The 114,134-nt window shown below is 35.0% G+C and overlaps 18 protein-coding genes, 1 long non-coding RNA gene and 1 pseudogene across 41 annotated transcripts; 10 read left to right on the top strand and 10 right to left on the bottom strand.

The window, feature by feature from the left end:
• Window positions 1–977: 977 nt before the first annotated feature.
• On the top strand, window positions 978–6,936 carry LOC142518359 (AP-5 complex subunit mu). 2 transcript variants are annotated; one of them, XM_075621119.1, is made up of 9 exons: window positions 978–1,139; window positions 1,246–1,371; window positions 2,482–2,793; window positions 3,141–3,271; window positions 3,381–3,437; window positions 3,545–4,440; window positions 4,902–4,958; window positions 6,222–6,269; window positions 6,700–6,936. In XM_075621119.1, exons 1-9 carry the CDS (start codon window positions 1,072–1,074, stop codon window positions 6,769–6,771), a joined length of 1,767 nt encoding a protein of 588 aa, XP_075477234.1. In that variant the 5' UTR covers window positions 978–1,071; the 3' UTR covers window positions 6,772–6,936. The 2 variants fall into 2 exon arrangements, with proteins under 2 accessions (XP_075477234.1, XP_075477233.1); XM_075621118.1 differs by having other exon boundaries at window positions 3,141–3,433.
• Window positions 6,937–8,464: 1,528 nt separating this feature from the next.
• Window positions 8,465–9,985, bottom strand: LOC142517609 (putative galacturonosyltransferase-like 4). The gene is made up of 2 exons (XM_075619926.1): window positions 9,148–9,985; window positions 8,465–9,065 (listed from the first exon to the last, which is right to left on the bottom strand). The coding sequence occupies exons 1-2, from the start codon at window positions 9,907–9,909 to the stop codon at window positions 9,021–9,023; spliced, it is 807 nt and encodes a 268-aa protein (XP_075476041.1). The 5' UTR covers window positions 9,910–9,985; the 3' UTR covers window positions 8,465–9,020.
• An 8,017-nt stretch (window positions 9,986–18,002) lies between these two features.
• Window positions 18,003–19,430, top strand: LOC142518467 (S-adenosylmethionine decarboxylase proenzyme 4). The gene has a single exon (XM_075621251.1). It carries the CDS (start codon window positions 18,145–18,147, stop codon window positions 19,177–19,179), a length of 1,035 nt encoding a protein of 344 aa, XP_075477366.1. The 5' UTR covers window positions 18,003–18,144; the 3' UTR covers window positions 19,180–19,430.
• An 855-nt stretch (window positions 19,431–20,285) lies between these two features.
• LOC142518578 (protein FAR1-RELATED SEQUENCE 5-like) lies at window positions 20,286–23,276 on the top strand. 3 transcript variants are annotated; one of them, XM_075621369.1, is made up of 6 exons: window positions 20,286–22,260; window positions 22,352–22,524; window positions 22,613–22,690; window positions 22,783–22,807; window positions 22,931–22,945; window positions 23,035–23,276. In XM_075621369.1, the coding sequence occupies exon 1, from the start codon at window positions 20,749–20,751 to the stop codon at window positions 22,183–22,185; it is 1,437 nt and encodes a 478-aa protein (XP_075477484.1). In that variant the 5' UTR covers window positions 20,286–20,748; the 3' UTR covers window positions 22,186–22,260; window positions 22,352–22,524; window positions 22,613–22,690; window positions 22,783–22,807; window positions 22,931–22,945; window positions 23,035–23,276. The 3 variants fall into 3 exon arrangements, with proteins under 3 accessions (XP_075477484.1, XP_075477485.1, XP_075477486.1); XM_075621370.1 differs by lacking the exon at window positions 22,931–22,945; XM_075621371.1 differs by lacking the exons at window positions 22,783–22,807; window positions 22,931–22,945.
• A 9,372-nt stretch (window positions 23,277–32,648) lies between these two features.
• On the bottom strand, window positions 32,649–34,388 carry LOC142519251 (uncharacterized). 6 transcript variants are annotated; one of them, XM_075622201.1, is made up of 5 exons: window positions 34,218–34,388; window positions 33,943–34,099; window positions 33,144–33,361; window positions 33,012–33,034; window positions 32,649–32,881 (listed from the first exon to the last, which is right to left on the bottom strand). In XM_075622201.1, exons 2-5 carry the CDS (start codon window positions 34,078–34,080, stop codon window positions 32,835–32,837), a joined length of 426 nt encoding a protein of 141 aa, XP_075478316.1. In that variant the 5' UTR covers window positions 34,081–34,099; window positions 34,218–34,388; the 3' UTR covers window positions 32,649–32,834. The 6 variants fall into 6 exon arrangements, 3 of the variants coding, with proteins under 3 accessions (XP_075478316.1, XP_075478318.1, XP_075478317.1); XR_012813743.1 differs by lacking the exon at window positions 33,943–34,099 and having other exon boundaries at window positions 33,012–33,066; window positions 34,218–34,373; XM_075622203.1 differs by lacking the exon at window positions 33,943–34,099 and having other exon boundaries at window positions 34,100–34,362.
• Window positions 34,389–34,671: 283 nt separating this feature from the next.
• Window positions 34,672–36,072, bottom strand: LOC142519250 (protein DMP2). Its single transcript, XM_075622200.1, has one exon. The coding sequence runs from the start codon at window positions 36,000–36,002 to the stop codon at window positions 35,409–35,411; it is 594 nt and encodes a 197-aa protein (XP_075478315.1). The 5' UTR covers window positions 36,003–36,072; the 3' UTR covers window positions 34,672–35,408.
• A 4,833-nt stretch (window positions 36,073–40,905) lies between these two features.
• On the top strand, window positions 40,906–42,029 carry LOC142519231 (uncharacterized). The gene is made up of 4 exons (XR_012813733.1): window positions 40,906–41,189; window positions 41,279–41,537; window positions 41,785–41,827; window positions 41,915–42,029. It is a non-coding gene; the product is annotated as an uncharacterized LOC142519231 (long non-coding RNA).
• A 424-nt stretch (window positions 42,030–42,453) lies between these two features.
• Window positions 42,454–45,732, top strand: LOC142519901 (receptor-like cytosolic serine/threonine-protein kinase RBK2). Its single transcript, XM_075622914.1, has 9 exons — window positions 42,454–42,749; window positions 43,293–43,402; window positions 43,573–43,965; window positions 44,068–44,319; window positions 44,410–44,564; window positions 44,691–44,770; window positions 44,855–44,990; window positions 45,099–45,248; window positions 45,348–45,732. The coding sequence occupies exons 1-9, from the start codon at window positions 42,715–42,717 to the stop codon at window positions 45,477–45,479; spliced, it is 1,443 nt and encodes a 480-aa protein (XP_075479029.1). The 5' UTR covers window positions 42,454–42,714; the 3' UTR covers window positions 45,480–45,732.
• A 980-nt stretch (window positions 45,733–46,712) lies between these two features.
• On the bottom strand, window positions 46,713–50,777 carry LOC142519902 (sugar transporter ERD6-like 16). Its single transcript, XM_075622915.1, has 18 exons — window positions 50,464–50,777; window positions 50,327–50,389; window positions 50,047–50,136; window positions 49,872–49,931; window positions 49,719–49,784; window positions 49,578–49,643; window positions 49,404–49,479; window positions 49,244–49,308; window positions 49,023–49,115; window positions 48,853–48,933; window positions 48,677–48,761; window positions 48,459–48,505; window positions 48,282–48,344; window positions 48,138–48,197; window positions 48,001–48,054; window positions 47,733–47,792; window positions 47,409–47,523; window positions 46,713–47,221 (listed from the first exon to the last, which is right to left on the bottom strand). Exons 1-18 carry the CDS (start codon window positions 50,641–50,643, stop codon window positions 47,106–47,108), a joined length of 1,440 nt encoding a protein of 479 aa, XP_075479030.1. The 5' UTR covers window positions 50,644–50,777; the 3' UTR covers window positions 46,713–47,105.
• An 895-nt stretch (window positions 50,778–51,672) lies between these two features.
• Window positions 51,673–57,847, bottom strand: LOC142518826 (squamosa promoter-binding-like protein 7; annotated as a pseudogene).
• A 475-nt stretch (window positions 57,848–58,322) lies between these two features.
• Window positions 58,323–63,096, top strand: LOC142517772 (putative 1-deoxy-D-xylulose-5-phosphate synthase, chloroplastic). The gene is made up of 10 exons (XM_075620212.1): window positions 58,323–58,812; window positions 59,291–59,419; window positions 59,504–59,668; window positions 59,764–59,914; window positions 60,263–60,534; window positions 60,633–60,906; window positions 61,037–61,344; window positions 61,441–61,722; window positions 61,815–62,099; window positions 62,802–63,096. The coding sequence occupies exons 1-10, from the start codon at window positions 58,672–58,674 to the stop codon at window positions 62,949–62,951; spliced, it is 2,157 nt and encodes a 718-aa protein (XP_075476327.1). The 5' UTR covers window positions 58,323–58,671; the 3' UTR covers window positions 62,952–63,096.
• Window positions 63,097–65,533: 2,437 nt separating this feature from the next.
• On the top strand, window positions 65,534–68,225 carry LOC142519239 (U1 small nuclear ribonucleoprotein C-like). 2 transcript variants are annotated; one of them, XM_075622187.1, is made up of 5 exons: window positions 65,534–65,668; window positions 65,775–65,817; window positions 67,079–67,120; window positions 67,214–67,481; window positions 67,589–68,225. In XM_075622187.1, exons 1-5 carry the CDS (start codon window positions 65,661–65,663, stop codon window positions 67,858–67,860), a joined length of 633 nt encoding a protein of 210 aa, XP_075478302.1. In that variant the 5' UTR covers window positions 65,534–65,660; the 3' UTR covers window positions 67,861–68,225. The 2 variants fall into 2 exon arrangements, with proteins under 2 accessions (XP_075478302.1, XP_075478303.1); XM_075622188.1 differs by lacking the exons at window positions 65,534–65,668; window positions 65,775–65,817 and adding an exon at window positions 65,678–65,774.
• Window positions 68,226–69,011: 786 nt separating this feature from the next.
• LOC142518633 (bifunctional 3-dehydroquinate dehydratase/shikimate dehydrogenase, chloroplastic-like) lies at window positions 69,012–73,440 on the bottom strand. Of its 3 annotated transcripts, none has more exons than XM_075621426.1 (11): window positions 73,237–73,440; window positions 72,776–73,007; window positions 72,259–72,364; window positions 71,743–71,961; window positions 71,162–71,508; window positions 70,840–70,903; window positions 70,632–70,737; window positions 70,412–70,549; window positions 69,989–70,137; window positions 69,640–69,802; window positions 69,012–69,429 (listed from the first exon to the last, which is right to left on the bottom strand). In XM_075621426.1, the coding sequence occupies exons 2-11, from the start codon at window positions 72,973–72,975 to the stop codon at window positions 69,389–69,391; spliced, it is 1,533 nt and encodes a 510-aa protein (XP_075477541.1). In that variant the 5' UTR covers window positions 72,976–73,007; window positions 73,237–73,440; the 3' UTR covers window positions 69,012–69,388. The 3 variants fall into 3 exon arrangements, with proteins under 3 accessions (XP_075477541.1, XP_075477540.1, XP_075477539.1); XM_075621425.1 differs by having other exon boundaries at window positions 73,241–73,440; XM_075621424.1 differs by having other exon boundaries at window positions 73,272–73,439.
• Window positions 73,441–74,200: 760 nt separating this feature from the next.
• LOC142517980 (superoxide dismutase [Cu-Zn]-like) lies at window positions 74,201–79,924 on the bottom strand. The gene is made up of 8 exons (XM_075620535.1): window positions 79,770–79,924; window positions 79,218–79,309; window positions 79,032–79,133; window positions 78,833–78,928; window positions 75,304–75,335; window positions 75,142–75,217; window positions 74,580–74,633; window positions 74,201–74,450 (listed from the first exon to the last, which is right to left on the bottom strand). The coding sequence occupies exons 2-8, from the start codon at window positions 79,294–79,296 to the stop codon at window positions 74,428–74,430; spliced, it is 462 nt and encodes a 153-aa protein (XP_075476650.1). The 5' UTR covers window positions 79,297–79,309; window positions 79,770–79,924; the 3' UTR covers window positions 74,201–74,427.
• Window positions 79,925–81,527: 1,603 nt separating this feature from the next.
• LOC142517841 (acyl carrier protein 1, chloroplastic-like) lies at window positions 81,528–83,190 on the bottom strand. 2 transcript variants are annotated; one of them, XM_075620313.1, is made up of 4 exons: window positions 82,999–83,190; window positions 82,607–82,711; window positions 82,268–82,390; window positions 81,528–81,824 (listed from the first exon to the last, which is right to left on the bottom strand). In XM_075620313.1, exons 1-4 carry the CDS (start codon window positions 83,062–83,064, stop codon window positions 81,705–81,707), a joined length of 414 nt encoding a protein of 137 aa, XP_075476428.1. In that variant the 5' UTR covers window positions 83,065–83,190; the 3' UTR covers window positions 81,528–81,704. The 2 variants fall into 2 exon arrangements, with proteins under 2 accessions (XP_075476428.1, XP_075476429.1); XM_075620314.1 differs by having other exon boundaries at window positions 82,607–82,702.
• Window positions 83,191–88,056: 4,866 nt separating this feature from the next.
• On the top strand, window positions 88,057–97,273 carry LOC142517839 (uncharacterized). Of its 10 annotated transcripts, none has more exons than XM_075620304.1 (13): window positions 88,061–88,371; window positions 88,976–89,038; window positions 89,179–89,290; window positions 89,730–89,816; window positions 90,418–90,506; window positions 91,288–91,345; window positions 91,437–91,550; window positions 91,820–91,939; window positions 92,213–92,321; window positions 93,197–93,267; window positions 94,689–94,894; window positions 95,807–95,990; window positions 97,130–97,273. In XM_075620304.1, exons 3-13 carry the CDS (start codon window positions 89,209–89,211, stop codon window positions 97,153–97,155), a joined length of 1,146 nt encoding a protein of 381 aa, XP_075476419.1. In that variant the 5' UTR covers window positions 88,061–88,371; window positions 88,976–89,038; window positions 89,179–89,208; the 3' UTR covers window positions 97,156–97,273. The 10 variants fall into 10 exon arrangements, 9 of the variants coding, with proteins under 9 accessions (XP_075476424.1, XP_075476419.1, XP_075476423.1 ...); XM_075620308.1 differs by having other exon boundaries at window positions 88,976–89,045; XM_075620305.1 differs by having other exon boundaries at window positions 88,061–88,372; window positions 89,004–89,038.
• Window positions 97,274–99,346: 2,073 nt separating this feature from the next.
• LOC142517994 (inactive beta-amylase 9-like) lies at window positions 99,347–101,730 on the bottom strand. The gene is made up of 3 exons (XM_075620558.1): window positions 101,228–101,730; window positions 100,507–100,989; window positions 99,347–100,416 (listed from the first exon to the last, which is right to left on the bottom strand). The coding sequence occupies exons 1-3, from the start codon at window positions 101,480–101,482 to the stop codon at window positions 99,535–99,537; spliced, it is 1,620 nt and encodes a 539-aa protein (XP_075476673.1). The 5' UTR covers window positions 101,483–101,730; the 3' UTR covers window positions 99,347–99,534.
• A 3,595-nt stretch (window positions 101,731–105,325) lies between these two features.
• On the top strand, window positions 105,326–108,601 carry LOC142518788 (uncharacterized). 2 transcript variants are annotated; one of them, XM_075621602.1, is made up of 9 exons: window positions 105,326–105,626; window positions 105,881–105,990; window positions 106,264–106,436; window positions 107,041–107,134; window positions 107,349–107,460; window positions 107,554–107,642; window positions 107,743–107,828; window positions 107,942–108,006; window positions 108,256–108,601. In XM_075621602.1, exons 1-9 carry the CDS (start codon window positions 105,398–105,400, stop codon window positions 108,360–108,362), a joined length of 1,065 nt encoding a protein of 354 aa, XP_075477717.1. In that variant the 5' UTR covers window positions 105,326–105,397; the 3' UTR covers window positions 108,363–108,601. The 2 variants fall into 2 exon arrangements, with proteins under 2 accessions (XP_075477717.1, XP_075477718.1); XM_075621603.1 differs by having other exon boundaries at window positions 105,493–105,626; window positions 105,816–105,990.
• A 1,496-nt stretch (window positions 108,602–110,097) lies between these two features.
• On the bottom strand, window positions 110,098–111,430 carry LOC142518529 (uncharacterized). The gene is made up of 4 exons (XM_075621322.1): window positions 111,380–111,430; window positions 111,069–111,079; window positions 110,476–110,623; window positions 110,098–110,367 (listed from the first exon to the last, which is right to left on the bottom strand). Exons 1-4 carry the CDS (start codon window positions 111,428–111,430, stop codon window positions 110,098–110,100), a joined length of 480 nt encoding a protein of 159 aa, XP_075477437.1.
• A 519-nt stretch (window positions 111,431–111,949) lies between these two features.
• LOC142518732 (mogroside IIIx synthase-like) lies at window positions 111,950–113,383 on the top strand. Its single transcript, XM_075621542.1, has one exon. The coding sequence runs from the start codon at window positions 111,955–111,957 to the stop codon at window positions 113,305–113,307; it is 1,353 nt and encodes a 450-aa protein (XP_075477657.1). The 5' UTR covers window positions 111,950–111,954; the 3' UTR covers window positions 113,308–113,383.
• The last annotated feature ends 751 nt before the right edge of the window (window positions 113,384–114,134 follow it).

Below are 114,134 nucleotides of genomic sequence, written 5' to 3'. Positions count from 1 at the left end.
CTTACTCGTGGCCCGAAATGAGCGTCTGCACCGATTCTTGAAGGAACCAAAGAATAAAATAACACTCCAATAATGTATTTGATACATTCATATTATATTAGCAATTATTGATCTAAAAACTTTTTACCTTCTACAAGACCTTAGATAAAATGTTTTGGGGGGAAACGTATTAGGTATTCATTTCATATAAATAAAGGTGTTATTGAATTATTAAATTGTGAAATATTAAGGATCTATTCATTTGACTCATTGATATTCATATTTATATTTTATGTTTATAATATCTACATAAAATTATAATCTTTGTCATGTTTGAAAGTTTCCTATTATAATAAAATATCTATCATAATGTAATCATATGTCTCATTAAATATTTGAAAACAAATAAAAAATAAATATGAAACATTTTTAATTTTTTAAAAAATTTGAATATGAATTTTACGTCCCTTGAAAATATAAATTATATTTTAGTATATGTACTTATTGTTAAATATAATATCATTTCATTTTATTATGATTTTGAGTTTTTTTGTTACTTTTATGTATTTAATTATAACTATTCTTCATCGTATTAAATAAAATTATTATTTTGATATAACATAACACTTTCTAACTTTTCAAAAAAGTGTTGCCGTGAATTGTTAGTGTATTGACTGTCTGTAATTTCTATTATTATTATTATCTTAATTAGAAATTTAATATAAATAGTTTTTTTTTTACGAAATAATATAAATAGTTAAAAAATATATAAAAATTTTAATCAAAATTTATTCATTTATTAATTAAAAAATATAAATGTTTTGACTTTAAAAAATATTTCTTAATATTTGGATTCACGAAATGATATATTATTTTTTAAATATATATTTTTATTTTTTTATTAATAATAGTTCATTCAAAAAATAAAAAAATCAATTTTATCGGATGATATAAATATTTTTTATATAATAATTTTTAGTTTTTTTTTGGTACAAAACGAGTATCCATTTCATCTTCATCGATCCCTGTTCAATATTCTCTCCCCTCAAATTTCCATCATCGGTATCTGATAATCGAACCGGAAAAGCATAAATGCAGAGTGGCTGCAGCATCCGAGCTCTGTGGATTCTCAATAATCAGGACACTGTTATTTTCTCCAGGTAGTGTTTTGTCTCACTGTCATTATTATTTATTTATATTTTTTAAATTTGTGTTAAAAGATCGATGGATGAACTGAAAGCTTCAATTTTCAAAAATAAAAAACAGGAAGTTCCCGGTGGTGGAGAGAAGGTGGCTTCTGGCATGCGAGAAGGAAAGTGATGATAATTTTAAGTATAAACCCTTGCCTTGTGAATCGGAGTTAGCTGCTGCCTTCATTGATCGCAAAAAAAGGTTAATCCGAAACGTTTTAGCAGGAACTTATTATTTCTTTGATTTGTGTACACAGAAAGTCCTGTTTTTGTTCCTTCAATATTTCACTTTTTGTTTGAAAATTAAGCAAAGACCGTAAATTTTGACCTGGCTCTATCATCATGTCTATTTTTTGAGGGCGGTGTTTGATTGCATTGCTGCAGTTATAAATTTGAGCATACTCGAATTGTCTAAATTTTTTAACCATCAAATTATCTCTTTCTTTTTATATGTATTTTTTTCGGTAAAACAGTTCAAACCATCATATTTACTTCTGCGCTGTTTATTTTTTCTTTCTTATGCGTAAATTAGCTGAAATGCCCACCATTGATCTGAATCAAATAGTCTAGTGGACTGCCATAGAGCGCCTGCACTTTCGTGGAAAGATGGAATGTTATACTCTTTCTTGACAGATTTCTGTTTAGATTATAAGTAATCCATCTCTTGTAGCTATGTTGTTAGAATTTGACCATTAGGGAACATGTGGATGTACCTCGTTTGTAGTTGTCATGTATTTCTGATTATATTGGAGCGGTGATTGTATAAACACTCTCTTGTCATTCACAACTACAAGGAGTTTATATACTATACCAGTTTGTTGTGTCCTGATTTTTGCATTGCAAGCATTCCTGACTCAGTTTTAAGTTATTCAACTATCGTTGCTATGCTATTCTATTCATTAGTGTCCTGTCATTGTCGGTGATAACAAAATTTGTTTAATTTTTATGGTGGTTAATGATTCAATTTTTGAGGGGAAGATATGGTAGCAAGAAGTCATCGTTCCAGCATGCTAATTAGTAATAAGATCTATGTGGATTGTCATTTTATTCATTTGACTTACAGATCAACTTCAATTTGTGTGTGATGAGTTCTTTATTTTGCAGTTTGTTAGTTGGAACTGAACTCTCATCTGGTTGAATTTCATCATTTCATGTAATCCTTTTGGTGGCATTGGTCATAGAGTAGTTATTTTTTTAGTATGAGGTTATATTTTTCATGATCTTATTGCTATCGTAGTCTCGTACCTGTGATGTATCATGTCAGTACTTGGGCAAGTTAGCATTCCATAGCTGATTAACTAAATATATTCAGGGAGGGGTCTGCTCGTGGTTTCGGTCTACGTTTAAGACAGTCTACTAAAGGATCAGATTCATGGGTTGATGACCCAATTACTCGCCACTTAATTAGCTTGCATATCAATAACGAAGAGAAATCGGAGAATTATCTCTTGTGGCCTATGGCATTACACTTGAAGGGTCCATATACTATACTTGTTTTGCCTCTGATTGAGCCTCATCATTTGAAGACCTATTCAAGAATGTGCAATAGTTCTGACTGTGGGAGCGCCATCGGAGAGCAAGAGAATATTTCTTCACTCCTCCTTGAACTTCCATCCATCACAGGGTATGGTAAGTTTTACTCTTTAGGTGTTGATGAATCTTCTTGTTTCCTTTTTATGCCATAAACTCGTGTATGCGAGTGTAGTACTCCCCACCCTTTCTGATGTGTTTTTTTCTCGCACATTTGGACTTACATGTTCAAAGATGTTTGCTTGTTAGCTTCTTCCTTTGGATTGTATGTTTGTATCTGGTGCATACAAATTACATACCAGTCGTGATTTAGTTGCTACTTGCTAGTTTTGATTTAGGGGCTTATCAATTGTTCTTTGGTGACGAGCCTCTACCTTATAGAGGCTAATTACTTCTTCTTATAAAAAATTGACCCACTCCTATATTAATTTGCTGAATTAGGGCATTCATCGTGGCACATACATTTGGAGACATAATAACTGGTGAATCAATGGAGCCCGAAGTAGTTGTCACTGCCTCTCCTTCAGTTGGAGGGTTACTGGATTCCCTCACTGGTAGTATTGGAATCTCAGGTATATCAGCAAGACCAAAACCTGCAGCTGCACCTGCTGCAGCATCCACTGCTTCTGGAACTGCTATGAGCGGAGCTTCAATATCTGATGCTCCAAAGATTGGTTTCAGGCCTTTGGACAAGGATGCACTTCGTTCTTTTATCAGTAGTGCAATGCCCTTTGGTTGGTAATCTTTACTGTGATATTTCGATCCTAAATCTTGTGCAGTCTTTAGATGATGAATGGTGTACGGGGTTGTTTGTTGTTTTTCATTTCCTCCTTTTTCCGCTGTAGGCACTCCACTCGATCTCAACTACACAAATATTTTCGCGATCAAGGCCGCTGGATTTTCATCGACAGATTTGCCTCCTGCAGACCGCAAGCAACCCGCCTGGAAGCCTTACCTTTACAGGGGAAAGCAGCGGATTCTGTTCACAATTCACGAGACTGTGCATGCTTCAATGTATGATCGCGATGAAATTCCTGATAGTATAAAAATTTCTGGTCAAGTGAACTGTAGGGCTGAGTTAGAAGGGTTGCCTGATGTTTCTTTCCCTTTGACTGGGCTGGATGCTTCACGTATTGAGTCATTATCCTTCCACCATGGTGCTCAAGTTCCAGAGCATGGTGGTGATAAACAGGCTGTGACCTTTTCACCACCATTAGGGAATTTTACGTTGGTGCGTTATCAAGCATTTTGTTCTTTCGTACCTCCAATTAAGGGGTTTTACCAGCTCTCAATGGTTTCAGAAAATGAAGGTGCCTTTTTGTTTAAGTTGAGTCTCATGGAAGGTTATAAAGCTCCTCTAACGATAGAGTTCTGTACTGTAATCATGCCTTTTCCAAAAAGAAAGGTGGTTTCATTTGATGGGACGCCTTCCATTGGAACAGTTTCCTATACTGAGCACTTTGTTGAATGGAAGTTAATAACCAACAGTCGGGGTGTTTCTGGGAAGAGCATTGAGGCAACCTTTCCAGGAACAGTTAGGTTTGCTCCATGGCAAGCTCAAAGGCCACCTTCAGCTGGATCAACGGTTGGAACTATGGCTGATGAAGATAGTGATTTTGAGACGGAATCCAGCAGTAGCAGTGTCAATGTTGAGGATTATATAATGGAAAAAATGAGCAAGGATCTTCAAGCAGTTGATCTAGAGGAGCCTTTTTGCTGGCATGCGTACAACTATGCGAAAGTATGTGATTCATTCATTTTTCATGACTTGCATTCTTGAATTTTAATTACAATGTAGCTGTGTACCATTTTGAGGCTAGCCATCTTAGAATGCTTATATTTTTAACGTATAAAAATCCAGATTAATTATTTACCTTAATCAAATTCATTGGGCAGAATTATCTATGTGGTTGGAGGTTGTCTAATGAGTAGTATTTAAAATCTGATTTTTGCTGTCATGATTGAACTATACAGATATTCATCGAGAATTATTCTAAGATAATCGCGTAGACCTTGAGAAAAGGTGGTAGATCTAACATTTTGATGATAAAGTTTAAATCTCTTCCAGACTCTATTCTGTAGTTTTTTTCTACTAAAAATCAATATGCCATGGAGATGAAAAAAATTCTTTTGAGTCATTGCACTTTTTACATTTTGTTTCTAGGTACATTCTTTCCAAAATTAGCATTCATGTTTGTGCAGGTGTCTTTCAAGATTATTGGACCATCTTTATCAGGAATGTCTATTGATCCTAAATCTGTAAGTCTATCTAGTCACCATGTAGACGTTGTGTTGTAGCGCATCTCTGTTTCATTTTGAGCATTTGAATATATTGGAAAGTGCTTAATCTTTTTTGAAGCATTTTGTTTATACCAGCCTTAATTTTCACACATCCGGTCAACTTTTGCTTTTGTTGTTGCAAAACTCTAATTTGGTTTCTTTTTTCTTTCTCTTTTTTTTTCGTGTGCTTCACTTAATTTTGAGTTATAATATTTTCTTTGAATTTTTTAGTATATGACAGAGTAAAGCAAAAGGAGAACTTTTGGATACATCTTTTGTCTGGAGAATGAAGTTCAATACTGTAGTATGCTTCATTAACTTGATATGAAAAAATTTCAGAATTTATAATATGCTTGACGGCGTATTTGTCTACAAGATTATCAATGCATGTGATTGTTGTCCCTGCCTTTTGTTCAGTGTACTTTACTTGAAGAAGTTGGTTCTTGGTCAAAGATTCTACAGTTTTAATACATAGATAACTCTGAATGCCACGCGATAGCTATGCTACATTTTTTGTGGAGTATGGTTGTCCCCTGAGAGAACAATGTTGAGATGTAGCCAACTCTAGTTTTACCTTCTTCCAACTTGATAGTGGCCTCTTTCTCCTTTTTGTTCCCAGGCTGATGTTACCTTTTTCTTTGATGAGTTGAATCCATCTCATTCAAAACTGATATAGGAGCAATTCTTCTGTAAATTTTTGTCAAATTTATGGTTCTAGTTTTAATTACCGAACCGAAGCGATAAAAAATTCGAAAAACAAACACAAGAACACACAAGATTTACAGTTGTGCACTCTCGATGTCAGAGCTATGTCGACTTGCCACTGCTGCAGATGTTCACAATAATGAAACCAAGAAAAGAATTTTACAAGAACATGTCCACTCTCATAAATATTTTATTGTCACTGTATGTGAAAAATAACACACCTGTAATACATTGGCGGTTATCAACATACTTAAATAATATGATGACCACATTAATATATGTTAAATAACTAAAATACCCTTAAGTAAATAATTAGGTCCACATATATATTAATAATCTCATTTAGCACAAGACTCATCATACTATTTATACATCATTGCCACTAAACGTCTGCTGATCGGTCAATCTTTATTCCCCTTTTACTGTTAATCCCTGAGGTTTTCCATGTCTATTTGGATGTTCACTTTAAATTACTATTTTATCTTTTCCTTTCGAGGCAGATTTAGTTGGATGTTCACTTTAAAATTCTCTGTGCAGGTAAGCATATTTCCTACAGTTAAGGCACCTGTGGAATGTTCAACTCAGGTATAACTAGCTTCAGCCGAATGATTTTTCTATTTGGCCTTTTTGAAAAGTTTGTGGCTGCATGATGTAGCATCCTCATATGCTGCATGTATTGCTATTCTTAGCTTTGTTTTCTGATAGAGCGTCTTTTTCTGGCTCATAACAATACACGAGAATGTAGGTTTAATTTTCTTTGGATAGTTTCTCTTGTTTCATACTTAGTTTACCAATCATTCGCAAAAGATTAGGTTATTAGAAGATGGACCCTCTCACTCATGTGTGGGCCGGATTATGACATAGCATGCGGACAAATATTAGCAGTGAAGTATGACAATGCCTGGAATAAACATCCACCACAGAAAAGCATTATTCACTGTTTCTCAGAAAAATGCTGCATTATTGCATACAACTCGGCTTTTAAGCCTTTTCTTATCATTTATGGTTGAATCAGGTTGTTTCTGGCGATTATGTTTTGTGGAATACATTGGGAAAATGTCCCATCGCAGCCACACCTGAAGCATAGAGAATTGATGGAAATGCTCGAAACACGTTTGCTATTTGACGTGAACAAACATGCTTGCTCTTTCTTTATCTAGTCATTGATGCCTTCTGATGATTCAAGCTAGTGTTGATGACTGGATTGGTTATTTTGCAAGAGCAGTTGATCACGTGTCATTTAATATGCACTAGAAATAATATAATAGTATTATATGTTTTATATAAATAGTATTTTTTTTTTATTTTTCAATAATTATTTTAGTTATGATTTTTTTAAAAAAATTATCGAATATTTGATTTAATTATGATTTTTTAACAACTACATCAGTACAAATAATTTAAAAGTTATTTATCTATCTATAACAGTTGGTTGATTAAAATATTAGAATTATACATATCTCTATAACGTAAGAACAATTTTGGAAAAAAAAAAATGGCGTTGATGAGCTAAACTATGTCTATTGTGTAGATAATAAGTGAAAATCATGCACTGTAATGAAATGATTTTCCCCACTAATCTTAATTCTTGATTTTAACTGTAAGACAAATATCTTTGTCGTTGTTTGTGCTTTTTTTTTTTTTTTAATTCTCTTGTTGCAATGCTTCTTTTCTTCATTGTGGTCGAAGGTATCAATTTCAGTGACATGTCGAAGAGTTTCTTTCCCTTTTCATTTCTATTCCAAGAGTCCAAATGTTTCACTAGTTTTTTCAACAACCTCCACTACCATAGTCAAAATGTCATATTTTCGACTAAAAAACTTATCCAATCTGGGCAATAATGTATGGTATTCCTTGCTTAGATAGTCTGCAAATCTAGTATTTATTGTTTATTACATGATTATCTGATTTTGAATCTTAATATATTCGTCAGCAGAATACCCAATACACGATCAACCACTTTTTCAAACATTGTTATTATAGCTATTCCATTCCCATCTTTTATCATCATTGTCAATATACATGTAAGGTAACATAAGAAGTGATGGATACTTTTTTGCTTGCCTGGATAGATATATAAGCATATTATTTTTAGACGTTTTTCGCACGACATCACCTCGGAACAACTTTGATTGATGCAATTTTTGAAATTGTGGTTGTATGCATCATATCATGGAATCGATTTATTCGAAAGTATAGTTACAAATTTAACAGTTAGATGTAGTTTTATCAGGTCCCAACTTGGCCACTGCATACAACTGGTTTTATCGTTCGTTTCAATCAGTGACCCCATGCATACAGTTATTTGATGCTTCATGTAATAGATTTAGCTTATTCTTTACCTTGCATACATAAAACAAGGCAATATTACAACCTTGCAGGTTGTAATGAAATGAATTATTTAATTGCTTTCATCGGAATCGAATGTCAAATTTTTTTATTGATTAAAATGGTATAAAAGAGATATATTCATTGATTCTATATCATTTATGTTTGCTTGCAGCCTGTTGAACAAATATCAAAGACTGATTTGCTGTGAATTATTACTACCAAAATAAATTCTTATTTTTTTTTATCTATTGTTTGTTAGTTCAAAACTTCAAATTATACATTCATTTAACATGTAGAGATGGACATGGGAATAATTCTAAGTTTTTACTGATAAATGTAATTTGAGACATAAAAATCTGCATGTTTCGTGTTAAAAGTTAGAAATTTGTGGTTAAAGTTTTTCTGTTTTTTAATATTAATATAATTTGAGAGGCGACTAAAACAAAGCAGAAAACATAATTTGAGACGCACTATAATTTCAGACAGTTGGAACAAAGAATAACTACATGTGTGTCCTGATAGAAAAAGAAAATGAAAAGCTATGCTGCTAATCCTGAAGGCAAAATGGAGAAACCTGTCGTTGCCTCCATTCCCAATTGCTTGGACCATATTACTTCCTTTACCGCAAATCTACAGTTAGTGTCACACTCTATCTTGTACATACAAAGAGTTTGAAAACTATGTACTTTCTAACTGATGTCTCGTCTCACATTTTGTGTATATATTAAGTAAGTTTTGTGTTAAATTTCTTATTATAACCGTATTACAAAGTCACATGACATTGAATACACGAATGTGGATCGCCCCATATGGTTCTAGACAATCATTAGTCTTCTAACGCGACACGAGAGGAACGGTAGAGATCGTATGGCGCCCACAGGTAATCCACGGTGCATGTTCTCCTTGAGTCCAATCTCAACCATGGTTTACCTTTACCACTCCAATGTAGGAGGCTGATTGGGCCAGGGTGAAGTCCTCTACATTTGCCTTCTAAATTGTCTCCCCCTAAACCGTGCTGATTCCACCTATGATCCACTGGCTTGATATTACCTGCAAAAATAAGTAAAATAGGAGGCAATGATCCTAAATGATATATTCTTTTTTGCTTTTGTACTGCCATCCACTCCTCTACCTTCTGGGTGTATCCTCCTTTCCTCCATTGATCGACATCCACCACCATAACACCGGTGTTAAAATAGCATGGATGTCGTCCCTCGAACGTCCTAGACAAATTTACGTCCGACCAAAACGCGTCGGTGAAATAATTTGTGAAATTTGCATGGCAATACTCTGGTGCGGCCAACACCTTTTTACCTAAATCCACGCCCCATAGTTTTGCTATATCATCCACGACTATGATGTCCGAGTCTAAATATATCACACGTTTTACATCTATAGGGAGGATGTCAGGCATGTATATTCGTGCGTAATTTAGGGGCTGGTCGAGGGCTTGCCTTATAGATTTAGATATCTTTCCACGAACCCTATTCGAATCAAAATGGTACATTTTGAAGGTGAGGTAAGGGAAGGTGGACTTGATCAAGGAATATATTTCTAGCTCGAGATGGGCAGATAGGAAGTGGAATGAGACATTCTCCGGGCACGTAGAATGCTGCAAGATCGATAACACCGCTGCGATCGTGCCTCTGATGTAATTCGAATCGAGAGGCATGACAGTGTGGATGATGTCATCTTTATGCGGGCTGCGGCACGTATCACCATTGCGAAACGCCGGTGCTTCCCGAAAAGCAGGAACGGAGGTGGCAGAAGGGGTTGTTTTTTGGACAATGTGGAGGCGGATGGCGGCGGTGGTGTTGGTGGTGGGGTGGAGGAGGAGGAGAGACAGGAGGCCGAGGAGGAGGAGATGAGATGAATGGGAGCTCCAAAAGGCCATCCTGTCTGAATTACAACTTTTTTTGTTTGTGTTTTTTTGCTTTGTATTGTGGTTAGGGATTTTATATTTGAGGAAAAATCTGTCTGAGTAACCAATAGAAGTTGGTAGTTGAGTTTTGTGAATATAAGAGAGAGGTGCTCGAAATTTTTGGAGGCAAAGAAGGAAAATCGGATTCTTGTTTGACTGTGGAAGACTTTGGTTAAATTTGGTGGAATGGGAAATTAAGAAATATATTTATTCGGTTCAATATTTGAAGAGGATGAAAACCGTCCATTTATGTCATAGAGAAAGCCCTTTTTCTATAGTCCAATCCATTCAGCAAGAGCTTTTGGAAGCAACTTAAAAGATCAGACATTTGTTTGCTGACAAATTTACATTTATGGGCCTTTTTGGTACTTTTTCTCTATTTGGGCTGCATGAAAATGGCTTTATTCTACAATGTGGCCCAATCTGATCTTACAAACAGACCAAATTGGAAGGAAAAAAAAGAGAGGTTTCATAAAGATTAATTAAATTACACATAATTTAGATATTCAAATAAATCAAATCAGTGTGATGTTACTTAATGATAGTGTTGGGTACATACTCATTAAAGTGTTAGTATAATAATATTTTTCATTTACTAAATATGTATAGCAAGTGTATGCAATGGTGTCATCAAGCCTATCAAACTAACTTATAGTTGAAAATTACAAAATTAATTGCAATTTAAATTTAATCATTACCCCCATTTGTAATTCATTCATGCAGAACATTAATAATATATCTTAGCCTAAAGACCTTAATCATGTTTCTGATATATATAAATTAACCATTGGAATCTTAATTAAATATATATATCTTAATTACTATTGTAGCCAGTGTGTCCATTTACAGAATGGGGATGATGATTTTTTTTATTTTTATTATTTTTATATAATTTGTGGAGTTTAATTATTGCATTATTAGTATATTGTTTGAAAGAACTACATGCGTAAATGACTTAGTAATTGGCCCACTTCAACTTTTGAAATTAAAATTCAATATTGGCCATTCAAGTTTTCCCGAATTAAACTTTCTTGTCGACGCCAATCGAATTCTTAAGTTCTGATTTCGAAGAATCAAGGCATCGTAAGATGAAGCATACTAGGATCAATATATGTGGATCAGACTATAAGTAGAGAAATTGTTGATATAATTTGATCAAATCGTGAATGTAAAAGTTTCCATTCGGTATATAAAATTGTTTCGTGAGACGGTTTCAACATCATGATACAAACAAACTAATTTATTCAAGCTAATGTTTCACCACAAGTAAAGATTTTTTAAAAAATAGAAAAAAAAAAAAAAGGAAATTAGAGCACAAAGAGAAGACTGGATTTTTTTTTATTAAAAACTTGACATTGATTCTTATTAATGGACCACTTTTGGATACAAATGATCATGAGAGAAATGTCGATGGCTAGGCGGAGGGAATGAATTAAAAATTGGGAATAAACTAAGGTGACTTTATAAAGAGTTCCAAGAGTTTGGAGCAGAGGGAGCATGATGGCCTTAGCCTACTTTAATGCCATAAATCTCTTGGAATTTGGATACCTCAAAGTGTTGATTTCCTCGATTAGGTCAGTGTAATTTTTTTGTATTATTAATTTTCACTTTGGCACCCAAATATTAATCCAATAATGACAGCATGCTTATGTCAGCATCTTGTATGTTTGGTAAATTCTTTGTTTTGAAGGAAATTAGCTAGCTAGATAGTCTAGATTGGCCGCGAATATATAGCTCTAAGAACCCATGCATGCATGCACATGTATCGTGTATGTCGACGACGGTTTGGAGAAGAGTTTTATATCTGATGTTTTCGAAAAAAACTTGTCGGTAATATATGTTGCGATTGGAAAAGTAGATAACATAAATTATAGTTGAAACTTGGCAAGATCATATGTAAAGGAGGACATTTTATGTTAAACTCATAAATTTTTTAGAAACTAAAATTGAATACAACCCCCCTGCCCTTGTGTATAATAAATTAAAGTGCATAAAATCGAGCAAATTCGTAGGCTTTTCAAATTGGGTCAAATTCACTTGATTTTTTTTTCAGTCTATATTCGAATTGGACTCGAATATGTTCAAAATATAATTTGAAATTAAAATCCGAGTTCTAACTACATGTTGTAAATAAGCTACAGCTGGTAATTGAAGTCGAGTTAATGAAGTTATATATAGATATATATATATATATATATAAATGTTTTTGTTAAGTTGTATATTTTTTTATAATACCTGTCGATATGAATTTCTTGATCGCTGCCACAATTAAATATTGCATCGTTCTAGAATTCTTCAAGATATCAAAGTACAAACTTTGCGACACGAAAAACAAAAGGTTGTAAAGAACACACACACACATATCTGTCGTCTAGCAAGCTAAAACGAAACGATCATTGAGAAAAATGTGTATTGATTTTAATTTATTTAAAAAAAAAATGTGCGGCCTCTGCAAAGCTGTATCTTTTGTGTTAATTATTTAAAATGATTTGAATTAAAAGAAGAGAAAAACCAGAGCAGGAGGGAAGGAATGATTGTTTGCGTGGCGCAATCAATCAAGATTCTGCTAAAACCCATTTTAGTTTTTAAAAAAATAAAGGCACGGGAGGAATGATGCTGCAGCGTGTAAGGTTTTCATCCACTTCGAGAGATTTGCTTGTGGCACCAGGGCTCGAGGAACAGTACTGATGAGTATTGTTTCCACACACACACACGCGTATATTACATGCAAAAAGAAATAAAACCCACACACACCCGTGTGAATGTGTGTTTGTGGGGGCATAGCAGCAGGAACTAGGAAGGGTTAATTAGTAGTGAAGATCACAAGCACAAGAAATTAGTCGCCTAGCTAATATGTCTTGTTTGCCTTGAAAATCTTTGGATAAATGGAAGATTTCCGATCCGATCCTCTGAGTAACTATTAGCCTAGCTATGGGCATGCATACATAATGGATTGATCCAACCGCCTCTCTTCCATATCATGCATAGATCGTGGGATTTATAAAATACTCGTGATATATTATATTAAATCTCGTAGACAAAGTGCTTCGTGTATGTGAGCCACTATATAGAACATTGATAGTCATGATAGTTATTGGATAGAGACAATACCATATTTCGTAGAACGCATAAAATATTCTGAGACCGTTTTCCAACCCAACTCGTGAAAAAATATTAATTTTTATGCTAAAAATATTGTTTTTCATGATAATTAAGTATATCGAGTCAACCAGTATCACGGATAAAAATATTCCACGAGACCGTTTTACAAAGACCTATTCAAAGAACGTGTAATTGGGATATTCAATTATGCATTTATACATTGAGGAGAAACGTACGTGAAAGAGTTAGTGAAGTAGTAAACTTAAATTTATCCATCAACTTGGAGTTAAATAAAAAAAAAAAAAATCATATATGAGCACTTGAAAGCCTCTTTAACATGTCTTGTTTGCTACAAAATCTTCCGATGAATGCAAGCTTTGCAACTATAAGAGCAATGATTAGCAAATGGGGTCTCTCCAAAATACATTAAATTATAAGGATTGGGTTGTTTTTGTAGTGCAGCAATAAGTATGTAGCATAAGTGGAGTGAATTGACTGCTGCCTAATTAATTGACAAGATGCATGAGCAAATCCTACGTGCCTATTAGCTATTGAATGATGTAAATATCCAATTGTAGATAATTTAGAATTGATCACAAAATGATAATCGAATTTAATTTAAAAATATTTCAGTACTATGTATATTTTTCATAAATAAATAACAAAATATATGGTAGATTTCTTGAGAAAACTCACCATCGAAAAAAGTGGCAAGTGATGTAAATAGTAGATTTTAAGAACGTACGTAAAACGATTTCAGAGGCTCGTACAAACATTGTTAATTATGTTTGATGTCATGTCAACACTTCGGCAGAAAAAAAGACTACGATTTTTTTAAAAAAAATCATGCAAATTAGTTGACTAAGACCGTAAATCATGACCGAAAAAATGATAAAAAAGAAAAACGCGAGAGTTTTCTGTTCATATTATAAATGACTATTCAAACTCTTTGAGTTTGAGAAAAGCTTATAACTCGAGAGGAAACACTATGCAAGTGTAAAGTGTAGTTAGCTAATATAAGTAAAGAGTGGTGGGAATCACTCATGCTAATTCTTTGTGCGCATGGTACAGTGGCACTCATTTTTATATATACTTCAGTTAGTGGTGAGATCGCACATAACCCTAATTTTAATTCTGCATATATTTTGTGCGCATGCGAGTGTATGTATGGCGGCTAAAGTCACTTGTAACCCTCTCAAATTATTCATTTGTCCCCCCTTAGTGTTTCTTGGTGGGGACTATATGTCTGCGAAGATTTGTTCCATTTTAGAGTTTCTATGGCCTATGGGACTAGCTTGTCGTGGAGTTAGGATACATTCTGGATTACTAGCTTGGAGCTTTTATATACATATATATATATATTATATATATATATATATAAGCTCCAAATCAGATTAACTACTATTAGAAACAAGTATCAAGTTATTTTAAAAAAAAAAAATGAAAAGAAATAAAGAATGGAGTAAATAAAAAATGGGTCGAATTAAAACTAAAGGTGAGGGGTTCCTTATTTCGAATAACCTTTTAATCTCTCATATTTTGGGGAACATTTTCTTTTCAGTACCTTTTCATGTCAAAGTCGAGATTTCGTTATACTTTTGAAGTAAGATTTTGGCCAAAAAAATAATCGAAGTCAGAAGTAGTTGACCATTTCTAAGCCCGAAAACACACACACGCACACGCGTGGATGTGTGTGTGTTATGAGTTTCTGTGTATGAAGAGTTTGGTGGTGCGCATGCAGCAAAATCAGGGAATATGTAGTCATCATGTGTGAGTGTGGCTGCCACCATAAGATTGTCCATGACGCATAACATTTCCCAAATATCATTTTTTTCTTTCCCCTCTTCTTTTCTACAATTTCCGAGTTCTTGTTTTATTAAAAAAATCTTTTTTTTCCATGAAACAGTGAAATTTTAGAATTTAAATCACGATCCTTTCAAATCTTTATACAATTTCAATTTTTTAATGTAATGTGTGCACGCGCACGCACACACACAAGTTTGTTTCTGGTGGATCGATCAGTGCTATCAAAATTCTTTGACACTCCTTTTAACTTCCCTCGACCCATTCTTGATATGTACTCTCATTCTTTTTACCTTTTTTGAACCTTTAGTAACATGTACATACTCGGTAGAGATACACTCGTATGATTGAGGGAAAATCTTGTTAGGTGTTCGACTAAAGTAACTTAAAAGTTAAGGTGTTGTGTGTGTGTGTGTGTGTGTGTGTAGGCATCAATTAATTAGATAGCACATCCAATTAAAGTCATGTGTCATAGTCTTCATGATCTTTCTTGAATTAGAAACAAGAATTGAGATTTATTATTGCCTAAATTTGCTTACTCTCTGTTGACTAAAGAATTCCAATTCTGTTCAATCTCTTTGATGTGAATTTGTTTATTTTCGAGGAGGGAAAATTCCAATTTGTATATATGTATTTTCAATCTAAGATTTATTTTATCTACACTGTCAAATTTCGGCTTTAATTTTGTATTCTTATTTACTTTGCAATGTCGATTTTTTTTTATGATATAGCGCTAATTTGACGTCGACGTGACACCGACTTGTTTTGTGTCATGACTTCATTAATTCAGCGGAAAAATGATTAAAATTATCAAATGTTGAAATATATATGATTAATACAAAAATTTGATAAATTAGATGACAAAAATCGTAAAATATAAATTACTAAAATTACAATTGATTCCTAGATTTTTTTTTTTGCAGTTTTCCTTTTACTAAAATATCACGTTTTATTAATATCAGTGTGTTAACAATCTTTACATACAATATCTTAATTTCTTGACGTAATTTTTATTTCCTAAAATACCCTTTTTCAATAAAAAAATATTATTTTTAAAATTATTAATATTTACGAACATCAATAATTTGTGAAAATATTTAATTTAGACATATGTAACGTACATGCAACCCTACATACATAGAACCAATCATTTTAAAATTAATTACTTGCGATTTCTTAAGATGGACCCTCCCTAAGATCAATATTCTAAATATTTTAGCTGTCACGCCTGATTCCTTGTTATGTATTATTTAAATTTTGTAATTCGGCAAACAATTATTTCTATTTGACAATTTAAAACAGACTTTTCAGATAATTAAATATTATTTAATGGATGAAAATGAGAAAATTTATAACCCCGATCCATGCAATAACATTATTTTCACTTTGAATTGTATTTTTTTCATCCCCATTTTTGTCAAACAATACTTAATCTTGGTCAGTTTATTTGTGAAAATATATGTATAATCAAAAGTGCATCACCTATAATCGGGTCAAGTTATACTTGTTCAAGTCGATTTTCTAGTAATACGACCCGCAAAGGCTTATTTGGCCACTCCAGACGCAACTGTTCATGAACATTATGAGGAAATCTTATACGAATGAGATATTTTAATTACATTTATATATGAAAAATCGATATTATATATATATATATATATATATATATATATATATATATATATATATATATATAATAACTATATTAAGGGGAGGCTACTAGACCGACCAAATTGGTACAGTTGATATGCCTTCCCCCCTTCTATTTTACCATTTTTTAGCCCCAATTTTCTGTCGTTTTTTCCTTTCCATTTCACCTTTTCCTTTTTTTGTTTTTTCATTTTATCATTTTTTTAACCGTATATTTTTTAAATTCCTTTCGTTTTCGGTATAAAAAATGAACTGTACAAATATGTAACGCTAACACATAAGGAATTAGTAATTGATTATTTTCGGGCACGACTAACATTCTTTATGCACACCTGCTCACTTCTGTAATTGCATACTTGTCCCTTTTGCCTAATTGCTTTCATCTCAAATTTTCTGAACTAATTTCACACATCTTTTTATGTGTAATAAAATATTTTTTTTTAATCTGAATTGATCGTTAAATCCTTTTTGTTATTACAATCTAATATTTTAACCAAGATTAATTAATACTCAAATCTTTTAAATTAAAAAAAACCATTCCTAGCTAGCTAACTAATATTGGGAAAATAGAAATAAAAAAAATTATGATTATTTAATGTTTTCCTTGATTTAGAAAATATATACAATGTGTTATATGTTTGTGAGCCCACTCGATGACACCCCATACAAGGAAATCAGCCTGCCTCCTCTTAGGTACTCTAATAATTGTTGTCATGCACTGAAGCATCTAACTTTATAATTATTTCTATATACTTCTCTAAGCTACCACTTAATCTCAACTCATCAATACCAACCTTTTTATTTCATTTTCATTCATCGAATTTTATAATAAATATATATAAAAATTATTATCAATGCCAAAATTCTAAATATGTACAATTTGAGAAAATTGGGCAACAACTATGTACGTTGATGTAAAAGTGAAAAACTAATTATAAAAGACTAATCAGTTTGATATTCGATTCGAATCATAAAATATTCGATTTGTTACCCTGCACACCTGGTGTGCAGGGTATCATGAGCACCGCCTACGTGGCGGTGCATGATTGGTCAGCATTTAAAAAAAAAAACAAAACAAAAAATTTTGTGTGGTTGTGGGTGTGCCACGTAGGCATGCGCCCACAGGTGTGCAGGAAAAGAGTGTGCATGGTATCATTGCTCTATATATATATAACGATATGCATTAATCCATATCTAATCTTGTCACATTAACTAATTAAAAGATGAATTGTAGTCATTTGTATTTTTCTTGCATTTTGAGAAGAAAAAAGAACAAGAAATGCGCATGGCCATGAATTAAGATTATTCATGTTGTTGTTTTCAAAAAGAGCTCGCAACACACAAAAATAACCATCATCTTGCACTCATTTTGCCTGCAATCCTTCTTTTTTGTTGCCCTGAACCCGCATGCCCCCCCACCTGGCCCCTACCTTACCCCTCCCCCATCTTTCTTTCTTCTCCACCTATATATACTGACATACTCCTGTACCTTGTATAACACCGCAACTTCACTCACACAACAAACGCACAGTACGCAAAGTACTACGTTACGATATCCATTTCACCTTATCTTCGTCCTTTTCTTCTATATTTATCAGATTTTTAGATTTCTTGAACTCAGAAATCTTGGGTTTGATTTGATTTGATTTGTTAATGGCGATTTCCGGGTTCGAGGGATTTGAGAAGAGGCTGGAGTTGCATTTCTTCGGCGATGATCCGGCTGCTGGGAAAGGTCTCCGGCTGTTGGATTTTGTGTCACTAGAGAAAGTATTGCATGCGGTGCAGTGCACCGTGGTGTCAGCTGTGGGGAATAAATATTTCGACTCTTACGTTTTATCAGAATCAAGTCTCTTTGTTTACCCGACAAAAATCATCATCAAAACTTGTGGGACTACACAATTGCTCAAATCTGTCCGTCCGTTGTTGGATCACGCTTTGACTATGGGGCTCACCTTGTGCCGGTGCAGATACACCCGGGGCAGCTTCATTTTCCCAGATGCCCAGCCCTACCCCCACACAAGTTTTAAGGATGAAGTTGTGTTCTTGGAAGAGAATTTGCCTAAGAATATTTCATGCAGAAAGGCCTTTGTGATGAACTCGAAATCTTGTCACAAGTGGCATGTTTTTACTGGTTGTGATGAAGGGAACATTTTCGCTATGGAGGAGGTGCAAACAGATGATCTGTACACTGTTGAGATCTGCATGACTGGGCTGGACCGGATTCTGGCTAAGAAGTTTTTCCGACGGGTCGGGGATGGAAAAAACGGCGACTCTGCTGGAAAAGAGATGACGGAGTTGACCGGGATTAGGGGCATTAACAAGAAAGCCCTTATTTGTGATTATGCTTTTGATCCTTGTGGATATTCGATGAACGGAATTGACGGGAACCGTTATTCGACTGTTCATGTGACACCGGAGGATGGGTTCAGTTACGCCAGTTTCGAGAGTGTTGGCCAGGTTTATGATCACCGGGACGAGTTTTTCAAAGTCTTGAAGAGGGCGGTGAAGGTATTCCGGCCGGCTGAGTTATCGGTGTCGACGACTTGCGCCACCAGCGGGCACGAGCTGTGGAGGGGGGTGGAGAAGGCCATGGAGCCACTCGGTATGAGACTTCGGAGCCGTGTCGCCAACGAGTTTCCGACCGCTGGGACCATCGTTTTTCAAACATTTTCGGCCCGCAAAATCTAGGATGCGGTACCGCCGGTAGTGGTGACCCCGCTCGTGGTGTTGATGGTGGTGCAAAGAAGTTGAAAAGATTAAAGGGGACGACAACTTGGGAACTTTTTAGGGTTTAGGTGGAAATTCTTTTTTCTTTTCACGTTCTTTGTTACTTGCTAGGACAAACGCTTGGTCCGTCTATCGATGCATGCTCACAACATTTGGGGTTGTCTTTTTTGTAAAAAAAAATATTAAAAATGGAAGAAATTTTCAATTGTGAATGGTGACGTGGAAATTAAATATTATTGGAGATGGTGCTGGTTGATAATAATATTGCACCCCACTTCAAGTTGGCACGCCTACAAATTAGTGGGGACTAGCACAAATTTTTAAATTAAATTTTATCCTAAAATATATCTTTAATATATATAATCTTGGAGAGTAACCAAAAAAAATTCATATAATCTATTAAAAAATTAACAGTGCCACGTGTATGTAAAATTAATTTTTTAAAAAATGATTTTTAAAGCAAAAAAATTACACAATCTCAACTATGGTTACTTTTTTGATTTTCTATGATCAACACAAGTCAAAATTTAGAGTCTCCCAAATCTTTTTTGTCAATCATTTCTCCCCGCCTAAAGGTCAAAATTTTCGAAACCAAAGCTTCCCCCAAAGCTTCCCCTATTTCCTTGAGTCAAATCCTCTCCATCTTTTAGGTTCTCTATTTATTTGCAGTGCGGTTGTCTGGTAGTGTAACAAAGATATTATATGAAACCTTGAAAAATCATTTTTCTTGCATTAGTGTATTTTATAAGATAATACATTCCATGTAATATTTATTTGAATATTTGTTTCAACTTTTGTTGCTTACAATGGAAGATGACAACTCAATAGCACTCGAAGAGTTGGAGGGAGACTACGATCAAGAAGTCGAAATTCATCCAAGTTAAAAAACGCAATGTGGAATTTCTGATTTCTCAATGCAAGAAAATATCGAGGTACAAACTGAAAAATCTTTCGTTGACATTTTGGAAAGTAAACTTGAAGTGGGGGTACAATTGCGAACAGTATCGAAGATGCATATTTACTGTATTGTCAATATGCACATGCTAAGGGATTTAGTGTGAGAAAAGATGATCAACGATGTTTTGCACGTACAAATGAAATTCAATCAAAAGAATTTAATTGTTCATGTGAAGGTTTGAAAGATGAAAAGTCTTCTAGTAAAAGGATTCATGTCTATCAAAAGCCAGTTATTAGAATTCAATGTAAAGCTAAATTGAAAATTTCAAGGGAGAAAGGGGGTGAATGGCGAGTGATTAGATTTTTTCAAGATCATAACCATGAGATGTTTGCACCTGATCAAACTCATTTGTTAAGATCTGCACGCAATATCTCACATGCCAAAAAATCTACTCTAGAAGCTATGGTAAATGCTGGAATCTGTGTCTCTAATGCTGTTTCTTTTATGGAAAATGAAGCATGTGGACCAGAAAACTTAGGATTTAATAGAAAAGATGCATATGACCACATGAATCGGATGAAAAAACATACCAAAGTTGAGAATGGTGATGCCACTTCACTGATTCAAATTTTATGAACAAGGCGAATAAGGAAAATTATTTTTATTGGAACATGCAATTGGATGATGATGATAGGGTGATGAACTTTTTCTTCAGGGACTACAGATGTGCTGTTGATTATGAATATTTTGGTGATGTCCTATCCATTGATACAACATATCGAACAAATAAGTACAATTTGATATGTGCTCCATTTGTTGGTATAAATCATCATATGCAGAATGTTATGTTTGGCTTAGCATTTATGTCAGATGAAACAGAAAGTTCTTTTGAATGGTTGTTCACGACATTTCTTGATTCGATGAATGGAAAACAACCTCAAACTATTTTTTCAGACCAATGCCAAGCCATGATGAATGCCATTGGGACTGTTTTTTCACGTTCACATCATCGTTTATGTCAATGGCATATAAATCAAAACACGCCTTCTCACTTTGGTAGTTTAAATGGCGACCCATCTTTCAAAAAATTGTGGTATAAATGCATGAATTATTGTGATTCTGTAGATGAATTTGAGGCCACGTGGAAATATATGATTGAAACATATCATTTGGATGGTCATAGATGGTTTAATGGGATGTACAAACTTAGGGACAAATGGGTGACTGCTTTCAGTGATGCAAAGTTTAGTGCAGGGCTTTTGGCCACTTCGAGGAGTGAGGCCACAAATTTGACTTTAAAAAAATCAGGCAACAAAATGAGTTCTTTGTATGAATTTGTGATGAATTATGAAAAGATTCAAAATAATTGGCGAACAAAAGAGAAAACTGAGGATACACGTTGTCGACATGGTAAGCCTGCACAGATTTTGAAAAATCATCCATTGTTGATTCATGCTGCTGATGTTTATACGATGACCATATATCAGTTATTTGAAATTGAATTGGTTAATTCCTTGAATTGCAAATTTGTCGAACCACCGACTTGTTTTGGCAATGACTTGAATTTGATTGAGGTGAACGTAAAATCTCATGATGAATATGCAAGGGTTAGACATGTGGTGTTCAATAAGCAGAATCATGAAATAAGATGCAATTGTCACAAGTTCGAGACAATGGGGATTTTGTGTAAGCATGCTTTGCTGGTATTTAATTGTATGGATGTCACTGTTTTGCCCAAATGTTACATTTTGAATAGATGGATGAAAAATGTAAGAAACAGAGTTAGCTCCGATTTTGAAGAAAATGGCAGTGGTGGTCATGTTTCTGAGATGGTGTTTGTCAATCAAATAATGAGATCGATGTATGATCTAAGTCAACAAAGCAAACCACATGAGGATGCGAGAAAAAGATTATATACAATTGTTGACACTGCAAAAGAGGAGATCTCCAACCTTCTACAGAATCTGAGTGTAGATGATGATACACCTTGTGATGCTATGACAAATGATGGTCACATAGATGAAACACGCGTACGTGATCCACTTACTGTGCTAAAGCCAAAGGAGTAACAAATACAAATATTACACGACACTGGGATACTAAGAGCAAAAAGGGAAAAGGAAAGCGAAAAACTGAAAGTTCAAGTAAGTTTTCATTCATTCTAAAGCTAAAAAACTGAAAGTTCAGGTAATTGTTATATATTTCACATATTTTTAATTTTATCGTGCTTGGTAGGTACAAAATGATCCAAATTAAAAGGGCAAAGTTCACAAGAACAACAAAATGTCACACCATCGCAATATCCATTTACATATCCTCAAGTTCCAATGCAATATCCTTTTGCATATCCTCGTGTCCCATCGCAATATACATTTGCGTATCCTCAAGTTCCATCTCAATTTGCAATGGTAAGTGACATGTATAAAATGTACTATGTCAAAAACAACAAAATATGTATTACATCTTATATTTAATTATAAGTTTGTTATCATGCAGGAAGGAAATACAAACTTATATTTAAGTGGACAGATGAATGTATTACCGTATCCATATGGGACTTCTCAATCATCACAAGTAAGAAATTTTTGCCAGTTTTTTCATTACACTTTTTTAGTTTTTCCCTAATTTAATTTTGTCACTTTCTATATAAACTTTATATTGTTTAGGGACATGATCAAGATAAATAAAAAGGTAATTTCTCAAGATTTATGTTTGATGTTTTCTCGGTAAGTGTTATGTTTTTAACTTAAAGTTAAACAAATTATTCTACTAACCATCCATTCTCTTGCATATGACATGTGATTCTGAGAATAGAAATATAAGAAGAAGGTAAGTTTATATTTTTTAAAGGTCAGACAGTACTATTGCTGCACACCGTTTAATTTTCTGTAGCAGCTTATATTGATATTTAACTACAGGTTTGGAGGTTATTTCTGCAGAGAAAGATTACTTGCATTTGGTTGTTCCAATTCCACCAGATTATGGTCTCTCTCATTTATCCAAGACGATCCAAGGAAACTAAACTTTGTGTTCTGTATTATTCTAATATTCGACTTTATTTGATGTATTATCAATATTTTGGACAACTGAAATGTTTAGACAAACAAAGAGTTGCTGTGTTGGATTGGTCAACTGACAATAAAAAAAGTGTTGGTGCAAAATTATGGAGTTTTGTTTTGGTAATGTTGTGTGTTTATCTTTTTGAACAATTGCTGAGCATGTAAGGCAAGTTTTACCAACGTATAAGTCATTTTGATTTCTCTTGTATATCTAATTCAAGATACTTATAATGTCTATGCTACATTCTCAGTGTCTTAAATTTTCGACTTTGTGCTAGCATGCATGTTTTAGCTCTTCCAAAAGGCAAAAATCAGATTGTAATAATATAGATGTAGATATCAGATAAACACATATGGTCTCAACTCAACTATAATTTTTGTCTGAAAATGGATAAAACATAGATTCCAACTGAAAATAACTACTTGCGACTAAAACTAATACAAATACTTAAATCATCATAAATGAACTACAATGATTTCAATATATTTCGCATTTTTTCAGATATCTCTGAAATTCTCGAAGTATGTCTCTGATTCTCAACGTCTAATTCCAGTTGAACATTTCTTAGTTGAACTACTTTTTCATCTTCTCTTGATGTTGAGCTTGAACAATTCTCTTTAGTAGCGGTAGAAGAGGCGGTAGCTGCACCTTGTTTATGCATAAATGCATCAAAAGCTTCCACAGCCTCTCGCCTGTTATGATATGATTTGTGAGAAGCGCCACTAAATTTATTAACTTGGGCATGTGCTTCATTCCAGCTATCGTAAACGCCAGGTTTCCGTCCAACAAACACGACATATATTTTGCTCTGCATTAGAAAATTATCGAAGTCGAGGGAATAAACATAAAAAACTTTCAAAAACTCAAACAAACACAGGCGTGCTACTTCCTAAAATCAGAATAGAATGGGTATATAGGCTATAACACATGCATGATCGGTTTATAATACATCAGACAGTAATTTGATCGGCTTGCTCTCAACTTATATAGGGTGGGGTGAGTTACAAGTGTAAGTTGGTCGAATATTAGGAATACCACCACGACCAACTAAACAAAACATACAAGTGATATTAGGAATACCACCACGACCAACTGAACAAAACATAGCTCTGATATTGTATCAAAATCTCAAGCTCAAGAAAGCACACAATTGATAGTTTATATTTCAACAATATGTATACATTACAATTAGTTTGAGCTCAAGTAAACCATAATTATTCAGAAGATGGTAGTTGCTGAAATACCCTACAAATGTTTATAAAAATACATTACTGAAGCAAGCACATGTGATGTATGTACGAACTCTACTTGATTTGTTGCTCAAGAGTTGGATATGTTCTACAAAGATTCAAAAGAAGACCAAGTCTTGTTCAAACATTAAGTACTATGAATAGGAAAGAAGGGACAAAAACATTCACCAATAACTAAAAAACCGTCACAGCCACTCCACAACATGGCGTGTGGATGCATATCCGAATGATTATATCCGAAAAATTAAACAATTTAGAACTCAAATAATTTAATTTTTTGTGCATGAAGATAGGGTGGGGCGAGTTACTGTTTCTGTATTTAGAAAAATATAAATAGTGAAAATAGACACAAACATGAAAATACACAAGAATCACTAGAGAACTCAAACCATTTAACTCGAAGTCGTAGTTGGAGGCAGAGATCTTCACGGGATTCGGTGGTGGCCAGAGATCTGCAACCGATGGAGTGTATCAGAGATAATCGTCGGAAACAGTCGTGGTCGACGAAGTAGATCAGAGACGGAGTCGGAGTGGGAAATTTGGAGCACTGGAAAAGGAGAGGATTTGGCTCAAGGAAATGAGGGAAGCTTTGGGGGAAGCTTTGGTTTCGAAAATTTTGACCTTTAGGCGGGGGAAATGGTTGACAAAAAAGTTTGGGAGACTCTAAATTTTGACTTGTGTTGATCATAGGAAATCAAAAAAGTAACCATAGTTGAGATTGTGTACGTTTTTTTGCTTTAAAAATCATTTTTTAAAAAATTAATTTTACATACACGTGGCACTGCCTGAATGGATGACCCAAATAAGAGATCCGTTTCGCAAAATATGTCCCGTGAGATCGTCTCACACAAGTTTTTGCCTATAATTTGACATGCCAAATAAACATTCGATGTTGTAATTTTATGAATGTCCTTATATTTATTTTTTAAAAAAAAAGAATTCAAATATTATATTTTCTTTTTTTTTTATCATTTTGTGTTCCATCCTTTGGATTTTCTATAAATTAGGATATTTTTTTAACTACTAAATAATATCGTGTTTGTATGTACGAGTTTTTATTAATCGATTAATTTGATTTTTTGAATTCTCCTTTTTTTTTTGGCTAAATTAAAACATAATATATTAACAAATCTAATGAGGTTTCAACAATTTCTCAGAGGGTGACAACTATTTTGCGTGCATTCACACACAAATATATATGTATATATATATATATATATATATATATAGTTTTCTTAACCTGAGCAACTAATTTGAGCGCCTATGTGAGCGCCTGTCCTATGTGGGTTGTGAAGTGGACTCAATTAATGAGAGTTCTTTCCACCTTAATACGCTCACCAACCCAACAGGGGAGAAATCAAGTTTGAGCCCCTATTTCTCTTCACCTTCGTACGCTCACCAAACCAACAAAGGGGAAATCAAGGTTGAGCTACACAACCCATCTCCGACGCCACCCAACGCCGAAGGAGCCCCGACTGCCGCACATTTCTGGATGTGACGGAGGGTGCTTAATTTGTCCGACGCCACCCAGCTCCGACTGACGCCACCCAGCGCCGAAGGAGCCCCGACTCACCAAACCCTCCGACTACTTATATCATCGCCGCCCACTGCCGCACATTTCTCCAGAAGTATTTAACAGGTTTGTCTTTAAATTTGGGGCTGTGACGGAGGGTGCTATTCACCATAACTTATACCATCAACATGTTTCTTGTATCTTTTGAATTTCTTCTGTATCCTTTGAATTTCTTCCATATGCCCTGCATCTGTTGTGACGGAGGGTGCGTCTCTGCTGTTTGCAAGTTAAGTTTTTTGAATTTCTTGTTGAAATGCCAAAGTTATTAACCCTTCATGATCTTTGGTAAACATTTTCCCTGTAGTCGAAAGGTTGAGCTATGGTGGTGCTTGTGAAGAGTACTGAAAAATTTACGAGAAAAGTCAAAAAAAATTACAAAAATATTATGTGACAAAAAATCCATATTTATTTTCATGGCAGATCTAACTTCTAAGCACATAGAATTTCGTCACAATTTCATTATGAATTCAGCAATGGAGAAATTCAATAATTGAATTTTGTTAGCACCGAAGAGCAAATAATTATTTAATAATCAATTATATTAATAATTGATATAATTTTTTACAGAAATGGAAGGAACTATTGGAGATGAACAATCATATATACCCCAAGTAGGGGATGATCAGAAGCCAATGATTGGTATGAGATTTGATTCGATAGAGAATGCATTCTCATTCTATAACCAATACGCACGAGAATCTGGTTTCAGTGCGAGAATAAGTAACAGCAAGAAAAGTAAGCAAACAAACGAAGTTATTTGGAAAAAATTTGTATGCTTTAAAGAAGGGCAAACAGATGACATTCGATGGAGTAAACAAGCAAAAAATGATCGACCTAGAAAGGAAAGAGCGCGTGGCGAGACTAGAACCGGGTGTAAGTCCAAGCTTTCAATTGTGAAGGAACAAACAGGTCCTGGTTGGGTTGTCAGTACATTCACGGAAAGTCATAATCATCCATTGTCGACTCCTTCAAAGGTACATTTGTTACGCTCACATCGTAGTATTTCTGCATCAAAAAAAGCCCCAAGTCAACAATTTGCAGAAGCCAATGTGCCAACTTGTCAACAAATGAGATTATTTGAGATAGAGTCTGGAGGGCCTGAGCATGTAGGTTTCTTAGAGAGTGATATGAGAAACTATGAGAAAAGTGTCAGGGATGAGCATAAGGGTATCGATGCAGAGACATTGATTGATTTCTTCGAATCTGAGAAAGAAAAGAGTTCAATCTTCTTTTTTGATTATGAGACTGATTCAGACAACATATTTACCAAGTGTTTTTGGGCTGATCTTATGTCAAGGAGAGCATACAATGCCTTTGGTGATGTAGTTGTGTTTGATACGACGTATAACACCAAAAAATATGAGATGATTTTCGCACCATTTGTTGGGGTTAATCATCATCATCAAACCATTGTTTTTGGTTGTGGATTCTTGAGTGACGAGAAAACTGAATCTTTCGTTTGGTTGCTTAATAAGTTCTTAGAAGCCATGTGTAAAGGTGCACCAAATTTGATAATTACTGGCCAGGATCCTGCCATGACGAAAGCCATAGCACAAGTTTGGCCTCAAACAACACACCGTTATTGTCTGTGGCACATACTGAACAAATTCCCAGAAAAAGTAAACCCAATGATTTTCCGTGACCATTATCAAAGCATAAAGAATGTCATTGTGCATTCCTCAACATCTGATGAATTTGAGAGCTCATGGGAATATGTTATGCATTGTGCTAACTTAGAACAGCACGAGTGGCTCTCATTGATGTATGAGTTGCGATATAAGTGGGTGCCAGCTTATTTTAATTATGTATTCTCTGCAGGGATGTCAAGTAGCCAGCGATCTGAAAGTTCACATGCCTTTTTCAAGAGGTATGTATCTAGCAAAAACTCATTGATGGATTTTATTATCTGTTTCAATAAGGCACTCCGACACCAAAGACACAATGAGTTAGTTGCAGATCATGTTGATATGAATGAGCGTCCCAAGATTCAGTCAAACTGGCCAATGGAATCTCAGATGGTTAATGTGTACACGAAGAAGAAATGGTTGGAGTTTCAAAAGGAAATCAGTCAGAGTCATGGTTATTACGTGCAACCAGAATCTGTGGGAACTGAGTTTGGGGTTTACAAGGTGATGAATTTCCAAGGTTCTTCTTCTTCGAAACCAAGAGTGCTTACTCATGCCATTCAAGGAGATTATATATCTTGCAGTTGTATGAAATTTCAGTTTGAGGGAATCCCGTGCAGGCATATGTTAGCATTTTTTCGTATAAATCAAGTTTTTCATTTGCCTGATAAGTACATTCTAAAACGTTGGACTCAAGATGCCAAAAATGTAGCATTATTTCCTATGGACGAGCAAAATGTGATAGACGACCCAAAAAGGTGTTTGATGTCAAGACATTTGAGGTTATCCTACAAATCTTCTGCATTAGTTGATGTTGCATCGTTGACTGTTGAGGGAACAAACTTCTTGTCCGCACAATTTGATTATATTGGCAGTAAAATGAAGGAGATAAATATTGATACAACATTAAGCGGTGGAAGTCAAAGTAGAAGAGCCACAGACGTGACCATTGGTATCATTGATCCGTCTGATATCAGAACAAAAGGGTGTGGGAAAAGATTAAAATCGTCGAAGGAGAAGTCGACCTCAAAGGGAAGACTGTGTCGTGGATGTGGGCTTCGAGGTGTGCTACATGACAAGCGCAACTGTCCAAATTTGCAAGACGGGTCTGTGTTGATCACCAGTGTCTATTTTAAGTGTTTTAGTTTCAAACTAAATAATTTCATTATTGGTTAACATTACTAACCATGTTCAACATTATCCAGGTCAAATATTAATATTCAAAACCAAGATGACAGCGCAGATGACGATGATTTTGGATCGATAGATGGTACATTAATTAGTTTAAAATATGTTGTTTGCCCGATGATAGTAACTTTAAAAAGGCGTTGGTTTTTTTTTTTTTTTTTTTGTACAATAATTTACTGCTACTGGAATAATAATTTACTATTGACAATGAACCACAATATGTCTACTCATCGTCACTAAATTGTAGAGCTTTCAAATTTTCTTGTAACAGTTCCAAATTCTTCTTCATCTCATCCAAGTTTTGTTCTATCTCCTGCAACTTCTTTCCTCTTTCAGACTGCGAAACTTTAGCACTTGAATTGGAATTTACTCTTGAACTTGAACTTACACTTGCACTTGCACTCGTACATGAGCTTTCATTTCCAGTAGATTGTTTGGCCACAAATGTTTGAGAAGCTCTTTGGGCCTCCTCTCTATTTTTGAAAGACTGGTGGATAGCACCCTTATGTCCGTTAACTTTAGAAGATGCTTCTGCCCACGTGTTATAAACACCTGGTTCACGGCCAACAAATACAACATATGTTTTCCCCTATATTGTTAAAAAAACACACACACTTTATAATCATGTATTAATAAAATATCCAAACAGAAAATGAATGAAATATCCAAGATTAAGAAACATGCAATACATCCAAGAATTCATCACCAATAATTACAATACGTAGTATGATTAAAAAATAAGCTTTCCTTCCACTTCCAAACAACTTGAAACAACTTCCCACCTCTCAATTATCACGTGTTTCAAGCTACGATGAATAAGAATATAACAAGTAAACAAGACCAACACAAAACCCACAAACATTACTGCATAAAATTCACTAGATAAGGACACATATCATTAGCTAATTATGTACCAACATAAAGTTGATAAAATGCACAATTGACAGAACCCACCCCATATTACTGCATAAAATGCATTAATACTTGGTAATTATACATGAAATTCAAACAATTGGCATCTATTTAGTAGATTGACAGAACCCACAAATGAAATTATACATAAAATTCACAATTGACAAAAAACACACATATTACTGCAACAAGAACAAACCAACGAAATTTCTCATTATTAAAAATAATGAGAATATATCGAAAATCCTTAATGCTCTGCAGACAACAAGAATCCATGGAAAAACATGAATCGGAACTTTCTGAACTCGATTCTTGTGTTTTATTGCGAGTTAGCAAGCTTGATTATACCAATTTTTACAAAAGAGAGATTTATCATACCATAATTTTCTTTTGCTTCGAAGATAAATTGTGTGAGTGCACAGTGGAACGTCGTTGAATGGATCGTCTACAGGAACTGTCTCCTGATGCTCCCTTCTTCGTCTCTTCAGATCGGGCCTCTTCTACTGCCGCACCTTCGAAGGTCTCTTCTCGCAAGAAATGAGAGAAGCCAACTGCTGTTTGGGAAAATATTAAATATCGGTAATTAATATATGTATAAATTATTTGAGAAGCCAACTTGTTTATAAAATAATAATAAAATGGCAGCTGGAGCATATTTCAAAGTGTAAAATATGACCCGTTAAAAAAAATTTTATAATTTCAAACATGGAGATGATCGCCCACTTCACAACCCATGTAGGACAGGCGCTCACATAGGCGCTCAAATTAGTTGCTCAGGTTAAGAAATTCAAACCGAATTACCATATGCGGTCGATTAGTATTTTGAAAAATTAATTGCGGTTTTACATGAAAAATTAGCCTTACTGTTTTGAGTGGTTTCAAGTGGTTGCGATCGGTTTACGATTTTTTAATGAAAAATATTATAACATATATTCTAATTTATTTAAAAATAACAACAATATATTATTTTCAAATATAAAAAATAGTTCAAAGCATATAAAGATCAAATAGATAAAACAATAATCAAGATTCAAAACTAAGTTAACAATTTAACAACACAGCACATTCACAACAAAAATGACATTTACATTATTGTATCTTTTTTTTTACTCTTTTAAACTTCAAACAAAATATTGTAGCAAAAGAAATAAAGACTAATATGAAAAATAATTAAGAAAAAGATAAGTTTTATTTGTAAGAATAATAATTTTGAAGAGAATTGAGATATAATGAATGATGACTTCTTTATTTGAATATGTTGTTTACAAATTATTATAATTCTAGGTCCAATATTATGGTAAGGGGTTTAGGCAGTGCAGTTTGGCGCAGTTTTTGTTAAAAAAAATAACCGAACCGCGTATGCGGTGCAGTTTATGATTAATATTTTTAATCACGATTTTTATAAAATATTATAAAAACGGTGATTCGGTTCGCGGTTCGGGCTGTTAATAAAATTTTTTGATCACCCCTACCGATAAATTCTTAATTAAGCCTTAAATTAATAATGAAAAAAATATATATATACATGGGCCACTTGTTAGATTTGCTACTTAGTTTAACATATAAAATTATAAATTGGGCAAAATTGTTTAAATATTATAACGGGCCTTGAGATGTCTGAAAATAGTAATGGGCGGTTCGAAGGAAATCCCAAAAGTTCAATTAAACATGGGCCATCTGGCTGACTAATGTCTTTAGTCGTCAATTAATTGGTTAATTCTAATCTTCGGATTTCCGATTTCCAGTTGCCTAATTTTTGTGAGGAAAACCTTTCTAAAATTCTTTTCTTGGTACATTAATGGCTGAAAGATCTACTACAGTTCAGAAATCGGAGGAGGAATGGGGGGCGGTTCTCTCTCCTGAGCAGTTTCACATCCTCCGACAGAGGCACTGAGTCAGTACACTTGAAACTTTATCTTCCTTTTTTTATCGGTAGTTTGGGGGAAACCCTTTTCCATTTTCGATGTGTTGATGCAGTTTTTGCATGCTTAAAGATATTCATTTGTTAAGTTTTTTGCATCATTTATCTGACCTTTGCTATGCGCGATTCATATCTTTGGAATGGTACTGTCATATTATGGATTATACTGAAAATCTGGCGTTCTTCAAATTATGCGGCTGAATTAAGTTCTTGATAATTATATATATTGACTTAAACAATCATCCTCATGAACCAACTTTTGAGATGAAGTAAACATGGTATTAGAGTCTTAGATCTACCGTAATGTGTTGAACTAATCTAATAGGTTATTCGATAATGTTTTATAAACTTCAAGCTGGATGCAATCCTTCTCCTTTTGGGGAGTTAAAACTAAGTCCATCATCTTAACACTAACATAAGCGATAAGTTTGTAACATTGCACAGAGGTGTTTACAACTGGGCGGACGGGCTGTGGAACGCCCCTTTACAAATCCGCAGCCAAGTACGACTCTGGGTGTGGCTGGCCTGCATTGTACGAGGGTTTCCCGGGAGCCATCAACTGATCTATGAGTGCTCAGTTTTCTAAACAATTTCTTAAAATTTCCATCTATCCTAGAGTTCATTCAGTTTCCCTTTCCGCCAGACCCTGATGGCAGGAGGACGGAGATAACATGTGCAACATGCCATTGGCACTTGGGGCATGTGTTCAAACGGGAGGGATTGAAGGTGCCTACGAATGAGAGGCACTGTGTTAGCAGTGTTTCTATCAAGTTCTCTTCGAATCCATAGTGTTGATGCAGTGCGGTAACCAGCAGGGGATTCACTAGTTGTGTGTACTTGGACGCACAACTATCTTATTACATCTGATGCTTGCCTGCCCAAACACTGATAGTTGTGTGTGTTCAAATTCCGAACATCTTGAATTTATATATATATATATATATACATGCGAGAAATGGCGTATCAAAATATGAGGGGATTTGAATTATATAAACACGATGTATGGAAAAAGAAGAAGAAGCAAACTCTTGGAAAACCCAAGTGGTTTGGTCATATATAAAGTAAAATTTAAAAACAGAATGTCAACAATAGATAAAGAAGCAATTGTTTCTCTGCATCATTTTCGCGAGAATTTTTTTTCCTCCCTTAAAACCAATATAAAGGAGTGTTTATTAGCTTCCCCTTATCATCAGCCATTTTTTCTTCTCTCGTTGCATGCCTTCAAAGCTTGAACTTCTGTTCAAAATTATTATAAATCAATGGTCAACAGTAAACGCTACGCCCCTTGTCCTAGGAGAAATTCAAACATGCCAGTATCTATGTTAAGCATATGCAAAATGTAAAGGAAAAATAGACAAATTAATACCCTTTTGGCAGGACTTCCAATTCCTGTTGGTATTTACCATACAATCCTGTAATCGCTAGAGTCAAGGATACCAAATTTACAGGTGCCTCCATTAGTGTTGTGTGTGTGTGTGTGTGTAGATTAACAAGAAACCTGCAATGCCAAGTAGTGAGAAGAGCATTCTCGAAGCTGCTTGACGTTGTCGTCATCCTCATCTGCATCGTTTTGGTGAAGTATGGATGGTGACTGTGGCCGGCCGGCAGGTGGCTGACTTTGCTGGCCGGGGCTGGGTTTAGGAGGTTGATCCATTTGCAGGGTATGAGCCCTTTTATTTCGGGGATTATGGGATTATATTGGTTAGCGACCACAAACTGCAAAATTCATACGTCGCTGATTAACCAGTTCAGAGTGCGAGAAGGAGGCATCGAGAGTGATTTTCAAGAGTAAATATGTTTGAAATTCTATATTACGAATTCGTGTCGGCGGTCATGCAGCCAACAATCCAGTAAACTGACAAAATTCGTCTGAATATATAAGAGAAAATCCACTCCGTACTCTTTGATAAGTTACAAATACTTGCAGGGAATCATTTTGTTCCGAAACACTTTTTCAAGAACAATTGTGTCTCGATCAATAATTCTAACATGAATGTACTAAGACAAGCACAAAACATAAAAGGCATCAAAGGTGAATAATCTTACAGGAATATGGAAAATTCATTCAACAAACTAGACTATAAGCCATAGATCCGCAGGTTTATTTTGTTGGAAAAGTGCGACTCTGCGACATTATAATATATTGATTTATCAGTGTTGTCAATTAGAAAACCAAGAATTTCCCTAGTTTAAATATCAATATGCAGATGCATATGATTCAGAACATTTATGCAACGAAATATTTTCGAAAATCGTTTTTATCATTAAGCTGGAAAGATAAATGTCTGTTACTTTACAAGTTCGCTTCGAACTTTTGACAAACACCTTGCTTGCACGAGAACACGGCACGAAATGTATTTTCCAATAAAATCAGAATCACTCCGAATCCCACATTCCTCGTCAAAATCCCACAAAATTTTCGTCCAGTAAAACATTCATCGACGCGAGAAAAACCTGAGGAAGATTTCAAAATCCTGCAGCGTGGACTGGTGATTCACTCCGAATCCCACATTCCTCGTCAAAATCCCACAAAATTTTCGTCAAGTAAAACATTCATCGACGCGAGAAAAACCTGAGGAAGATTTCAAAATCCTGCAGCGTGGACCGGTGATCCTAGCGTCAAACTCATGCAACCCAATCAAGGTCAAATCATAAATATATAATCTAAAATATTGTTTAATATTGGATCGATGGAACCCTACATGAACCGTCTCATAAGTCGATTTGAAATCTATGATATTATTTTTCTAAAATTAAATTATTTTTTTTTCAAATTTATAGATTTAAATGAAGATCGTGTTTCCTTTTTTGGTGTATAAGATAAATGGACGATAACCTATTTAGTTAAACAAAAACTCATCGCTTCTTTTGCTTTACCAAGTTGATATTCCGATATTTGCCTTCACCTTCAGCTATTTTATGTTTAGTTAACTTGGCGACAAAAGATATTTATGTTCTCTAAGACTGAATTACCTCTAGAGTTTTGTGTTCAAGTTTGTATAAAAATAATACAATAATTAAAAACCTTTTAAATTATTTTTCATAAGTAATCTTGTATAATCGAAAATTGATGTAATATTATTGTTATGTCAAAATCGAATTTTTTTGTCTTTGATTTTAAACAATACAACAAAATCAATTTTTCGATGCATGTAATCAACAACATACATTAAAAGTATGTTATTTATATATTATTTTTTTACAGTGTGCGCACTTATGCAGTGCTTTGTTAATATTCTTGTATCTTACAAAAACGTCGGTGTGCATTAAAATCAAGTTGTGAATACTATTTTTTATGGTGTGCACTGTTAATGTTGTTAATAGAAAGTTCAGTTGTATGATTATATAAATTTATAGTCGTGTGTAAATGATATATTCTATTGATTTTAAAGTCTTATTTTGGTTGGAAAGAGAAATTTAATGTTTGTTTATAAGTGAAATAGAATTACATTATTAAAAGTTATATCTTAGTTGGATAATGAAGAATTGGAATTAAACTAGTTTGTATGACATACCTTATTGTTTTGTTTAAATGCGTTGATGATGGTTTAATAATTGTTTGAGTTTTAATTTATTTCAATTTGTACATGTTGTCTTGTCTTGTTTCTCCTTTATACATTGAACAGAAAGAACGAGAAAACAAATCGCACAACTATTTATTCAATACCAATATTATACAGACTTCAAAAAAAAAAAAAAAAATACCAATATTATGCAAATTACACACGATTCCACTTGATAAATAGCATACACGCCCTAGGCTTTAAGCTGAAGTGCTTGCAGATGGAGTTGAACTCTGGCTTGAAGGGTATCCTATTCCATGGCGTTTGTTTGGAAACACAACAAACAAAGACCCTGAAATCGCCACGATAACTGGTGGCAGCACCATCAACAACACCTTCTGCGTAGATTCAAACGATGGATAGAAGCATTCAACAGAGTTAGGGTCCAAAAGGGCCACAACTGCGAACACGATCAACGAGAAAAACGCGTGAACAAAGTCTCCAAACCGGAGTTTGTATGATGACAAGTTTTGTGAGGAGGAGGAAGAAGAAACAGGCCAGAGCCCGGTCCTTGTTGCAATGCCATAATGTATCTCTCCTTCGCCATCAGTGTAGCTATCGGTAAACGAGGCGAAACAACAAGAAAAGCCACAGATTGCGATCAGGATGCTTGATAAGTACTTGTTGATGGTGTGGCAATGGCCATTGTTTGTTAGGACAGGGTTGAGGAATTGGAACATGAAGACAGCGGCGGTAGGGAGGAGCTTGATGAGGTTGCCGAAACCTGTTAAGGTTACTTGTGTGATGCTTTTGGTTGAACTTTTCTGTGATAAGTTGCTTGATTTCGATGACATTTTTTATATGATTTTGTGTCTATTTTCGAAATGTTTGATATTTTATTTGTTGGTTTTTATTTCGGTATGGACTCGGGTTTTGTGCATTTTTATAGAGTTGGGAAAGAGGGACGGGGTTTCTTCAAAGTAAATGGAATATCGAGCCAAGGAAAATTTGCGCTTTGCTTGCACTCTTCGAAAAGATGGGTACACCATTCTCTAAGATTTTGGGGAAATCTAGTGCTTTATTTTATTTTATTGTTTTATTTTTATAAATTTTCAAGTTAATTAGTGCACGTGTAAGTTAATTTATCCCAAAAAAATTGTATGCAGGTGCGTGAATGATGTTATTAAAAAAAGTAGTAGATAATTTTTGTTTGAAAATGTTGTCGTGTCATAATTGTGAGTTTATTTATTAAATTAATCAAACAAACTTGGGTCATATGATTCAAGAAAATTGTTTTTTTTTTTTTTTAAAGAAGATGATTCGAGATTCTAAAGAAAATCAATTTCTAAAGCTCTCCGAATTAATAAAAATTACTGATCCTAACATTATTAATTATTCACTCAAATATTTTATTAATCCCAATATTTTTTATTTTTTATATACTAACTATATGAAATCATAATAATACAAGATCATTATATACTAACTATATAAAATCATAATATAATTTTAGATTTGCCTAAAACATCATTAATCTTATCGAAATGTATTTTATTATATTATAATAATTTTATTTTATATTTTATTTTATCTCTTACTCTTTCAATTTAAAAAATTTAGAAATTTTATTTTAAAATTTAAAAAATTATTTCATTCTTTACTTTTTTTATGTTCCGTATATCCACTAGTCACGCAACCATCAATCCAACTAAACGTACTCCTGCGATATCTTCTTACATAAAACGTACATCTATGTATGCTACAACCAATCAATCCAACTGCACCGACTCCTGTAATATCACGTAAAACATCTATATTATCTATATTATTTTATTAAATTTAAAATATTTAGAGTTATTAATTATAGTGTCATTATCTGTTTTAATAATTATATATATTAATAAAATGTTAAATTTTTTAATGCAAATTATATATAATTCAACGGATAGAATAATTGTTTCTTGAGATTTAGGTTATAAATTCAATTCCATTGAAGTCATTTTTTTATTTTTTATTTTATTTTTTAATTTATATATCAAAATTACATTGTAGTCACTCAAATGTAGTAATAACTATACTTGTGAGGCAGCGGCAGCCGCAGAAAATGTTTCTCATTAACATAGCAAGAAATCCTGAGTGACTGCATCAAACCGACCATTATTATATGTTTAATTAATTTACTATATAGTTTGAATTTTCTTTTCTTCCCCTTCTCCATGTCCATAGAAATCAAGATTCACCATCCTTGATTTTTAACCAATTCTTCTGTGACTTGAATTTATATCCCATGATCATCGTGCAGAGATGAATGAATGAGTCACAAAATACGACATATTTCAACACCACTATTAGGGAGAGAGAGTTTGCAACCACTGGCCGCAAGGTGCCAAAAGGAATAACAGATACAACTGGATGCGGCTCCTCAACCACATGATGAATAGAAACAATGCATGACCAAGAACGTTGTGTTAATTCCCAAGCAACCACAACTTTCCTGGTCACATTCAAAGCTGCCTTGCAAAGGTTTGATCTATGAAGTTGCACGTTTTTATACTTTTACCATCCATTTTGCCACCTCAGACAATTGTATATCTATACATAGGCAGTCTATAAAATCCATTCATCAAAAGGCCAATTACGCACCTAGTGCTCGTTGAAAACAATCTCCAACCCCTTTCAAGTTATTGGGGTTCCCCAGGCATTTGAGAACTTCTAAAGTGAATTGTATTTGTCCCGTCTCAGTTTCCACGAGAAGCGTTGCTTCATCCATGGGAGCTTATGGTTACCGTTAATCCAAGAACACCCAAGAACCCAAAAAAGAGAAAGGAAAAAAAAAGCCATCCAAAACAAAATAGAGAAAACAAGAACCAAATGTTTCTAAATAAATCATTTTATAACATGCTAATAGATACTGTATCTCTTATTACTTCATAGATGATACAACATACAAAATTCTTGTACGCATATCATCAGCAGTACACATAAAGCTAAAAATTAAACAAATTACAAAACCAAATTTCTAAAGCAAATATGAAAAGGGCAAGTGACCGTTTCGCCAATTACGAGGCAAAATCACAGCTGATACCACTTCTGAAGACGAAAGTCTTTCTTCGAGCTCGAATCAAGAGGCCCAACTACAATAAAGTTTTTGCCTTTTCTTCTTCATTGATAGCCATTCCACTGCTTCAGCCTATTAATCTCAAGTTCAAACAACCCCACCCAAACGACAATATATCCTATTTTACATAATTAAAAGCTACTACGAGAGAAACATAATCTAAATCTAGATAACAGCAGCAACCCACCTCACAGCGCACACAAGAAAAAAGAAAATGTAACAACCACAATAATTTTAACCATTTTTGACGAAATCGCTTCATTGTTTGATCATATTTCCAGATTTAGTAAACCCTCCATCCGTATTGGAAAAAATATCTACGGATATGGTTCGAGGTATCAAGGAAATTGGAGCCCATGAAGCGAATTTCCAAACTTTTCACATCGGATGCCATAATTAATCGAGGCGAAGCAAACGCCTCAAGTCCCTCGAAGCCGAATCATCAAACAAGTTGAATTCACCATGTACAAGTTGCTTCATAAAAAACGACGGCACGGGCACAGATCTAGGAGAAGGTGATGAGTAAAAGGCAGAACCGGAATACCCGCCTGCCAAAGCCTGCACGTTGATCCGCTTCGGTACCATCAAAGGTGAAACCGGTTCGATCAGATAAGGATCACGAACTTCCAGATCCACCAGCGGTTTTTGATTCGGAGAAGTGGATTCAGACTCTCCGACCTTGATATTAGAAGTGAGCGGACCCAACGCTTCTCCCCTTCTCAATAGAGTCACCTGGCCCATAACGAGCTTTCTGTCACTGACGCCATCCTTTCCCCGTGGCTCCGCGGATGTTGGTTTCTTCGCCTTCGTCCCCTTGTGAAATTTTGTCTGGTCCGATTTGGGAGAAGCCTTCCTGTAAACCGCAGAGTTTCCCTTCCGATCCACGGTCCTCTCAAGATTCCTCCGGCGTTGAAACGGCACGGGTGGAACCCGAGTAACAGTCAATAGATCTTGTGGCTGCATAACCTCCGTGCCCATTTTGCTCACGAAAACTAAGATTAAAGAAATCTACTACACAACCCGGAAAATATTCCGAGATACGGAATACAAGAACAATAAAGGTTAATCCGTAAGCCGAATGAAATTCCCCCTTCTTGAAAGCGTAAAGGAAACCCTAATTTTATCGGTAATTTTTTTGCTCTCCAATAAGATGAATAACGTGGGGGAGGGGGTTGGGTTATAAATAGCAGAGAAGTTTCCGCCGACCGTGTCTCCCAACGCGTTAAGATTAGGGCAAATACGAGAGAGAGAATAATTTAACCTAAATTAAATTTAGGGCTACTTCCGTTTACATGGTGGTCTATTCAAATTTCAAGACCTTGAAACCTTTGTATTATTATTAATTATTAACTCTCGAATACACGTACGTGTAAAATAATGATCGTCAGATCGAATTTATTTATTAAAAAAAAATTCATAACTTTTATTTATTATTTAAATAAAAATATTTAAATTATATTAAATCTGTAATTTATATAGATAATATGTGAATTTTTAAAATTAATTATATTTTGTAATAATAAATAAATTATATTAAAAATATTATTTTCGTAAAAACTAATTTATATCATAAATTCGAACTACTAAAAATCTTAACATTTAGATATATATATAATATAAATTATTAATTTCGATTTTATCATTCTTCATTATGTCTTTGACCTTCCGCCACTGAGCAGGCGTCAGCCCCCATACATAATCTTACGACTTTGCGATACATAATATTTCTTTACAATTTTAATTATTATCATAATATTTTTGTAATTTCACATGCTCGATCAAATTATTTTAACTAACCACTATGTACACATATTGTATAATTAATAAAAAATTAATATTTTTATCGTTCATACGTTGAATCATATATCTGTCTTTTAAAATTTTACATGAGTTTTTATGTTTTTTATCTCGATAATCATTATTAACGTGCTCATTAGGTTATTTTTTAAAAACAAAATTATTTATAAATATGTTAATTGCGTCATATGCATGATTGAAAGAGTAAAAATGATAAATCAACGGGGTAGTCGTTTTTGAATGATTCAATAAAGGCAAAAACTTGTATGAGACGATATCACAGGTCGTATTTAATGAGACATGTCTCTTATTTAGGTTATCCATAAAAAAGTATTACTTTTTATACTAAGAATATTACTTTTTATTGTAAATATGGATACGATTGACCCATCTCACAGATAAAAATTCGTGAGAACGTCTCACAAGAGACCTACTCTTCAATAAAATATGCCCTCATTTTGGTTTTTCGATGAGGTAATAGATAATAATCCCCCATTTTCCGAGTGTTTAATTTGTTGGTGTTAATAATTGATTTTGTTTGGATATGATCCAGTAGTTAGTTCTAGATCTCTCATATTTCAATAAAAAATTGCATCATATATTAATGATGCAATAACTAAAATCTCATCACAACATAGAAGACGAAATATTCCACGAGTCACTAGATCCTAGGGTTGGCAATGGGGCGGGCCGGAGGCGGGTTTGCAATCCCCATCTCCGTCCCTGAATTTCATCCCCACCCCCATATCCGTTCTGATCTCCACTTTTTTGGGTTCGGGGAATCTTCAAACTCGAAACTTCGAAAATCAAACACTGCCTTGAGCATTTACAAACGCTAAAAATAATTGAAACGCAACATGTATGCGTAACATATGTATAATTGAATATGAAGAGGTGAGAGTAAGCATTATCTTATTCCTTCTTAATAATAGTCATCAAGCAGCATTTAATGTTTTCCTTGTACAACTCTAATTTTGCTCAAAGTTTGTAGCAATTAGATTTTATTCAAGTTGGTGGCGTCTTCTTATGGACCATGCATTCACTTCAGGATGATGAAGACAACCCAGCAAGTGAAAAGAATTCTGAGAATGAAGCTATGCTTTTCCGATTAAATTTCAACCCATATGTATTTCTCCTTTTCTTTTCAACGTACGTATTCTTGCTTTCAAATGTTAACTATAATTGTTTCTAAGCATTCTTCAATCATCATGACAGCTGCAAGACCACGTGGATCACAGAGCCTATTGCTAGAATCCCAAACTAGCATCACACCTCTTTTGATGCCTCCTGGTTCTCCTCCAAGCCTATCCGGGTCTGTATCTGCATCTAGGACACCCAATCCAGTCTCCAAGGGGACACTCAGTGTCATTTTCAACAGCAAGAGGTTTACTTGATGATAGATCTTCGGTGTCTTCTTCTACGTCTTCTAGCGAGTTCAGTTCAGTGTCAAGCTCGGACTCTGTATCCCAACCCTGTTAGTTATTGTGACTTCATATGTATAAAGTCTTTTGTTAATGTAGTTGACTGTTAAAGAACGGAAAATATTACTATGATTACTCGACGTTTCTGCTAGTTCTTACTTGGTGAAGTCAAATCTTGGTTCTGATGTATTGTGGAGTAATATACTGCTGGTGCTTTTATGGGGAAACGCTATTTAAGATCTTCTTGCTGCCTTTTTCTGCAACTTTCTTCATTGACATCTGACTTGGTTCTTATGTCAGGAAAAACCCGTGTTGATGGGAAAGAATTTTTCCGCCAAGTTAGGTACTTGGTTATTCTCATATCTCTGTTACACGACCGCTTAATTCAATGAAGTTTCTGGCAACTGATTTTTTTTTTTTGCTTTTTCAGAACTCGATTGTCACACCAACAGTTTGCAGCATTTCTAGGAAATGTGAAGAAATTCAATAGACGATCTATGGTTTGTAATTCTGGAAGTGGTTGTAATTGGGAGACAAACTCAAAAAATTTGGTAAGTGTCCCAAGTTGTGTGAAAGTAATTTAAATATTGAGATTTGGGAATTTAAGATTTTTTATTAGAATAAGTGACGATGAAATATTACATTGAATCTACAATTATAAAAATATCATAATAATCCATTTTATGTGACACGTTCAACTAATTTAATTACCTCGAATATCAATCAAATTCAAACTAAAGAGCTTGACAAAGTTGATCTAATTAATAAGTGATTTATATGATATTGTGTCAGTCCGAAAGTTTATTCAATGGATCTAAGACAACGATTGTAAGTTTCATGGTCGTAAAAAAAAAACTAGTGTTATTGCTCATATATCTTTTTTTTTTTTTTTTATAAAATTCAATTATTATCAAAATACAGGATAAATTATATTATAGTATAAATATTGGTATATTCCGTGTGCGCATTGTGTTCGTGACCAGCATGTGACTCCCTGTCCTTAGTTTTTTGCATGCATCCCGTGTCAGCATCATGTCTTCGAATCTCTTCGGCGAATTCAACATAGGAGAATCCGAATTTTCGGCAGGAAGATCTTCCATATAACGTGGACAATGGGAAGCGCACCACTATTCTATTTCTCATCGTCTCTCTCTCTATCATCTCTCATCCTGAATCAGAATTTTGCAGAGCTGAGCATTGGTTCCTGAGACACCCTGTCTCCCAGGAACCATGGAAAATAACCATAACACCTTCACCCTTCCACGGTAATTATACTCTACGGATATCGTTTCTTTTTTGTTATTTTCTGTCAATATGGAAGATATATTTCAACAATATTCCTACGAAAAGTTCCACGTTTGTCTTTGTCTGTTTCTTTTGGGGATTCGTTTGTTTTGATTGTTTCACATGCATGATTTCAAGACTCTGTCATAGCGCGGATGCGATAAAAGCTGTGGGCAATGTCATAATATTGTTACCTGTAAATATTAGTTAGCCATTGATCATGATTCAACCGTGCCTACCTGATGAGTGATTATGGCGAAGTTTGTGTTATTAGGGTGAAATAAAAATCTTACATGGTTATAAAAGAGATGATTAAAGTTTGGGGTTTTTCTTTTTCGATTTTCCATCCATGCTCAACTCCTAACCAATAGGAGGTACAAAAAATGAATTTGCTGCAAAACAAACGAACGATTTTGGAATTTTTGTATGATTATTTCCAAGAATATACTGCTATATTGTATCCTGGTCCAAGTATTGAATTGTAGTAGTACATGTAAGTAATCTAACAGGTTCTCAAATGACAGGGAAAGCGAGGATGCATGCAATATTGCTGTTGAAAGTTCTGAAGGAGAACTTTTGTTGATTGGACAGACATTGCTTGTTCCTGCTTCCTCCATTTCATTCTCTGATAGTGGTAATGATCTCAAGTCTTTTGGTAATATTTTCTCTTATTTTCTAGTTAACTACTGGATGGATCAGCCGAGTTATAAATATATACATTTTGTATGATTTTATTGGGTCTTCTTTTACAAGGTAAATGGTAATTTAATTCCACTGAAACTGCAATCTTGAATTGTGACTTAGATTTGAAGGATTTAAGTGTGGAGGAAGTACTAGTAGAAGAATGCTCACTTAGAGAAGAAAATGGGGAGGCGACAAAGCCAGAAACGGTGGTTAGTAATTCAGTGACAAGAACATTAGATCTAGAGCCTAAAACAAATGGGAAATCCGATTCACAGTGGAAAGGGTTCATTCGGAAACTTAAGAAGGGGCCAACGATGAATTTACATTCCTTCCATCCTAGCATATTTAACCTTCCTTCTATCAAGAAACTCTCGAGAAGACGAACAAGGAACACACAAAGCTTGCCAGCGTTGCCTACCCAGATAGAAGCCGACTTGTACTATTGCTTCGAAACTTCTTGGAAAAGTTTCTCTCTTTCAGATCTCAAAGAAGCAACCGATAATTTTAGCCATGGTATGTGGTTGGAAAGATCCTTGGTGTGAATGGATAAACTGCAAATTATTATTAATGTCAAGAAAATGTAAAGATTATGAGTTTTATTAATTATTTGGATAGATAACTTGATTGGGGAGGGAGGCTATTCTGAAGTTTACAGGGGACACCTGAAAGATGGGCAACTAGTAGCCGTAAAAAGGTTAATTCGGGGAACTCAGGAGGAAATGACAGCAGACTACTTATCCGAGTTCGGTATTCTAGTGCATGTTAATCATCCAAACATTGCGAATGTTATTGGATATGGTGTCGAAGGAGGGATGCACCTTGTTCTTCCTTTGTCTCCACATGGGAATTTAGCATCTTCCCTGAACGGTTCGTCCCTCATCCTGCGACAAGAAAACAAGCTTCTAGATATTCAAGAATCTCATATTTATTTAGTTTCGTTTTGCATTATTTGTGCAGGCAAAAATGACAAACTGGCATGGAATGTAAGATACAATATTGCTCTAGGAATTGCATCTGGGCTTTCATATCTTCACGAAGGCTGTCAACGAAGAATTATCCATAGAGATATCAAGTCCGCAAATATTTTGCTCACTGAAGATTTTGAACCTCAGGTAGCGAACAGTATATGCAAAATTTTTGTGCAGCAATCCATTATCTCTATGTGAATTTGATGTAAAGGGGTCGACATTAAATTTTTGGTGGTTATTCACTTTAGTACTTTGATGTTTTTACTACAGATTTCTGATTTTGGGCTTTCGAAGTGGCTGCCTGATAACTGGACTCACATTACCGTTTCACAGTTTGAAGGCACGTTTGGGTACGTGACTGTATTAAATAAGCCAGAAATTGTTATAACGCTTGAAATCTTATCATCACAATACTTCAACCTTTTTCTTATCAGCTATCTCCCTCCCGAGCTTTTCATGAATGGAACAGTTGATGAAAAGACTGATGTTTACGCTTATGGAGTGCTATTGTTAGAGCTCATTAGTGGTCAACCAGCTCTAGATGAATCACGCAATAGCCTTGTGATGTGGGTATGTTTTCTTGTAGACAACAACCATTCTCTTACATGATAAAAATCTGGATACTAGCACTTGTCTTTCAACCAAGAGATGCATTCTAATCCAATCGAAAATTTTCAGTCCAAACCTTTGCTGAGCAGAAAAAGTATAGTGGACCTGGTGGATCAATCACTAGATGGCGTCTATGACTGTGACCAAGTCAGTCGAATGTGTATGGTTGCCTCCTTATGTATTCATCACAATTCATCAGAAAGACCTCAAATGAGCCAGGCATGACATTTTGTTTTGCAAGCACTTTGAGAGACTTGCTTGGTAAAAACGCGAATACAATCAACTAATTAGTTTGAATGATTCTTGAATGGGATGCAGGTTGTGAGGATGTTAAAATGTGGTGAAGGCATCACTCAAGGCAAGAAGAAGTTCCAAAAACGGCCTGCACTCAAGAGGACGTACCCCTTGGAGCTAATTTCGGAAGACGAATGCAACTCTGACAAATTTTGAAGCATGCGGGCAAAAGAACCATTTTACCTACGGTGTACATAGACTCGTTCCTACAAAATTCTTCTGAGTTTTACCTAGAATACATAGTATTCATGACGGGGGCAGTTCATCAAATGAAGAGATAGAGTAGAAGTGAATTGTATGTTTTACTTGTGGATACTCTGTGAATGAGTTGAGTTAGTGTGTAGGAAGTAGACGTAATGGGAACAAACGTAGGTTCCATTTTTACTACTTTTAGGGCTAACATTTCATATCTTCTTGCTTCAAAATAACATCATTTTTTATTTATAGAACCTAATAATTGACCGGCAAGCCTCTTACAATGATGGATAGGGTTCAGATTCAAACAAATATTTTCCATAAGAGTAAAAATTAATATTCCACTAATTTGGTTGGTTGGTTGGTTATAAAAGACATATGGAAACTAGGTAGAATCCTTTCATCAGCTCCCCATAAAGATTCAAAAAAATGGAAAAAAATACCCATTGTGTAATCAACGGACATTTGAATCCCCGTGTTTTTGAAAAATCAACTATTTATAAAATCTATCGCATATGAACTAAATATATATACTCGAATTTTAAAAACGTTGGGTGCGAAAGTCTTTTTAATCTAAAAAATCACAATTCTTGATGCCAGCAGAAAGATTATCTTTTTATTCAATATCTACTTCTGAGGCTGTGCCTCAACTTTTTTTGGAAAATAAAACATTTCACTATTGTATCCAATTACCAACTCGATATGGTGTATGTTTAAGACTTTATGCTGTAGTTTTTGTATCCAAATTGGTCCTAAGTGTCGCATCTAAGAAATCATATTTCTGGATGCTGGCAGAAATATCGTCTTTTTAACTAAGTAAAGATCATCTTTGAAAGTAGTTATAAAATGATCCGAATAATTTTTGAATATCTGGTAACTAAGTCAATGTGCTATACTGTACATTCTTTTTTGGGAAATTGGTAGGCAAAGTTTTGTTTTGACCAATAATTCTTGTGGGTATAGTTTAATGAACATGAATGAACGATCTTTAAGATTGTTGGTGGGAACTGCACAGATTCAGATGCAAATTGCGAAAGATGGGCTTCTCTTGGGGAATGCAACAAGAATCCAGAATATATGATCGGATCATCAGATCTTCTTGGATATTGCCGGAAGAGTTGCAATGTGTGTTAAAGTTGCGCCTTCCACTCAAAACACTTTCATCGGCAATTCACCTGTTTACGTTGGTTTTGCTTCTGAATCCTTACGTAATTATTATTATTTTTTTAATGACCAGAAAAAAGTCTGTTTTGATATTCCGACTTCACGCTGTCTAAAAAGTTTTGTTCTGTGCTCGACTTCAATGACCCGAAAACTGTTCCCTTTTGAGGGGGGCGTGTGAGGTAGCAAAGTTGAATCAAATTTTAAACTTCATTTCTCAAAACAAACAGATGAGATAAGCCCCACCACTAGCCAGACTCTGTATGCTAGGAAATCTACAGTTTCCTATGGATAACATTAACATAAAGACTTTCCTCAAAACGAAAAATAGATTGGGAAGTGCCATCCTCCTTAAAAACTAATAGAATCGAGAAACATCACAATGAATATCAAAGTGTAATTAATCTTGAAGAAAAAATAATGTTTCTACGAGCCGATGGATGCCTGAATTTCTTCCAGTGTTTTTCCTTTTGTTTCAGGCACAATCTTGACCACAAAAAGTACAGTGAGCAGACAGACTCCAGCATATACCAAAAATGTACCTGAAGTATGTGTGTCAGATATTTCTCGAAAATGTAACATTGTTGAATCTTTAAAACCTTTTGAAGTCAGTGAAAGGTGTAGGAAACTTGAAGGTGTTGGGGTGGTGGGTATTTGAAAATTCTTAGTCTGTGAACCAATGGACCTTGTTGTAGCCATTGAAAAATATGCTGCCATTTATATGATTACCTGGTGGACTCCAGCTCATGAGAAAGTTGAATGTATAGGAAACTGCCCATGCACCAAACCAATTCACCAACACTACCAAACTTCCAGCTATGCCTTTCACATGAATTGGGAATATCTAAAAACGAGTGACAATGTTAAAATGTTTGCCCACTTGGTTAATTAATAAAAGAAATACTTGGCAGCGATGTTGCTGCATATTAGTTCGTATGACGGGGTTTCGACTCATGTTAGGAGCCCTTTAATGGAAGCATTTTGTAGTCTCACGGGTCCAAGAATATAACCACGCAAATCTATGAGTTTAGATATTGAGAGTGTTGATTTTACCTCAGACATTATGACCCAAGGAACCGCCCCCATGCCTATCGAAAACGATGCTACATAAACCTGGTTACATTCATTCACGAAACAGTAAAAATCTCATTTGTATGGTTAAATGTTGGCTGCTCAGAATATAGAGTGAGTTCTCTGAGTATTGTCGTTACAAAGATGGGCGAACTTGCATTTTCACGAGGAGCAGAACTGAAGAAGTTAGTGTAAGCCGACTCCAACTAGTATGAGACTAATAATTGTTTGTTGATAACAAATAGCTTACCAGTACACCAGATATAGCTAGAAATGGAACCCATCCTAGTAATAGAGACCGACCCTGAACAGGAATGAACAATACTGTTGAACTATGAACTTTTTTTGCAACAACAAATGAAAATTACCCTGATTCTGAAACTTCACCTTCATGTAGAAAGAGATTGCTGCTAGAAGGCATCCAATAAATGTTCCTGATGATGACACCTGTAAATGTAAGAGCATTTATTTTGTGTAACTTTTTTACTTGCTGCAAAACATAAGGTAAATTTCACTGTAAAAAATATTCACCACGAGAAGAGGTCTTCTTCCTGATCTATCCATTAGTATTGCACCCAGCAGTGTAATTGGAACCTGATGTATCATGTTAAACAGAAATAATTAAATATGATTTGAAACTCTAGTTCAAACCATTGATGCTTTGCTCCCCAAAATTTGCATGGAACTGCTTTCCTAAAAATGGCAAACCTGAATAATAGCGTAAAAGATTGTTCCGATTTTTCCTGAAGAAAATCCTGCATTTCAAACATCAAGATTAGTGATGAACTTCAGAAATAAGTAATGATCTATGGAGTTGGATGGTTTTCCGTTTGTTTGGGGCCAACCTAAAACTACCATTGACTCGGTGCAACATAGAACGACGATGAGTATACTTTAAAATGTGGGGGGAAATATCCAAGTCATACCTGCTGCCACAAAGGTTTCACTAGCGTAGAAGCCTATTCCATTTATTCCGCCAAATTGTTGGAAAATCATTAGTCCCACACCGATCTAAATGTATGGTTAAGAAAAACCACCTGTAAGATGAAGCTATAGCATTCATAAATTCAAGAAAACAAGATGTTATTTAAGGTTTTCTTACTATAACCGGGCGCGCATATTTGGCATGAAACAAGTCCATAATCTGAACTTTAGGAAGATCTTGAAGGGTCCCAATATTCTTCTGCAATGAAAACCTTTATACTTAGCCAAAACTAAAAAAAAATGATTCGAATCATATTACATATGAAATATTGTTGACTCAAAATGTACTTGAATTTCTGCAGCTTCTTGAGAAATATCAGCATCTTTGCCACGCAGAGTTCGCAATGACAACTCAAATTCGTTTCGATGGCCTACTTTTGCCTGCAAGATTCGATTCTTTATTCGTATCTCACTATTTCATGAATCGAAAGGCAGTTGCTATAAAATTTAATTCATTCTGGATTCCTCATTCGTATTTCGCACTAACTGTAGGTCTAATTCATACTTACCAGCCATCTCGGAGACTCTGGGATAAAACATAGTCCCACAAGTTGTAAAATACATGGGACCAATCCTTTATATCAGAAAATAATACAAAAAAATAGTTACATGAGAAGTAAATGTAAATTTATTGCCATTGTTTATTTTATTACATGTTTAAAAACTCACCTGTCAAAGCTAAGGTTCTCCACGTTACTACTTCTCCTAGCAGAAATGCTGTTGATGCTCCACAGACAATCATCAGCTTCCAAGACGAGAAATAGGAACTTCAGTTATAGGAAAACAAAATATTATTTGTAAAAACTAATTTTATGATTAAAAAATTCCATTTAATTTCCTCACCTGATTAAGAGTAGCAAGTCCTCCACGGAGATTCTTTGGTGCAATTTCAGCGATGAATACTGGAACCTGTCGAGTAAACGATTTTCAAACCCGTGGTCGCCTAAGAACGCAAGTTTCGAAAATCAGAACAGTGGTTGTTACCACATAAGAGAATATCCCTATGCCATATCCTGTGCAAAACCTCCCAGTATCTAGCCACCAGGCCCCCTGCGTCAATATATTTGGTGCCGTGAGCCACCATTGTTTCCCTTTGGCATGTAAAGTCACAATTTACAGCAAAATGAGCGTACGTACCGTGGCAAAATAGACAGCTAACCATCCTATGATACAGAAGGCAGCCGACATTCTCATTGCCTGTTACATAAAATAAAATAAAAAAATTTAAAAACCATTTTTTTTTACATATGACATTAGCAGTAGTGAAAAATAATTTTTTTAAAAAATAGTCTTTTTTTTCTTTTTTGCATACCCCTTTTCGACCAATGAAATCTGCAATTCTGCCACTGGAAATTGCTCCAATCATAGCACCAATTGTGATTATTGACCCAAACATTGCGTACTATACACACATAAAACCAACAATGGTTTATAACCACGTGAGAAGCTTAGAAGTAGAAAATAAGATTAATAATTAATTTATTGGATTGAAGAGCTCAAAATTTGAACTCAGGTTCAAAATCAAAATCACTGAACAATTTCTGGTAAGATGCATGATCTTTTCCAAAAGTATTTATGGGGAAATCTTGTACCTGAGATAGAGTTAAGTTCAAATCTTCTCTTATTTGTGCTTGAGTAGGTGACGAATAGCCTACCTGCATGATAAGAACATTACTAAAAGAAAAAACTCTTACATACATTTATAATTTAATTTGACACACAAACTTACACATGATCCGAATTCGAAAGACCCACAAACACCTACAGATGTGCTCAACAGAACCATCCAAATCGATCCATTTTCAAGCTCTCCTCGGTTCACGGTTTCTTCTTCACAATCGACACGTCTCTGATCCTCCCGGATAAAGGATTTCTCCAAGTCACAACCCTCGTTTTCACCAAGAGCCATGCCTACCTGCGTAACTTCTGCCAAAGAAATCAAGATTTATAGGAACGAATGAATGTAGCAAGACAAAATACTTGAGGCCAGTGCATGTAAACAATGTTTAAGATTCAGATTAGGATTGGTCATGTGAGCGAAGCTGTCTCTGACGTGTAATTGTCACCTTCATGCTATATATATATATATATGATTGACTGAAGGTTCGGTAGATTAACTTTGTTGTTTTCGGGTTGCTAGCTGGTTAGTTTATATGCGTAAATTGAACTTCATGGCCCTATATATATATATATATATATATATATATATATATATAATTTCAGTTAGATATATATACCAAAAGTATTTTTATGAGGATATATACCAAAAGTATTTTTATGAGGATCTCTAACTCTTTATATATTAGTGTGTCCCTTGTGTTGTATGCTTATACTTGAATAATTATCTATAACACGGTATTTTTGTTATTTTTAAATTAACGATTTTTTTATATTTTTAATTAAGAGTAATATAGTAATATAAAAATTAACAAATTTAGCTAAAGATATGTTTGGATTTAAAATACAGATGAAGATATGATTTGAATATTTAAAAAGAATTTTATTTTAAAAAAATTAAAAAGTTATATAATGAAGGTATAATTGATGAAAGTTAATTAATATAAGAGTCTCAAATTTCAACTTTAATTAATAGGATAAATATAAATATATATATAGAGAATAGTTATGCTTTAAAATCAATATTCATAATAATGAAACATTAGATAATGAACGAAGTATCGTGGATATTAAAATAATTTGTATGTGAAACACATAAATTCCGTAAACAGACAGGTGAACTCGTGGTGAAATTAAAAAATAAGCATTTTAGCTTGTAAAGCTTTTTAATTTTATTCATATCTATTTTGTATTACTCACATTATTGTCAATAAAAAAAACTCTTTCTAGATAAAAACAAAAAAATAAAATAAAAAAATACCATGCAAATAACGTTGGATAACAAAAAATATTTGCATCACTCATCAGACACGAAGAATAATGAACAAGAAATGAACTGAGAATGTATTCTGAAGCAAATTTCATGCAACAAAACCAGGGATTCATTCATCCCCTATCTGGTTTGCATTCGTTAGGTTAGGTGGTCAGGCTAGTGTTAAGACTTGTCAAACTAACACAATCTAATAGTCGTGGCAATCTGAACGACCCTCGTATGATGGAGGACGACTACACATACTCCAAAACAAACACCAATGGCACCTATTTGCCATAATAAGAGGTTGTCGGGGTAATTTGCTTGGTGGCTGCAAGATTTTATCGGCCTTTCCTGAAGATTGACTTTCATGACCACGTCTCGGTTCAACAGAGGAACTGACACGACAAGCCTTCATCTGGTGTGAGCCCATGAATATATTCTCCACTGCTCTGTGTACAACCTGCGGAGGAAGAATGTTTACACCATTGAATAGATCAACAAGGTGTGCAAGAAGAAAATCTGGTAAACGGGACCAATCAAAGTACTAATTAAGTACCCTTGTGATAAAAAGGTAATCAAATTGCTATGTACAGATTTTCTAAAAATGCAAGTCCCTTGGCTGTATGTGACGAAATTTGATGCATAGACGGTATTACCTGAAATTATCAAAGGAATTTACTGTTTTACCTGATTCGTGGCTGGAACAACAAATCGACTGGTTTTGGGAGCTTTGACAGTAAAGAGTTCCATCAGATGTAGGTATTACCCAAAAATCATTTTCCTGTAATTTCAGATAAAGCACGTTTTGTTGCAGTGTCCATATTTTTCTGTAACAAGCTCATATCAGCATCAGAAATACCAGAAACCGGATTGTTATCCATCATAGATTTCAAGGAACAAAATACTCTCTCCAATATAACAGAAGACTCTTTCTCAATCAAAAACTCCAGCAAATGGTTGAATCTTAGTACCGATGAAGATGTCGATGGCTGCCCGGATATGGGATTCCTCAGCAACCATCCTACATCTAAAACAAATTCCGAGAACCGTACTCGTCTCAAGGCAAGAACCTCACATTCAGGCCTCAGACAAGACAGTTGCTGTTCTTGCGAAGAGAGAGTTGCGTCAAACTTTTGAAGCAAGATCTCCATCTCCTCGCAAATTTCTCTGTCACCCACAAGAATTGGAACGAAGTTGGATAACCCAGACTCATTCTCAACCTGTTGGAAGAGCCCAACACAAGTTAAGAAGCAAATGCAATAAAAACTGCTCGGGATTCTACACTTATCTTCAAGCAACTCATGCATCAACCCCACATAGAAAGAAGAGTCACAGATCTCACCTCAATAAACGCTGGGCCAAAAAGATTCATTTTAGTTTGCGGGACACGTATCTTCAGTAATTGGTGGTCAGAACTTTTGGTGCCTCCTTTTTGACAACACACAGATGTAATGGAAATATTTGATGACAGGTATCTTCCAGCAAAAGAAACAAGAAACCTGTAATAGGCATCAGATATCATTTAAGATCAGGAAAGTATTTCAATTTCCCTACAGACATGAAGAACATCATATATAGAGGAGAACAGGAATTGTTAGAACTATCTACAGCATGAAAAAATTCCACAAAGGGTGCAGCTTTCCTTAACGCTACATATAATGAGTTGACCGGTCTCTTTTCCTATGTATCAGTTCACCATTAAAATCAACATCTGGCAACCTAAAGCATCCATTCAACAATATAAATAATTTTGTGGACATATCCATTTTCTTTCACACAAAACAAGTATGCCACACCAAACAAGACTGAAATGTTATCAAGGTTTTGGGCTACAAATCCTGTAACAAGTGTGGCAAAACCGAAGTTAAGGAAAGAAAGGGAGCTCAAATCTGAATAATGATGGCAAGCTTGAGAATTAGTAAAGACAATACTAGACAAGTAAAGGAAACTTATGGAAATAAATTATATTTTCATGTATAGTATGGATCACATCATATACCGAAATTTTGGTTGAAGTAAATCGCTTCCACAGGCAACAAATTCCATTGGCTTGCCAGCCTCAAAGCAAGTTGGATAAATATAATGTAGCTTTGGTGTTCGATCCTTCATTTCAATTTCCAAAATTGAATTTGCATCTGTTTTCACAAAAGGATCCAGCATATGTAAAATGTACAAGGTAAACAAAAGGGTCATCAATAAATATCAATAAATTAATTGGAGGGCATGAGTAACAAAAGCGTTCTTGCTCTAGGGAATGACCAATGAGTTTTTCCATTAGCTAATCGTTTCTTCTTCATTGCCCCACACACTCAGGACACGATCATACACAAACTCTTGATGCAAAACAGTTACCTCACAGAGTACTGTGTTTTGTGAACTAGATAGTATTATCCTTGTTAAAGGTGTAAACTGAATAAATTTGACTACACCAATTTAACTCCATAACTTGGCATTTAATCCATCATTTACCATTCTAGATTTCCAGTTGTAATCAACATAACATAGTAACATCTCTCATCAATATAGCTTAACCACTAAGTTTACATTCATTCTGTCACCATTTTCATTTTGCAAAAAAAATAGTTATTTTGGTCGACCAAACTGACCAAAATCACTAAATTTAGTCAGTTTTATTTTGAGTTATAAATCGGTCAATATGGTTATCTTAAAAATCAGTTTGCATCTATTTCGATTTTTTTAGTTTGGTCTGGACAGAAGCTGAACCATTCAAAAACTCAAACTTAATCATTGTATTAACAATTCAAAACCGCCATATCCATTATCCACTGAAAATGTTAAAATGATCAACATGCAACTATAGAAGGCTAAGATGGCTTAGTACAAAAAGAAAACAGAAAAATAAAAATAAAAATCAGTAGAGACCAACTAAATTTAGTATGCAGTCAAAGGGCATTTCACAACGCCTAAAACTTATGGACACACTTATATAGACACATCCCTGATGGGTAAAAACCATGGAATTAGAATGTGAAATGAAACTAACATTGGAAGCAAAAACTGCAATCATACATTAAGATTCCCACTAACCTTTGGTGACACGATACACCATGTCATTTAAATAAACGAGTAAGGTGCCTCTTCCAAACAACATGCTTTCACGTGGGGAAATAAGGTCTTTTATACAAAGAGCTGGTTCTTCAAAAAACTGTTTGATGCCAGAATACTTAACAATCAGGTCATAAAGAATCTAGTAGGGAACAAACCAAAAAGTTACAAACCCTGCATAACCAAGGCATATAACCAAACCAACATTTTTTACTTCCAGTCGTATACGTAGTTGTAAACACATGAGACAAAATGAGATAAAAGTATCCAACTAGTATTATTTTACTCTCTAAGGATTGTACAAGAAATACCAATTGAATACTCAACAGATAGAAAATTCTGTCGATGTTTAATTATTATAGTAGACCATTACAAAACATTTAATTCATTTCACATATTCACTTGTAACGTTCAACAGATTTTCTTTTACGACCAGAATAAATTCACCATAATGAAAAGGATAAGATCCTGAGCACCTTAATCCACATTGGCATTGGCATTGCAATGAAAGCCGTCAAAATTGTGCAACCTGGACGAATATACTCCTCCAATTCAACAGGCATGCTAGCCAACCAGTGAAATATCTGTTGACAAACAGTTACTGGTGCTTTAACAAAAATCCATCATGATGATTATACAATAATCTTTAGAATACTTGATGTCGAAGTCGCCGAGGAAATTCTGCTGGGTTCCAGTTGTAGAGCTTGAAGGAGATTCGGCTAGAAGGACACTGAGATGTATATCAAAGCACCACTTATCAAACCAATATAGTTTCATCAAATAACAATAAATAAAAGGGCATAATGCAACAATAAGGTGTTGGATGTACCAAAGAGGAAAAGATACTCTTGTTGTCACAGAAGGACAAGGATTGTTTGAATTCGGGATTCCGTTTCTCCTTGATCAGAGCAAAGGATCCAAAACTATCACTCTGGAGACTTTGGGAGTTTATGGTTGAGCATGCTGTGGAAACGTGTCCATCTAACTCTGGTAATGCCTCAAATTCTTCATTCTGACAGCTTATGGATACACCATCTGAACCATCTACAACTTGTTACAAGAGGCCAACCAAAAAGTAATACTTTCTGCCAAATGTTCGAAAATAGCAAAATATAATCTATCGCTGTGGAAAAAAATCAAAGGCCAAAAATCAACTCTACTGACTTGTCGAATGGGAAACATTAAAGAGACCAAGAGGAATTTGGTGGTATCGAATGTTTATAACAAAATCGTTCAGTATATAAAAGGAAGTTATACCTTTTCCAGCAGTATCATCACCACTAACATCATCAGTCAAGATAATCTGTTGAGTTTCCTTTTCTGTGCCTCCTTTGGAATCATTAGCTTTTCTTCGACGTCGATTGTGCCGTTCTAATTTTCTCCGACAACTACGTTTACCCTCATCAAAATCTGACAAGATATGAAACCTGCCGAAGTTGATATATTGGGACGATAATCTCAGATACTAATTGTAAATCAATTTTCATACGTAAACGTTAAGGTGGACTTAAAATTCTTTGTACTTCGGGACAACATTAAAAAATAAAGAGGAAGACTGACATTGTTTCCAAGTATTATCTGCACTCACAAGACTCCTGAGAAAACACCAAACATATGATTTTTCCAGCTAGAAACAATTTGTTTTACAAACATTGCATCAATCAGGAGGTGTGCAAGCTTCTAACTTGGCACTATTGCCATTTTTTTCATTCTTTTGGATAATCCGAAAACAGAAAATTATTAAATAGTCGACAACGTGATCACCAAAATAAAAAAACATAAACCAATTTCTCCGATTTCCATTTCCAAAAAAACAAGTTGACAAAAGTTTAGAATTCATATACAGACTGGGTAAGATCTTCCATCAATCATTTAACAGATGATTACACATCGCTAAGCAACATCACTAAAAACTCAAAAAATGTGCTCTTGAGACAAATTTTTTCCAGCAATGAATCATATATGTTAGCTTTAAGATATCCAAAATTTCAATATGATCTCAATTCTCGCCCAGATCCACCTCGTGATCTAGACCTCAGCCTAATGTAACGTAAAAACTAAATGGAGCTTCTACACACCATTAGTGTTGTAGCGCCTACACATTAATCATCCGAAAGAAAAGGTATCATCCGACATCCATCCAATAAGCCCCCGAATGTTGAGAGAAAGAAACTGACTTCCAGCTATTTTGATAGTCAGGTCAACCAAAAAAACACCTAAAAGTTATAAATATTAATTGACCAACCTCATAGAATTTCAAAACGATTGTAAACAGAAACTGAAGTTGTTCTTAATCATCATGACGTAGAATATTGGCCAATCATCTAAACATCAAAGTGATCCATGAATGCAGTAATTGAATCGGAAGAAAAAAGGGTTGAGATAAAAAAGAAAAGCGTTCTTTCCGCACTGCTGGCAGTACCTCTTGACGCAAACAAACCCGGTGACGCTTATTGTACCCTTTGAGCTGACTAATATCCGCCTCGCATCCCGGCACCTGACATCGCACCATAATCCCGGAAAGAGATCTCACCGCCCGGGGCCGCTTCTTCCCCGGAAGCGCCGACTCCTCCTTCTCCTCTTCCTCCAACTTTTCATCCAGTTCTGGGCATGCGCACGGGATTCTACCCGCCAAGAAATTGGAGCACACCAACCTCGGGTCCCTCTTCTTGTCCCGACCCAGAATCTCCGATGGTTGACTTTGACCAGTTTCGTGCTGCGTGGAAGAGATATTGAAGCTTTCCTCGTGGTTGAAGTCAAGAAGATCAGACCAATCGAAGACAAACGAGGAGGAAGGCTCATCGGAGATCATCTGAGTGGCGGCCGAGGGCACATACGGAATTCCGGTTATGTCGGCTGGTTTTTAGTCTCCTGGTGGTGGGTTTTGCTGCATATTTTACCAATTCTTTACCTTCCACGGAATGGATTGTGACTCGGAAAACTGGAGTCGACCAAGTAAACTGAACCAAAGAACTGAACAGGACGGGGAGTATAAAAATTTCTACGGTGTGAGTTTGTGCGTATGCATGCACTCAAAATCAAAGGAGGTGCGTGGATTGGTGACACGAAGACGCAAAGATTCTTCAGATATCGGTTACCTTACATATCACGTAGGCGAATGGCGATCGGATGGGAGTCGTGCTTCAGTAAAGATACTCATACCACCACATCTGGAAACAAATAATATCTAAATATATTTAATTATCATCATATTTAAATAAAGAAAATAATTTTGTTCTTTTTTCAATTGTATATTGGTGTATCAAGCTTAATCTTTATAAAATAGAAAAAAATAGATATGGAAAAATATTTTATTTTATGTAGAGAAGTTGAAAAATCTTAAAACCCATATATATATTTTTAGAATAGCTTTAATTTTATTTTTCTTTAATTTAAATTTTTAAAACATTATTTTCAGAAAATAAAAGTACGAGCATTATTATTATAATATTTTTATAATAGCTTTTTTTTTTTTTTTTTCGCGAATGTTTTCTTGGACAGTGGAAATGAAAGAGACGCACTCCCTACATTATCATGTCTTTCTATCCATTTGTGATTTCTGATGACGTGGCCCAATGGAAATCCGCCTCCTCACCGTCTTTCTCGTACGTTGATTCAATCCACTATATAAAAACCAATACTCACTGTGAACGAAGCGTGGCTTCTTCAGTTTCTGTGCTCCAATATTAAAGATAATCAAGCCGCTTAACTGTCCACAAATCGCTGTTCTGTAATAATTCCTGGATTTACTTTCGATATTCAAAGCCTGTTCCTTTTTATCAATTCTAGGGATATCTTTGCGAGTTCAAAGTACAACTGGCCCATCTCAAACTACCCATATCCAGTAAAGCTGCATCTTTTTGAGAAATTAGAGTAAAGTTAGTTTCTTGCTTGGAAAAATCAGAGTAATGTTTGTTTCTTGCTTGGAAATCTAAAACATTATTTGGTATTTCTTGAAATTTTAGCGTGGGGATACGTGTATAGAGAAATAGCATATATATGATTGCCCTTTGTACATTTCCCTTTGCTGGGCCTGTGGGCAAGGGGGTGGGTGCAGATGCTCAAAAGCATACTACATTAGCCTCTCAGTGGCTGGGTGGAACTGATCTGCAGTCCCACCTTGACTTCAAGAATAAGCAGGTATGCAATTATTTTTTTGTTCTATATTGATTTGTTGATTAAAAACAAAAATAGAGCGATTCTTCTTGAGTTTTGAGAGTACCCATGTGGTTGTTCTTGGATGAGGAAGTTTCCTTTTCTGTCATTTCTGTTACAGATTGGCATTTCAATGATTTTGTCCTAGATTCGATGGATTGCTTAGCGTGCAAGAATTTGCTGCTATCTCTGTTTTTTGCATGTTGTTTTGGGTTTATAGATTAAAAGGAATTAGTTGTATTGCTATTCAGCTATCAGCCAGGCAGGAGGTCTACCATTGGCATCCGCTGATTAAAATAAAAAAATTTCAAATTTTATTTCGAATTCTAGTGTCAGTTCTATGCCTACCCAAATGCCATTAAGTCGCTGCGAATCCGTCAACCTAAAAATCTTAGATCCACCCTCGAGCTGGAATTTAATCAGTGGATTGAAATGGATGCTTTGTGCTATGTTTGTGTTGTAGGCAAGAAAAAAGTCTACCGTGGTCCATGGGTCATTGTCAGAACGAGGAGAGTATTACTCACAGAAGCCTCCAACTCCTCTTTTGGATACTATCAATTATCCCATCCATATGAAGAATCTCTCCATAAAGGTATTGCAAGTGTTTGAAAGTCAAGCTTTTATATTTTCTGTCAACCTTGGAGTCAGCATTCGTTGAATACTATTTTTGGCGCAGGAATTGAATCAACTTGCAGATGAACTGCGATCTGATGTTATTTTCAATGTCTCAAAGACCGGGGGTCATCTTGGCTCAAGCCTCGGCGTAATTGAGCTCACTGTGTCACTGCATTATGTTTTCAATGCTCCTCAAGATAGAGTACTTTGGGATGTTGGCCATCAGGTGATGGTTCAATTCAATGATATCTTAAGGTTGTATGCACTGAAATTACTGTAATTGATGTCCTTGTTTTGATGATCTAATTCTTTATGCTGCAGTCCTATCCACACAAAATTTTGACTGGAAGAAGGGATAAAATGTCAACTTTGAGGCAGACGGATGGTCTTTCTGGCTTTACTAAACGTTCTGAGAGTGAATATGATTGCTTTGGTGCGGGTCACAGCTCTACAACTATCTCAGCTGGATTAGGTATGATCGGACAACGAGATGAAAAATATAAACACACTTCATAAATTAGAAATAATGATGTGATTTTATTTTGGACGAGGCTTTTGTTTCCTCATCAAGAACATGGAAACTCTCATGTTAAATTGGATGTCCATATTTTTAGCTTAATATATGTTGAAATGACTATTGACATTTTGTAATGATAGAGCAAATGCTTTAAGTTATTGATGGAGAGGGGCGTTACTACTTAATTTTACTGATGGTATAAATCAACTTGTATCATCATACATCGATAATAATTATTTATACACAAATTGGGAATTTACATTATTTTCAAGCTATTTTTTTCCGCATTTCTTAACCGAGCAGGAATGGCTGTGGGAAGGGATCTAAAAGGAAGAAAGAATAATGTAGTGGCTGTGATAGGGGATGGTGCTATGACAGCAGGGCAGGCATATGAAGCAATGAACAATGCTGGCTACCTCGATTCTGATATGATTGTTATTCTTAACGACAACAAACAAGTTTCTTTACCAACTGCTAGCTTAGATGGACCAATCCCTCCTGTTGGTGCTTTGAGTAGTGCTCTGAGCAGGTTGCAGTCCAACCGACCTCTCAGAGAACTTAGAGAAGTTGCCAAGGTTCTTATCATTCTTTAGCATGTTAACTGGTGAAAGTATCCATTTGTCCCTGGCATTTATTTTGAACAATTGATTTATGGTGTCTGAAATGGTCACAGGGAGTTACTAAGCAGATTGGAGGGCCCATGCATGAACTTGCGTCAAAAGTGGATGAATATGCTCGTGGTCTGATCAGTGGTTCCAGGTCGACACTGTTTGAAGAGCTTGGACTTTATTATATTGGTCCAGTTGATGGTCACAATATTGAGGATATGGTGGCGATTCTTAAAGAAGTTAAGAGTACTAAAACGACTGGTCCTGTTTTGATCCATGTGGTGACTGAGAAAGGCAGGGGATATCCATATGCGGAAAAAGCTGCAGACAAGTACCATGGTTAAGTTAATAGCTAAAGATTTACAAAAATTTCCATAAAAAACAAGCTGTTCCTTTAAGTTTTTGATGCACAATATTCGCGCATGGACACAATATCGAGATCGTCACTTAATGGGCTTACTATTTACAGGTGTGAACAAATTCGATCCAGCAACAGGCAAGCAACACAAATCCAGTGCCCTAACTCAGTCTTACACGACCTACTTTGCCGAGGCTTTGATTGCCGAAGCTGAAGTAGACAAGGATATAGTTGCAATCCATGCTGCAATGGGAGGTGGTACGGGTTTGAACCTTTTCTTGCGCAGATTCCCCACAAGATGTTTCGACGTGGGAATAGCAGAACAGCATGCTGTAACTTTTGCTGCTGGTTTGGCATGTGAAGGCGTCAAACCTTTTTGCGCAATCTATTCTTCTTTCTTGCAAAGGGGTTATGACCAGGCAAGACAACACCAACACCCAATATTCTGATTTTCTAATCCACCATTGTTTACATTTTTGAAAGGGGAATTTCTTAGGAATTGGTTCCATATCCAGGTAGTGCATGACGTGGATTTGCAGAAGCTTCCTGTAAGGTTTGCAATGGACAGAGCTGGCTTGGTCGGATCAGATGGTCCCACACATTGCGGAGCATTTGACGTTGCTTTTATGGCATGTCTTCCTAACATGGTGGTCATGGCTCCATCAGACGAGGCTGAACTATTTCACATGGTGGCAACTGCGGCTGCCATAGATGACAGACCTAGCTGTTTCCGATATCCAAGAGGTAATGGGATAGGTGTCGAATTGCCACCTGAAAACAAAGGCATCCCCCTTGAGGTACTGAGCTACCTTTTCTTCTAATTTAATTTTCGTTGAAGTGGAATATAGTTGGCCCCGATGGAATCGTACTTGCCTCGATTTTTCTCAAGGTTGGAAAAGGCAGGATCTTGATTGAAGGGGAGAGAGTGGCTCTGCTTGGTTATGGATCAGTAGTTCAGAGCTGTTTGTCTGCAGCTGCCTTACTAGAACCCTGTGGTTTGCGGTTGACAGTTGCAGATGCTCGGTTCTGCAAGCCATTGGATCATACTCTTATTCGCAGTTTGGCAAAATCGCATGATGTCTTGATCACCATGGAAGAAGGGTCGATTGGTGGGTTTGGATCTCATGTAGCTCAATTTATGGCCCTCGATGGGCTTCTTGATGGCAAGTTGAAGGTAAAAATATAAACTATACAACTAGTTTTGGATCTCTTTCAAGAAACATACTGGACTGACAAACACTTAGCCAGATGGGACATGATCTCAATTTTTTGGACCATTGAATTACCAAAAGTTTCTGAAGAACCACCAAAGGCTTTGATTGGGGACAGAATCGGGGGATTATATGATGTTCATAATATGCAAGTAAAATTGGAACAAGGGGCCTAAACAATTTGGCTATGGGGGAGTGACTTGACACTATCTTGACCTCGCTAGTTCCATCCAGCTAAGACAAATTACATAGGATCCTAGAATTCTGGAGAGCGGAAATGAGGTGGGGACAAGGAGAAGGTAAGGTGGGGCAATTCAATGAATTTTGGGGTGAAACTAACCGTTGTTAAAAAAGTACAAATAAAACTTCAGATTCTGTGTCTGATTTTGTCCTAATTCTGCCCCTTTAGTTTTCATCGGCATGATTCTGCCCCTTTAGTTTTCATCGGCATGATTCTGCCCCTTTAGTTTTCATCGGCATGCATCCACATCCACATCCACATGCACATGCACATGCACATGCACATTCACATTCACATTCATTATATGTTTTACTTACAAACATCCTGCACAGGACATCTAACACTGTCAAAATGATAGTTCAATCGAATATAATGAAACACGGTCGATAATCAATTAACGTATGTGTAATTTGATATCTTGCAGTGGAGGCCTCTGGTTCTTCCAGATCGATACATCGACCATGGATCGCCATCTGGCCAGCTAATGGAGGCTGGTTTGACGCCATCCCACATAGCTGCAACAGTCTTTAACATACTTGGGAAAGCTAGAGAGGCTTTGGAGATCATGACCTAGGTAGATATGTGCTGTTGTAGAAAGTGAAATACTTCTAGATTTTGTTCATAAATGCGTCATTTATTGTAAGATCGAATTATTATATTTGTTTTTTATTATCAGAATGAACTAAACTTTGGTAGTGAAACGACTGAGATTTCTTGCAGCGACGGAAGTAAATTAAAAAAAATTAATATTAAGAAATTTCACCCACTTTGTTTTTTAAAAGAAATTAATTTCACCCTAGCCTTGTACCTTAGCATGAGGAAAAAAGTGGGGTATTTTTTAGGTTTATAACAAATTACATAAAGACCACTAAAGTAAATTAGTTTAGGCTCCTCATGTATTATAATATAGTATAGATAGTGATGAATCAGTATTTTGAAAATATATATATATAAACACATTAAAAATATCGATATAAGAATGTGTATAATTTTTTACGATGTCTTTGGAATCTATATGTAACGCTTTAGGTTCGAGGACCGTCTACATTCTATCAAGACGAGTCTTTTCAGCGTGCTTACGTACTCACTCACACGCACTCTAGGAAACTTCTCAGGGGTCACTCATGCCAGAATTATTATCTTAAGTCAAGTACGCTTAATTTTGGAGTTTATAAAGCTTCCGAAAAGAATATGCACATTTTTCAATTGCACAGTCTCATCTCAATGGTCATTCCTCAACTGCACAGTTTCATACCAAAACAGTTTTGGAATCTCTCTCATTTTAGTGTGAAATCGGTTCATTTATGTTCCCTACGCCTAGAAGTCTGCCAGGAACCGCTCATTGTTCGTGCAACCTTATGACATCGATGATCATCTCAGCCCTCTTCGGCTCCGGACGTCACACTATATGATTAATCAATTATATATACATATATATATATATATATGTATATATATATAATATAAAAGGCTTTTAATTATTATGATGGAGCCAGAATTTAGAGGCGGAGCCATCCTTGGGCTAGGGTGGACTTCAGGCCTACTTATTTTGAGGTAAAATCGACAACACAAAAATTTTGTCGAATATTTAGTTATGATTATCTGAATTGTGATAATATTGATTTACGATATATATAAATTTTCGAGTTTAGATTTTTTTCCTTAAAAATCTACTCCTGAATTTTGAGAAAAATAATCAATTAATTGAAATGTTTGAAAATTATTGATATTATAATTATTCATTTGCTTGTGTTGCGATTTTTTTTAGCTAGAATAATAGAGTTTTTGAGTAATATTTATGAGGTTTGAAAAAAATTCTCCGTTGGAAATTTTTGGGATAATTGAATTTTTCTAGATATGTAACTCAGAGAACGAAGAAAAAACAATAAAATTATTTTTAAACCAAAATAGCACACATCAACAAGTAAAGAACACACATCGATAACGCTTTAGGGTGATTAAGATATTGATTTCAACCAAAATAACCTACCAGACCAAATTAATTTGAAAAACCGATTTGGTTTATTCGGAAGTTCGGTTTTAGTTTTCTATACTATCGTTTATTCGGTTCAGTTTCAATTTTTAATATAAAATTTCGATTAACCAAAAATGCCGAACTTCTACAAAAAATTAATATTATTAAATTTTATAATAATATTATAAATATATAAATATTACAAATTTAATATAAAATCTTATTAGGACGATAGAATTATAAATAAAAATATATTTTTTAAATAAAATTAAGATTTACTTGATTCAATTTTTTTATTACATTCTTTAACTAAAATTTTATTTTTTTAAAAAAAAAAAGATAAAAGAGTTTGGTTGATTATGTTATCGACCACAATAACCGATTTTTTCGGAAAAATGTTCGAATATTTCGAATTTAGAAAATCGGTTAAGTGTTAATCTAATAGTTACACTCATGTCACTATCTAACACGGAGGCCGAGGCGGAGCCAGCCCCAAATACTTTTAAATTTTGTCTCCGTCCCTGTATAAATTGTTTAATCGACGATAATTGTTTAATCAACTATCATCCCACATATCTAACAATATATATAAGTAATTATATTAGTATACAAATTTCTTATATCTATATTTTTTTTAAATATTCACATCATTTAGTTATCTCATCTGAGTCTGTCGACCGTCCGTGTTGATTGTTGACCCATGCATTCTTGAAGTGAAATGATCCAGCAGCTCAACTTGCAACAGAAGTGTTAATTTTTTGCTTAAGGTAAACTGGTAAAATTTCTTGTAAACTACGATACATTTTTTATTTTGATTTTGATTTTTTTCAACCAGACTCAAACCATGAAAATATATTATTTTTTATGTCAAAAACATTAATTTTCATTGTAAGTATGGACTGGATTGACCCGTCTCATTGAAAACCAGCTCTTTGAATTAACATCAGTTATATGTTCTAAGAGCTTATGAAAATAAATATTAGAAAAATTGTCATTTGGATCGAAGAATGAGATAATGAAAGGATATAAATGTGTGTGTGATTAATAAAACCGTATTTGTGGATTGCTAACGATATTTTACAGTATTGGGCTGGGTTGGTTAAATAGGGCCATTCCAAGGCCTGTTTAGTTAGTGTATTGGGCTTCTGGAACGTTAGAAGTCTCGGTTGGCAAATTTATTCAGTCTTCAGTTTGCAATAAACCCTTGTTTGAAACCTGAATCGCAAGTACTATTGCGTTGCACTGTAATCAATTCAAACCCTAATTGTTAGATAATTTAATTTTTTGGAAATTTCATATTTTTTGCTAATGCCACGGTAACTCTATCTTTGCTCATTTGTTCCGTAAACCCATTTTTGTTTGGTTTTGCATGTGATTTTTTTTTGTTTCAACTGATGGGAAATGGCGTGTGGTTGGTTGCAGGTACTATTGCGATTACTGCGACACTTATTTGACGCATGATTCTGTGAGATTTCACTTTAGGCATTTTAACTTTCGATTTTATTTTGATTTAGTTGAGATTTAACCATTCAAGCAAGAATTATGGTTCTCTTTGTTTTTAGTAAAACAAAGAATTATGATTCTGATTGCATGTTAATTGTTCAATGTCTGTTTGAATGTGGAGGTAGATGTTGCTATACTTGTCTTGATTTTTTTGATAAAGAATGTTTAATTTTTGTAATTAGATTATATGTTACTAAGAGACTTTACCGTGCTGGAATGCGATTTGTTTTCGCGAAATTCAATGCCTTAATTGGATGAATTCAGAAATATGATGAGCCAAATGCTCTAGCAGGGTTTTTTCAGTTTATCTAGAGTAATAATCTCGATAAAACAACTCTGGAAAGCTTTATAGTTGTTGCTCTGAGAGTATATGGGTCCGAGCTTGAACTAGTTTAGAGTGGGATCTTCTAGATGTTTAGTTACCTTGCATGAATAATCCCACTTTTTTGACAGGGTGATAGATATGGTCTTCTATCATTTTATATACATGAATAAAAGACGAACTTTAATCCTAGGATTCATTGAAGCATTGGATATATCAGAATAAAAATCCACTTGTCATTCCTAATGTCATTCATATGTCTACACCCAACTTGGAACTCGTCGGTGTCATGGTGTGAATTGCCTTATTTGGTGTTAAATGAACGAGTGACCCAGTGCTCAAACAGGTGAGTGCTTGCATCGTAGACTGCTAAATAAACTTATAATGATGATAAATGTCTGTCCTTGAGCAATCAATAATAGGAAACTCGGTTAAGTTTATTTCTTGGGGCAAAGTTCCTGTTTGTTATGCATTACTTTCTATTTGTGAGGCAAATCCTCTGTTACTCTCACTTCAGTGTGTAAAGCAGAATGACATAGCCAATATCTAAATATTTCTATTACAAATGTTAACAACAGTGACTTATAAATTTCATGGCTATCCGCTATAGTACCATTGAGGCATTAGTTTTTCCCAGCAGGTCATTGTTATGCTAAAATCTTTTCTCAAATCCTATATGTTGCAACTTGCACGATACTTCAGAATGGATCACGGTATCTGTTGGGCAGGTATCTGTTTGAATATTGGTAAATTTCATGCCAACTGGCAAGTACTAAGAAATAAGACTTTGAACTTACATGTATACACTTGATTAATGGAATCAATATTTAAGTTTGTGTCATTGTCACTTTTCATATATTGCCAAGAGGACATATTTCTGATATTTTTTAAACTCTCTCAGCCTTCCGTCAGAAAGCAGCACAATGCTGGTTACAAACACAAGGTAAAGATAAAAAAATTTGAAGTAGTAGACCTTTGATTCAGAAATCTATTCTATTTATTTGATAAGTGATGTTGAATGCTTATTGATATGCAGGCAAATATAAGGGCTTACTACCAAAAGTTTGAGGAGCAACAAACACAGATCCTGATCGATCAAAAAATCAAGGAGCATCTTGGGCAGGCGGCAGTTTACCAACAGATTGGTGCAGCTTATAATCAACATCTTGCTGCTTTCCCAGGGGGACGGCCGCGCGTACCTATGATGCCTTCACCTATGTTGCCTGTTCCAGGAGCGGTTGCCCCACATTCCACTTTCGGTGTCAGGGCTCCGGTTCTTCCAACACCTTTTCCAGTTGCTTCTGGTACAGGGCAGCAGGCTATACCCTTTTACATGTTTTTTGTATTAAAACACGACAGGAGGAACTCTTGAGCATAATCATATTTAACTATCGGGTAATGAATGTTTCAGGTTATGCAGCTACACAAATGGCAGCACCAGTAATTATGCAGCCTCCATCAGCTTCTTCTTTTCCCCATCCACCCAATGGGGTACCAATACTTCCGACTATGGTTGCGCCTTCACCAATTTCAGGAGCAGGGCCTCGCCCGAGCTCAAATGGTGTGCAATCTGCTACTACACATTCGACATACGAGGTTAATCCCTCCAGAACTGTAGCTGGTGTTGCTACACCTGCTGCTGGAGTATATTCTTACGCACTAGACTCCCAAAGCAGTCATTGATAAAATGATAAATTCTAAATGGTGTGCATATGCCCACCTGTAATCTTGCATAACAAAGAAATATATCTTCGGTCGGGTAACTTTTTCTGCAAAATGTATACATCATTATGATTGCTCCGGCAAAGAATCTGTTTGATTTCATCTATGGTTTCACTCGAAAAGTGGGAGTTGAAAGGCTATAGCCTATAGGCAAACGAATATGTATATCATGTGCTAACTTATATCAGGCTTGTCATCCTTGTATTCATTTGCTTTTCATGATGGGTTTGAGGGAGTATGATGTCTCACCGCGCCCTCGATCCCAGAAACATGTAGATCTTCTGCCAGTGATGACTCATGAATTTTGAAGACAAATGGATTTTTCATTCATGTTTGTCACACTTTGCATCTTAATTTTTTGTAGGAGTTCACAAGGGAAAGAAAGATTTTATTGTGTAAATGTTATTTAAGTGGTAGGTGCCAGTATCTTGAAACACTAAATGGAAATATTTGGGATATTTGAACGAAGAATTTGAAATGTCTCCGTATTAGAATGTATTTGGAAAAAAACTAGTTAGAGATTTGATTTGAAATTCATTGTCCAATGGATTTATCCCAACAAATAAATTTGTTATTATGGATTTGAAATTCTTATATTCAAATTCATAATTCCAAATGTGACCTCAATTTCATATAAATGATACCGCAAAAAAATGTGTGGAATAATTCTATCATAATACGTACGCTTTTTATAAATCGACTTAACGATTATATATTGTTGGGATAGATTGTACACAGAAGACTCGGCCCAACCGAATTGACATAATTAGTTTCTCTAGTTGAGAACCGTTCGGTATCAGGATGACCGGTCGGGATAGGTCACAGTTAAACCGATTTATAATTTATTTTTAAATAGAAAGTTAAAGTGATAGTGCAATATTAATGATAGGACTCTGTTAAACACTTAGCTTCGATAGGTTCATTTCGTTTTACAAGTAAATAAATTTCAGGGGAAAAAAATTATCTCGAAAATATTAAAAAATGATTTTTTTCCCATTTACGTGACTTTTCATCGAGCCCCCGACAACGTACATTATATGCTTCCTGATTGCTCCAGAAAAGGTTATTCTAATCAGATAGAAGGATCTTTATTTGAAAAATGATTGAAAAAAGAAAGAAAGAGAAGTACAATTTGGGAGGATTTTGGAATACACTAGGATAATTAACACAAGATCCAAGAAACTTCAGCGATACGAAATCGATTAGTTTTCACTAAAAACAACTGAAAGATTTCTTACAGTACAGTTGCTAATGTCGAATGCAATCCTTGGGATGTAACTATTATGCAACAGACTTGCTGGATTCAAGTCTGACAGATGGCGAGTGACCTTTCATGCTGAGGTGAGCATCGATCAGAGACAAAATGTCGCTCATTTACACGAAATAAATTAATCTAGTTGTGCCAGAATCATCAAGATAACCGAAACGGGTGTCGTGTAAAATGAAAACCAAGGAATGGCATGAAGAGAAAGCTGTGATAACCTTGCCATCAATAGTTTTTCATGATTTCTTTAAATAGTTCCTTAGGAGCTGCAATCAGATCGTAGTATATCAGCAAAAGTACTTATTCGATGTGTTTTCTTTTATCCATTTCAAATATTCTGCCATATAACTTTAACTTTTAGTATTGAACATACTAGGAGTTCCCCACAAATCCATAATGATAATGGGACACTTGAAAATTATAGTCAGCATGTCTGGAAGCATCAAGTGTCCTAAAAGATTCATAATGTTTCTAACCTGGTAATCCAGTAAACCTCTCATATTGCTCATAGGCCTGTCCGACAAACATATCTACTCCGCTTACGATTTTGGCTCCCATTTCCTCAGCTTCTCGCAAAAGTCTAGTGATTTTGGGAGCGTATACAGCATCAAAAACAAGCTCATAATATCTCAAAGCTTCCTGAAAAACCAGACAAAAGGCTATAGTCTGGCATTACTGAAGCAAATGTGTGATTACAACGATCTTCAAATTTGGATTACACGAAATTTTCTAAACATGCTCAATAAGTTGATTACACTAGAAAAATATCTTGGTTCCACCTTTGCAGACAAGATTGATAAAATAAGAAAGACAGTGTTTACCAACCTTGGTAACAGGCGTCTCATCGACCTTAGGCTGCATTCCTATAGAAGTTGTGTTTGCAAGTATCATTCCACTTTCGGGATGGAAACTACCCAGTTCTGCAAGAGACAGAGCCTGCCCTCCAACAAGCTCAGCCACCTCTCTAGCTCGATCTTGAAAAATTTAAACAGTTAGAACGCTTTCATAAAAATTAAGAGATATAAACATGTTCAAACTTCACAATCCCAGAAGTAGTCAACAGACTCAAACCCTCTGAGAATTGGCGGTTTTCACAGTGCTAAACTCAGCGAAACACACAAAGTCCATCAATTAAAGTTGACTCAGACAAGAACTAAAGGGTTCTTTGTCAATCCATGTGATCCAACTGTAGTGTGTATTAACAAACTTAAACTAGAAAGCCTGCACCTAAAAGGACATTGATCTAACCATAGGTGCGATTAGCAATAACGACCCTTGCTCCCTTCTCTTTTGCACCATAAGCAAGCGACTTGCCCGCACCACCAGCACCTATGACAACAAACAGTTTACCTGCCAAGGGCGACCCATTTGCAATATTATGCGAACCTAAAAAATAATACAAACGTATCAAACTGGCCATTTCATGTCATGCTAAAACATCTTCTTAACCAGCAAATAAAGAAGGAACCTTGAAGTCCATTTTCAATAGCATCAATTGCACCAATATAGTCGGTGTTACAACCAAACAGCTTTCCATTGGTTCGCCTGATGATGCAATTAACTGCTCCTATTGACTAGCAAAATATTCATGTCAATTTAGGTGCAAAAAAAATGCAATAGACTCGATGACATGAATAAGCATGATTAAGTAGGATGGCATAGATTTCATTAGCTACCTTTGCAACAGGATCAACTTCATCACAACAGGTAAGTGCCACTTCCTTATGAGGAATAGTACAGCTGTGATAATCCAATTTCATAAGCTTAGATATTCACACTACGGATCAATTTTAGAGCCAGATGCAGAGAACTGACCGTAATAATTTAAATGAAGAAGAGAAACCAAAACATCTCCATGAGTTTGTTTGAGAAACGACGACAGAAAAAAAAAATCTAATGATGTAGAAAAATTCGGTAATTTCACTTAGATTTAATGAAAACTCTTTCCCATATATTATTTAGTTCATAAAGCTGACAGTACAGAAGTTGAATAGTTACCTAAAGCCAGTAAAATCTGTTGAGGAATAGGTTTCGAAGAATTTTGAAATATCGTCCACTAACAAATGTACAAACACTCCATTAAAGTTTGCTGATTTGAAAGCTCCATTGTAAAGTAATGGTGATTTGCTGTGACTGACGGGCTTCCCAATGATCCCAAATACCTTTGTATCAGGACCAATTGATCTAAAGTTGTATAAACTAACCAAGTCCTTTATTGTTGGCTGCCCAGGAGCAGATACCTTTCCTGGTTCCAGAGTACCAAATGTGAGATATCCACCAAATTTTGGGCAAAGTATCCTTGACATCAATCCCCTTTCTCCCATAACCATCGCAATGATGGGCACCTGAACATCACAAAATTTAGCTCATGTTTCTGACTCATTTACAAATCAATAAATATAGTTGTATACTATCATCTGATTAAGAAAAGGTATATATACCGATCAAAAATCAAAAAGAAAAGTTATATGAAGAGATAATACTAACAACTCATGAAAAGAAATAAAGAACATCTCAAAGCAAAAAATAAAGGTGAGCAGAAAGCCCATAATAACTTGTTATATGGCTTTCGCACTTACTTGGGAATGAACAGTTATTTGAAAAACTCGTGCAACATCAGTGATATCTAGTGCTGTAGTTGCAAACTTTACTATGTCAGCTCCGGCAGCTTGTATTCTGGCAACAAGGTTGCCCAGGTCTTCTGCTGAAGGGGTAAAATCGTAGTTGTGTGACGAAACTATGACTTTGCACTTTCCAGGCCTATTTCCATTCATAAATTTGTTGAACTCATCGGCAGCCTTCAAAGAAATTGACAGTATAAGATCTCAGATCTTTTAGAGAACTCAAAAGTAAAAAATGCACAGATTATCTTGTGAACAATACTTGCATTTTTCCTTGTTTGGTTGAACAAATGCTACCAGTGTTAAAAAATTGCTTCATGGTGGCACGGAAGAATCTCATTGTTGAAACAAAATTTTTGACAAATGATCTTATCCCCCCCTCAGCCAGGGGTAGATTTGTTTCAAGAAAGAAACTTTAGCCATAATACAATAGTGGCATCCTTAAATAATTAAACATTAAATAGGAAAAGGGACCTTGAGCTCAATATCAATGTGGTCAGCTCCCAACTCCATGGCAGTTCGAAGCGCACCAAAACGACTTTTTTCATCACCGTCATACTGACCACCTTCCCACGTCGGTCTAGTAAAGGCAACGAAGTCAGGCTCTTGAGATAATATTTTCTATACCTACTAACATGTAAAAGATTTGCTTACGGCAATAAATAGACTTAAGAATTATCCTATGCCCATATAAGTTTAAATTATTTTCCTTCGGCACAATATAATGAAACTTATCCACTGTGCAATTCTTAACCTTCTTCACTCTTTAGTTTTCCTTTCCACTTATATCATTTATGAGCTGAAATTCTTCATCATTTCATCTTTATATAGACGTGTGTGTGGGTAAGTATCCATGAAAAAAACCATATATTGACTGGAAAAAGTTCTTTCAGACCTAGAGGGAGAAGTGGCAAGTAGCAGTTAGAGGCTTGAATTAAAAGCAAAAGGAAGAAAGAAAAAAAAGAGGCATGTATGGCAACTGTAGATCAACCTATAAGTAAAGAGAGTAGGCAAAGGGCACTCTTTGATTAATCTTTCAACATCGAAATGAGGGTCAAAGCTCTTTAAATGGTCCAATCTAATTTCTACGATATCAGCTCCTTCTAACTTTGCCTTGTGCATCAACTCCACCAGCTGATCCACTGTGTCAGCCATTAATGGAGCACATATCAAAGTTTCGTTCCTCCTCATCTTCGTGGCAGATTCAACTGCCAGGAAAAACCCTGGAAATCAGAATTTACAAGGATCAATATTATAAGCTTCGTCATTGAATCAAGGGGCGGAAGCTAACAGACAAATTCTATATATTCTATAAAAAAAAAAAAAAAAGAACATGAAAAGTGATGGAAAGGTCGGAAAACTGGAATCTTAATAAAGACACTGACTTTAACAAAACCCAGAAAACTCAAAAACTAAGCTAATGCAATGAAAACATTTCAGTGGAAAGCTAACGGACAAATTCTATATATTCTGATTGGGCTGCTTACTGCACGGATGGAGGTTTCAATGTGTAGCGTATCAGAGATGACAGAACGAGAAAAGCGTGGAGATGGGGAGAGAAAAAGTTTCCCAACATTTGGAGGAGAAATGGGGTGGTGGCATTTGGGGATGGTCTTGGTTGGTGAGGATCACGTCACTGCACAAGACCACGGCCCATCTACAAAACTCCAAATCCCGTTTCCAAACATAAATGATGATATATACCTGCCTAGTGCCAAGGATACGATGCAAGGGTGAGGCCCAAAGTCGAATAGATTTTCGAGTTCGAGTCCTACATGACTATATTTATTTATTATTATTACTTGTTTGTCGCTATTTGTGTAGAGTATTTGAAAGGAAATTTTAAGCTATTTTTAGACTAGTATTTTAAGGATGTATTTTAAAAAACATATAAATTTTGACGAGTTAATAAGATTAAAATTCAAAACAAACCAACTTACAATATTTAAATAGTAAATTGCCTTAATCCTTATGCAACTACAAATTATTTTATTCATTTTTTTTTTTACCAAGAATGAGAGATTTATTGGTTTAGAATCCAAGACCTCTCCCTGATACCACTTGAGTGGTAATTGGCTATACGAATTATAAATCTACCACATGTTTTTCATGCAAATTTTCTAAAGTACTTGGTGAAAGCTAAAAATTAAAATTTTCACGTTTCAATTAGTACAACCCATTGATGTTTCATGGAACCAATTTACCCATCACAATATCTCATAACGGGTCGGGTTGGATCGGTTTTTATTTCTCCTCATAGCGTTTATTCATCCATGGAAACGTTATGTTCTGAACAAGCTTTTCCAATTGATTGCGGTCCCGATTTATAAAATTTAAGCCACATAGAGCTTGGAAACGCATGTCTCCTGGTCTTCAGTGACCACATCAAACCCAGTGACAGAGCAAACTTCAGAACTACAAGCATAGGCTATAGCCACCTTATTTATTCCGAACAAGACAACCGGATACAAATATTCTTAGACAGACAAAGTACTCAGTTGCACCATGAAATATGAAAATATAATGTTAAAACTTTAAAATTACAAGAGAAACTTGTACTCGACAACACAACATTATGCAAGAACCACATATGTAGCAAACACTAGAGAAACCTCTCATGAGGGAAGATTATGTCAAAAGAATTCAGCCCTGGAGACCAATGACACCTGCGAGATAGTAACATAAACTTGTTACAGTAAAAGCAATAAGAACTCTGAACTCCCATTTCTTGTAGTTCTCGACAGGAATCCAGTATAATTATCTGACAAAAACAACGCAAGAAATAAATTTCTCACCACAAGCAACTCTTCCACCAGCATTTCCAGTGCTTTTGCTAAGTTCATGTCCACCTGAAGCAACAATGGAATTCGTGTTTCGAGAAATAGATAAATTTAAGATTATGATGCTATGCATGAATTCGAACAATCGCACATATGAAAGTCCAAGAACTAAAAGAAAACAGGAGAAAGGATAAGTGAGACTTCTAAAGTTTTGTAATGGTCCCTTCGATAATCTGATTTGTGCACTAAAGATAGTTCTAAACTTTTTCAATAATCATTTATTTCTCAGTCTTGCAAAAACAACCTGCACATCCATGGTGGGGCTAGCAGTCTAGAACATTCCCCACCCCACCAACCGAATTACTTTAAATAATGCTAGATCGATTTCAAGGGGAGATAACCAGAAATTGATTAACATGTTGAATGTGCACTTAGGTATGTCTAAAAAATCTTCTTGAATTCTTGTGTCCAGCCAAGTGACAGGCAGGACGGAGACATTTTTCATGCTCTCCAAATTATAACATCCAAAATCACTGCACAAAAAAATTAAGAAATTATAGGGATATTAGACACATACCCTTGCCAAGATCATCAGGATCAGCATGGACAACTACAGCTCTTCCAATAATGGAATGTGGTCCTGAAAGTGGAATCTGCACAATAACTCACAAACCTTTAAAATAATTATTGCTAGAAAAGAGCAATGTAACCGTGGGAAATGGTAGCAAAGAAGGCATACATGTTTGTCAATGATGGTGAAAGAGACAGTGCCTGAAACATTAGAAGGTGAAAGGAGCATAGATGTTAGGTTGACTACAGAGAAGCCCAAAAGTCAGGTATATGTTGATATGCGGCACTCAAATGTCCAGATATACTGAAACAAGTCAAGAAATATTGCCAAGAAATCTAAAATGGGAGCGGGGTGTGGAAAATGACTTCACGTTTTTATTTGCAAAATTTACTGCTATTATATTTTATCCTTCAGAACAAGACGGTATCCAGACCAGCGACAAAAATATGCAAATATCTTGAGACGTTAATGTTTTTCTGCTACTGACAGTGAACATAGGAAACAACAGCTCTCCTCTACATGATAATTCCGAGTTCCGACAAACCAAATAATGAAATTTAATTCACGTGCCTAAGACTGATAGTATGCACAGTTACATAACAACTACTATTGCATGGACCCAAACACTTCCATCCAACCCATCAAGCAAACAGGTCAGATGCAAATCCCAAGGACATAACTTAACAACTCAGCTTTGGAAGACTCAAGAATAAACAGTAAAGAATTCTGCAAGGATTATTGATACAATCTTTATTCACTTTCCATTTTAGCCATAGATGGCATAAATTCAGAATTTAATAGTTCAATAAGTCACGTCTTTCATAATAAGCGATGACTCTTCTTTTGTATTTAAATCGCTCTACTGATGAATAAAAAGTTTATCTTTAATTCAAATCATTACTTTATTACAAGAGATCGAGAGGTATCCAGGAACGAGCCCCTAAAATCATTCGAAAGATGGGAAAAAGTAGAAAACATCGCAAACCAATCATGGATCTCAATGATAAATCTATCAATCGCCCTACAACTAGATCCATCTCCCAAGCCCATAACACGTTGGTATCAGAGACAGGTGTTATGGGCGATTTCCATGCACCCAACAGCAACTTACGAGCCTTTTCAATCTGTTCAAGGTCAATATTGAAGAACAAGATTGTCGCCAACAAAATCTGAAACAGCGACTTGACGAACTGGCTGCTTCAAGATATCCATGAGCCGCAGCGACAGCAAGGAAAATAATGGGTCATCAAGGTCACATTCCCGCGACTCCCGCGCATCCAATTACAATGGAGGAACACATTCATTCGTTCCCTAATATTCAAAATTAGATTCCTCCGAGTTCTCGGTTAGATTAACCGATGCGAGCACTTATTCCACCATCAGCATACATCGGACTAGGAGGACGAGTAAATTGGCCTTGCATCTTTTCACCTCGAAGAAGATGCTCAACTTCGGTTTTGGAAACTAGAACATGACCGCCATAATCTCACATGGGAAGTCTTCAAGGAATATTGCCACCTTAGGTTTGGGCCTCCAATACGCTCAAACAAGTTGGGAGAACTATCTAAACTGCGCTAGACCGGCTCGGTCAAGGAATACCAACGACGATTTGAACAATTATCTGCACGGGCCTCTTATCTCAACAACAAGAGGTAGACATTTTTATTAGCGGTCTACAAGAGCACATTACAATTGAGGTGGAAATCCATCAGCCCTAAAATTTGACAATGGCAATGGGCTTGTCCCGGTTACACATTGCTTGGCCCGATTATATGATAGGCGTCCATGAGCAAAGCAATCAAAAATTCACACCCACCACAAGGCGACCCAATTCCACAACCACTTGCCTATTGTTCATTAAACAATTGAGCAGATCCGAGATGGAGGAGCAAAGTGCCAGAGAATTGCGCTTTAATTGTGACAAACTCTTCGTCCAAGGGCATCGACGCAAGCAATTATTCCATCTTGAAGTGATCGAGGCCAGCACCCCTGATGATGAGGACGAACATGAGGAATCAGACATGCTGGGCATTTCTATAATACAATTTCAGGAATTCCAACTTTCCAAACCATGCAAGTAAAATGACGTATCCAATCATCAGCGCTCCTCATTCTTATTGACTCAAGCAACACCCACTGTTTCTTTGATGACACGGTGGTCACAAGATTGGAGCTAGAAATTACACAAAAGGGAAATCTATCAGTTAAGGTGGCTAATGGCAAACAACTTCATTGTGCGGGCATATGTGTGGTGGTACTACTCAATTGGAAGAACATCTATTCCATGTTGATTTCTTTGTCCTAACACTGGGAAAATTAGATGTTGTCATGGGTGTCAATTGGCTTCGAAAGCTGGGAAGCATTACATGGAACTTCGACATAATGAAAATGGAATTCCTTCGGGAGGGAGAACGGATTACATGGCAACGAGAATCAACTCTCACATCGACAACCACAAACCTTGCCAAACTCTCGGACGATACATTTCATTCTCAATTACAATATCTTTTAAGGGATTATAGCATTTTGTGAGGAACCCCGGGGACCCCACCACCTCGGGGATTCAGCCACAAAATTGTACTCGAGCAAGGGACAAATCCAATCATGGTCAGACCTATTGGTAACCCACGCACAAAATGATGAAATAGAGAGAGAATGTGTTGACATGCTGGAAAAAGGGATTAATCGATCCAGTTCATCTACTTTTTCATCATCGGTTCTTCTGGTTAAGAAATCCGATGAATCATGGCGCTTTTGTGTCGATTAGCGATCTCTGAATGCAAAAATAGTGAAAGACAAGTTTCTCATTCCAGTTACAGACGAATTATTGAAGGAATTTCATGACGCAGAGTACTTCACCAAGCTGGACCTACAATCCGGATATCATTAGATTATAATGGATGCTGCGAGTATCAAGATGACCTGCATTCCGCACCCATCATGTCCATTTCAAGTTTATGGTCATGTCATTTAGCCTCAATGACACCCCTCCATATTTCAGGACCTCATTAACGCAACTTTAGCAAAATCTTGCAAAAATATGTGCTAGTATTCTTTGACAACATCTTAGTTTATAGTACAACATGGAACAATCATTTGTGTCACCTTCATGCGGTGTTTGCCATTCAGAAACAACAACACTTATTTCTGAACAAATCAAAGTGCTTCTTTGCTTAAAAACAAGTTTCTTACTTGGGACATGTGGTTTCCATAGAAAAACCCGCAAACCAATCACAGATCTCAATGATCGATCTATCAATCGCCCTATAACTAGATCCATCTCCAACAAACCCATAACATACTTCCAAATTCCAATGAGAGCACACATTCACGTACTTCCAATGAGAGCAAACATTTTGCATGTTTGTAAATAATCGTGTGAACAACTTATAGTTTAACTCGTTAACTAATAATAAAAAAATTTCTATGTAGAGGAGTTCTATATTTTGATCATCAAATTGTCGGTTTGATTCAATTCTTAGTACTTGTGAGAAGCAAAATTTCTTTATGTTGCTCGTTTCACGAGTGGCACTTGCGAATAAGAATCCAAAGAAATTGAGTTCCCCGCATCAACGCTTCATATCAATTCTCTTTTAATCGATGTTAAGACTATTTTGGGAATAAATATATTTGGTGTTTCAAATGTAGTTCGTATGATGAAATCCCCTTAGTATGTAGCATATATAATAAGACTTACCATCTTCTCCAACTATGACATTTCCAAGATCACCAGCGTGACGAACCTCATCATTAGGAGCACCATGTTCTTTGCCACCCGGATTGAAGTGAGGTCCTTCAAATTGAAATTAAAAGTAGGACAATTAAATAAAAATTTGATTCCAATTGAATCTACAAGTTCTTTCACAAATATAACAAAACAATGCCAGATAAATTACCAGTTGACATACATCCATTCGTGGTGTCACCAAGGGCGTGAACATGAAATCCATGCAGTCCAGGCTTAAGTCCAGAAAGAATTCCAGTAACCGATGTTGGACCTGGGACATGAAACAAACAAAACAAGTAAGCACCCGATCAAATTGACATTATGCAAGACATTTGATACAGTCAATGAAAAATACCATCCCCTTCTTGTGAAAAGTGGACTGTGCCTCTAACACCCTCGCCGCCGCTGCTAAGAACCGCGACTGCCTTCACCATGGTTATTTGTGATCTGGATCATTAAAATTCATAGGCCCTAGTTAATCATGTCAACCTAAATGCGAAACATCATTAAAATTCATAGGCCCTAGTTAATCATGTCAACCTAAATGCGAAACCTCAAATCCATAGGCCTTAGTTAATCAGCAAAAAAGCCCACACAATTCATACAAAGTAGAAACAGTAAACAAACGAAACATCGATATCGAAACATCGATATCGTTGTTTCAGTCATAACTGAAACTGAATCTCTCTTCAAGTAATTATAAACAGCATAAAAAATGAAAAACGCAATCAAATACAGATCACCCATCTGGAGAATCAAACCAAACCCCCACAACCCCACCCCACCCAAAAAGAGAGAGAGAGAGAGAGTGAGAAAAATATACAAGCAATTCATTGACGGGTGGAACGAAATCAAACGGATTCGATCCATTCATACTTTCATTTTATTTACTATGATTTTCCTTTACCTCAGATCGCCCCTTTGAGTGGATGTAGAAGGAGTGTGAACTGAACAAGATTCCAGTAGAAATCGCACAAAATGAGGAGTTGGTGATTTTTACAAGAATTATGTAAGTTATTGGTCGACGTGATTTTTTAAAAAGAAATAATAATTAAAAATAACAAAAATAAAACTCTGTTTGGAGCGAGTGGAGTTTGATGATATTTGAACTATGATCAATAAAAAAAATCGTTTTAAAATATTAATTTTGTATATTTAATCCATAAATTTTATATTAATTTTTTAAACCATGAATTTAAATTCAATTCCAAATCTAAATCTCATTTTTATTCATCCGAATATGTCGAGGTTTGAAACTCGATCTCTTAAATAATTAAAGAGTATGTCTCTTGTGAGACGGTCTCACGAATCTTTATCTGTGAGACGGGTCAATTCTTCTGATATTCACAATAAAAAGTAATACTCTTACCATAAAAATTAATATTTTTTCATGGATGACCCAAATAAGAGATCCGTCTCACAAAATACGACCCATGAGACCGTCTCACATAAATTTTTATCATAATTAAATGAGACTTTTTGTCTAAATAGATCTCACTCGTTGTCCTTCGTCTTTATACTATGGTTCGAATCTTCCATCTTCTTTGTACTGAAAAAAATATAAAGGCCGCGATCGGCTCCTCTTTTTAATATTTCTAAGAGTCGGGGTGAGGTTTTAAACCCGGTTCTCCTTTTTGGGGGGTTGGATTTGTTACATTTTATATTATTTTAAAAAAATAAATCGAAATACTTGTCTCTAGGGATGTAATCGAGTCGAGCCAAACCGAACTCTTGAATGTTTGAGCTTGGTTTGTTTATAATCGAGCCGAGCTCGAGCTTTATTTAACGAATATATGCATGGCTCACGAGCTTATTCAAGCATTTATCGAGCCTAAACAAACTTAATAAATATGAATTATACATTTAAATTTTCATTAAATTAATTAAAAAGTAAATTATATATTTAAAAAAATATATATTATTCTTATTAAAATTTGTAAATTTATTATAATAAATAAATTTAATAGATTTTTTTTATATATTTCATAAATAATATGCAAAATCAATAAATCAAATATCAAAACTATTATTTTTTCATCTAAAAGATTACTCATGAACTTACCAATGAATATGTTCACGAGCTAACGAGCCGAATACTGTAAAGCTTGAGTTTGGTTTATTTATCTTAACGAGCCTCGTTAAACGAGCTCAAACGAGCTTTTATCGAATCGAGCTTCGAATAGCTCACGAACGGTTTGGTTCGTTTACATCCCTTGTCTCAGATAAATTAAAGTACATGCATTAACATAATTATAAAAACAAAAACTTAAAAGAATTTAAGGAGCGAATCCCGGCTTTTTTTTTTTTTTTTTTGGTGTATGGATTTGTTAAATCAATCGTTGCTAGCCCAATTATATCATATTATGTTATATTATTTAAAAGCTTTAAATCAAACTACTTGTATTTGAGAAATTAAATTACTTGCATTAACACATAAAGCAAAAATTTGTGTTAGACGGTTTCATGGGTTGTATTTTGTGAGACAGGTCTCTTATTTGTGTCATCCATTAAAAAGTATTACTTTTTATGCTAAAAGTATTACTTTTTATTGTAAATATCGGTAGGATTAACTCGTCTCACAGATAAAGATTCATGAGACCGTCTTATCGGATGCTAAATTCTGATTATAAATTTTTTTCCCAGACAATTCGCTTAACTCGGATGCTAACTGAAATATTTAATTCAAATTCGGATGGAATAAATTATCTTTAGACAGAGGTTCGTTACAATAAAAGTATCTAGAAGGCAAGCAACCTCAAACAATAACAAGAAATCATTCAAACGTACGGTCCTAAAGAGCTTTCTTGTCGAGGCCACGGGCCAAGACTCAATCCCGAGTTCTTCACTTCTCCAAGAGCTTCTCGATCACATCAGCCACTTCTTGGATGGTTGATATGCTCAGGGCGCTTTCTTCCTCGACGCTGACTCCAAACTCCTCTTCAAGTCCCATTACAATCTCAACCTACGCGCACAATTGCGTCGTTTCAAATGGAATGATAAATATATAGTCATCACCTCTATCAGGTTTTAAGTGGTAAAAGATTGGAAACCACAAATGCCAACAGTTAGGCTGTTTGTGTATAATATTTTTCCAGAGATAGATATATATTAGTCCCCTTCCTGCTTTTAAGGCTCTCAAGTACAAACCATTAATGACAGACAACATATCACACTCTCATAAAAACAGCGCAGTAGATGGTTAGAGGAGTGTTACATAAACAAAGGGAATGTTAAAAGAGTGATCGCAAAATAAATTCGTCGACAACAGAATATTGTAAAAATGACGCAATTTTTAATTTACCAAAATGTTTGGAAAATTCAGCGGTTGAAATGCGATGTTTTTTTCCCAATAGTTAAGAAACTAAATGTTTGATTGATATCAACACTTCAATAATTCTACATTACCGTGTCGAGTGAATCGGCACCAAGTGTTGCAAGCTTTGACTCTCCCCTGACGTCTCGATCAGCAGGGAGCGCGAGTTGCTTCCTCACGATTTCACACACTTTGTCTAGCGTTTCAGGCTTGGCCTACACAAAAGATTTCTCTCTGTTTCTTTCAAGACTTCAGAAACACCACTATCTTTTCTACTTTTCGGATCAGCAACAAAAGTTTGTTTATAAATATAAAATGCTATCTATTATCAGCGAACATGGGATATCAATAAATGACAAAAACTTCATGACGATGAGAGCAAGACACTAAGCAAATGAAGAACCAATGATTATGGATATAACGAGACATACTGCACATGAAACTAGGAAACGAGGGGATGAGTGCGATGTAAGAGATCGGAAGACTTTCCCATGGAATGAAAGTGAAGCCTTCCTCAAACTTGAAACCTGATTGATCTAAAAACATGTAAGCTTGGGGAAAACATTGAATAGATTAAAGCAATTTCGAATTTTTTCAACAATGAGATGAACAAAAATTTACAACAGACATATCAGATTTTCAACCCACGAAAAAAAACACGTAAAAAAATCATGACAATACACAGCTCACCGAGACTTCAGTTTTTTAAAAATTTATATGCCTACACATAGAAACAAAAAAAGAAACATCAAACCCAACAAAAAAGAACAATAGAACACAAAAGAAAAGTCTCCAAAAATCGAAAGAATAGCTGGAAGCGTACCTTGTTCTTCTTCAAGGTGCAAGAAACAGATGAAAATGAAACAGGAGAAGCAGCGAACGAAGCCATTTATCAGAGATCAAGAGAGAGGGGTGGCGCAGAGCATGAAGCTTGTGACGTGTTGATATGGAGATTAGCACGCCAACTGTGTAGAGAAAAATGGTGTGAGAGGCGACGAGCGAGCTCTCTTGCTCTATATATTACACACACATATATATATACACACACCTTTTTTTTCTGAGTTGTTTTGTGTGTTTATTTGACCTTTTTTCGATTGGGTGTGAGCTTGTTCGGTATTTTCTGGTCCAATTTATTGTATTTTTAAAATCATATTTCAAAACTGACGTGAATTTTTCATATTTTAAAATCATTTTCAAACTGACGTAAATTTTTTTTTTTATTTTTAAAAGCATATTCAAACTGACAGTAAATTTTTTGATATTTTAAAAACAATTTCTTAAACTGACGTAATTTTTTTGTATTTTTAAAATCATATTTCAAACTGACCGTATTTTTTTATTTTAAATACCATATTTCAAACTGACGTACATTTTTGTAATTTTAAAATAATATTTTAAACTGACCGTAAATTAGTTGAATAAAATATCGAGAAGATCAGTAAATCAGGTATGACAAAGATAGGAGACCCCACTATAAACCCCAACTCCAAAAAAAAAGTTAATATTTTATATTTTTTGAGTAGGTCTCTTTGAGACGATTTCTCGAATTTTTATTTGTGAAATGAGTCAATTTTACCGATATTCACAATAAAAGTAATGTTCTTAGCATAAAAAGTAATAATTTTTCATGAATGACTCAAATAAGAGATCTGTCTCATAAAATACGACTCGTGAAACTGTCTCACACAAATTTTTGCTCATTTTCATGGATAGATTTGTTACAAGAATTTCATAATTACGTAACGATAATTGAATTTACTTTTATTTTTTGTTTCAAATGTAATATCTATATATATTCGATTTTGTATATAACCACAGACTTTCATGTTTATGTTCATTGTAACTAGAAAACAACAATAACCAAAATAACAAACTAATTAACTTAATTTGAAAATTACTTTGTTATTTCTGGAAGTTGATAATAGAATTTTAAGAACAAAATATTTTAAAAACACTTTTATTTAAGTTATATAAATTTGATATTGAAAATATTGAGTGAATTTATCAAATATGTTTCAGATGCTTATTTAATTTATTTAAGTGAAAATAATTGTGTAAAAGATTTTTTTAAGTAAGCTTTTTGAAAAGTATTTGTATATATATAAAACTTAGTTCTTAAAAATAAATTAGTTCGAACTGTATTTTAGGTAAAATATTCCGGCTAGATTTAATAAATTGGATATTTTAATATGAAGTTTTTTTCTGCGAGAAAATAATAATTATGAGAATTATAAATTTGTGGGATCATCTTATAAGTCAATTTTCGAGACAAATATCTTACCTGACACAATCCATGAAAAAATGTTATTTTTTTTCTAAAAAGATTGATTTGTTTCACGGATATAGATTTATTTTTTATTTTAGATATTTTATATGAATTTTTTAGTATTGTTTTTTGGTGTGTTAGAATTTATGGACTTTTATTATTTAACGAAAATATTTTAAAGAATGAAATTGTTGCAAGTTCTTTTTAATTTTATATAACATGATATAGCTATCGGGGTCGTAATTTTAACCGAAAACTTCGCAAGCTCAAATAATAATTAAATAAAGTTTAAACTCGATAATTGATAAAAGCTCAAACTGTATAATAATCGAGCTCTGTTTAAAAGAAATCACTATCCACAAAGAATGCCTGATAAACTTCGACTGCGCATCACATAAATTAAGAACAATATACATAGACAGAAAACTTGATTCGACCATTGGATTGCTGCTTACAGAAAACATGTACACCGACCGGTTTGGCGTTCCTCCAAAAACTAGCAAGGACATTCCTGTCATCCTCACTTCTCCACTCAATCACGGACTTCAAAACGATATCACAACCGATGCGATCCGAGTAAATTGGGTGAGCAGGGTCGGGACAATCCACCGGATCTGATAAGAATTTGTCTAGGAAAATGAACAAGGAGATATATTTTGTGGTAAAGGTATATCTCTGTATAATATGGCTGCAACTGTATCCTGCAAACTAGGAAATGAACTCGTGAATGGGCGCCGGAGGGGTATCCGGCATGACCATTCCGATGCTTAAGTCAGCAAGTGAAAGATGAATTATGTATATGTGAAGATATACGTGAATGCTCAAAAGTTCAGAATCAAAATATGTCTCTCTCAAATTGTAAAACGTACGTGCTATTTATAAGAGAAAAAATGGTAATGACCTCGTTTTTAGTTCTTACCTACCACTTATAGCCATGTCACATCAATTTCTTGTCATTTTCATCACGTCAAACCAGTATGATTCTGTTAGCTACTTTATCAAGGTAAGATTTTACATTTTTCTCGAACTCGAGTGCGGCACCCTATCGAGGCTTCTCGGACAGTGAATCATCAGCCAAGAATTTGCCCGAGAGCTCGGGCCTCTGTTTGTCCGGGTGGATGACTTCCCGGGTATTTACTTGCTTTGCAACTCATGAGCTCTTTCCGTCTCCTACCATGATCCGGACTTGTCATTTAATGTCCCGGGTCTTCCAAGGGTATCATCAACAAATGAAACTAATCTTGCTACCTATTCCAATTATATAGACACCTCTCCTACCTCCTCCACTCCAAATGAACAAAATAATCGTGATTATGTCATGTGTGAGAGAGCAAACACGAAGTAAATAAAATTTAGCACAACGTGATCATTCTTCACCGTGCAGAAGATGGATGCTTTGTTCTATCGGTGAGCCTGGAACGTATGGAACATACCGAATGATATGATTGTGAAGGATATCAAGGTGCCAAGTGCTCCAAACAGCATAATAGTCATGAAATTGCGAAAGAACTATTTCTTCTTAACCTGAAATCTGATGAAATGGAACTCGAGAAATCAGTATTTTGTTAATATCATATTTCACTTAAACCAAGCACAAAATATCTGATATTGATTAAGATGTTTTGCATTCGAAAAGTATAGCACACCTAAAACACTCAGAATAATTTGGAAAGCCTCAAAAGTACAGTAAAACTAGTCACTCCCACTCAAATAGCAAAACAGAGTTCAGACTTCCAGTGTAAGACTATTGGCAGAAAGATTTTACCATAATGTTGATTAGGTATCATACTAAAATTGAACTCATCATCTCTTAATTAACACCCTCATAATCTATACCAAAATAGGGAAAACATCCTGTTGTCCCTTTTACGGAATAGGAGGACAAATGGACAGTATCATAGCTCCAAATACAAACAATCACATGGATTTGTAGTAACCCTAAGCTTGCAAAGTAAATGTCAAAGACTATCAAAAGATAGAAGTGAGATTGTTTTTTCCCAAAACAAGAACATTAGTTGGAAATAAGTGACGTACCCGGCATTGAAAATAATTGGCGGGAGGAGATAGAAAAAGAAAAGACCCTCTCTGAAAACCAAAAGATGCGAGCTTTTCCCACCACTTATTAGTAGAATGAAGGCAAAAATTTATGTGAGATTGTTTTATTGTGAATATCGGTAGGATTGACGTGTCTCACTGATAAAGATTCGTGAGACCGTCTTATAAATGACCTACTCTAGAATCAAAACACCGGTGCTTACTCCATGTCATATTAAATACGGTGTAATCACTCGAATGCCAAATACAAGTGAAGAATAAAATCATAATTCAAAAAATAATTGTCGTTATGATTGCACATATATACTTACAACAAGAAGTGCGGTGATACATGCACACAGGAGTGTGACAAATAATGAAATTACGTTGGGATATCCGAAAAATAAACAAGATAACATCACAGTTGAACATCATAAGTAATATCAACAATGAATAAGATGAATACCAATATTTATAGTTGTTCTAATCATTTGTCTCACTTCTATACTAGATGAAAGGATTTTGTGTTTTGATGTGATTTTGAAATGAAGAATGAATGTGTATTTATAGGTGAAGTTTAGGAAAGAAAATAAAAATTAAAATATCATTGTTTACATAATCAAACCAATCATTTTTGACTAACTCCAACCATGTGTTAATTGTGTTGTTGAATTCCAAAATAGTGTGTTTTGAATTCAAATTTGGCTTGCTCTGAATTCAATCGTGTCTTGATTACTCAACAAGTTGAGACCACGGAAGTGTGATCAGAGGTTGACAACATATTCATCGTCCCTCTCAAAGTTCCAGCGTGATAAAGATCACATAGCAAACACGTGCTTGGCCAAAGATTACAAATCTCAACATGAAAAGGCCAACTATCATTTGTTCAAGGCCACAGAAGGATGGATAATATCGGTCAAATTTCATTTTTTTTAAAAATATAAATATATTTTAGTATTTTTAAATACACATGACATGAGAAGATCCTTATTTTTAAAAAAAAATATTTGATCAATATCATTTGGTTAACTATTCCAAATCTAGAAAAGTTGGTAAAATGGAGGAATTCGCCGGTATGGTCTTATTAACTGATTCTTAGGCTGTTTCCTTAAAAAAAAGTATACAGCAACTAAATATCTATTATAATAAACAATCACAAGTAAAAAATCAACATTTGTTCAAAAAAATTGATATTTACTTTTTTTCATTCTTTTGAGTAACCCAGTTTTTTAAAAAGTTTTCCAATTATTTTTCGTACGTATATAAATTTAGAACAAAAAATATAGTTTGAAACATATAATTATGGGTTAAAAAATGAATAATTGTCATTTTGTTTTGTTAGAAGTTTTACATTAAAATGATTTACAGTAGCTAAATAAAGCTTTAAAAACGTTGTGGACTTGTTGCCTCCTTGATACGGACTGCACATAACTGCAGGGGGAAAATATTGCAGTCTGCAACTGTTCTCTCTCCCATCTTTTGTTGATGAGCAAGTTAGATCTCATTTTGTTGAGTATGTCTTTTTTGTCAGACGATCTCATGAATTTTTATTTGTGAGACAGCTCAATCCTGTTAACTTGTGTTCCCTGCTTTTTTGTCACTCTATCTTGCCTCTCCCTCTATAAATACGAGATATATTATAATTAATTCATTCTATTTTTTATTTTTTTCTCCAAGCAAGAGGAGAGAATTAACGATTCCCATTTTCTCTCAATTTCGGGTTCCGAGTAATCTACATTGCAGATTTTACTTCGTTCTTCAATTTTTTCGTTCACGATGAGTTCATCTCGAGTTTTTGAGTAATTCAACCTATTTCCAACAATTTTTTTCCCGTTAAAAATCACCCTCTTTGTTATTTTTCTAATTTTCTCGGAGATCAAATAGTTTGAATTCCAGGTACCGCGGCTCTTGATTTTATTTTGTCCTAATAATCCACTCGAATTTCAATTTTATGTATTTTAGTTATTTAATTTTTTGTTACCGTATTTCAAGTTCGGGAATAGAACTTTTTTTTTAAAAAAATTATCATGATAATGCTGGAAGCATCTTATCGTAGAACTGTGTTACAGCTAATACGTTTAGCTGCAGAAGCTCTGAAGTTGTCGAGCTGGGTATCATTAAATTATTATTGTTCTTTTTTCTTTTTCTTTTTTGAAAAAACACTGTTCAATAAAATTTCGGTAGTTGAATTGAAAGTCATTCTTGTATGAGATATTTCTTGTTTGAGTACCTACATCGGAATATATGTATTTTGTGCGCCGTGTATTGCTTCTATATGGAGCAAGGTTGATGCCCACATTCTGCTATTTAATTCGCGCCGTGTATTGCTTCTCTGTGGAGCAAGGTTGATGCCCACATTCTGCTATTTCAAGATCTGGTATCCTGTTCCCAATTTTTGTTGATTATAAATTTTGGTTGGAGAGAGAAGATATCCATGCATGAAGCAAAAACTGCTCATTTGAATGTTTATCTTCCTGAAAATGTATCGTCCATGTTCTAGGTGTTCTATTGTTAATGTGGTGTCCTGGAATCTGTTGATGTTCCACGGTAACTAATACACAAGGTCTAAGGTTTGCTTCTCTTAATGTAACATTTGATGGCGACTCATCATCGATTCAAATAACTGAACATGTAGTGTCGAAATGTGACGTGTTGGTTTTTGTTTGTTTCTTTTTGACTGACATTCAATACTCTTCCTAGCAGTTTGTAGGGTTATTCATTGCTTAAAATTTGATGGTATGCCCTCTCGGGAGTGGGAGAATGGCAGCCTTGACGAGGCTTCATGCTGCTGGAAGTCTCTCGCAAAATGTAAAAGGTAACAAAACAAGCGAATTCATCTTTAAATATGCTTGTGTATGAGAGCTGATTATAGTTATTTAGTGGCTGATGTATGGAGTAGAAAATCATATATTTACTTTGTTGATTCTTTATAAAAAATGTGCTAGTTAATGTTTAATTTTGCTGAACTGATATAATATAGAAATTGCTTAAAAGCTCTCTATTGGGGATGGTAAGTAGCTCATGTTCAACCAAATTTTAGCTTGAACGGTATGCTATTCAGGAAAGTTTATGAGTTTTGGTTATTATTCTTGATGTTTGTCTGCTGCATACTTTTTTATAATAATTCTAATCTTCTTTGACCACTTGCTAGGAAAGTTCATTTAGCCTTTTGAAACTGGCCTTCTGACCTTTGTTGACTTATAGTTCTTCGTCTTCTATTTTTTTTCTCTATCTCTCTCGTGCTCTATTGGCAGAGGAAGTATGCCAACGAAAATTAGCTGCACAATACATAGAGAGAGAACTATGTGAGGCAGATGAAGCAAACTTAATTGATGAAGAAGGTACGAGCTCATGTTAAACTCTAATATATCATTGTGAACCTAAGAGTCGTCGATCTAACAATAGCTCCTGAATCTTATGTCTAATTCGTGGAGATCAGTATTTTGAGGTAGCGATAGTCGCTGGCCATGGTTTCTCATAAGATTTCAGCTTGCATATTTATCTGCTTCCTTTATTCATTAATTGTGCTTAGTGACCGTGAAGTGATAAAAAAAAGGGAGTAGACAGTATCATCGATGGGAATCCGCACTTTTTGTCTGGACCACCATCTCCTTGCTCTCCTCTGATGGTTGACTTAGTGAACTTGAAGTTTTACATAATTATCTAAATCAAGGCAACGTGATTGGCAGAATATGCTGTTTTATTAAGTGGTATGCACCATTCCTTATGGTGCAACTATATGTTTGCTCGACAGTATTTTTTAGTTGTCAAAAAATGCTGTCATGACTTCTATTTGATTTGAAATACTGAAAGATATTTATTTGACTGAGATGAATCCTTTTGGCCCCTTCAATGCTCAGTTGTGCTGGAGGATTTTCTAAATTTTACACTCCACCCTGAATTTCGTCTCAGTTTTACCCTTCACTTTTATTCAATTTTCAGCTTCTGATTCCTCGACTTATTTCTGCTGGTATATTCCTGTAGATATGATCATATTTGGTTTGAGGCCAATGACAGATCCTTTAGATTTGGTAAGATTTGGAAACTTGCTCATCTAACCCTTTTCATCAAAGTTTTAGTGCTCTGAGGTGTTATGAAGATATCATTACTGTTTTTTATGCTCTATTGCTCTCAGTTTCAGGGCAAAAAGCAAAAGCATATCTTCAAGTTGGACTTGCATAGTTTGTAATTGTAGCCATTCTTTCGGTGTGTGATTCACTTTAACAGGGTTGAACAAAATTATCAAGTTACAGAGTGAATTACAGTGTTTGATTCTCAAAATATAACGTAGAGAAGAAACGTAGAGAGTTAAGAGTGCAACAGGTAGCAAACTTGAAATTTTTTGAAGAAACCAGACAAATGTATGAAGTTTAGATCATGGTTGTAAAAAATGTTTTTTATGCCAAGTGCTTGGTTCAATGCGTTGGTTAAAATGGTCAGATAGGATTGTTTAACACTCTCAGTTATATGATATTTGGAATACATAATTCTGTTAAGTAATATTTTATTGTTAAAGAGTTTGGTGTTGAAAATTGGATTAGAATATGATTTTCCTTGAAAGTCAAGTGCAAGGGAAATAGATTATTATGAAAATGTTAAGGCCTGTTAAGTTTAAGAAACTATTATAGAATCTTAAACTAGTGAGCAACATAATGAAATGATGTAATGTGTATTAATTTTGACTGATCGCATTTATGAACGAGCTTGCAATTCTTTTACTTCTATTTAAGTTGTATGTCTAACTACAGATAGCATTCTTCCCCTCTAATTAGAGCTTAATGAGTAATAATCAAGTGTTTGATGTGTTTTGAGGTATGCTGCAATGCTTGTAAGAAGCCGATCAAGGCCAGTCAATACACCATACATGCAGGTTTTCCTTTCATACGTGGTTTTCTACTCAAGTGCTTCCTCTCCAAATACTTTTATAGAATTTCTAAACATTTACTGTTCACTTTTTCCAGAGCTTTGTAAGTCTTTGATTTCTAGGGCAGAAGTAGTTCCAGAACTCGACAGTTCTGCAGTAAACAAGAAGCCTCCACGGAAGGAAAGAAAAAAGTCGGTGATTGCTCATAACCGTATCCTTTTTCCCTCCTTTTCTTGTTTGGGAAGTTTTATTGTTTTGTTATATATCATTTCTTAGAGTGTTCTACATAATCTACCTGTCATGACAGGGCAGTTTATGAGATGATTTGCATCTTATTTACGACTTGGAAAAAACTTGAATTTATATCACATACAGCTGCAGCGTATATTTCTTTGAAGTTGTGCTGGTATGAATTAGTTTGATTTCTAGTACCCTATCAGCGTTTTTCAAGATAAATTTCAATTTCTTAAATTCTTATAGACCAAGCCACATCACAGAGAGAACGAAAAAAATTCTTTTCTGTAAACTCTGAAAATATTGCTGGGACTGTATCATATTTGGATGAGCAGATTCAAATCACTCAGCTTGCTGAAGCTAAAGGTGTAGTTCTACTATGTCTCATTTTTCTGCATCTGTGTAGTGCAAATGATCACACACTCATTTGGACATACTTGCAGCAAAAAAAGATATGGACTTGTCCTTAGATTCTATATAAGTTTAGATATCTAGTGTAATTTCTCTTGAACTGATTGTTACAATGATATTGTTCCAAATGTGATATTGTTTGAATGGTTAATGATTCTGTCTAACTTTCCAGTTTTATAATTATTCTGTCTGTAATTTTGTTTTTTCACTCGTAAAATTATATTGCAGGAAGCGTGCAAGTGGGCGGGTCCCATTGTATAAATGGTTCAAATGTTGGCCCTTACAATATGAATTACCCAGAAATTGTTGCTTTGCATTCTTCAAAGCCTTTGACAGGGTAATTTAAGCTCCAGATCTCATCTCCTCACAATTGTTTTATTTTGAAATGTTTTTATTCTTTTGCTCATCAATCATTATGCCCCTACAGCTTACACATCCAATTATTTCTGAACTTGATTGTGGGAAGTGCTGTACCTTTTCTTTTCCCGAACATTTACTTATCTAGCATTACCAGAGCCACAACTGAGTGATGAAGTCATATGCTTTTCATATGGTGTCTAATCATAAAGGGTAAATAAACTTGTTAATTTAGGTTACAAAAAGATGTGTAATTAAGTATTAAAATGTGATTTAGTTTCTAGTGCCACAACCTGAATCATTTGTCCCAAGTTCATTCAGTAAACCTTAATTCCATATGTTATAGTTGCTCAAAATTATGAATCCTTTTGGGGTGTCAAACATATTGGGTGCTTTATTAAACATAAAAATCAAGCTCTGAGGGTAGTGGCTCTTGCTGAAAGATGAATCAAGAACACAGCTTAAACACATTTTCACAGTAATGATTTATGAACTTCTAGTTTTGCTTGAGCTTGGGGTGTTAAGTTACTTGAACTCCATATTGTTCAGCTGAATGAAAACTCAGCGGAAGTGGGCCTGTTAAGAAATCAAACCTGGTAGAGACCGAGTTTGAATCTCACTAAATCTTCACAAAATATTGACTCTCTGCTGCATAGTTTTTTTTTGTTATGATTGCCTATGTAAGCGTCTTAATCGTTAATCTATTTGATAAGTAACACCACACCTCTCGATGATTGTTGACTCGACATTGATTTTGTTCCCTAGTTGGATTTCTTTGATTAAAAAACCATCTATCGAGTCAAGTAATTCCACTGACTTGAAGAATTTGGGTTGTAACCTATTCTTCTCCTGTAGGGAAGCAGCTGAGGCTTCATCAAATCCTGGCACTAAGAAATTTTGTATGACAACTGCAGGGGAACTTCCATGTAAGTCGCCTCCTCTTTGTTAATTTTGCAGGCTGGTTGTACCTATTAACTTTTCTATCTGTTTGCTCAGGTGTTTGTTCATTTATAAATATTTCCTATCGTGTGCATCATGCATATTTGGGGTAGACTCTGGGAATAAGTTTTCTGCTATAGTGAGTCAGTGACATATATATACCAGTCAGATCGTATGTATAAACCCACCAGATTTTGTTAAATCCAAAAATAACTCAGTACCCGTTAATGCTATGCATTGTAAATTATTGTTTGAATGCCAACACATGCTGTCATAAATATTGCAGTAATGATTTAAACTTCCGAACATTTTTATCTTTGCGTTTCTTTTTTTATACTTTATTGTGCTCAAATCAAAGTGGTTCTGATTCCATTACCATCCTTCATATGTTTCCTGCCCAATTTAGCCGCATGTTTTATTTGTCTCTCCATACTTGGCTCTCATAGTCAGTAGTTGAACAGAATCAAGTAAGAACTCAACAATCCTTGTGATGCACGTGTAAATCCATTATTATGCTTGTATATTTGATTTATTTTTGACCTATTGTCACATTATTTTGACCTTTGAATAAATGGAGAAAAGTTAATTGGTGGATAGCTTAGATACAAAGGTTTTTAGGCTATCATGGTGAAGATCTCCCTTGTAGCCCTAATTCAGATGTGCAGTCACTTAAGCAATGACCCCTCTGAAACATAAGATGTTTTGTTAATTTTGTCGTAAATGCGAAAATGACATTGGACAAACCAACTAGCTTAATGGTGTAGTCTCTGGTTTCCTCTGGGATCAGGCCACATCGAGAATCACCAAAAATGTCCATCTGTAATACCAAAAAGAATAACGAAAAAACGAATATAAGAAGATAGGAGAAGACAAATCAGAAAATTCCTCTACTTCTTATCAATGCCTGCACGGTGAATGGTTTCATTAGTAAAAACTCGAAATTATTTTGTTAGATTTTCCACATCAAGTCCTTGTGCTTCTATGAATATACTAGATGGAGCAGGTAACATTCACCTCCTGTATGCTGCACTTCAAAGCTAGATAAGTATTTAAAAGGTACCACTCTTTTCTCACTGAGCCCCTCAACAAAATATCTTTTAGACTGACAGCTCTTGTGGTTCCATGAATCTTTGTTGTTGATTCATGACTAATTGTTCTTAACTTATCTTTTTCTAAAACTTGTGCTTAGGTCATGAGATCTATATCAGTCAGTAGGAGGAGAGCAAACACACATAAATGTGCCACAGGGAGCAAGTTATAACTGTATTTTAGACACCAAAGTGAAAATGGTCTATCTGATTTTGGATATGTTATCTGTAATTGGTTTGCAGTTCAAATTGCTTAACTACTTAGGCTGTCTATAGTTAGATATTGCCCTGATGATGATGAATGTATGTGACATTCTCAGATGTTCCTGCTCCCCTAGCTACCAAAGTATACTATTCCCAGAGAAGCCACTATCTTCGAAGAGCCATTCGTCTCATGTACTATGAAGGATCAAACAAGGAGTGTGGCGGTGAGTATCCAAGTATTGGAGTATTGCCAGTAAATGCATTTCAAACACAAACATCATTCCTAAGCAACAGTTACCTTGAACCAGCTGTGAACCAGCAGGTTACGGTCTGCCACTGATTTATATCTTGTTACATTACCGGTTACCCTAATTTTACTTGAGAATATGAGTTCTATGTGATGTTCATAGCTGCATTTATAATTTGTCTATTGGTGGAGCCAAAAGTAAACTGTGGAAGTTGTTTTGAGAATCTTATTTGACCAAAAAAGAATCTTATATGAGTTGGATGGCCACTTTAAGATGAATAGGGACCTCATAGGAACCTATAATAATAATAACAGGAAATTGTTGGTCATCGTTAAACTACAATTTCATAATTTGGAACCTTTGTGTTTTTACTGAGATGCCCGACAGTGTATACCCGATCCTTAAATTTCTTTCAATCATCACATAAAGATGTAAATAAGTTTGGATGGTAAGAGTTTTTGGTTTCATAAGTAATTGAAGTCCTACGATTGGATTGAAGTTGAATTGAAGTTAATGGTCATGAAAAAGAAATTAATCTTTACTATAAGTGAAGAAATTCTAAGGGGGTTTCATAAAATATCTCACTTGGAGACTGGAGTTGTCAGTAGCAAGTGTTTTTCTTCTTGGTAGAACATCCTAACCACTTTCTTGATTAGATCTGTGATTCTAGATGTTTCTTCTCCAACTGTTAACAGTCTCTGAAATCGGTTTATCCTCCTTGTGACACATAGATTTATGCCTATATATCAATGCCTGTGATTTACATTTTTCTCATCCATTCATATCGATTATCATTTCAATGTCTTAGACTTTATCTTTACAAACATAGACTTAAAAAAATACTTTGGGGCTTAAATTTATTCTCAGCATCACCTGCCACACTGTCAGTGCCTCAGATCACAAGCATGTGATTCACTACTTGCATATGTACATATTAATCCTTAACACCATGTCACAATAACTAAACTTGCTTCTTGTTGGAACAGAGAGAGAACCATATTTTTCATCTGGCACAAGAACCTGATCAAATTGCTTCGACAAGTCCAGAAATGCACTTGGGCAAATCAGAAGGATTTGTTCTGTTGATGAACATATCATCTCAACTTCCTGTGAATAATACCCTAGGACCTCATTACATTCCAAAGTCTTATTCTTTTGCAGGCAAATCCGGTAAGTCTGTTAATTTTAGGTGTTATGCTCTTTCTTTATGAAGGTTAGTTTTGCAACCCCTCATGTCTAGATTGGTATGCAGGAATAGGTTGAGAATGAAATAACATTATTGGCTTGTTTTGAAGGATTGACATGTTTTACACATGGGATTCCCCTATTTCCATGTTCCTATACTCTTGCCTTATTGACAAATTTGCCCTTAATTATATTCATTTTTAATAATATAATTGATGATAGTAACAAAAACAAAGGTAAAATTAATAATAGTAGTAGTAGTAATAATAATAATAAAATAAAAATAATCATAATGATATTAATAGTAGTAATAATAATGATAATGATGATAAAGTAATTTAATAATAATTATAATAGACTTCATATGTTATTGTTATTTATATTTTTTTACCAAAGGGTGATTTGGTCAGTAAAAAGAACTCCATTCAATCCATACAAATTATTCATAAGATTGAAACTAAGTGAGGAATAAGTATTGCATCCTCTTTCGTTTTTTATGATATCAAGCATGGAAAATGTAATGTTTCTGCAATTTATTTGCTGTGCTCATTCAATTCCAAAATCCATTCCATTTTTACCCTATTGTGCTCTTGTATACCAATCTAGGCCTTAGATAATTGGGATGGTATTTAGCTCTGATTCTGGGGTAAGCAGGTATTTCAGTTTTTTTGCATTGTGGACTGATTTATAGAGACAATAATGAAGTCATATAATTCCCCGTTACCTCCATTGTAGTTTATAATCAACTTTTCATGGATACTGGAATATACCCTTACTACAACCTTGCATTTTTTTTATTTACTCAATTTCTTTTTATATTTCCCGTGGTTCTTATATTTTTGGGATTATGATGATTTTCCATTAATATTTTGAGCTTTATTTACACAGAATTACATTATTAAGGAGGCAATACCAGTGTGGAACTATATTTTGTTACTCATTTCACATGATCAGCGTTGTTTCTTAAACTATAAATATAATAGCCCTAACTTTGTATTGTCGTATTGTGCACTTCATATCATCACTGCAGAAATTTTCTTTCCATCCTGTGACGTTGAAAATTCCAATTTGTGTGACCTGCATGTTGAACTTATGTGTGCACATTTAATTTATTGGGTTTGCAGGAAACCCTCTAGGTACCGTTCAGTAATGTGAAGGAATCATCGAAGTTGTACAAGAGTTATGAAGGAGATTTTTTGCTTGGTAAAGTCGATACTCATTTTTGCTCTAATTTATGGGTTAATCTATTACTCAGCTTTGAAGAAAAACAAATGGCTTACGCTGGTAACTTCTTTGTGCATCAGATATTTGACTGGGATGACACCCAACCTTAAGTTAGTTTTAAATTTGTGCAGTGCCAGAATTTGTTACGCATTTTTACCACGCATTAAATAGTATACTGTTAATGAAAACAGAAAATCGGTCCAACTGAAATTTAGAAAAATAGAAAAGAGTGACTGGGTGTTAATAATTGTTGGTCAGTAAGTTTACTCTATTTGCATCTTAGCATCCTGCACATTTTACGTACAACAAATCATTTTCACAGAAAGAAACCGTCTAATAATTCACCCAGTTGGTTCATAAGATAAGACAATGAAAGATGTATAATTAGGGGATGATAAATCGATATAAGTAGATAACAGAATTATATATGACTAATTATATGTAAAACTTGAGACAAACATTAGATGAACAAGAGTGTGTATCATTTAATGTCTTATCATTAACACCAAATGGTGCCTTAAATTATTTCTGGAAACACAAATTACACATATAGAGGTGATAAATAGATATGCATACTTGATTTAATGGCTAGGCATGACCAACCTGTGTCCAGCTACTAGGACTACTTCGTTATTTCATTATGTGAAAGTTGTAGGTTTGGCGGAAGCTACGCTTGATTTTATCCAAAGAAAATTCAAGTTGTTTCAATAGGCATGTATGAACTGTGGTTGTAGCGACTGAGTATATAAATCCTGATATTGAAAGAGTTGAGACTTTTTTCATGCTTGTCGCTGTATTGTTCATCATGCAGTTAAAAATGTTTCGATTGTTATTTCCTCTCGTGTTGCTACTTGTATGTCGGTCAATTTTCTATATAAGTAGAGTATTTGCTATATGCGAGTTTTTATACAATTTGATACATCTAAATTTTTGGGGGAGATTAACTTATGCTGGCTGCATTTGAATTGATAGGTTTGAAGCTAAGAATTTTAATCCATAATAACAAATATATTCGTTTGTTGTGGTAAATCTGGCAACAATTTAGGACTTCAACTAATTATTTTTTGAGTCATTGTAGTGGATTTCAAATCTGTATTAGTAAAGAGTCAGTTCATATCATTCATTCAAATATTTTCTCAAGTCCAGATCCTCCGATCCAAACGCAATGTTAGTTGTTAGAGTACTTTTGTTATTTTCCTTTCTTAGGCACAGGCAGTTTATCTTTTATTCGTCCTGCTTTGCACGACAACCCCCGGCCAATTTGACGTTCAACAAGTGAATGATGGCTTTTCGTTAGGTCACAGATAATAAGGATTCATACAGATTTTAGATTTGGTTGCGCTTTAAAAGTCCATTGTGCGCTTTGGCCTGCGTGTTTTAGTATACGTCATCTATAATATTTAAGCTGTATAGGCTTTGCTGTTTCTTCTAAACTCAAGATATGATCATTAGGGGTTATCACGGTGAAGTTTTGCGGTTTTTTTTTAAACATCAAATCGAATTGTCGTATACAGTCGGTTAGTGTTTTTAAAACACAATTTAGTTTCACGTGTAGAATTAATTTCACGGTTTTAAACGGTTTCACATAGCTGCGGTCGATTTGCGTTTTTTAAATGAAAAATATTAAAACATATATACAAATTGATTCTTTTTAATGAAAAATATTATAACATATATATTCAAAAACAATTATAATTTCTTTCAAATATAAAACATAACTCAAATTATACAAACTAAACACTTCTTCCTGTAGCTAAACAAGAAGCAAAGTGGCCTCCACTGCACGGTTTTCTGCTTTTAGAAAAATTTTAAATTCATTTGCTCAGTTGGGATACGGGGAATCAATCATCTTCGGAATTGTATAAACTTGTCAAGATTCTTTCACTGTACATTCTATTGTACGTGAATAAACGAAGCTATTCATCTTAAATAAAATTATCATTGCTTTGTTCGATGTATCTATTTATATTATGTGCCAAATTTATCGTTAAATATGTGTATATAGAACTGATTTGTATGCAGATGCAAGGTATATAAATTGAATGAACTTCAACAAGCTTGAATTAATAATTTTCAATAACTATTTTACCAGATCATAACTATTTTACCAGATCATATAATTTTCTAAAAAAATATTAATATCAATTTTGAAATTTTATTACAAACGGGAACTCACCTTTCCGCATACGCTATATTAATATATTGCAAAAATGGAGATGACTTTGATGTTACAACAATAGCTCTATTAAGGCAGAGCCTCTTGGCTTAACCCGCCAGATATACGTGCATGGAGAAGAATTTTACACTAAGCGGCTTGCATTTGGCGATCTGTTTCCTGGATAGACTCATTTGTTTCCACCACTTCCACTGGGAGATCATCAGAACTTTTCACTGGTTGATATAGACCTCGGATGAATCGAGTAAATGCAGGAAAATGTTCGGGAGAAAAGAAATAAGCTCCCATTCTTTGATACGTGAACAAGTCCATTGTTACATGCTCGTCCAACAAGTGTTTCTTGATCAGTTCGAAACGCCTGGAATCACCCGAAACCAGTAAGTTTTGTCCAGACACCTCCACTCTATGGTCTCTGCAGGAAGCTATTATTTGCTCCAGCAATGATTCTGGGCTCGAGCGAGATTCAACTGGCTGGTGCTCATCTGATAGGTCCATTCCGGGGATTATAATCTTGCAAGAGTTCCTCGCAAAAATTTCAGCTATAGATTCATATCCATCTCTATTGACGGTGTTATAGAACCCTGCTGTTAACTCGGAAGGGTGAGAACGTGATTTAAACCACGAGTGTATCAGAGGAACTTTACCAGATATAGTAACTGGTACGTCTTTGAAAGTTGATACCGCAAGTGACAAGATTCGATCTCCGTGGGATACCAGAAGGGCTGAATACCAAGAAAGGAAAAAATCGCCATATGGGCTCTCCCAAGATCCACCATTTTCATTGAAAAAACCACTGGAGATTAGAGTATCATTGTAGCCGGGAGCATCATGGGGACCACCAAGTCCCCATAGAGGATTTCCCAGTTCTTCGGCATACTGCCTAAGATTTCTAAGCATATATTTGTCGTAACATTGAAATTCTCCGAACCCATAATGACTATTGTTCTTAAGTGGTTTGTGGTGTGATGGATATCCAAGCTCGCCGTCTGGTCCAAGACCAATGGATACACCCTGTACCATACAAAAGAAACCAACCAAAATCATTAATCTCTTTTGAAATATTCTAACTATTGTACTCTACCGGTCCAAATGACCTCTTACCGTGATTGTGGAACCCAGGAAATGTGAGAATTCTGACTTGAAGGTACCACAAAAATCTCGGTACACTTCAAGTGGCGTCTTTCCGTCTAAAACCGGAAGATCGTCCACTGATAATGACAGACAGTTTTTGTATTGCTGGCCTGACCGGTCGGTGAAGTATATGTTCGGGTCAGATTCACCTGTTCGAGAAACCCATTCTGGAAGTGGGATTTTGTGTTCTTCTGATGAATGGAAACAGAGAGATACATGAAGCTTAAGATCCAATTTCTGAACCATTTCCACAATAGCGTGATAGCTTGTCCAGTTGTACTTTCCCATGGTTTCTCTTTCCACTATTCCCCACCACACCGGAAGCTCTACACCATCTACTCCCAATAATTTCAAAGCCTTTAATCCTATCGCAATTGCCCGTGCATGGTTTACTGTATTGCAGTTAGATACGGTATCAAGGGGCAAACCGACATACACTTTCACACCATCAATCTGCAAGTGATCCACATCAGATTATGTCATTCAACTTTTCAAGAATTTAATCTTATAACAACCATCTAGAATATAACCATGCCTACTTTTATCAACTCCAAAACAAATGGATACGAATCGATTATCAAACTAAAAATAGATTTAAAAAAATCAGAATTAAAAGTAAACCGTATGAGTAACAACGAAAAGTTAAAACAAATCAATAATTGATTCGCATTTTATCTCCGAGGAAGCTTACAGGCTTGGTTCTTGCAATTTTTGAAGGTTTCTCAGAGAAGATCGCAGCTCCATTTTGTGAAGAGGTGGAGGCTCTGAGGCTGAAACCGACAGCAGATTTAGAAGGCCAACCGACGCTCTGACTTTTATAAAGATCCAATCCCTTTAAATTCTTATTATTATTCTTCGAATTCAAAATCTTGCAACAGCTACAAAACCCAAGATTATTATATCTTCCAATATTCACCTGTGAGCCTCCAATCACCGAAATCTCCATGATTATTCAATGACTCTGGGTTCAGAAAGTAAAAAAAAAAATCGAATCTTTAATATTATTTATGCTTAAAAAATGAATGGATTTCGAGAAAAAGAGAACTGAACTGACTTGAAAAAATCTAGGGGATGATTTGTGTAAATTTATAGAGATATTGGCGATTAAATGAATATTTGAATAGATTCAAAGGAAGACAAATCGGAAATCTCAAGGAGAAAAAGGAGAAAAACAGCGTGGGACACGTTTCGGATAATCGGTTGGTGAAACAGCTGTGCACTTAGTCCAAATTATATTCCTCTTTTACACCACCGCCATACGTTGAATTGACTCAAATTTCCCACTCTTAACAATCAATCATAAGAATTAATGACAATTTCTTTAGCTCATTTTGGAGCTCGAAATTATCGTCTAAAAAAATATACTACATACAATATGATAAATGATAATTTAAATACATTATCAAGGGATTATAGTTTTTTTAATCTCGATCTAGAGTAGATATCTTGTGAGACAGTCTCACGAATCTTTATCTGTGAAATAAGTCAATCCTACTGATATTCACAATAAAAAGTAATACTTTTAGCATAAAAAGTAATATTTTTTCATGGATGACCCAAATAAAATATATGTCTCACAAAATACGACCAATAAGACCGTCTCACACAAGTTTTTGCTTTCGATTTAATCATGAGTTATGCGTTGAGAATCATTTATTTTAAAATGATAAGTATTTTATGATACGATTTTACGCAATTTTTTTTAAAAAAAAATAGGTACGGTACACCTGTTTTGGATAATAGTATGTAAACATATCTGACGTGTAAAGTTCTAGAAAATAAATATTGACAAATTTGACCATTATACGGCCAACCAATTAACGGCCGCCACCATTATTTTGTTTAATTTGATTTTCTAAAATAATTGTCGGAATATTTTATGCATTTGGACGATGATGAGTAGGCGCTGACTCATTTTCATCCGATACTGTATCTATCAAATGTAGGTGGCATGATGAAATTTGTTAAACCAAATTATTATATAAATATGTTGAGTTAATGCACCTTTTCGTCCCTTTTGTTTTAAGTTGGAGCATGTTTTCCACTTAATTGATACGTCGAATTCAAATAATTTAATATTTAGTCATCGTTTAATTTTATTTAAATTTCGTTAGATCAAATGTTAAGGATTAGTCGTGATATGTACAGGCCTTCACAATCACCATATGTTTATAGACACGTAAATATTTTTGGGAAATGATCTTGCAAATCAATTTTTTGAGACAGATCATCTGTTTGGGTTATCTATGAAAAATATTATTTTTTATGTCATACTTATTACTTATTATTGTAAATATGAATATGATTGATTGGTCTTACGGATCTTTGTTTCATGAATAAAGATTCAAGAAATCATATTAAGGGAAAGCTCGTTTTTTTTATAAATGATTTGTTAATCTCAAAAACAGCACCAACACATCCATATGTCTTTCGTACCACCAGATTATATGGCACATGCATTGGAAAAATTTGAGATTTATTTTAAATGATTAAAAATTATTAATTTTTGAAAATGAGATGGTGTGTAAAAAAAACAATATAAATTTAAATATCAAGGTTCAATTTATTTAAATTTTAAAAAATATTTTTAAGTGAAAAAACATAAAGCGTGATCTCGGATAAATTTTTTGTAACACTTTTTTGAAAAACTAAAAAATGTTTTTCAAATATAGTTCTTAAAAACAATTGAGAGATGTAACGATAATTAAAATATTTTTATAAAATAATTGGCCAAGCACTTATTCAATTTTAAAAATGTTTTTATAGAATAATTGTTCGAATATATATTTATTCTTAAAACAATTTTTAAACATTTTATTAAGTTTTTGTAAAAATAACTTTTATACAAAAATTTTATAAGTAATTATACAAACGAATCCTATTAAACACGTTGTTGAATCTTAAAAATAGTTTTGAAATTTAAAAAAAAAAAACCTCATCGTCGTATAGAAAAATTGAGTATAATTGAATATGTCTTTTGTAAAATAAGTCAACAAATTCGATTAATACATTCAATAAAAAATAATATTTTTAGACATAAAAAATAATATTTTTTTCATAAATCTATCTCAACAAATATTATATAAAAAAAAATAGCTATCAAGAATTTAACATTAATTAATAATATAGATCTATAAAATATTTAATTTTGCTGCTGAATATTTATATACGTCACATAATCGTTATCATGAAATGAATTAATGGGGCGTGCACAATGCATCAGTATCAGTACATTAAAATCTACGAAATCACAGTTTTATACATATTGACTCTTTTTTAATAAAAAAAATCAAATTTATTTAAGAAATCTTACTAATAAAATTGATTTTTTTTTTCGGATATTCAATAGTCTAGTGGTTCAATAATCTAATTTCATATATTTTAGTTATGAAATATAAAATTCGAGAAAAATAATAATTTGAAGACAATCAAAATGCATTATTTTATTTTTTATATATCCAAAGCAAAAGACCAACAAGTTGATAAGCAACATAACGAAATATTCAAAACCGAGGTGGTTCACCGGGGTACCCAATAGGGCCGGGTTGTGGCATTAAGCCTGATGGGCCAAAGTGAGACAAGTGACTACCCGTAAATCCTACAGGAGAAGGCCCAATTTGTGGCCGTGGCGGTGCAGGGCTGTTGGTCTGGTATTCCAAACGGAGGCCTGGGTGGACCATACCTCCGGCCCGTGAAGCAGTCTTCAACGAGCCAGCAACAACAGAACACATAGAAACTGCAGCACTCAAAATATATTTTTAAAACATTTACAAACATTGAAAAAGAGATTTTGGTTTTTTTCCAAAGAAAATGGATAAATTGAAGGACAAACTCACTTAATTTTAGAGGTATATCAAGAAAGTGATTCTCTTTGCTTTGCTTGGGATTTTGAGGCCTTTTTAAATTGTTTTCAAACCAAACAATAATGAATATTTACATGAGATGTTATAAGCATTTCCTAAATCAAATGGTTCCCAAACAAATCAAATAAATATATGGATCCAAATACAATCTGAATAATAATTCTTAAAGAGAAAAATGTAGTTTATATTCACAGATGAGACGAGTTCTTACCAAGAAGACAGAGCTGAGCATAGATTATAGAGAAAGCCGTGGACTAGACCAGAACCCTGGACGATGACCGTGCCAAACAGGGTCAGGCCCATACCCACCAGGCCCACTCGGTGCTCTCATGGTTGCCTCCGGAGAAAGGGAGAAGGAGAAATTAAGAAGTGCTAATGGGAAGAGGACCGACCGAAGCGGTGGAGTTTGGAAACATTTCATGCAAAATATGTACACGCGTGCACTTCTTAAGAACCTGTTCCCACCTAATGAATTAAATTTGTTAGATTTTTTTACTGATTCAAAAATTTATTGAAAAAATAAAATTTACAAATAAATTTTTTTTAATTTTATTTTGACTCTATTTGTTATGATTATACATTTTCCAATAAATTTTCAATAAGAACGAGATAAAATACTATTACATATTAAAGTTGGACTATTCAATCAGGCAAAATACAAATTATACGCCAAAATGGTTTGTATAAAGATTTATACCTATGAAAGCATTGAAAAACTTGCGTGAGAGGATCTCAGGGTCGTATTTTGTGAGACGGATCTTTTATTTGAGTTATCCATGAAAAAATATTACTTTTTATGCTAAAAATATTATTTTTTATTGTGAATATGATTAAGTCATCTCACCCGTAGCACGTGAGATGCACTCAAATGTTAAATATCCTTTCTTATATGTGAACCTTTTATTGTTTCGTCGAATTTAACCAGATTTTAGAAGACACTACTAAAAAAAATATTCTCTCTCTAGACTTGTAACAGCAAATTTGTGGATTTTCACCCGATGGTCTTGTTCTCTCTCAATTATCACCACCATTATCTGAATCTGAAGATGGTTTCATGCGTAAATGCAATTGGCAACACAATCATCGTACCGGAAATGCCGAATTCGGTGTATTTAAGCTCTTTCATATCCGTGGCCGCTGCTTCTCGTTCATTTCCCGGAAGCTTCAATTTCACTTCTTTTAAGAACACCAGGATTTCAGTCAAAGGCAACGCTTCCTCTTCCATCGGTGAGCAGCGTATACGTATGCTATTGCGGGGTGTAAACTGTGTGGAAATTGGTGTTCTGATGTGTTAAATCGCTTATATGTCTATGGATAATGCTTTTCACTTAGCTCTTTGTGGCGATCGGATTGTGTTAGGTATACTGAGGTGTTTAGTGATATTGTGGTCGTTTTCTTATATCACGCAACAAACAGAGACAAGATAAATGGAGGTAAATCAACGTATGCGGAATTTGATTTGTGTGACTGATATGCTGAAGGTGTCTGCAATGAATCGGAAGCTCTATCTACAGAGGCAATGGGAGCTAATGACTTGTTGATAGTCGGACCAGGCGTATTAGGACGTATAGTGGCTGAGCAATGGCGAAAGGTACTTCAGTGCTCAAAATTCAACTTATGTTGGTGGATTTTTCTCATAACTTCATGTATTTCATGAATGCATGGCCGTATAATGCTTTATTATAGAACTAGTACAATTTTCAGTTTTGTTAGTCTAACATCGACTTGTAAACAAGTTGTGTTGATATCCATTGGGGATCTTAGAGCATGTGATTATCGTTTTGGTTTTCACTCTTGTAAACTATATATCTTAATGCATATGCCTAATGGAGCACTAAACAACGTAAATGTTTTATCGTGGCAGGAGCATCCCCAGTGCCAAATTTGTGGGCAAACAAGGACAAACAATCATCACGAGGAGTTAATCAAATTGGGGATCATCCCATCACTGAAGGGAGTGGAAGTGAAACATAAGTTTCCTTATGTGATTTTTTGTGCACCTCCATCACAAAGTATAGATTACCCTGGTGAAGTCCGGTATGCTCAACATCTGCTCCTACGTAAAAAGAAGGGAAATATTTGTTGTCTTCTACTTATGGGTTTTTAGATGTTCCCTATGGTTTTAGAGGTCTTCGGTTATGGGTTTTTAAATGTTTACATGTACCTCATTGGACATTGCTTACATGTTATGGATTTTTTTATAAGAGCAAGGTTGCTTGTGAGAACCGACTAACTAGACTCATCTCAGTTCTTTTAGCTGTAACATGAGGAAGTATAAAAGTGATGGATGGTTTGAAGAGTTATGAAAACTAAAGAAATTCTGGATGTTTGGATAGGCACGGACTATATCACATTTTTTTACATTATTAGCTTAAAGTTGTTGGCATATACTCATACAGTGACAGGTATGGCCTATCTAATGTTAATGAGTTGCTCTTTACTTTACCTGTCTGTTCTGTTCCATTGTGAACTTTCATTGTCTTAATCAGCAACTTCTTTGCTTTACTTATGAAAGAAACCATGATAACTTGTGCTGTAAACTAATTCATTCTCCTTAGCTCTGTTGATGGTATTAGTATATTTGAAGTCAAATGCCAGTTTCATTTTATGGAATCAACTTTGTGTTGTGTCTTACGATCAGGGAAGCAACTTTGAGTTGGGATGGGGAAGGTTCTTTTATCTTTACTTCAAGTTCAGCTCCCTATGATTGCAGTGACAATGGATCATGTGATGAGGTATCTCATCTGGCATAAAACAGCCATCTGCCGCAACACCTTTTCAGTTTTGTTTTACTGCTTGAAAGAATTGTTTGAAATGTTTCTTGAAAGAAGTATTTCCTGTTAAAACATTAGCCAATATACAAGTAAGAAATATTGTTGTTATAACCAATAGTATGGTATTTGTAGTGTTCTGTTACGAAATACTGATATGTTTTGCTTTACTCTATAGGAATCTCCAATAGTTCCATTTGGGAGGAGCCCCAAAACAGATATACTATTGGAGGCAGAGAATGCGGTGTTGGAGGCCCGTGGTTGTGTTGTTAGATTGGCTGGACTTTACATATCCATATGGACTCTTAAGTAGTAAACATTATGTCAAAATAGACATTTCCTGGAAGTGAGTTATATAAACAGTGACCTTAACTCTCAGTACAAAGCAGACAGAGGAGCCCATTCATTCTGGTTGAAGAAGGGGACTTCTGATATTCGTCCAGATCATATCCTCAATCTAATACATTACGAGGTAAATGCATGGACACGATGATTATTACTTTTCCATTATAAATGTTTAATATCTGCTTTATTGTATGACAACTAATGCTGTGGTTTGTACACTGCTATAGGATGCAGCTTCACTCACAGTTGCTACCTTAAGAAAGAAACTTCGTGGTCGGATCTTTCTTGGCTGTGACAATCACCCTTTATCCAGGTATTCTCGTTCAACTATACAGGTCATAGTAAAAAATACTGTAGAAGTAGTGTAGACGATGCATAAAATCATTTTAGATGCTTTTAGTAGTTTTCATTCGTGTGTTCTTTCAGGCAACAAGTGATGGAATTGGTCAATGAGAGTGGGAAGTTCAGTGAGAAGTTTGAAGGTTTCACAGGTACATCGACTTCACATAGGATTAATTGTGTAATCCTGTTACGGCAGGAACTTCTCTTTTAATGTGAAGCTTTAGAATCATCCAAATTCTTGTACACTTGATGCCACATCTTTGTTATATTAAAAGGACGTCTGTCACGTGTATCGTGGTAGTAAGCAGAAAATATAATCCAATAATCTAGAACTTTGGATGTGGTATAATATATCATCCCCCATCTTCTGATATGGTCAAATGTTTCTACTTTTGAAGGACGAACTGGCCCTCTAGGTAAGAAACTAAACAACTCGAAGACTCGAGCTGAGCTAGGATGGGAGCCGAAGTATCCAAGCTTTGCTGAATTCCTTGCGAGTCTCTAAAAACTTTTGTATCCAACTTGGCTTTCTGAGAAATGTAGTCGGAGGGAGCAGTCTATTTAGATCAGCAAAAGATGAGTCATCTCCTCTGAAGTCCTTGATATAGTTTTTCATGTTCTTTTCATATTTCGTTCATGCTTTGATATTTATTTTGAAACCAGCAGTACTCGATTCAGTAAATTTGTTACGACTGATGAATACAGGTTTTCGAGGGAAATATATTTTTGAACAAAATCGAAGAATTCACTCGCACTGACCATTGGATGATGCTTGTAGCCCTATAGTGTCGATCATATCAATATTGTTTATAAAGAATATGTATAAAACCTTTCCCAAATAGGGGAGTGGGGATCGAAACCGGGGCGGGTGAGACAACTGGACTACAAGCCCGGTCTAATAAAATAGAAGTTTCAATCCAAGAAAACCATCAAGAATTGTAATCAACCGATGAGGTCATGGAATCACCCCGTCGACCGAAAATAAAAAAGATTCAAACACACCATTTATTACAATGTTATTTAGCCGCTGTCGGATCATCACGCACAAGCAACAAATGCCGTCTTAGTAGGAACCAAATTCATTAACAGCTGTAGGCAAGGCAAACGCCACCTTATTTTTTACATTATTCCTATTTACGTGACAACAGTACATATTAAAGAGTGTAATTACAAAATAACAATTTTGAGAACATTCCCACCACAAATATCTATACATTTCGAAACGGGCTAGCGGGGCGGGCTAGCCCGTCACCCGTCGCAACCCGCCATTAGGCGGGGCGGGTCAGCCCGTCATTTTGGCGTGCCTCTAAATGGCCAACCCAGCCCAACCCACCTTGGGCCGCGGGTTAGGCGGGCCAACCCGTTTATTATTATTTTTTAATAAAAAATACTAAACAGTATTAAAATAAATATAGAAGAAAAATATATTTCAGTCAAATAGTTTCATAAAAAACTTAAAAACGTTGAAAGCATACAACAATCAACATAATCCATAAAAAATAAATTGCTTATTCTAATTCACACAAGATTTCATCGTACACATATACTAAAAATTAACTCATGTAATATCACCAACCGTAAATACAATGAAACCTTTAAATGTAAATTCCAAATCTTTTTTAGTATACAATTTCTTCAGTTTCTTAAGGGTTTGTCCTCACAAGAAAACAAAGATTAACGATCTTTAGGGTTTGTCCGCACAAGGCACCTAGCGCTTACCATCCACATTCTCTTAAAAAGTGAGAAACATTGGAAGATAATAGAAAATCGAGGAAACAGACGGTTGTAAATTTCAGAAAATGTTATGTGTTCAACGATACACATAATTACTTTATTTACTATATTATTTCGATAATTCTGGATTAGTTCGAGTTAAACATTAAAGAAAAAGGAGGAGACTGGAGAGTATAACATCTTCAAAAAAAATAAAAGCATAGAGATTTTTACCAGAGTGATTGAAGTTAGGCACATGAGAAAAAATAAGGAAGAAAAAGAAATTTTTATATAAAATTTAAAAATATAAAATTCTACCCTAATTTGGCAGGCCATCCCGCCCCGTTTAGGCCCGTCTCGTCTTGGCCCGCAACCCAAACGGGCTCAACCCGTTTGGCCCGCCTCCAAACGGACTGCTATTTTATCAACCCAACCCGCTCAATTTTTATGGCGGGACTGGCCGGCCCGCCCCGACGGACCTGACCCAATTTGACAAGCCTACAAATATCCTGAAGCTCTCACTTAATTCACACTTGAGCGACTAGCTGTGACCAGGACGAATGCATCCGCTTAGCATTAGAAATTTGGACGCGTAACACTTCGTGAATGGCACCACGATGAAGCACACCAAGGACTTCTTTATCGTAAGCAGCTACACCACCCAAATTTACGCTACGAGAATGTAATTCATCACGCAAACGGAAACCATGGACACATCTACCAAGCTTCCACCATTGGACACACACTCGCCTTTCTGAAATTCGGCTTCTGTTTAGTGCCTCCACGACATACTCGACCTACCAGACGTGAGATGTGATGTTAAAAAGATCATTTACCCGTCATTGTTCCTGGTATGTATGACGTGAAGTTACGGAAAAAGGAGTTGTTCAAGCAATAGGAATTACCGGCACGCCAAGCCAAGCCAAGTTAAGCAGCACATTAAGCTTTGGTTTGAGTAAGAACATTTCAACATCTTTGAATCCAAAATGCAGAGAATTGAGTGATTCGATAGCGTCCAAATAATTTTTCAACCTCAATGGACTCGTACCGAGGCTGGTTTTCCAGCCAACTCATTATGCTTGAATGCATACAACTCCCTCCACCCCTATAGTCCTCAAGAATTAAATATCTATCTCGTTAAAATACAGAGAATATACACTATTGTGCAGAAAGCAGTGTATAAATTCTTACGCTAATTTGGATGCCTTTATCAATTATTATATATTATTTTTGCACACTTTTAATTTCCTCAAAAAATGATTATCTTATATATTTAATTGTATGTAACACTAGAAATCCTAATTTACCAATTCAGTCTATAAAACAATAATTTTGTTTACTACTATTAAATTACAAACTAATACAACTCTTTCCAAAATTTATTTCTTTTCACCTACAATTTGTTTGTCTTGCTTAAAAAAGTATTTTTAACGAAAATATTATTGTTTATTATTATTTATTGTCCAGTTTTTTAAGAATCTTACTCACAATAACTAACCTTAATTTGTGCTAATTTTCACAAAAATAAAAGAGATTAAGGCGTTTGATAGAGAGATGAGTAGGAAGAAAATTAAAAAGACAAAAATTTGTATGAGACGGTCTCACGAGTCGTATTTTGTGAGATATATATCTTATTTGGGTCATCCATGAAAAAGTATTACTTTTTATGCTATGAGTATTACTTTTTATTGTGAATATCGGTAGGATTGACTCGTCTCACAAATAAAAAATCGTGACACCGTCTTACAAGAAATCTAATCAAATTAAAAATGTTACTCGAGGAGAAAAATTGATTATAATCAAGCTTACAAGATTTTGCACAGAAAATCGTACTCTCTTATAATTCCTTTTGTAATACATATATAATATTCCAAATATATAAAATATAATATTTTTGTATGAAGAGGATCAGAAAAGAGATTAATCTCATTTTTATAACTCATAAGACAATCTCATATTGATTTTAATGTATTATTTATTGTCCAATGATTTACGTCGATAGTCTTAATTTTCATTTTTCATTAACTATCTTAATTTATGGTAATTTATCTTGCTTAAATTATTTATGGCAAAAACTTATGTGAAACGATCTAACAAGTCGTATTTTATGAGACACATCTTTTATTTAAATCATTCATAAAAAAATATTACTTTTTACGATAAAAGTATTACTTTTTATTATGAATATCGATAGGGTTGACCCGTCTCAAAGATAAAAATTCGTGAAACTGTCTCACAAAAGACCTACTCATTATTTATTATTATGATTATTATTATTATCATTATTATTATTATTATTATTATTATTTATCATAATAATCCATTTTTTGTTTTCCAAATAAATATATCCGAAGAAGTAGCGTATCAATCAATAGAAGAAAGAAATGGAGACGACAAAATGCACCATCCTCATGTATCCATGGCTAGCATACGGCCATATCTCCTCTTTTCTTGAATTAGCAAAGAAACTATCCGCCAAAAACTTCGACGTGTACTTTTGTTCGACTGCAATCAACGTCGTCTCCATCCGCAAGGAACTCGAAGGGAGCCCGAATTCCTCCATCAAAATCCTGGAAATCCAATTGCCATCTACGCCGGATTTTCCTCCCCAATTCCACAGCACGAAAACCGCGCCGCTGGATCTTAGATCGAAACTTTTCCAGTTTTTTCAGATGTCCAAGGATGTATTTTCAGGTATTTTAAGCAGTGTGAAGCCTGATCTGTTGCTGTACGATGTGCTCCAGCACTGGGCTGTAAAGCTTGCTAAGTCGATGGGGATTCCTGCTGTGCATTTCAGCACCACGGGGGCCGCTTCGAATTCGTTTTTCTTTCACCGCTCGAATATGAAAAACTCGCCGTTCCCTTATCCAGGGCTGTATCTTCGGGAGCATGAATTGAGGTCTTTGTGGATGGATGCATCCCATGTCGCGAATGATAAATCTCTCCAGGATTACGGCGGGGATTTTGTTGAATCTAGTGACATCTGTTTGATCAAAAGTTGCAGGGCAATTGAAGGGAAATACATCGATTATTTATCGGTTTTGTGCCAGAAGAAAGTGGTACCCGTGGGCCAACTTGTTACGCTAACCAATGCAGAAGGAAACGATGCCGAAATCATGGAATGGCTGAGCAATAAACCCCGATTTTCAACTCTTTTCATTTCATTTGGAAGCGAAAACTACTTGTCCAAACACCAAATGGAAGAGACAGCAAAAGGGTTGGAACTTTGCGATGTTGATTTCCTATGGGTATTGAGATCTCCTGTCGGGGCGACGATTAACATCGAAGAGGAACTCCCGGAGGGATTTCTGGACAGAACTAAAGAGCGAGGTATGATTGTGCAGAGATGGGTTCCACAGGACAAAATATTGGCGCACAAAAGTGTGGGTGCTTTCATGTCTCATTGCGGAATGAGCTCCACATTGGAAACTGCATACTTCGCTGTTCCAGTTATAGCTTTACCTCTGAAACTGGATCAGTACTTGAATGCTCGGCTTCTGGTCGAGGCTGGTGTCGGGGCGGAGGCTGAAAAGGACGAGAATGGAAATTGGAGGAGGGAAAATATTGCTAACGCCGTAAAGAGAGTTTTCTTGGAGAAGAAAGGAGAAAAGTCGATGCGGATTACAGCGGCGGAATTATGTGAGAAAATGGAGGAAGAAGATGAAGATGCATTAATGGCTGAAGCGGCGGAGCAACTTCGGCAGATTTGTTTGAAGCACAAGCAGAATCAGACGTAAATTTGGACGTGTATGGGCATTGATTCGATTGGCTATGTTTTCGGTGAATCTTAGGCAACCCTCACGGTTTCCTAGATTGAATGAAATAATACACGTGTAGGAAACATACTTTAAACTAATTAGAATTTAAAATAAAATTAGTTAACTCATCAAAAGATAATGATAATAGTATGGTACAATTGGTGTTAATTAGTATATATAACTAATTTAGAAAAAAACATATTTTTTAAATTTTAAAAAAAGATTTGGACTACTAAAATTTTTCTCATATCTTTTTTTATCATATTGTTATCAAGCATAAGTGTCTAATAAATTAAAGGTGACTAGAAAAGTAAAAGAATCCAGTAGACGGACTTGACATTGCTCTAGATAGGGTTCAGACACTTGATACCTAATTATTAAATCCTAGTTTGAATGATTGTATATATAGTACATGACTTGTATTTTAATACTGATATGTATATTAGATTGAATCCCATTACATTCAGTATTTTAAAAGAAAAAAAAATTTTAGACCCTGTTTATTATAATTGATTAATTAGTCTCAATGATGATTAAGAACATGATTAGCGTCTGGGTCCCCACAACAGGTGGTATCAGAGCGATAGATCCTTTAGATTGAGATATAAGCTAGTGAGCAGGGTAGATTGAGTTTTCTTTTCTGCTTTTGATTGTTAGCATGATTTACTGCATTAATACATGTTACTTGATTTATCTGATTTGATATGGTAATATGTTTTAGTGAGAATGAATCAGCACCGATTCTAGATCAGCAGTAAGATGATCGGAGGAGGACTGAAACAGGTTTGTTGTTTTGGGTTACTAAT

Source organism: Primulina tabacum, chromosome 11 (assembly GCF_025594145.1).
Source record: "Primulina tabacum isolate GXHZ01 chromosome 11, ASM2559414v2, whole genome shotgun sequence".
In the NCBI taxonomy this organism is placed as follows: domain Eukaryota; kingdom Viridiplantae; phylum Streptophyta; class Magnoliopsida; order Lamiales; family Gesneriaceae; genus Primulina; species Primulina tabacum.
Note: the sequence above shows the minus strand (reverse complement) of the source record. Positions and strands in the feature narration are given on the sequence as shown.

Coding starts and splice junctions, on each gene's coding strand:
- LOC142517839 (XM_075620302.1), top strand. CDS start 89,209: ATGGTATGCCCTCTCGGGAGTGGGAGAATGGCAGCCTTGACGAGGCTT. Junction 91,551..91,819: donor GTCGGTGATTGCTCATAACC/GTATCCTTTTTC, acceptor AAATTCTTATAG/ACCAAGCCACATCACAGAGA. Junction 95,991..97,129: donor TTCTTTTGCAGGCAAATCCG/GTAAGTCTGTTA, acceptor TTGGGTTTGCAG/GAAACCCTCTAGGTACCGTT.
- LOC142518578 (XM_075621371.1), top strand. CDS start 20,749: ATGAACAAGGCGAATAAGGAAAATTATTTTTATTGGAACATGCAATTG.
- LOC142519239 (XM_075622187.1), top strand. Junction 65,818..67,078: donor CTTATTTGACGCATGATTCT/GTGAGATTTCAC, acceptor AAACTCTCTCAG/CCTTCCGTCAGAAAGCAGCA. Junction 67,482..67,588: donor ACCTTTTCCAGTTGCTTCTG/GTACAGGGCAGC, acceptor TGAATGTTTCAG/GTTATGCAGCTACACAAATG.
- LOC142519251 (XM_075622201.1), bottom strand. CDS start 34,080: ATGTTTTACTGGACGAAAATTTTGTGGGATTTTGACGAGGAATGTGGG. Junction 33,362..33,942: donor CAAAAGTTCGAAGCGAACTT/GTAAAGTAACAG, acceptor TGAATTTTGCAG/TTTGTGGTCGCTAACCAATA. Junction 32,882..33,011: donor TTGGAAGTCCTGCCAAAAGG/GTATTAATTTGT, acceptor AATTTTGAACAG/AAGTTCAAGCTTTGAAGGCA.
- LOC142517994 (XM_075620558.1), bottom strand. CDS start 101,482: ATGGAGATTTCGGTGATTGGAGGCTCACAGGTGAATATTGGAAGATAT. Junction 100,990..101,227: donor AAATTGCAAGAACCAAGCCT/GTAAGCTTCCTC, acceptor GATCACTTGCAG/ATTGATGGTGTGAAAGTGTA. Junction 100,417..100,506: donor TCCTGGGTTCCACAATCACG/GTAAGAGGTCAT, acceptor TGTATGGTACAG/GGTGTATCCATTGGTCTTGG.
- LOC142519902 (XM_075622915.1), bottom strand. CDS start 50,643: ATGGCTCTTGGTGAAAACGAGGGTTGTGACTTGGAGAAATCCTTTATC. Junction 48,506..48,676: donor TGAAACCTTTGTGGCAGCAG/GTATGACTTGGA, acceptor TTTGAAATGCAG/GATTTTCTTCAGGAAAAATC. Junction 47,222..47,408: donor CATGAGCTGGAGTCCACCAG/GTAATCATATAA, acceptor CACATACTTCAG/GTACATTTTTGGTATATGCT.
- LOC142518732 (XM_075621542.1), top strand. CDS start 111,955: ATGGAGACGACAAAATGCACCATCCTCATGTATCCATGGCTAGCATAC.
- LOC142517980 (XM_075620535.1), bottom strand. CDS start 79,296: ATGGTGAAGGCAGTCGCGGTTCTTAGCAGCGGCGGCGAGGGTGTTAGA. Junction 75,336..78,832: donor TGTCATAGTTGGAGAAGATG/GTAAGTCTTATT, acceptor CTAATGTTTCAG/GCACTGTCTCTTTCACCATC. Junction 75,218..75,303: donor TCACCATCATTGACAAACAT/GTATGCCTTCTT, acceptor GTTATTGTGCAG/ATTCCACTTTCAGGACCACA.
- LOC142518359 (XM_075621118.1), top strand. CDS start 1,072: ATGCAGAGTGGCTGCAGCATCCGAGCTCTGTGGATTCTCAATAATCAG. Junction 2,794..3,140: donor GAACTTCCATCCATCACAGG/GTATGGTAAGTT, acceptor TTGCTGAATTAG/GGCATTCATCGTGGCACATA. Junction 4,441..4,901: donor ATGCGTACAACTATGCGAAA/GTATGTGATTCA, acceptor ATGTTTGTGCAG/GTGTCTTTCAAGATTATTGG.
- LOC142519250 (XM_075622200.1), bottom strand. CDS start 36,002: ATGTCATCGAAATCAAGCAACTTATCACAGAAAAGTTCAACCAAAAGC.
- LOC142518467 (XM_075621251.1), top strand. CDS start 18,145: ATGGCGATTTCCGGGTTCGAGGGATTTGAGAAGAGGCTGGAGTTGCAT.
- LOC142517772 (XM_075620212.1), top strand. CDS start 58,672: ATGATTGCCCTTTGTACATTTCCCTTTGCTGGGCCTGTGGGCAAGGGG. Junction 59,669..59,763: donor TTTGGGATGTTGGCCATCAG/GTGATGGTTCAA, acceptor TTTATGCTGCAG/TCCTATCCACACAAAATTTT. Junction 60,907..61,036: donor AGCTGCAGACAAGTACCATG/GTTAAGTTAATA, acceptor TACTATTTACAG/GTGTGAACAAATTCGATCCA.
- LOC142518633 (XM_075621426.1), bottom strand. CDS start 72,975: ATGAGGAGGAACGAAACTTTGATATGTGCTCCATTAATGGCTGACACA. Junction 70,738..70,839: donor AAGTTGATCCTGTTGCAAAG/GTAGCTAATGAA, acceptor ATATTTTGCTAG/TCAATAGGAGCAGTTAATTG. Junction 70,138..70,411: donor TATTGCTAATCGCACCTATG/GTTAGATCAATG, acceptor AAATTTTTCAAG/ATCGAGCTAGAGAGGTGGCT.
- LOC142517609 (XM_075619926.1), bottom strand. CDS start 9,909: ATGGCCTTTTGGAGCTCCCATTCATCTCATCTCCTCCTCCTCGGCCTC. Junction 9,066..9,147: donor AAGGAGGATACACCCAGAAG/GTAGAGGAGTGG, acceptor TTATTTTTGCAG/GTAATATCAAGCCAGTGGAT.
- LOC142519901 (XM_075622914.1), top strand. CDS start 42,715: ATGGAAAATAACCATAACACCTTCACCCTTCCACG. Junction 44,771..44,854: donor CAGTTTGAAGGCACGTTTGG/GTACGTGACTGT, acceptor TTTTCTTATCAG/CTATCTCCCTCCCGAGCTTT. Junction 45,249..45,347: donor AAAGACCTCAAATGAGCCAG/GCATGACATTTT, acceptor AATGGGATGCAG/GTTGTGAGGATGTTAAAATG.
- LOC142518529 (XM_075621322.1), bottom strand. CDS start 111,430: ATGTATTACAAAAGGAATTATAAGAGAGTACGATTTTCTGTGCAAAAT. Junction 110,368..110,475: donor TGGCTTGGCTTGGCGTGCCG/GTAATTCCTATT, acceptor CACGTCTGGTAG/GTCGAGTATGTCGTGGAGGC.
- LOC142518788 (XM_075621602.1), top strand. CDS start 105,398: ATGGTCTTGTTCTCTCTCAATTATCACCACCATTATCTGAATCTGAAG. Junction 105,627..105,880: donor CAACGCTTCCTCTTCCATCG/GTGAGCAGCGTA, acceptor GATATGCTGAAG/GTGTCTGCAATGAATCGGAA. Junction 107,461..107,553: donor TAGATTGGCTGGACTTTACA/TATCCATATGGA, acceptor ACTCTCAGTACA/AAGCAGACAGAGGAGCCCAT.
- LOC142517841 (XM_075620313.1), bottom strand. CDS start 83,064: ATGGCTTCGTTCGCTGCTTCTCCTGTTTCATTTTCATCTGTTTCTTGC. Junction 82,712..82,998: donor GCACCTTGAAGAAGAACAAG/GTACGCTTCCAG, acceptor ACATGTTTTTAG/ATCAATCAGGTTTCAAGTTT. Junction 82,391..82,606: donor GTTTCCTAGTTTCATGTGCA/GTATGTCTCGTT, acceptor TCTTTTGTGTAG/GCCAAGCCTGAAACGCTAGA.